This window comes from Anabrus simplex, chromosome X (genome assembly GCF_040414725.1).
Source record: "Anabrus simplex isolate iqAnaSimp1 chromosome X, ASM4041472v1, whole genome shotgun sequence".
Lineage (NCBI taxonomy): Eukaryota > Metazoa > Arthropoda > Insecta > Orthoptera > Tettigoniidae > Anabrus > Anabrus simplex.
In genome coordinates, this window is record NC_090279.1 from 189,471,021 (window position 1) to 189,584,848 (window position 113,828).

The 113,828-nt window shown below is 38.2% G+C and overlaps 1 protein-coding gene across 1 annotated transcript; it reads left to right on the forward strand.

Moving 5' to 3' along the window:
- Positions 1–874: 874 nt before the first annotated feature.
- LOC136886384 (phenoloxidase 1) lies at positions 875–105,290 on the forward strand. Its single transcript, XM_068230714.1, has 13 exons — positions 875–987; positions 12,744–12,876; positions 16,682–16,880; positions 28,399–28,625; positions 30,075–30,274; positions 32,210–32,360; positions 40,257–40,361; positions 53,013–53,183; positions 56,565–56,693; positions 71,471–71,659; positions 76,792–76,927; positions 89,811–90,043; positions 104,739–105,290. The coding sequence occupies exons 1-13, from the start codon at positions 944–946 to the stop codon at positions 104,946–104,948; spliced, it is 2,127 nt and encodes a 708-aa protein (XP_068086815.1). The 5' UTR covers positions 875–943; the 3' UTR covers positions 104,949–105,290.
- The last annotated feature ends 8,538 nt before the right edge of the window (positions 105,291–113,828 follow it).

Sequence of the window (113,828 nt, forward strand, 5' to 3'; positions counted from 1 at the left end):
TTTTATTCCAGTAGTCAAAAATATGGAAGGATAAGAAAGAGCAAAACCAATATTATCTGTTTCTTTTTCTTTAACTCCAAACTGACGAGTTTACTATTTTAACCACAATGGTTTAATTTGTTTGGTTCGTATTGACTACAAACTAGTCTTATCACTGATAATTTATCATTTGTATCCCACCTAGTCAGTACCATTACAATATCTATGGTTGACTAATTACCATACATGTTTTGAGAACTTATAGCTCTCTTCTTCAGCGGTTTTGCAATCTACCAGTCATTTCTTGGACTTTGATCTCATTACTTCTCTTATAATTAACTTACAAATTGTTTATCATTCTAATTAAAATCTTACAAACTACATCTTAAAATCAAACTATTATATGTCTATCTGAATTAAAAATTGCTGAAAATAATATATTTAACCTTGACCTTTTGATTGTTAATATTCTTTAAACACTATAACAATAATTTATTGTTGCACAGTATCCTCCTTGTTCAGTACTGTGACATGTTGGTGGGGTAAATAAGACAGAACCTGGTAGCGTCCTGTTTATAAAATTTATTAACTAAGCTCTAAAACTAAACAGGCTACTCATAAAAAACACACACTCTCTCTCTCTCTCACACATACACACAAGCTAAACAGTTATGTCACAAAGCCACAGGCACTTACCCCCTAGGGCAGTATGCCCTGTATTTCACACACTACGCAGTTCGCGCGGGCCTATACAGTTTTACGTTCGCACGCATGGCCCCACGTCGCATTACTACATGTTTTCTTCTTTGCCATCAGTCCGCACTGCAGCACGCTAGTCCAACAGTCACGGCAGTTCACCCACTTCACAGCACTGGCTGAGCTCACGACTGAACTACACCAACGTCAACCCAGGCAAGTCACTCCTGTGTTATATATCTGCACCAGTCGTTCCAGAAGAGTCTGGATGCTGGATGTATCCAGGAACCTCGCGAGACGGAAGACTCCAGGGTAATCATCTCATAATTTCCATAGTCCTATGTTGTGCTACTGTGGGTGGAAGCGAGAGGGGGCCGGTCTAGCACTTAAAGCCGTGTTCATGATTGGTGCGGTCGAAGAGTAAAGAGGTGGGCTGATACAGTGATATCACCAGCCCATAGCAAGTTGGAATGACAGACACTATAACCATTACTATACCTTATGGTTAATGTGAATTTTAAAAAAACTTAAATTTTACATTCATCACAACTTTACATGTTTCAATCCTAATTGGGTCATCTTCAGTAGATTGCTAAAATTGACATTACATTTTGTAGTCTAAAACATTTAAAACTGAAGTAAAAATGATGTTATGAATGTCAAAATGTTAAAATTTTCTCATTAAGAAAAAGGTCGTGGTTTAAAATCTTCTGTGTTCACTATTGTCCACTTGTGTTATCCTCTTGATGTTATCATTAGTTGCAAGTCTACTAATTGGACTGGGCGGTATCTGATTAATGATTGATATTATGTGATTTGGATACCACGTATGTAAACACATCGTTCAACTGGGCAAAGAAAGCTATCATACCACCGAGACTTGTGCAATAATTGTTATTGGCAGCAAGTTTATATAATTATAAAACATATTCCAGCATAAAATCTAGTTAACTGATTAAAAAAGTAGATGTTTTGTTCCTTATTTGGAACATCTTCAGCTAAAAGACGTGTGTAAAGGTACAAAAACTTAGGGGGAACTTAGGGGGACCGGCTGGGAGGTAAGCATTTTGATTGTTCTTCCGACACTTCACCACCATATATTCAAAAGTTTTTTTTCTCTTTTTCTAAAACAATTTTTCTCTCCTTTGGTTACGGACTCACTTCAACACTTGAAAACTTTATATTAAAACTAGCTGATGTACCCGTGCTTCGCTATGGAATTCTACATTGTGTACCGAATTCTAGGTTAGGTAGTGTACACATTGTGAATATGATTATATTAAATTGCATAGCTCTTAACATTACCCTAGAAATGCAACGGGAAAGTCTTCAAACGTCTTTTCTTGTGTGAAGACTGTGTTAGGGAATTTTCATTGTAATTGTTATACTCGGCATGCAGCAGAAATCCCATCTATCAGAGATGAATGGCAGTATAAGAGACAAAGAACATCACAATAAACAGTGGTCAATGTAATGTTATTGTTGATCAATTTTATGACCTTTCAGTATTGTAGGCCTTCACATTTAGTTTTCTTCCAACTTTGAAATACCGCTCTTATCATAGTCGGTAGAGTAAAACCGAATAAAACATAAATGATCAGGAACTGTATTCTCTATCAGTTCTGTTATTATGTAGTACTTTTCGATGGGATCAATAATATAGGTATTTAAAAATTAAATTTTAAGCGACTTCCCTTAAACTACCATTTCATCCAGGATGAAGAAAATTGTTTATAGCTTGGACTGTAGTTTCTTATTCCCCGACTCTGTATACTGATTTCATTAAATTCTGTTACCCATTTTCTTGTGGCTCAGCATTGATATGGACTTAGCAACAAAAATACAAATTCATGAATATCTGTGGTATCATATAGCCAGTACGGTAATGTATGACATAAATGATCGGAAATATAATTCTATATAACTTTAGTTATGCAGTATTTATTGATAGGACCACTAAGAACATAAATATTTGAGAATTAAATTTTAGGTCTTTCCTTACCATTCCGCTCAGCGTGAATAAAATAATTTATAGCCTAGATTATAATGGCTCATTTCCTGACTTTACATACCACTTTTCATCATATTCTCTTAAGCAGTTTTCTCGTGATGCGTAGCAACTTCTCCAGCATTCTGAAGAAAGATCACTTTCTAGGATCTCTTACCTACAGATTTTATCACAAACTTAAACATTGACTTGTTGAGTGTTTTAGCTCAGCATGAAGGAACATTTTATCTCATCATTATCATCATCAATCAGTCACTACTGATCTGCATGTAGGGCAGTTGCCCAGGTGGCAGATTCCCAATCTGTTGTTTTCTTAGCCTTTTCTTAAATGATTTCAAAGAAATTGGAAATTTATTGAACATATCCCTTGGTAAGTTAGTTATTCCAATCCCTAACTCCCCTTCTTATAAATAAATATTTGCCCTAATTTGTCCTCTTGAATGTCAACTTTATCTTCATATTGTGATCTTTCCTATTTTTACAGACACCACTCAAACTTATTTGTCTGCTAATGTCAGTCCATGCCATCTCTTCGCTGACAGCTTGGAACATACCACTTAGTTGAGCAGCTCGTCTCTTTTCTCCAAATTCTTCCCAGCCCAAACATTGCAACATTTTTGTAATGCTACTATTTTGTTGGAAATCCCCCATCATCATCATCTTCATAACTGTTTTTTTATTTCATATATGCCAGTTTTTGTAATTTTATGCACATTTTTTAGCTGAAGATGTTCCAAATCAGGAACTAGATGTACTTTTTTAATCAGTTAACTAGATTTTAAGCTGGAATATATTTTATGATTACATGGACAAGCAATAAAAAAGTAAATAAGTATTGGAAGATAAAAAGCATCTGCTGGTCAACAGTCATATAGATATTCAAAGTCGGAAGGCCTTTGCAAAAACCTTTGTATGGAGTGTGCTTCTGTATGGTTGCAGAAGATGGACATTGGGAATGGCAGAAAAGACTAGAGGCAATTGAAATGTGGATCTGGAGAAGAATGCAGAGGATAATTTGGACTGAAATGAAGAGCAATACCGAAGTCCTTAGAGAGATAGGAGAAAAATGGAATCTGATAACTGAAATTGGAAAAAGGAAAATAAAATGTATTGCTGACATTCTGCGGCATGAGGAGTTACTCTGTTATATCACTGAAGGAAGAATATCTTACGCTACGTAAACAATACTGTACATATATAAGATTGTTTTTTTGAAGTGATTTGATAGAATCTGAGGATGTTCTTGTAGAATGAAACATGTCATTTTTTGTATGTTAGTGTGTTTTTTACAGGTATGTTTATAGTGTTATAATTTACATTGTATTTGCTGTGTGTTTGACAGACTGAAAAGCCTTTGTTACATTTACATTCTGGAAAAAGAGTAGGACAACACAGAGCGTTTTATTTCAAGAACCTGCTTCTGAGGACAAATTGCAAGACCCACGCTGGGTTGAAAAGACTGGTTCGAGGTAGACATCTATGGCTGCGGTGACAAGGCTTAGCCTTTAGAATATCATGATGATGTATTGGAAGGTGGGATTCTTCTTTCAGCCTAACCTTAGTTAAACTTTAAACTTTCACAGTCATTATTTAACCCTGTGTCATACACAGCCTCTTAATTCTAACTTGTGTGACCCTCTTTGCTGATGGTTTATGCAGGGAAGACAAGCGGGCGGAGGGTAAGGGTGCTACGAAGCGAACTGATGACGCAAAATGGTTAATAAGAGAAGAATGATAATTTTAGAACGGCAGTTTACAGAAACTTCAATCATGTGCTTGTACGCATTATATCTACAGAAACATAACAAAAGCAGATAAACAAGCTTGATTTTAAGTCAACACTTGATAGGAATATTTAATTTAGAAGTTCTGGAACTACAAACTATGTCTTTGTTAGTTTTACGAGGTTCCATTTCATTACTGAGAAGTCACTGCTACATGTTAAAACTCTTATAGTTTGAAGACATTATGAGGATAATGTAATCAACAAAATTCTAATTTCATTTGTTTCATTATGCTTTGTCCATTTTGGCAACCTTCAACTGAGGGAAATTATGTAAATAAAATCCAATTGGTTTTTTTATAAATATTTATTTCGAGAAAAATGTGTCAGTACTGGCTACTATTATGTACCACCACAAAGAAGTCCGACTCGTTGGCTGAACGGTCAGCGTACTGGCCTTCGGTTCAGAGGGTCCCGGGTTCGATTCCCGGTCGGGTCGGGGATTTTAACCTTAATTGGTTAATTCCAATGGCACGGGGGCTGGGTGTTTGTGTGATCTTCATCATCATTTCACCCTCATCACGACGCGGAGGTCGCTTACGGGCGTCAAATAGAAAGACCTTCACTTGGCGAGCCGAACCCGTCCTGGGATATCCCGGCACTAAAAGCCATATGACATTTCATTTCACCACAAAGAAAAGCACTGGTCTAATTATTTATTTCTGATAGAAGAAGAGGAAGTGTGGTAGGACGTCTGTGGTTTCTTGTGATTTTTTGGTTTAGTTATTAGCAGCAAACACAGTAAGGATGTGGGTAAGGTAGAGGTGGGTAAAATTTGATTGTGGTGAAAGGAACTTCCACTTCCCTTCTGGGTTTATAAATACATGAAATGCCCATAATTATTGTTATTGTCAACTTTCAGAAATCTCAGCTTCTAAAGGTAATACTGATTTCTTACTTATTATATTATTCATCGTTAAGCTTTAAACTTAAGACATGAAGCTTCCACGGCATGTAAAATGATTAATTCTTTTTCCAGGTTGAACCTTGTTGTTGTTTCCTTTACATTTTGTACAGTTTGCCAATGTTTTGAATACATTGCAGTATTCTTCGTCAAGGCGACTGAAATACCCCTACTCGATCCGAGGTTATCAGTCTCCCATGCGCCAATCAACTAAGAATTAGTTGTTGTGCTAGCCTTTAAATAGACTTCTCTCTCTCTCTCTCTCTCTCTCTGGCTGATGTAAGCTCTTTGCAGTCTCTTGAGAATTCTGGAATGTATATGTCACAAACAGGTAGCTGGAAATTGCCGGTACTGTTGTGTAACTCGAGGTTCATCCCACATGTTCATTTATGGCCTGCATCTTTTAATCTATGTATAATAGGCAGCCGAGAAATGCTGATTTTGTAACCTTCCTCTAAATTCATATTGTTTGGGTGTTTTTTAATTTCGATAGCCTCACGGATTTTCCTTTTAGTTTCCATGGAGTAGTTGCTAAGATCTTTTTTTAAAAAAAAATGCTATTTATTTGGGGTGTCAACCTATGAAGATCTTTTGCACCTACTTTGCTGTGAACCTGCGTGTATTTGGAAATGGCGGAGGTGTAAAGTATTGAATGTGAGGAACAGAACATTAAGGACGACACAAACACCCAGTCCCCAGCCCAGGGATATTAAACATTTACAATTAAAAACCCCTGACCCGGCCGGGAATCAAACCTGGGGCCACCAGGTGACAGACGGACACGATGCCCCCTACACCGCGGGGCCAGACTGCTAAGATCTTGGTCTCGTCAAATGAAATTTCGTGTCTTGTTTTGTAGGAAGACTCCTAAGTTATGAATTTCATTATGGTCTGTATTGACAATTGATCACTATCAAGAGGTAGAGAAAGGTCCACCTATTCAATACCATTAGCTTAATGTAGTGTCCTATATAATTGGTACTAGTTTTGACCCTACATACATTGGGTCACCTTCAGCCATGATCTAATTGGAAACATATGTTTACATACAACCAATAATAGCGAATACAATTTGGTATGTCTTAATTTAAAATCTAAGTCTAAAACATTGACGAAGTCTGACTACACATTTAAAATTGAAACCAAAATGACACGTCAAAACTGCTGTAGTTGATGTTGAACCATGTCATCGTCCTATAGTAACCAAGCGTTCTTGAGTCAATCTGTGAGTTGGTATTCTTTATCTGTATAGTTGAGCCATTTGATTTATAAATTATGTCTTGTTGAAGAGTGTAGCCTATGCAGTAGCCTTCACAGTATGCAGTAGCCATGCGTCTTGGTAGGTGTGCTATTTACCAACTGATGAGCCCAACTTAGCACACTGGGGCAAAACACTGGCAATCAGAAATGAGTTAGCTGGAAAAATTTATAATGTCCAATAACAGACCAACCATATTGGTATTATGTAACATGTCTCACAACTACTTTCAATTGGTGGACTCCAGGGGCCTCTAATTCTTGTATGTCTTTCGCTGGTGGTAGATAATGGGTTAACTTCTATAAACCACACCGGAAGTGTAACGTTGGCAAAATGAAGTGTCTGATTTCTACCCGACTAACATATCCGTTACACCAAGAACCGAGACACAGATATTTCAGCTGTAGCCAAGCATTCCTATGAAACAAGATAGAAAATATAATTTGACAGAACCAAGATTGTAGCAGCTATTCCCTGGAATCTCGAAAGAAAAATCCGTGAGGCTATCAAAATCAAGAAACACCCGAACAATATATATTTAGAGGAAGGATACAAAATCAGCAATTTTTGGCTGCCTACTATATATAGATTAAAAGGTGCAGGCCACAATATGAATATACAGGACGAACCTCAAGTTACGTAACAACACTGGCAAATCCCAGGTACCTAGCTGTGACACAAATGTTCCAGAATTCTCAAGAGACCGCAAGGGGCTTATGCCAGTCAGGGGGAGGGAAAAGAGAGAGAGAGAGAGAGAGAGAGAAGGCTATTTAAAAGCCAGCACAACAACTAACTCTTACTCAATTAGCATCTGGAAGACTGATTACCTTGGATCAAGTAGGAATATTTCAGTGTATTGCAATGTATTCAAAATGTTGGTAAACTGTATGAAATGTACACACAACAACAGCACGGTTCACCTCGGAAGAAGAACTAAATAAACTTGAAAGTTTCTGCCAGTCAGAGAGAGAGAGAGAGAGAGAGAGAGAGAGGAGGCGGGGGGGGGTATTTAAAGGCCAGCACAACAGCTAACTCTTACTCAATTAGTATCTGGGAGACTGATTACCTTGGATCAAGTAGGAATATTTCAGTCGCCTTGACAAAAAGATTTATATTTTTAGACTTGGGGAAAATGCTACAGTATGTGGTATGTATTGGAGTATTCACTCTCAGCTCATTCATTGAACACAAGAAGTTGAGAAGGAGGATTGGAACATTTTCAAATGATTTATCTTTCCATTTTTTTTTTTATTTATTTATTTATTTATTTATTTATTTATTTATTTATTTATTTATTTACCTATCTATCTATCTATCTATCTAATCTATATAATCTATCTATATAATCTATCTATCTAATCTATCTATCTAATCTATCTGTCTAATTTATCTAATCTATCTAATCTATCTATCTAATCTAATCTATCTATCTAATCTAATCTATCTATCTATCTATCTATCTATCTATCTATCTATCTATCTATCTATCTATCTATCTATCTATCTACAAAGCACAAGATGTAGCTTCATTGAGCACTTCTTAATTACACCATCTATAGATGAATTAATAAATGTAAATTTTGATAACAAAGTAGAACAGACGATTAACTAGATCATATATGTATAAATAATAACTGTCCGAACAATAATTGTAAGCATAATCATTTCATCGTAGATCAAGATGATGGAAACCACTTCACATTAACATTTTTAAAGAATTAAAGTATAATAGAATTTATCGTCATTAAACAATGCTCATTGTAATAGACAAAGTCAAACCGTCTGTAAAAATGTTTAAAAAAATGATTATACAAGGTTTCACAATATAGCTAAATTAACCAGATTTATTTCCCTTTCAGGTATTGATAAGATAATACTTTCGGTACAGTTCAGCCTGGGAATATATCCTGTACTTAATACTTTATACTATATACACAAGTAATGTAGCTACATGTTTATGCGTTTTTACTCATTTATATGCAGATGCACAAATGTTTTCTTCAAATTCTTGCATACTGTGAATGCTCTTCACATGAGTGTATTACGTTGTTGAAAATATGGGGAGCTGTATATCATTCATATGTCAAGCAACAAATCACCTAGAATATTTTTAGCCTCAAGAGCCATGCATTATTTTAATGTTGATTTGTTCAAATGACTGAATATATAATTTTATAGTATATCTTCTGTAACAAGAAGGACAATTCTCATAGTTTTTAAACATGAAACAATTTTAGTGAAATACCAATATTTTAATTAGTTCATATGTATTAGTTTGTAAGAGTGTTTGTCTAATACTTCTTATAATTCATGTATTTTTTGCTGAGGGTGGCCAAAGCTGGTTCTCAAATATTAAATATTGATATTGTACTCATATAGTGTTGATTGGTGAAACATCCTTTGTAACATTGTTTGAAACAAAAATAGCACTCTTCAAAATGATATGTTAAAAGACTGTATCACACTTCTTGCTGTCCTTGCTGTCCTTGCTGGGTAGGAGATAGGGATCTGCGCTCATATGGCCTTCACTTAAACCGCAGTGGTACATATAAGTTAGGAAATTTGTTTAGAAGGGTTATAGGCAGGTACATTCAGGGAAACAGGGTGTGCTAGGGAGTGGTGTTAAGGGAACAGGGAACTGGAAATCAAGTAGGGATGACATAAAACTGTTAGTGCTCAACTGTAGAAGTATTGTAAAGAAAGGAATAGAATTAAGTAATTTAATATATATATACTTACCAGATATTGTAATAGGAATTGAATCATGGCTGAGAAATGATATAATGGATGCAGAAATTTTCTCACGAAACTGGAGGGTGTATCATAGAGATAGGATAGGAATGGTAGGAGGGGGAATATTCATTCTCGTGAAAGAAGAATTTGTAAGCTACGAAAAAGTTAAAGATGACAAGCACGAAATTCTAGGGGTAAGGCTCATTTCTAAAGATAATAGGCAACTTGATGTCTTTGCAGTGTACAGACCAGGAAAGGGCAGAGCAGATGCTGATTCAGAATTATTTGATAAGATAATCGGCTATGTGGGAAACGATAAGGAAAGGAACGTGATCGTAGCGGGTGATCTCAATTTACCAAATGTCAATTGGGAAGGTAATGCGAACAACAGGAAGCATGACCAACAAATGGCAAATAAGTTAATATGGGAAGGGCACCTGATTCAGAAAGTGATGGAACCAACTAGAGGGAAGAATATTCTGGATGTGGTGCTGGTAAAACCAGATGAGCTCTATAGAGAAACCGAAGTAATAGATGGTATTAGTGATCATGAAGCTGTCTTTGTGGTAATTAAAAATAAATGTGAAAGAAAGGAAGAGATTAAAATTAGGACAGTTAGGCAGTACCATATGGCTGATAAAACAGGCACGAGGGAGTTTTTAATAAGTAACTATGATCGGTGGAAAACGGTAAATAAAAATGTAAACAGACTCTGGGATGGATTTAAAGCAATTGTTGAGGAATGTGAAAATAGGTTTGTACCTTTAAAGGTGGTAAGGAATAGTAAAGATCCACTATATTATAACAGGGAAGTAAAGAGACTAGAGAAGGAGGTGCAGGTTGGAAAGAAATAGAGTTAGAATGGCTGTGGAAGTAAGGAGAAATTGAAGGAACTTAGTAGGAAATTCAATCTAGCAAAGAAGTCAACTAAGGATAACATGATGGCGAGCATAATTGGTGGCCACACTAATTTTAGCGAAAAATGGAAGAGTATGTACAGGTACGTTAAGGCAGAAACAGGTTCCAAGGACGACATTCCAGGAATAATTAATGAACAAGGGGAGTGTGTATGCGAGGATCTTCAAAAGGCAGAAGTATTTAGTCAGCAGTACATAAAGATTGTTGGTTACAAGGAAATGTCCAGATAGAGTAGGTGACTAATACTAAAGAAGTATTAAAATTTACCTATGACAGCAATGACATTTACAGTAAGATACAAAAGTTGAAAACTAGAAACGCACCTGGAATTGATAAGGTTTCGGGGGATATACTAAGGACAATGGGTTGGGATATAGTACCATATCTGAAGTACTTGTTTGATTATTGTTTGCATGAAGGAACTTTACCAAATGAATGAACAGTTGCTATAGTAGCCCCCGTATATAAAGGAAAGGGTGATAGACATAAAGCTGAAAATTACAGGCCAGTTAGTTTGACATGCATTGTATGTAAGCTTTGGGAAAGCACTATTTCTGATTATATAAGACATGTTTGCAAAATTAATAATTGGTTCGATAGAAGGCAGTTTGGGTTTAGGAAAGGTTATTCTACTGAAGCCCAACTTGTAGGATTCCAGCAAGATATAGCAGATATTCTGGATTCAGGAGGTCAATTGGACTGTATTGTGATTGACTTATCTAAGGCATTTGATAGGGTAGATCATGGGAGACTAGTGGCAAAAATGAGTGCAATTGGACTTGACAAAAGAGTGACTGAATGGGTGGCTCTGTTTCTAGAAAATAGAACTCAGAGAATTAGAGTAGGTGAAGCTTTATCTGTCCCTGTAAAAATTAAGAGGGGAATTCCTCAAGACAGTATTATTGGACCTTTATGTTTTCTTATATATATCAGTGATATGTGTAAAGAAGTGGAATCAGAGATAAGGCTTTTTGCAGATGATGTTATTCTGTACAGAGTAATAAATAAGTTACAAGATTGTGAGCAACTGCAAAATGACCTCGATAATGTTGTGAGATGGACAGTAGGCAATGGTATGATGATAAACGGGGATAAAAGTCAGGTTGTGAGTTTCACTAATAGGAAAAGTCCTCTCAGTTTTAATTACTGCGTTGATGGGGTGAAAGTGCCCTTTGGGGATAATTGTAAATACCTGGGTATTAATATAAGGAAAGATCTTCATTGGGGTAATCACATAAATATGATTGTAAGTAAAGGGTACAGATCTCTGCACATGGTTATGAGAGTATTTAGGGGTTGTAGTAAGGATGTAAAGGAGAGAGCATATTTGTCTCTGGTGAGACCCCAACTAGAGTATGGTTCCAGTGTATGGGACCCTTACCAGGATTACTTGATTCAGGAACTGAAAAAAGTCCAGAGAAAAGCAGCTCGATTTGTTCTGGGCGATTTCCGACAAAAGAGTAGTGTTACAAAAATGTTGCAAAGTTTGGGCTGGGAAGAATTGGGAGAAAGGAGACAAGCTGCTCGACTAAGTCTCGACTAATATGTTCTCTCCTTTACATCCTTACTACAACCCCTAAATACCACTTAGTCTCGACTAAATTTCCAATTTCTTTGCAATCATAGACATGATATGGGCTTTTGTGTCTGTGCCCTGTTAAGAAAACAAGGTGGAGAGATGGTGTGGGAGGACATCAGTAGACGATAAGTTTGGATGGTGTCTTTAAAAGTAGGAAAGATCGCAATATGAAGATAAAGTTGGAATTCAAGAGGACAAATTGGGGCAAATATTCGTTTATAGGAAGGGGAATTAGGGATTGGAATGACTTACCAACGGAGATGTTCAATAAATTTCCAATTTCTTTGCAATAATTTAAGAAAAGGCTAGGAAAACAACAGATAGGGAATCTGCCACCTGGGTGACTGCCCTAAATGCAGATCAGTAGTAATTGATTGATTAAAATGTCCACCTGGTAGTTAAAAAGGATTTGAACTTGTTGTGCACCAGACAGTGTTTCTTTACAAATTATATGAGCACGCTCAGACATTACAAGAAACGTAATGTTAACATTGATGCTTTCACGGCCCGTACTTGTAGACATGATATGGGCTTTTTTGCCTATGCCCTGTTAAGGAAACAAGGTGAAACTATTTCCTATTCCATCTGTGTCGGTGCGACATAAAGCAAAGCTTAAAAGAAAATAGACAAGATGAAACGTTGAACACTTGCCAGACATATGACCATGACCTAAAACCCAGGAAGCCAACATCATAGGATAAATATAATTTATTGTCAGGTAGTTTATAAGGGATGAATATGTGTATGTGTGTGTGTGTGTGTGTGTGTGTGAGAGAGAGAGAGAGTGTGTGTGTGTTTTTTATCCTTCTATGCGTTTCACTTTTTTTTGTAATCATTGTAAACAATAACATTTTTACAGAGAAAGAATAATGTTTACTTTTACAGCTACTGCAAGAGCTTGACGAAGATGTCGTCCATGGAAAAAAATTTGCTACTATTATTTGAACGGCCATTCGAGCCTGTATTTACTCCAAAGGGTGAAGAGAAGAAAATATTTCAAGTTCCAGAGGATTATTTGGTAAGTTAAATGATACTATTTCTTATATCCTTCTACATTTTAGGTGGATGATACCCTCTGTTTTTACTCCCCTGCATAGGATTATATTTTATACATACAACAGGTCCTTTTGTGGAATGTCACCCTTTCCATATCATGGCTTCAAACCTGGCAGATTTATAAGAGTTCAGAAAAAGTCCATTCTGCACTCCACGACATATGATCCCTTTTTACAGTTGATGTTTACCCAACAAAATGAATTAAAGTGCCACTGTAGATCCCCCAACAGTTATCGTTTCTCTGCCATCTTCTTTTTCTTATTCTCCACTTCCCATTTCCATTCTTCTGGTTCAGGTTGTGAATCAAGGACCTCCACAGTTTTCTGTTTTTTAAGATGAATATACCAGGAAGTACACGTCGTTTTTGGGGGACACCCTAACCGTTTCCGAGGCCTCGACTCACTCTCAATCATTGTATAGGCTATTGGTACGATGGGCTCGCCACACCCAAAGGCATTTTATACTAGGGTGACCAGATGTCCCTTATTTTATGGAGATTGTCCTGTATTTCTCTAAAGTGTCCCCTTGTCCCTGTAAAAAATATACAGGACTTTTTTCATGAACCGTCCCATATATTTAAAATACCGTGTTTGAACTTAATTTAGCACAAAGCTCTGTTGTATAGTTCTCATTCTATAGAGTAATTACAGTTTCCTTGGTTGACACTGAATGCAACGAACCGTGAGACAGACAATAAAATGTAAAAATGGCAACTTATAATCCTGCAGAGTGAACATTGTTTGATGACCCTTGATGTTTTTGTTATGCACTGGCTGCTTCCATTTTTAATAATAATAATAATCATCATCATCAGTACTGGTTTTATATAAATAAACCGTACTCTTTCCGAGGTCTGTGGCTTGTGTTAAATTCTAATCTTGAATTGGGCCTAATAATCAACGGGAGTCGAAGTGTCCCATATTTTCATGCTTGTGATCGGGTCATCCTATACCTACTGCCAGGATATCTTTGGGCCGCCTCTAACATGGAGTGCATATGCTGCTAGGTGGACCTTTGTGGTATTACCTCCACCAAGGGACCATTAGCCCTCCTAAAGAGCCATTGGCCTCTTTAGATTGTACTCATATTTATCCCCAAGTCTAGAGCTGCCTCTTCTGCCATCTCCACCATTCCAAAGTCCACCTTCTCCGCCATAAATGCTGTTGAGGTGTTACACTCGTAACCCTGAGTTAGGACCATTACCAGATGTTACACACCAGGTCAGTGTGCTCTGGGACTTACATAGGCAGGGGTACCACTCCCTGGGTAGGGCTGCCTCTGAAGAGGATCCCTATCTGCTACCCAGTTCTCTGCCATCGACAGTGGAATGCACGGCTTCCTTTTTGTTTGCCAGCCTATTGGTCCCCATTCTTTCGCTCTGCCCTTAAAACACCAGTCTTCTCTTCCTGATGCTGATTGACATCCCTTGAAACTTTTTTTAGATCTCCTTGTTTGTGAATCTATCTCAAGAGCTTTTATAGTCTGTAGAATTCTCCCTAAGAAATTCATTTCTTCTTCTTTTCCTGTTTTCCAAATGAGTCACCTGGGATCACACTGAAGCAACGTTTTTTCGACCTTCATGTTTCTGTTCCTCCAACCATTCACTTTATGTAGGTTCCTGTTCTTCTCCTACTTTAAATCCCTGTGTTTGGATTGTAATTCTGATTTCATTCTGATCTAATAGATTTGGTGATTCTAGTTCATTAAAGTGTTTATCCATTTATACCACTTTGGTCCAGTAGCCTTCTTTTCAAGAATTTTATACATTTTTTGGGGGAAGTCTCGTAGAGTCCATTCTCTCTAAATGCCCTGTATATTGGATTTATTGTATCTGTGATGAACTTATTTTCCCTTCTATCTCCATGGCAAAATTGTTAGCATGCTGGCCTTTGGTCACAGGGGTCCCGGGTTCGGTATCCGGCAGGGTCAGGAATTTTAACAATAATTGGTTGATTTCTCTGGTACGGGGTTTGGGTGTACGTGTCGCCTTCATCATCATTTCATCCTCATCATGACATGCAGGTCATCTACGGGCGTCAAATCAGAAGACCTGCATCTAGCGAGCCGAACTTGTCCTCGGACACTCCTGGCATTAAACGCCATACGCCATTTTATTTACTTTCCCTTTTCCTCTACCTCTGAAATTTCCATTCAGGGTAAGGTTTCTGCTTCTAGCATCACTATAGTTTGGTTATGTCTGTATTTGGTCTGATAGGAGAGGTGGTGGTGGTTATTGTCATAAAAGGAAGTACAACTAGGCAACCATCCTCTATATGTAACACTAATCAGAGGGAAAACATGGAAGAGATCCAACCTTTCGAAAAATGAAGGTATCAGCCAGAGAAAGGCAAGGGCCACGAAGGATGTGAAAATGAAAGACTCCCTAGGCCTTGAGTGCTCTAATACTGTCGGGGTAGGAAAAGAACAAGGGTTGACCAAGGGAGGTCGGATAGGATAGGTGAAAGTGAGGAGCCTTGCTCAGGACTCAGCTCAGGGCCCTACAGTCACCAACCCTTGGTCCCAAGTTGATATCGCCTGGGGCCCCTTTTAGTCATCTCTTACAACAGGCAAGGGACAGGGGATACCGTGGGTGTTATTCTACCACCCCCACCTACAGGGGTAAGATAGGAGAGGAATATTTATTTGTATGTCTTTAAGCAGAATATGAATGGCTTGTCAATTTTTCTAATCTTTTTTTTGGTCTATGTAGTTAGAATTTCACCTAAGCACTTGAATTTCTGACTGACTGACTGACTGACTGACTGACTGACTGACTATTAACTTACGTACAGTATATAAATTAATAATTACATTACATTATAAAATATAATATGAGAATTATGAAATTAACCATTAGTAGAAAATACCACACATGTGACCCGTTGGGCGGAAAGGGACCCAAAGTTGGCAATGGAAATTTTACAGCAGAACTGAACAAATGTGTCTGGAGTATAAAAATTATGTTTGCCAAGCTTGATAGCTACAGTCGCTTTAGGCCACTATCCAGCATTCGGGAGATAGTGGGTTTGAATCCCACTGTCGGCAGCCTGAAGGTGGTTTTCCGTGGTTTTCCATTTTCACACCAGTCAAATGCTGGGACTGTACCTTAATTAAGGCCACGGCTGCTTCCTTCCCACTCCTAGACTTTCCCTATTCTATCGTTGCTTAAGACCTATCTGTATTCAAGCAACATTAAGCCAATTGTAAAAAAAAAAAAAAAAAAAAAAAAGATTAATCCTTAAATAAAGGTATTTTCATAAGACGATGGACAATAAAATTGCAAGAAACGAGAATATGAACACACTAAGTGATTAATTTTTATTTGTCAATTCTCATTGTATTATGACAATACCAAAGATAATTGAAGTCAGATTTTTAATGAATTTTAAAATATTTTTATATGTGTATGTGTACTGTTCATAAGTTTTTATGTTTAATGTAATGTTTAGCTGAAGATGGTCCAAAAAGGACCAAAACTAGTCCTAATATAATAAAATAGGGGTTTTAACATAATTTATAGTGTTGATTAGGTGGAACATCCCTATAAGGTCTGTTATTGAAATTAGGAAATTATCAACACGGAACGTGAAGATTATACATTACAATTTAGGTCCTTTCCATGCAATGGGTCGTATATTATTAGTAGTGTAGAATTGTAGATGCCTGCAGTTATTATCTGTATTTGTTTTATGATTGTATTATTAATAATAATAACACCATCGTAACATTTTGTTTCGGTGTTAATCTCTTGTTAATTCTCTGTTTAGAGCGATCGTTACAAGGAACTAAACACCAAGAGCTCTATCGAGTTTAGATTTGGTGGAGAAACTGCAGAGAGGATCCCAGTGAAATCAATTGGTAATCCTGGACTGGCACTGCCAGAGACTCTCGGGAAGGATGAGAAGTTCTCTGTTTTTATACCGCTGCATAGAGAGATGGCAACACAGGTTATAGAGTTTCTCTTAGGTTAGTTCCACTTCATTCATTTTACAGTGAATTTTTTATGACTTCAAGAATTACTTGGACATTTGTTGCTGTTTGTTTTCTGATGTCCTAGATGTTTGGTGGTGGTGGGGATTATCGTTCTAAGAGGAAGTACAAAGGCTATTTTTAAATTAATCACCAATTGTTCATATCTTTTAAACTATTGCATATTTGTTTTTTTGCCCCTGAGCGCTGACTGGCGGTATTTCTTGTGCGCACAAGCACATGCTTGTTGCTATGTTGGTACTGTGTTGTTGCTTCATAGTGTGCAGTGGAACACACTAAGGCGATCGAGCAGCCTGCTGCATGTGGGATATGGCCAGTTATCCTGTTCTGTTATCGCCAGAGCTTAGAAGTTTACTGCCCCAATGCTGTGAGCGATGGAAAAGTCTGCAAGTGAGTAAGGTTATTCAAGGATAGTCGGGAGAATGTTCATGATGACCCACGTTCTGGTTGGCCACCTCTGATCAGCGACAATATTGTGCGTGAAGTCGATCATGGCTCTAAAGTGATCTCTATCTTAAACCTCGATATCAAGAGAAATGAATTTCCTTTTATGGGTCCGTATTGAACTTTGATTAAACCAAATTAAAAATAATAAGTGAGTTAATTCCACCTTTTCAATACAAATTAAATGGTGTGTATTAAATAAACATTAAATAGGACTAGTTTTGGCCTATTTAAAGGTCATCTTCAGCCATATCGCGTGTAGAACAAAGTATTTATAACACAGTGGTTTTAAAGATGATCTTAAAACATAGAAGTTTGTCCTATTGAATTTTTCAACTCACATTTTAACTAAGGCAATACTTAACATATATACTGAATTCTACATCTCATCAAGGTTATAAATGATTTTAACTGTATCTACGCTTCGTGGTGATATGAAGAATATCAAACGACTTCTTCTCCTGTGCTACAACAACATTATGAATATATGCCCAGTTCCACATCTCGTCAAGACTGTGAATTTTTATTTTTATTTATGCTCTTGAATACTACGAAGAATATAAAAGACTTCTTCTTCTCATATATTCCTACAGCTAAGTGAACTGATTTCTTACAACAAAAGTGTTTTCATTAAATTCTAAAAACAATTTTTCGTAGTGTCAAATTTCTATGATTTAACACTAGGTTTACCAAACACTCTTTCTACCTACTTTTACCGAAGCGGTCATTTTGACCGATAGTGGCTCGTATTCGTTTCCTGAGGATATTGGTGCCAGAAAAAGGTTCGAATTGAGTATTAAAAAAATCATAGACCATAATTTAATTATTATCATGCATGATTTGTAAACACTATTATGAATAAATAAATAAATAAATAAATAAATAAAGAAATAAGTACACTAGTAAGGCAGAATGTTATTCTTACACACTTTAGCTTACATTATATACATATCTACATGAATGTCACTTTCTGCTTTTAAACTTATTTGTCGCACTGTACACACACACACTTTGCTTGGTCACCTTTGAAGTGAACCACAGACCAGTTTTCTACAGTTTGCATACCTTTCAATTGTCTTGTTCCCATTACACACTTCTTCACTGATTGGTAAAAAACTCAGCAAGACGCAATAATTCGTGTTCACTTAGGGTCCGATCGGTGGGTCGCGTTTCATCTTTTCCAAGATAGGGAAAACCGTTTACAACATGGTAGGCTTCCACATCGACAGCCAGCTAAAATTTAATACCAAACTTTTCTGGTTTATTGGCCATATACTGCATAAATGGGCATCTAGCTTTCGTTGGAAAGAGTTGTTCATCCACGGTAATGTTCTCACTTGGTCTGAAGCAAATAGTACAATTAGATATAAATTTGTCCCGCTCAACAGATACAAGTACCAATCTATCAATTTTCAGATGGTCCCTGCTGGTAGATTTTTCATCAAATACAAGAAATCTCATGATATCCAGGAAACGGTTCCGTGCCACAGTTCGGGAGAAAATTCCAGGACCCCACTTCTGTGACCACAGATTGAGAACGTTCGTGTCAGCTCCATAAGTTCCGCGTTCGTATAAAATACCAATGACAGCGTCCAGTTCTTCCAAAGAAAGTGTCCGTTCAGGATTGTTCAGAACCTCGCAGGCTCCAACCTCATTATATCATTCGATGTCGCGCAGCTCGGATTCGTCAATAAAAAGACGACAAGCTGTAGCGGAACAAGTTCCTTCAATGTAGCGTTTTGCGTGTCACGTGGGACCTCGGACTTCCCTCAGTACATTTTACTGTCCTCGATGGCCTGACAGGCTTTGTATATCAACAAGAGTCTGCACTGTTCCATCCAAAGCGACTTCTTCCTCGCCGACCGTCATATGCTAACCACGCCCATATGTTGACATACCACAGCATATGTTCGGCCTTCTGTAGTTGATATCGTGCTCCTTGCCAGTAAGTTCATTATCTTCCTTAGTGTTTCCTTCACCTGTAAAATATAATACCAAACTTACTTACACTGTGCACAGAATTACGTAAATACAAAATGACTAACTTCAAATAGGTTTACCTTTGTCATAAGCTGCTTTGCTAGTGTGCGTGTGTCGCCATTTGCCGGATAGTTCCCTAACCTTTGAGGTGGAAGGCTGCTGTGTGATTACATGTTCACATGGAATTTCTATAGGCTCGAAGCAACTAGAATTACTATCCGAACTATTTCTGTTTGTCAAGTTATACACGTCTTTGCAATTATCGAGGTATAAATCAGTCCCAGATTCATGGCATGATTGTGATGGGGAAATTATATGCTTATGCTTCAGAATTTCGTCATCCATTTGCAGACTACGCGAAAATATGTTTCTTCAGGGTAATTACAAACATTCGGGAAACCTAGTTTGAATGTTTGTAACGAGTGAACACGACAATTGGCTCCTCTTTACGATTGGACACCTTTCATTACTGAGCAAATACTGACTATACTTTCCTGTCGGTGTACTTGTATCATTGTTTGAACAGCTGTCCCATTGCAGCACTCTGTTGTAAATGAATGCCACAAAAGTCTGATCGGGTAGCTACTGCAATACCGGTCAAAATGACCGTCCGGTAAAAGTAGGTATATGACCTCTTAGCGCTAACTAGAAAGGAGTTACGGGATTTTGAAGCTATATGCCGAAAAGTACACTTAATATCAATAAAAGCCACCGAAGGGTTTGTATGTTATAACCGTATAACGAGAAATACAGAGAAAACAAAAATGAAAACTGTCATTTTGACCGCTGCGGTAAACCTAGTGTTAAGACCATCTTTAAAACCACTGTGTTTCAAATACTTTGTTCTAAACGCGATATGGCTGAAGATGACCTTTAAATAGGCCGAAACTAGTCCCATTTAATGTTTATTTAATAAACACTATTTAATTTGTATTGAAAAGGTGGAATTAACTCACTTATTATTTTTCATTTGGTTAAACCTTGATGCCACTGATAAATAGGGCTCATATCTTAATGATCTAAAAACTGGAAACATGCCTTCACTTAGACCTAGATATAGCAAAATAAAACATACTTGGAAATAGCAAACTTTCTGCAGTTCAACTTTTCTGACACAATCTATTAGAGGACTGACCTTAAAACATGCAGAATGTGAAGTGACAGAGAGGATGTTATGAACCATCTGCCTGTATGAAGTGCGCTGTCATCCACGACTTCCGGGGTTGCTTTTGTACGTGACCGGTAATTAATTTACACCCGAGAAACAGCTAGACTTTGCCGATTTTCCAGTCTTTAGAAGTTTTAGTTTGTCGGTTCCCGTCATATTAGCTCCCAGCATCACCGTAACCCTTTCTGTACTGTTGCACAAAATTCCTGTTAAAGAGTATTTTTTTGCTTTAAGGGAGGAAATGTTTGCTTCAATAAATCGAGAAATTTGTGTAACCGAATTTTGAGTAATAGAGAAATAAATACACGTGAAGAATAGGACAAACAGCTGGGAAAGTTAAGTTATTTCGAGATACTGAAAATGCAAGTAATGGAGGTTCAAGATGTCGAGGTTCGACTGTATTTTGACCACCCCTGCAAGGATTTCCCTTTTGTGAACTTCTATGAATAGAATAGGAATGTTGCTTGTTTACAGCTTTCCTTCCAAGAATTTGTACCGTAATATATTGCCCAATTGTTGCCACTGAAAGGTGTCAGTCAGTCTCCTAGCCATGGCTCCGTGCATAATAAAGGTCAGTGAAAGCAATGCTATTGCTGAGTTAATTAAAAGTGATTCGGAGGACAGTGATGGTGGTTATGAGAATACTGAAGAAGAGATTTTAAGTGAATGTGACTCTTCATCTGATACAAATGATTGTGAAATCGTAGCTAAAGCCCAGTGTGCGAAAGCTATTCATAGTGACTGGGTGTGTGTTAGTAATCGCTTTATCAGGTGCATGCATAAGTCTTTTCCGGTTTCAGTAAGAGATGGCGCCAGCGAACAGTACGCAGCATATAAATTTGACACATACGTCAGTTTGTTCGGCTGATATTAACCAACCAACACACACAAGTTGAGTGGCCAAACACTAGCGTCTGAGTTGTATCGTTCAGTGATCATGTTGATGTTTGTGTCTGAAAAAGAACATTTGCGGCACGCATTGCTTTTCTTATTCAATCAAAAGAAAAAGGCCGTCGGAAGTCATTGTTTGCTGGTAGAAACATATGGTGAACATGCTCCATTGATTAGAACATGTGGGACATGGTTTCAACAATTTAAATGGACGGTGTTATGCATCAACCGGCTAAGCGACAATTTTCCAAAAACGGAATACTGGCACCATCTACCGCCTAAGGGATCGAACTAGCTGCTCGAATACTCACGGAGCTCTGTTTGAATTTAAACAGATGTAACGGAAGAAAAACGTAAGCGCCACTATCATAATGCGGGGTTACAAGTTATGCATCAACCGTCTATGCGCCTTATTGAAAGGTCTGATTCGGCAAGTGGTATATGGCGTTTTGTAACATCCGGCTAAACGACATCTCACACAGTTTTACTCTCCCGATTAGTAGCCTATGTTGGAAACACTGTTTGTTTATTAAGAATTGGCGGACTGTCTCTAGAATTGTTGTGGTGTGGTGTGCTCGTCACTCTTAATCTCGCATGATGACAACGAGAACGCAAAAAATACTTGCGTTATTGTCCGTGGAACAGTCGGAGGAGATTGAAAGTAGAACTGAAAGGGACATGTCCTGTATATCACAGGTATGAAGTACTAGTTACTGTTATACAGTGCATTATCATGAGTGCTTGGTAGTTTTTACTGGATATAAGTGTACAGTTGCCTGTTTTGATTTATGTAACTTAATTTCACAAAGCAGTTTAGTAATACGTACAGCATGATCATAAGCTTTCATTAAATTAGTAATTAATTAAGTCGCCCGCTAAGGCCTTGAAGTAGATGCGTTAGCACAGGTGGTAATGGTGTGCCTGGAAGGATGTGGGTTCGATTCCTCATCAGTTAGTCAGCATGTCTTTTTCTGCTATTTGTATTACGACTTCATCATTTATTTGCTCTTTTCCTCGAAGGATGGGTTATGGGGCGAGTGAGTCGTTTTCAACTGATATTGTGGTCTTCTCCCTCGAGTATGTGTAAATTTAATCATTTGCTTTGATATACGCGTTCACGTTGCAGAATATTAGACGATTAGATTATTAGAATTCTTTATATCTTACGTAAAGCCTTGGGGAAGTAACGTATTATGTTGTTGCAGGTAGCAACAAGCCGCATGGCTGGAGAAAACGAGGATACTCTGTCGCCTGCAGCAAGCTGCGCTGTAGAAAGAAGCCAATGGGAATCATTTTCAAGTGACCCTGCTGAACTTACCCCTCTGTTACCTGCTGCATACGATAATTGCGATATTTTATTCCAGTGTGGTGAGGATGTACTCGCACCTACATCAAAAAATGACTTTTTCAGTGTGCAAGATACCGAAAATTCTCACACGTATGATCCAAATTTACGAAACAACGATAATGATTCAGTACAGGAAAGTAATGTAACAGACCAACATGCCACCGTAGAGAACTGTCAAGCCACGTCTGAAGTGAGGTTTAGTAATAATAATAATTGGTTTCGGAAATCGTCAACTCTGTTAATAATGTGAAAGCTGGAAATGAAAGTGTCAACGATTCCATATCGATCGCTGATTCGCCTTCATTAAATTCAGGAAATTTGATCACAGCCCGTATATCTGAAGGGAGACCAAGAAGGGGACGAAAAAGAAAAGTATCTGATCAGAGCAGGGACGACAGAAAAAAGAAATGCCAGCCAAACGAGTCATATGTTAGCCAACGTGGGAAGGTTGTCGATGCTAAAGAATTTCGAGACTTCCATTGCCAGGATAAATGCCATGAAAAAGTAGGTGTAGAAGAAAGAAGGAAGGAATTCAATAATTTCTGGAGTTTGGAGTCTTACGAAGCTAAGGTTTTGTTCATTTCTAGCAAAGTATCCATGGTCGAGGTAAAGAGAAAGAGAGTCAAGGGAACAAGCAGAAGAACCTGCACTAGAATTTACACTTTGGCGGGTGTGCGAGTGTGCAAACGAATTTTTACTCAAACTCTTAGAATATCTGGGGACAGGATCGATGCATATATGAAAAAAAAAAAAACAAGAAATTTTGAAGTGATTAAAGATGGTAGGGGGAAATCTAACACAGTAAATAGATTACACGAAGGTAAGGTGGCCGAAGTAATCAGCCACATAAACCAATTCCCTAGGTATAAGTCACAATATTGCAGGGCAGAGACTAGTAGTGACTTCCTCCCATCACATGTCACTATTCCGGTCATGTACGGCCTGTACAGAAACGAATATTCGGAGCCTGTGTCAATGTCCTCCTACAAGAAAATATTTTATACTAAATTCAATCTGAGGCGCAAAGCACTTAAGAAAGACACCTGCAGTGTTTGCGATTCTCTGAATGCTCAACTGAAAGGTCATGAGGATTCGCTTGACCTAAGGCAACAACTGGAGATCCATCAAGAGCTAGCGGAAAGGGCGCGTTCCGAAATGAAGAATGATATGAAGCGTGCTGCTAGATCGAAGATTTAGCGGTTCTGACATTCGACCTCCAGCGGACTCTACCTTTGCCAAAAATCTCCACTAATATAGTATTCTACAAACGCGTATTGTGGCTGTACAACTGTGGAGTTCATGATGGAGGGTCAAATAAAGGCTACTGCCATGTCTGGGTAGAAGGGCAAGCTGGCCGTGGAGCACAAGAGATAGGGTCTTGTCTCAGACAACATCTCATGGAAAATTTAGACGAGGGAAAGAAACATCTAATATTGTGGTCAGATTCTTGTGGGGGACAGAACAGGAACATAAAGCTTGTTCTTATGTTGAAGAGTATCCTGGCTTCACATCCAACATTAGAAACCATTCGAATGAAATTTCTAATACCTGGGCACAGTTTCTTGCCCAATGATGATGACTTCGGAGACATAGAGTGCTCCTTAAAGTTTCAGCAGCGGCTGTACACTCCTGATGATTACATACAAGTCATGAAGCAATGCCGTAGAAAAAACAAATTTATAGTAAAAGAGATGAAGAAAGAAGACTTCGTGGGATCTGCTTGTTTAGAAAAGAAGGTAATGAACAGGAAGAAAGACGTTGAAGGTAAGACTGTCAGTTGGCTGAAAACCAGGGAAATTGAAATCGAAAAGAAAAAACCATATTCACTTATTTTGAAAACGTCCTTCAATAGCAGTGAAGGTCAGGAAATTTGGTTGAAAAGAAAAAGCTCATCACGTCTGAGTGATCACGACGTATTTCGGGATGACGGTCTAGAACTTCTATGGCCTAATGGGAAGCCAATATCAGAACCCAAACTGAAAGACTTGAAGAGTATCATGCATCTCATTCCAAGTGACTGTAGAGGTTTCTATGAAAAACTGTATTCAAATGGCGGAACATATGACGATATAGATGGTTTTGACGAAAAACTTGATTTTACACTGCAAACTGAGAGTGAGTGAGAAATGAAAATGAAAAACTAATGTATGTGATTCAAATGTGTCCTTTGTATTTCTGTAACTAGATTTATATTTTGTTACCTAGTAACCTAGTAAACACTTTCTACTATTCACATAGTCCTATTAATGCATGTTTCTGTAAAATTCTGATATAATAAAATAGTAATAGGTATTGAAAATCCAATATTTTATTGCTGCTTCTTTTATATTTTGCTTTAAACTGTAACCTAGTAAACACTTTCCACTATTCACATAGTCCTATTAATGTATGTTTTTGTAAAATTCTTATACAATACAATAGTAATAGGTATTGAAAATCCAATATTTTATTGCTGGTTCTTGGTTATTAACAACAAAATCTCACATAGTGGCGCTTAACTTGTTGTTGCATAACTACAAGTTCCGTAACCCTGAGCATCACAACGTTAACCGCCGCAGTTTGGTGCTTAGCCGCTTGATGCATATCTTCGACCCGTAAACTGCAAATACGGCTAAGTTAAATTTTAGGAAAACAAAGAAAATATTGCTCTGAATGAATTTTCGTGTGAATATTAGCATTACGTGCACTTCATTACGTACCTGTACCAAATATTGATTTATTTTGTCTAAAATATCTCTTCTAAGATGGTTTTAAATGTGAAAACTTTTGAACGCGTTTTGCTCAAAACTAAGATTTGACGCTTAGCCGGTTGATGCATAACACCGTCCAAATGTGGTGATTTCAATGTGAAAGACAATGCTTTGTGTCTGGTGGAACCAGAGCAGTATTGTGTATTATGAACTTTTGAAGCCTGGCGAAACTGTTAATGCACAACGCTATCGCCAACAAATGATTAATTTAAATCACGCATTGATTGAAAGACGACGGGAATGGACCACAAGACATGGCAAAGTGATTTTGTTTCATGACAATGCGCCGTCTCACACCTTGAAATCGCTTGGATGGGACGTCCTTCCGCACCCGCCGTCCTGCCCCGACCTGGCGCCTTCTGACTATCACCTCTTTGCATCAATGGGCCATGCGCTCACAGAACAGCACTTCAGCAATTTCGAGGAAGTTGGAAAATGGCTCGACGAGTGGTTTGTCGCAAAAGACAGGCAGTTTTTCTGGCATGGTATTCATAACTTACCTGAAAGATGGGCGAAGTGAGTAGAAGCCGATGGACAATATTTTGAATGAACAAAAAAATGAACTCTCTTGAAAATTACGTGTTTTCTTTACCACAAAAAGTGGCAAAAACTTATGCATACATCTGGTATAGGTTCTCCAGGGGTGTTGGTAGAACTGAAAGACAAATGTTTAGATAATTCTGTATCAGAATTGCCTGTATTTTTGGAATATATGGACCTGTTGCTTCCCTGCATTGCATGGGAAACAAATATTTACACTACGGAACAATTATTGGACCCAGATAGGAAAGAACAGGCGACAGCAAGTGGTTTGACTCTAATGAGGATGAAATTAAGGTCTACTTTGCCCTCTGCATTCTGATATCCCAGGTTTGTACTGAGACCCCAAAAAGTGTGAAGTGCCTTTACATGTACCCAAATGTTTCAAGATTTACCACACATAATCTTCTTGTAGCACACAAGTATGAAGGATGAGTTTTCCACCTAATCAGTACTCTATTTTACAAAATGTTTAGAATTATTTACATTAAAACAGTACCGGTTTCAACCTGTAAATAGGTCATCAACAGCTGTTGGTGAACCTGCTAAATAGCGATTGTACATAATAAAACATTACTAAAAACTAATTAAACAAGAATAAGCTGATGATGACCTATTTACAGGTCAAAACTGGTACTGTTTTAATGTAAATAATTCTAAACATTTTGTAAAATAAAGTACTGATTAGGTGGAAAACTCATCCTTCATACTTGTGTGCTTAAATTATCAATACGGACAACGAAGCTGATAGATTGTAGTAATCTTCTGATATCGTGATTGGTTGAATACAATTATTTTGAATGCGTACTGACAACTGTTTGTGAAAATTCTGCTGTTCCAATTATGTCATTTATTTCATAGCGGTGCACAGTCATTCTGACCAGGTGACTTACTCGAGCTGAGGGCAATTTAATTCTGATTTCTAAGTGAGTGTGAGGGACCATTAATGTTGTGTACAAAAGCAAACACTTGTGCAAACACAAACTTATTTTTATTGATTCACCAGTTTACAAGTATTCTAACTAACCCCATTGCACTACAGCCCTGAAGGGCCTTGGCTATCAAGTGACCGCTGCTAAGCCTGAAGGCCTGCAGATTACGAGGTGTCACGTGGTCAGCACGACAAATCCTCTCGGCTGTTATTCTTGGCTTTCTAGACTGAGGCCTCTATCTCACCGTCAGATAGCTCCTCAATTCTAATTACTTAGTCTAAGTGGACCTCAAACCAACCCTCTAATCCAGAAAAAATCCCTGATCTGGCCAGGATTCGAACCCGGGGCCTCCGGGTAAGACGCAGGCATGCCAGCCCTACACCACAGGGCCAGCACTTACAAGTATTCATTCACTTTAAATTGCCCTGAAACCTAAGGTTGTTCTCGCTGGTGACCATTATTTACAAAATGATGCTTATTAGTGGGAATGAGTGTTGTCAGTTCCTGAATGTGCTTTAAGTCACAATAATATTCTTGTTGCCAGAACACAAATATTAAGGGAAGTTCTTCTGTACAATGTATAATGGGACATAGAATATGCCACAAGTATGCTGAAAGCAAAAACTACAGTGAGAGGGAGAAAGGGAATGGATCCTTCCGAGGTTACGCTTGCGCATGTAGAGGTGAAACCCGGCCAGACCACATTTTCAAATAGGGGATAACCTACCTGGCTGGAGTATGGTGTAGACAGGTCGGCGTATGGCAGTGTGTCGCAGCTCATCCTGCATGCTATTTTATACTGAAAATAGGTGTGACGTTATTGTCCAGCGCTGCACTCTGCCGTGTTGACTGTAGATGTAGGCGTGTGGCACTCAGTTCGATAAGGGCACCACAACAATTAAACCTGAGGTGATTCTGTTAACTAGTGTTTGGGACAGTGGGAGACATCTTGACATCCGAGTTAACCTGGGCATGGGGAGGAAAAGGTTAAAAGCAAGCTGTATATAGATTATGGAAATGATACAGAATCTTTAAGAATTTATAGAAGTGAAGTTTAATGAATGAAGAAAATGTTACTAAAATTAATACCACTGATATTAGTGAAAATGAGCACTGGAATATGAAACCTGATGGTCAAGAGAGGGGTTGGAGGTGGGGAATCTTCAACTCTCAGAGAGAGAGAGAAGTATGTGTGGTAACATATTATCTTGAAGTGTTAAACATTTAATTTGAATCTCTTGAATATTGTATGGTAATTTAATTTTTGTAATATAGTGTGATTTTCTTAATTTTTTGCTCAATAATAGGATGAAACGTAGGGGCAAGTTGTCTCAGTCTGTATGCAGGAAAGAGTTCAAGAATTTTTTGTTCCCTTTAGTCTTTTTCCGTTCCTTGAAATGTACATATTGACTGAGAACGAGGATGTTTTGTGCCCTTTCAGAAATGAAAAACATGGAAGACTTTTTGTCAGCAGCCGTTTATTTTCGAATAAACCTCAATCCAGAGCTGTTCAACTATGCATTGTCAGTCGCCATGCTGCACAAACCAGAAACTCAAGACAGTGATTTGTTGTCTCTCAACGAACTATTTCCTGAAAAGTTCCATGAGGGCAGTGTGGTATATCGTGCTCAAGCAGAGGTGGAAGTCATCAAGAATGTTGATGAGCGGGTAAGTAGTATTCTTTAGCCCTTCTAAATGGCTTTTTTTGTGGCATTAACAGGTCAGGGTGACCAGATGGCGTAAAGAGAAAAGAGAACAGGGTGCCCTAAAATGTTGGACATTACGAAATAAAAGCTAAAAACCACTCGTGTATATATATATATTTTTTTTGCTAGGGGCTTTACGTCGCACTGACACAGATAGGTCTTATGGCAACGATGGGATTGGAAAGGCCTAGGAGTTGGAAGGAAGCGGCCATGGCCTTAATTAAGGTACAGCCCCAGCATTTGCCTGGTGTGAAAATGGGAAACCACGGAAAACCATTTTCAGGGCTGCCGATAGTGGGATTCGAACCTACTATCTCCCGGATGCAAGCTCACAGCCGCTTGCCTCTACGCGCACGGCCAACTCGCCCGGTACTCGTATATTAATTTCATTTCATGTCATATTTAATTTCAAATTATGCATATTAAGTGTCATAACTTAAGAGCAGTGGCAGTTCGTGCATGAAGGGCTTTTGGGCACCGCCCTGCCACCTTTTCAAAAACATTTAACGTTATTTCACTCTGTAATTGATTACATAAAGAGATGGACAGATGTTTCACTTTATGTTGTAATGGACCAATGTAGCGAAGTCAAACTTACGTGGTGTGATATTCAATTATACAATATTATCTTTATTATTTCGGCTGTAAACATTTTGCCTTTCTATCTTCAAGAAAATGGCAAATTCTTTCAGACTGTGGCTGTTGTCCAGCAAGCACGATGTTTTCTCTTTAGTCGTGAGGCGCTCAGACTTTGGCAGCAGAGCCCTGAGTAGTCCCCAGACTTTGCAAGTGTGCGGGAGGAGCCTGGAACGACGATATGATCTTGTCAGGGGTAAGAAGAGTGCAGGCAGGTGTATGGTCTGTCCAGCAGAGCCCTCAGGGGGCTCCGAAGAGTTACCAAGTGTGTTGGGTGCGGTAGGAGTCTGGAACGACGATATGATCTTGTCAGGGGTAAGAAGAGTGCAGGCGGGTGTAAGCGCTGTACGCCGGAGCCCTCAGCAACTTTGCCAACCACTTTATGATGTACCTAGGACCCTCCCCCCACCCCACCACATCTTATATTAATTGTTGTTTGAGATTAATTCCAAAACATTTTACAAAACAATGACTTCCATTGTACTGACTATTTAAACAATTCAGGTCTATAAAGAAGCTAAAATAAAGATTCAAAATGTAACCATAACGTGACAGCACTATTTGTAGGGTGGTCAAATTGTTAAATCATGCTTTGAAATTTGAGCAAGGAGAAAGAAATTTGGGAGTGCACTGTTTATTTGTTTTCATGAATATAGTTATTATCACTTGTGATTGTGATCAGTGAAACAGTACAGTGCCATAGTAGTTGAATTGCATTAGCTGTTACTTAGAAATTACTTTATTTATTTATTTTATTTTTTTGATTGATTCTCAGGTACCCATTGACATTGAGCGTAATTTCACTGGAACGGATCTGGACGTGGAGCATCGCCTTGCGTACTTCCGAGAAGATATCGGAGCTAACCTTCATCATTGGCACTGGCATTTAGTGTACCCATTGGAACCCGAAATTGTGGCGAACAAGGATCGCCGAGGCGAACTCTTCTACTACATGCATCAGCAAATCATTGCCAGGTAAAGCAGCACAGTGCACGCTTCATTACTCTGCAGGTAATGAGGAGCTCGTCGTATTTTAAATTAGGAAATCTTTTTATCTTTAGTTTGCATACACAGTATTAGTTGCAAATGGAAGTCATCCTCAATCACCACTGATCTGCATTTAGGGCTGTTACCCAGGTAGCATAGTCTCCTCTTTCCTTAAATGATTTCAAAGAACTTCAAAATTTATCGAATCTCCTTTGATAAATTATTCTAATTCCTTATTCCTCTTCCTATAAATTATTATTTTTCTCAATTTGTCCTCCTGAATTTCAACTTTACCTTCATATTATAATCTTTTCTACTCTTAAAAACTCCACTTAAGCTTATTTGTCTACTAATCTCACTCCGCAGCATGTCGTAGCCACAAAGATGTACAGATGAAATGCTTTCCATTGTGTACACTATTTTATTTACAAATTATATACACGTATTACACACACCCGCACTAATAAACTGCCATCTTTAAACAAAATGCTACCAAGAAGAAGAAGAAGAAGACTGCAACACTTGCATGTCAACCAACTACCAACCCAACAAAGTTCACATACTTGACTTCAAACACTTGGCTAACCACTTCCACTACAAGTCTCGTTAAACAAACTCAACTCAATTCCCAAGACTGCCTCTTTATATACATTGCCTAGCCAGGCTTCTAGAAGAATATGACACAGCATGTTTTTTTTTCTCGTAATTTCGAGAGAGTCTCCAATAACCTATTTACAATGAAAGGAATTTTCTACACAATTCCAGTGGAAAGATGCGTTGTTCTGGACTATTACCATGTGTGTTGCACAACATTACACTGGATTTATACACCATATTTACAGGTAATAATAAATTATACACTATTAATTACGTTTTCTTACAATAAATAAAATAATATTAATATACATATGACATAACCTCACAAATAATATGATCACGATTTTACCAAATAAAGTCCGTACATAACTACGTAAATAATACTAATAGATGTAAGCAGCTTCTTAGCCACACCTCACAAGTCATAAAAATAATAATCATCATCATCGAGCTTGATATTTCCATTATTTACCCGTGGGTTAGAGAATTGTTTCTAATTTATACTAGTCCATTACACTTGCATCAAGAGATAATGTACAAAATGTATTATGCACTCATATTGACTTATGTGGCTGAGGCTTGGAGATTGACAAGTAGGGAGGAGAGTAGAATTCAAGCCAGTGGAATGAAATAGGTAGGAAAGACAGATTGAGAGACAAAGAAACAAAGGTCGGAACGGAAAACCTAAATGAGAGAATTGATAGGAGTAGACTAAGATGGTCTGGATATGTAAAGAGGATGGAGGAGGAAAGAACACCAAAACAGATGATGGAGATTAAGTTCGAGGGAAAAAGAGCAAGGGGGAGACTAGAACAAGAACAAGGGGAAACGATGATTGCCCATCGCTCCCAAATTCTGGCTGATTGGTTCATTGATCACTCCACAGACAACAGGATGCTTGCCTAGTCCTACAGTCACCCAACCTCATTCCTATTGAGTACATCTGAGATCTCATCACCAGCAATCTGCAAATCCTGGACCCTTCTACAACCAATCTCCATGCATTATGGGAGGTCATGCGTCAGTCTTGGGTCAGAATGGCTCCCTAATGCCCTAGATATATTATGGAGTCCATGGTCACGCCACGTCACAGTCATCATCAAGATGAAAGGAGGGCTACTAGCCTGGCATCTCTAATTCAATTGCTCATTAACGTATGTAATTCATATGTCTTACATTTTTCTTAACATTGAAACATATTGACTTGTTTTTACTCGGCTAATCTAGTCATGACTTTGATATTTCACTGTCTTGTGTCTCTGATATTCCTCCACTATTTGAAAACTTGTATAATGTGTAAGTTCTAATTGTTATGTATATGTTCAGGTACAATATGGAGCGTCTCTGTAACCGTTTGTCACGAGTGAAACGTCTGTTGAACCTGCGAGATCCGATACAAGAAGCTTACTTCTCCAAATTGAGCACCAGACAAGCCTCTCGTAACTGGCCGGGTCGTGCCTCCAATGCTGTCTTACAAGTAAGAATCTCTTTGCTAAACAGACAGTGTGTAATGAAAAGAAAGAAAAAAAAAACCAAGTTACAAATCAAGTCATATGTGGAAAGGAAGATAGAAATATGAATAAGAAAACATAACTGGATAAACACAATGACAGGTCAAGTCAGAGAGAGAGAGAGAGAGAGAGAGATGAATAAGGGACGAACACACATAGTAGGATGAACACTGTAGCAGCAGTTGGTGAGTGCATACACAAAATAATAATAATAATAATAATAATAATAATAATAATAATAATAATAATAATAATAATAATAATAATAATAATAATAATAATAATAATAATAATAATAATGTATTAATAATACATTATATTATATTATATAATATATATTATATAATATATAATATATGCTAATATATATTATTATTATTATTATTATTATTATTATTATTATTATTATTATTATTATTATTATTATTATTATTATTATTATTATTATTATTATTATTATTATTATTATTATTATTATTATTATTATTATTATTATTATTATTATTATTATTATTATTATTATTATTATTATTATTATTATTATTATTATTATTATTATTATTATTATTATTATTATTATTATTATTATTATTATTATTATTATTATTATAAAAAAACCTGGGTCCATCTGGCTCCGGATGGTAGCACCCTGTAAGGGCCCCTGCCTAGGGTTACAGGTGAAACCTGGTCAACGGTCTTGAAGGCGGATGAATGAGGAATCTAATGTCCCAACGGCGGAGAGAGCGGAAGAACCTAGTGGAGTAAAGCACGAATAAAAAATCATTTCGGACTAACAATCCGATCTTATCTTGGAATTAATTTCCTACCTTGTACAATGTACAATTTCAATTGCAGAATGGAAAGTCCGCTGAATGAAAGCACTACCCCTGATGGTAGCTCGGAAGAGAAATCCACCATTGCGTTATGCAATGCATCGGGACCTAGGGTTCTGGGGAGTCCCAACATCTGCAATAAGGGTGAGTCGGAGCATCCTTGGAATCCTTTCAGACTTAAATTCAAGAGGAAATTCTTTGCAGGCACTCTTAATGTAAATTCCTTGCTAAAAACTGGCAAACAGAACGAGCTGGAAATTTTCTTAGATAGACATGAAATCCAGATCTTAGCAACTCAAGAGACACGGTTTATGGATGAGAATGTAACAGAAACCAAAAATTATAGAATCTTTAAAGGTAAACCAGCAATCAAAATTATGAAAGGAATGCCACTACTAGGCACCGCCTTTTATGTCCATAAAGCAATAGTTGATAATGTTATGAAATTCAAATCTAGTTCAGAAAGGTTATCTCTTCTCACACTTAAATGCAAGAACACAAAGTATACATTTGTTAACTGTCATGCACCAATAAATGAAGATAATAGCAAGAACCTGAGTAAAACTGAAGAATTCTGGAGTCTTCTAGATGATGAAATGTCAAAAATTCCAAAATCAAATGTTATTATTTTACTAGGTGATTTTAATGCACAGATAGGCAAAGAAAAAGTTTTCAGCAAAACAGTAGGGGCATATCCGGCAAACAAAAGAACAAACAAAAATGGCATGAGACTAATTAATCTCTGTAAATCCTTTCACCTAAAATTAATGTCGACCTTCTTTAAGAAACTTCCAAGAAAGGTTAAAACATGGGTGTCCCCAAACCCGATGTTAGGTGAGTTTCAATTGGACCATGTAGCTATTTCTCAAAAAAGTATTAAGGAAATTATGAATGTTAAAGTAATAAGAAGTGGGGAGTTTGACTCAGATCACTGCCTCTCTAAAATTAAGCTAAAGCTTCTGCCTCGCAGGAATCAAAGAAGGTCGAGAAAATTAATGAAATACAATTTAGACAGGCTCAACATTACACAAGCAACTATAGAAAACTTTCAGGAAGAAATTAAAATAACTCAGCATGGCAAATGGCCAGAATTATCTAAACAGATTAATAGTGCAGCGAAGAAAGTATTTGGATCAGTTAAAACTAAAAAGAAAGTATGGTGGAATAACGTATGTGAGGAAGCACTTATGGAAAGAACAAAAAAGTGGAAAAAATGGAAATGTTCCGGAAAGAATGAACGTTATGAGCTACTTAAACAAAAAAGAAAAGAAACAACAAGAATAATAAGGCAGGTTAAAAGATCTTTTGCAAAATCGCAGCTAGTAGAAATTGAGAATAATTTTGTAAGAAATAACTCCCGAAATTTCTATCAGACCTTTAAGTATAACCTGAAAGGTTATCAATCCTGGAGTATTTGCTTCAGAGATGCAAATGGTAATATTGGCCTTAACAATGCCGAGAATTGTGAGATTCTGGCAAAACACTTCGAACACCTGCTGAACTGCCCTGAGCCAAATCATAAATTGGAATTTTCAGAAATTCACGAAAATCTAGAAGCTGATTCACCTCCAACAGCAGAAGAAATTAAGGAAGCATTAAAAAATCTTTAAAATAACAAAACTAGTGGGGAAGACTCCATAACAGCTGAACTTTTAAAATGGGCTGAACCAAAAATTATAGAAGATCTACAAATAATCTTTGAAGAAATTTGGGAAACAGAAAAGATCCCAGAGGATTGGAAAGTGGCTCTAATACACCCATTACACAAGAAGGGTAACAAGCAAGGTGTCAACAACTACAGAGGTATATCTCTCTTGCCAGTTACTTGCAAGATATTTTCAACAATACTACTAAACAGAGTAAAATCGACACTGGACAGTCAATTGGGTGAATATCAAGGTGGATTTAGAGAGGGAAGATCTTGCTCTGAACAGATTTTCAACCTGAAATCTATAATTCGACACAGATTAATGAACTCCAAAGACATAGTTGTAATATTTATTGACTTTAAAAAAGCTTTTGACTATTGATAGGGAAACCCTAGATAAAGTAATCCAGGAATTTGGAGTTAAAACTAAATTGGCAAACCTAATTCATGAAACACTTACAGACACTATCTCGAAAGTAAAATTTATGGGTGAAATATCTCGACCTTTTAAAATAAATACAGGTGTCAGGCAGGGCGATGGTCTATCTCGACTCCTTTTCAATTGTGTCATGGAGAAAATTGTAAGAATTTGGAATTAAAAACTGAAAGAATCCAAAATATTGCCACTCATGCTGGGGAAGAAGAACAAAGGTGTTGCAATAAATTGCCTAGCATTTGCAGATGACTTTGCCATACTTTCAGAAAGCCTTACAGATGCAGCAATGCAAATCAGTCTCCTTGAAAAGACAGCCAACATGACAGGCTTGAGAATCTCTGCCGAGAAAACAAAATTTTTGACGAATATAAAAAGTGCCCCAAAGTTTTTAGTAACGGATATTGGTCAAATAGAAAAGGTAAAGAAATTCAAATATTTGGGTGAGACAATTCAAGAAAATGGTTTACAAAAACCTGCTATAGAGGAGAAGATACAAAAGATGGAAAGAGCTTACGGTATAACTAAGAATACTTATAAGAAAAAGTGCTTATCAAGAAAACTTAAAATAAAGCACTACAACACAGTAGTGAAACCAGAATGCCTTTATGCCTGCAAATGTCTAGCACTGAACTACAAGCTCGATAAATTAGAAATATTAGAAAGATGAATTATAAGGAAAATATTAGGTCCTCTAAGAATTGCAGAGTTTTGGAAATTAAGAAGTAACAATGAAATTTACCAGAACACAGAAAACATACCAGAAGCAATAAGAAAAAGGAGATTGCTATTTCTTGGACACATTTACAGAATGGATGACAATAGACTAACTAAACGAATCTTCAAGTACCTTTGGGAAAAGAAATCAACTACCACCTGGATTCAAGAAGTCAAAAAAGACCTGGAAAGGAACAACATACTAGAAGAAGAATTATTGGAAAGAAAGATTTTTAGGAAGAAAGTCTTACAAATGGAAGGATTCCAAGGGAGGAAGGAAAAGAAAACAGGCACAAAGTGGACTGAAGACAGGAAAAAGAAGCACAGTGAAACAATGAAAGAATACTGGAAGAAAAGGAAAGAACTAAGGAGGAAGAATTGAAATTGCTACGTGGTCCTTAGAAGGCCAGAATGCAATAATAATAATAATAATAATAATAATAATAATAATAATAATAATAATAATAATAATAATAATAAAGGAATAAAACTATATGAAATAAAAATGAAATATTTAACGCCATGTTTGCGTAGTGACAACTTTAAACTTACAGGTCTAACAAACGACAACTATGGAAGGATTGTGGAACATGGAAGAAACCCTAATGAGGCCATGAGATCGTATCTATCTCGTTGTGGGGAAGGAGAAACGCGCGGCGACCACCCTTCAGCTGAAATGTATTAAAAATTAAAAACTGAGAAGGTACAAATTCAAATAAAACAAAAAGAAATGGTATAGCCAATGACAATTAAGCACATTAGTTTACAAATTTAAAACAAAATTAGAGTTGCATCGAAAAACACAAATGTTGCTGTTACCGTCCATCGAGGCCCGGTCATTCGAAATTTAAAATTGGTGAATGTGGAAGTCTAGAGGAAAACTCCGTTACGTGCAAACAAATTACATTATCACCGAAAGTTACATTAAAGAAGAGAAGGCCGAAAACACAAGAATGAATTTAAATTAATTAAAAGGCAATAACATAGCGTTTACTATGAGAGACTAGGACCCGAAGCGGGATGGACGCAAAGTGCATCAGCCCGCTGAGGCGATCAGAATTCAAAGATGCAGACAGTAGACTTAGCTCTAACGAGGAGCTCGAAACCGGAAATCATATGATTACAAGCTAACCAATGAAAACACAGAATTTCCTTCGACCTCCATATCCACCAATGGAAAAGGTCGTTATTTCGACCAATTAAAATTCACTTCCATATATGGACCAGGTCTAGAGAGTTTGATTACAAAACATAGCAATTTCACAAGTGGAAATAATAATAATAATAATAATAATAATAATAATAATAATAATAATAATAATAATAATAATAATAATAATGTTTTTTTATTGAAAAGACAGAAAGGAAGATCTTGAGGAAGATACTAGGGCCCAGGAAAGTGGGTCAAGAATTTAGACTGCGACCAAATGAGGAACTATACAAAAGGACCGAAAAAATCACAACATCCTTCAAGAAGAGAAAACTCTGCTTCTACGGCCACATTAAAAGAATGCCACCAGAGAGAACAGCCAAGCGAATTCTGGAATACATGGAGAACAGGAAGGCACAAATTAGCTGGCTTAAAGGGGTCAAGGAGGATATGGAGGAAAATAATATATCACAGCAGGCAGTATACAACAGACAGGAATACAGAAAAATCATCAACAAAATTAAGGGATTCCAAGATCAAAATAGCAAAAAACGGACCGGCAACAACTGGTCATGAGAACGTAAAGAAGCCCACTCCAAAAGGATGAAGAAGTACTGGGCCGATCGAAAGAGGAAGAACCGTAAATGAATGATGCTTAACGTGGTCCATAGTAGACCCATTCGAAAACAATAATAATAATAATAATGTTTTTACATCCTGCAGGAGTTCTTTTTATTTATGTCTTGCCTTTACTTTGATTTTGACTAATGATGGTCTCTGGTAAGACCAAAACTAGTTTCAACAAATATATGTAACATTTTTAAGGTTACAGCAAATAGTATTGAATAGATGGAAACTTTTAGCTTTTGTTTTACACTATATTGCATTTCAGTATGGATGAATATGGAATTTATTACCTTTTAAGTTCTCAGTACTAGCCTAAAACAACAAATGCCGTGCTCCCTCATGTGGGACCAAACGGCAAATGCCGTGCTCACTCTATTGACTGTCCTTTGGTGCACTTGTCAACAGGTTAAGATAGCAGTCTATGAATATGTGGCAGTTGTCTTCATTTCTGTGTTCTCTTCCATTTTTTTCCTCTTCTCGCACTGACGCATTATTGTGTAACCTCATTAGTAAATTTTCCTGCTTAGCACATTGTAAATTTGAAGTCCCAATTCTCGTATAAAAATACCTCACTTATCACGTCACAAATTTTTGCTATTACCGCTTAGTAGATCACATTTTACCTAGCCCCAAAAATATTATTTGTCATCGCTTATGAAAAAAACGTGATTTCCAACTTGTTTAAGAAAGAGCCATCGCTGCAGTTGCGTGATAACAGGAAAAGGCCTTGAATTCCTAAACTTCACAGGATAAGTTGCATCATCAGGGAGGAAGCCGTTAGCCTCAGGAATGTTCAGCCGTAAAGCACAGTGAGCCTATTTGTGCATGTATTTCATATTCCATTCAGAAATTAGAAATTTACTTTGTGTTGAGTGGTAGAGTGAAGGGTAGCGAATATTTGTCACTTGATAGCCTACATTTAGGAACATACGGTAATTGTGTGAAGTTGACTAGTCGTGAAATTCCTTACTTTCTGTCAGAAAGTGGACTGGCACCTGCTTCTTTAAGCATGCAGAGGTAGCGTGAATGTTGAGTTTCGACTTGATCATTTGAGTTGGTCGAATCAGAGTTTTATCATATTAAAAATGGCAGCCAAATTTGCATTCGCACATGGCAACCTCCAATTCATTGTCTAAGAATGTGACCAGAAAATGATGTTTAATAACCCACTGCTCTGAAATAAAAGGCTTCTACTACCATTTGTTTTAGAAAGAATGTGATCTACAATAATATTTGATATTGTCATGGGCCCCCGCGTATATGTTTTCATATTTATTGCTTTGTGTTTTTCACACCTTTCAGTGCACTGTTGTTATTTTATAATCCTCAGTGGAAAAGATTTTCATATTTGTTCTCGAGTTTTTCACACCTTTTAATATTCTCCTCTCATCTTTAGAAATGGTAGATACAGCTTTCACTGTATCAGAAGATACACCATGTAAAATGCTGTCATGTCAGAAAATATCCATATCCCTGTTGGATAGTTTTTATTTGTGTATTCAGTTGTACGTTTTTTCACCTAACATGTTCTTTTTCCTTGTTCCCTGCTTAAACGTCTTACCGAGTTTTTACTGTATGTGCTATTATGTGTTCCTATCTTTCTATATACAACTTGATTTGCACTTGCTTGTTCCTTTTCATTGCTAGTATAGACCAAATTTTGGATTGGATCACTAAATTAAAGGTTGTTTTTTTATACCTAGGAAAATAATCCTTTGATACTTCTTTTTATTCATTGAGGTCTGTAATTTTTTCACCAATCAATCGATCGGTCGGTCGGTCGGTCGGTCAGTCGGTCGGTCGGTCATGATCTGCATTTAGGGCAGTCGCCCAGGTGGCAGATTCCCTATCTGTTGTTTTCCTAGCCTTTTCTTAAATGATTTCAAAGAAATTGGAAATTTACTGAACATCTCCCTTGGTAAGTTATTCCAATCCCTAACTCCCCTTCCTATAAATTAATATTTGCCCCAATTTGTCCTCTTGAATTCCAACTTTATCTTCATATTGTGATCTTTCCTACTTTTAAAGACGCCACTCAAAATTATTCATCTACTAATGTCATTCCACACCATCTCTCCACTGACAGCTTGGAACATACCACTTAGACGAGCAGCTCGTCTTCTTTCTCCCAATTCTTCCCAGCCCAAACTTTGCAACATTTTTGTAACGCTACTCTTTTGTCGGAAATCGCCCAGAACAAATCGAGTTGCTTTTCTTTGGATTTTTTCCAGTTCTTGAATCAAGTAATCGTGGTGAGGGTCCCATACACTGGAACCATACTCTAGTTGGGGCCTTACCAGAGACTTATATGCCCTCTCCTTTACATCCTTCCTACAACCCCTAAACACCCTCATAACCATGTGCAGAGATCTGTACCCTTTATCCTAATGTTCCTTGGTTTGCCTACTTTTTTCTTACCATCCTGCTGAATTACATGTCTTTTCTGTGCTTCAGGATATATCCCGTCCAAAAGAAGGCCTCTTCTTTGACATTCAAGACTTGGAGCGCTGGAGGAATCGCATCTACGATGCTATCCATCAGGGGTACATAATTGTTAATGTGAGTTGAACTTTATTTTTGATACCACAATTCAGAGACTCCTAATATGTTTTGGTCCAACAGTATCCTTCAGTTTATGATTAACTCTTCCCCTCGCAATTCCCATTTACTTTTCATATCTTTTGAAATTGTATAGTGTGCTCAACATGAAATTGAAAGTTTTGAGACTATTTTATGCCAAATGCAAGGCACATCTGCAGCACATAAACTTGTGTAAGATCTGCAGATATCTGGAAAAATCTTTCTGTGTTTTAAACGGCAATTCTCTCAGGACATTTCATCCAGTACTCGAGCACCGAAGTTAATGGAAAATAATCAGCTTTTTGGCAGGGAGGTTTGATTGACACGCATAAGGCACAATAAAAGCTGAGACTTGGAGTTTTTGATAACCAGAGTAAAAAAGAACTTAACCTATTGGCATACAAATTTTCAAGCCTTTTGGCACACCCAGAATTATTATTTAATTTGCACAGCTCATAACTATTGGTAGGTTCTCATTCGAACTTTGTTGGGCTGACTAGCTTGGATGGCAGAGTGCTGGCCTTCTGATTCCAAGCTGGCAGGTTTGAACCTGGTTCAGTCCGGTGGTATTTGAAGGTGCTCAAATACGTCAGCCTCGTGTCAATGTCATTAGATTTATCAGCACATAAAATAACTTATGCGGGACAAAACTCCGGTATCTTGGTGTCTCCGAAAACCATAATAGTTAATGAGACATAAAACTAATATTATTATTATTATTATTATTATTATTATTATTATTATTATTATTATTATTATTATTATTATTATTATTATTGCGATTTTAGGTTAACTAGTTTTGTCATAGAAAATAACAGAGATTAGATATTTCTCTGCGACCTGAGTCACGGCCAGCTGGACTCCCTATACGGCACGATGTCGGGTGCTGGAATCCAGGGTGACTCTGTGGATTTGAATCCAGCATCTATGGAACATGGCCACAATATCACGGACGTGGAGCGCACGCATGATACATGCAATAGTAGTATTGAGCAGAATGCGAAAACGAATTTGAGGCTTGATATTACTCAACAGATTATGGAGGATATGTTAAAAGAGGAAGAACAACTGGAAATCGCCAGGGGCCTGTTGAAAAGTATTCTTGCAATTCAGCAGAAAAATATGAAGATGGAAATTCAGCAAGGTTTAAAGAAATTGGAGGAAGCCCTAGATGCGGGATCTACGCATAGAAAAGCTTGGAAAGCAACTAGAGCATTAATGCTAAAGGATTTGCCCGTTCAAGGGAAAGTAGAACAGAGCACCACAAACAGAAACGTAGAACAGGATAAATGGGAAACAGCGTTATCCAAGAAGAAGAAGAAGAGGGAACAGAGGCAGAAGAAGACAGATGAAGATGAAGGTACTCAACCTGAATCAGTACCGGTATCTGAAACTGTTAAAAAGAACGAGCAACGGAAACGTTCAACTATAAGAAGCCGCCCTGAAGCCGTACTTATTAAACCGATGAATGGCAAGACTTTTGCAGATGTTGTGAAGGATATCCGCAGTAAGGTGGAGCCGGAAGATAGTGGCGCTGGTATTAGATCGATCAGGAAAACTGTATCTGGAGTGGTTCTTCTTGAATTTAATAAGGCCACGGAAAAGGAGAATAGAGAAAATTTTAATAGAGCACTTAAAGGTGCTCTTGGTCATGATGGCGAAGTAAAGGTTTTGACGCCTAGAACTACATTGGAAATTTGGGATATGGACTGTACCATCACTATTTCCGAAGTAGAGGAGGCTGTAAGACGAGAATTAGAAAATCCTAATCAAGAATTGAAGGTCTCAATCACAAATCCGAACAGCAGGGGACAAAAGATCGCCATTGTGGAGATAGAAGATAGCGAGGCACGAAAGCTGTTAGACATAGGCAAAATTAAAGAAGGCTGGCTATACTGCGGAGTAAGACGGTGGGCCGTAGTTCCTCGGTGCTTTAGATGTCTGTCATATGGGCACGAAACTGTAAAGGATTGGACAGAAGTAAACTCTGCTTTAAGTGCGGGGAAGCTGGTCACAAGGCAGTAGGACTTACACTATAAATTGAGGATAGTTATGTCCACCTTTTCAATACAAAAACAATGTGAGGTCATTAACACATCACATATTTATTACCTTTCAAACATTGGGACCGGTTTCGGCATTATTTGTATGCCATCATCAGCCATAGGAAACTTAGTGACAAGGCCTAAGTACAATATTAACATAACTTACAACATAATTATATGTATATATAAAAATGAACATATTCTTACAATGACTATTAAAAAATAAAATATTTGGTGTACACCATAAAACCTTATATTAAAATTGGTAGCATATTTTATGCGATATATTATGACTTTATACAATTATTTGACTAAAGTTAAAGCTTATTGTCAGTTTTTCTAAATATTACCAAATGTTAAAAGAGCATCCAGATAACAATTTTCAATCTTTAAAAACTTTTATAACTCTTAGGCGTTAAAGATAATAGTACATTTGTTTGGTCAATAGTGCTAAATTGACATGCATTAAAATGAAATCGCCTACTGTCAGATGGGAAACAGTGACCTATTTGTACTAGGTATGGAGATAAGTTACATCATAAGTCTGTAGTAATTCTATAACTTGCGTTAATATAGTTTGGTTATTTAATAACAAGTCGAATAAAATAATAAATTCGGCTGATATTTTAAACTTTAAAATATTAATTGTCCATTGTAGAGGTCCCTTTTTCAGAGAAGATATATAGTGAGTAAAGCAGTTCCTCTTAGAATTGATTGCAGGTTCACTCTATTTTAGGTGGATTTTGGGTTGAATAAATTTCTTATTTCGCAATGTAATGTCGTTAAGCAATGATCGTAATGTCTGCTTTCTGCCTTTCCGGTAGACAGTTCCTCATCGGCTTCATTCTCGACAACACAGTGCTTAGGGTCCGTCTTGGATCGAGATATTTCTAGAACCTCAAAGACCTTGAATGTTATGGTCCAAGAAAATTTGGTTCACCAGTCCACTTCGACCAAGTCGATCTACATTTTATCAACATTAGCATAAATGACGGAAGTATTACATTACGATCATTGCTTAACGACATTACATTGCGAAATAAGAAATTTATTCAACCCAAAATCCACCTAAAATAGAGTGAACCTGCAATCAATTCTAAGAGGAACTGCTTTACTCACTATATATCTTCTCTGAAAAAAGGGACCTCTACAATGGACAATTAATATTTTAAAGTTTAAAATATCAGCCGAATTTATCATTTTATTCGACTTGTTATTAAATAACCAAACTATATTAACGCAAGTTATAGAATTACTACAGACTTATAATGTAACTTATCTCCATACCTAGTACAAATAGGTCACTGTTTCCCATCTGACAGTAGGCGATTTCATTTTAATGCATGTCAATTTAGCACTATTGACCAAACAAATGTACTATTATCTTTAACGCCTAGGAGTTATAAAAGTTTTTAAAGATTGAAAATTGTTACCTGGATGCTCTTTTAACATTTGGTAATATTTAGAAAAACTGACAATAAGCTTTAACTTTAGTCAAATAATTGTATAAAGTCATAATATATCGCATAAAATATGCTACCAATTTTAATATAAGGTTTTATGGTGTACACCAAATATTTTATTTTTTAATAGTCATTGTAAGAATATGTTCATTTTTATATATACATATAATTATGTTGTAAGTTATGTTAATACTGTACTTAGGCCTTGTCACTAAGTTTCCTATGGCTGATGATGGCATACAAATAATGCCGAAACCGGTCCCAATGTTTGAAAGGTAATAAATATGTGATGTGTTAATGACCTCACATTGTTTTTGTATTGAAAAGGTGGACATAACTATCCTCAATTTATAGTGTAAATCTAAATTCAATACGGACCAAAATGAAGTTCTTAACTTTAAAAAAGGCAGTAGGATGCAAAACAAGTCTACGATGCATAATTTGCACAGATATAGGCGTTGAAGAGTCAAAACGACATCATGCTCTTGGCTCAGGAAAATGTGTTGTGTTTCGTGAAGCACTGGAAAAGGCCAAAGAGCAGTGGTGAATGGTACAGATCCTTCAAGCCAATATACACAGGAGTCTAACTGCCAATGATCTATTGACGCAGATGACCTATGAGATAGGAGCAGACATCTTGATTCTTAGCGAACAATATCAAGACAGAGATCAACCAGGCTGGTTTTCAGGCAATCTAGGGACAGCTGCGATATGGGTGCCAGACCTTGGAAAATATTCAGTTATAAATCAAGGATGCGGGGATGGGTTTGTCTGGGTCCAAGTTGAGAAGGTAATTTTTGTCAGCTGTTATTTTACCCCGAATGAGGCTATTTCTGACTTCCAGACAAAAGTAGATGGGCTTGAAGATACTCTGCAAGGGATGAACACTACTAACCTAGTTGTTGCTGGTGATTTTAATGCTCAAGCAGTTGAATGGAACATGCCTCAAACAGATTCTAGAGGGAGACGTACAATGGAGATGGCCACCGGATTGGGATTAATGGTTATCAATGTTGGTAATGTGACAACCTTTCGGCGACCAGGATGTCAGGGAACTATACCAGACGTAACCTTCGCTTCTGAAAACATTGCATCTAGGATAACTGAATGGCGAGTAATTGAAGAATATACTGGAAGCGATCACCAGTATATCACTTTTCGTGTACTTCAAGAGACTCCACATCTAAGGATTACCACGCGCAAGCCAGAAAGATGGAACATAGCTACTATGGATAGAGAAAAATTTCATGAAGTAATACTAAATGGAATGGACTCTAAGCCGGATACATGTCACGGAGGCAATAGAAGCATAATTGCTAATAAATGCGTGGAACACACCATGAGACTCCTTCAGCAAGCATGTGACGCATCAATGACCAGAATCAAACAATGGAGAGGCAAGCATCCAGCATATTGGTGGAATGAAGAAATTGCTGAGTTAAGGAAACAATGCCTGCGACTCAGACGAAGGACACAAAGAGCACGACAAAACGTTGAAGCTCTCTCAGTAGAGTATAAGACTATGAAGAAAAGACTGCGAAATACAATTAAAAAGAGTAAAGCCGACAAGTGGTGGGAAATGTCTAAGGAAATGGATGAAAATCCATGGGGATTAGGGTATAAAATCGTTATGAAGAAATTTGGGATGCTATCAAGCCCTATCATGGATCCACGCACAATGGAAGAAATAGTACACACACTATTCCCTGATCATGCAGAGAGGATTGATGATGAGGCCAAGAAAGAACTAGTTAATGTGCCACCTTTTACAACTGAAGAACTGATAACAGCAATTAATTCCCTTAGAAATAAGAAAGCCCCTGGACCAGATGGTATTCCAGCAGAAGTACTAAAGGTGGCAGTCGAATTATGTCCTCAACTGCTGTTGAGAATGTATAACCATTGTTTGAAAGTGGGAATTTTTAGCTTTCGTTGGAAGATAGCTAGACTGGTTCTGATCAGTAAAGGGAAAACTGGGGGTTACAGACCTCTATGTATGCTGGACACTGCTGGGAAAGGTTTAGAGAAGCTCCTACAACCGAGAATACTAGCAGCAGTCCGATTAGCTGACGACCTATCCGACCAACAACATGGATTTCGCAGAGGCCACTCAACTCTAGATGCCGTGAAAGAAGTGGTGAAGACAGCAGAACGAGCTCAAATGGGTAATCATTACTCTAGAAAGCTGACGCTTCTTGTGACTCTAGATGTTAAAAATGCTTTCAACTCGGCAAGATGGAGTGATATTTTGGAAGCTCTAAAAGAAACTTTCAAGCTACCAGAATATCTCATGTATATACTGCAAGACTATTTGAAAGACCGTACATTGTTATACGACACGGAAGATGGTCAGAGAAGAAAACGGCTCACAGCTGGTGCAGCGCAAGGCTCAATTCTCGGACCACACCTTTGGAATATCATGTATGATGGTTTGTTATGGCTGGAGATGCCAGAAGATGTAAAACTTGTGGGTTATGCTGATGATGTGGCTGCTGTGATAGTAACTCGTAACCTAGAGCTGGCTCAATTTAAATTGAATCAGGTGATGCGACGTGTCAAAGAATGGATGATAAATCACAAGTTAGAACTCGCAGATCATAAAACGGAAATCATCCTCCTGACGAGGAAAAGGATTAATACTGTTGTACCGATGCAGATCGGGCAGATAGCCATCGAAACAACTAGGAGCACAAAATATCTTGGTGTAACGCTTGATACTAAGCTTACATATTGGGACCACATCCAACGGGTAACAGATAAGGCGGCAAAAACCATGACTGCACTTAGTAGACTCATGGGAAATATCAAAGGGCCGAAATCTAGTAAAAGGCGGCTTCTCATGCCGACTGTTCAAACGATACTGCTATACGGTTCATAAATTTGGGCTGAATCGTTAAAACTTGCGAAATATCGGAAAAGAATTGCGGCTGTACAACGGAGAGCAGCTTTACGAATTGCTTGCGCATATCGTACAGTATCAGAACCTGCGATTCTAGTAGTAGCAGCAGTAGCTCCTATTGACTTGTTGGCCTTCGAAAGACAAGAAATTTGGCTCACACAAGAAGAGTTAGGAAGGAAAAGGGCGAAGGCTTTGGCTCTTAGTCGCAGAATGCAACGATGGCAAACAAGATGGGAAGATGATTTTAGAGGAAAATGGACTAAAAGATTGATACCTTCTCTGGGCGTATGGGTTGGCCGAAACCATGGTGAGGTGAACTACTATCTCACACAGTTCTTGACAGGTCGTGGATACTTCCGAAAATTTCTTCATAGACTAGGGCTAGCAACTAGTCCGGCGTGCATATACTGCGGTGATATCGAGGACGTATTACATACTTTCTTTGTGTGTGTTCATTGGCTGCCGCAAAGAAGATGCTTAGAAGTTATGCAGGGAGAAACGACGCCAGAAGGGATTGTGTCAGAAATGCTACGAAGTCAAGAATCTTGGGACCAGGTGGCAGTTTACGTAGAAAATATTCTGCGTCAGAAGAAGAAGGACCTGGATGATTATGACAGATAGTAAAGCAGAAGAAGGAAGATGAAGCACAAGATGCATTAAACACGACATCCGTCCTGAAGTAATGCGAGAGCAGTTTCCGGGGCGGAGATAAACGTCGTGGGAAAAGGGAGTGTGGTTTTTAGTGGGTAAGAATCTCCACACACTCATTGAGTGCGGACCCTCACAAGCGTCTTATGAAAGATTTTCCACACTCCCTCGCAAAAAAAAAAATTATTATTATTATTATTATTATTATTATTATTATTATTATTATTATTATTATTATTATTATTACAGTAAAACCTGCCTTTAGCGGAACCTTTATGAACCGGAAATTTGTCCACATAGGAAAATTTCTCTGGTCCCATGAATTATGTTTTCTTATTCATGTAAATTCACCTGTATTTAGCAGAACCTGTCTGATGTGAAAATGGAAGGAAATTTTCCTACTATAATGGAAAAAAACATGTAAATTTCTGTAACTGGCTTTCGCTGATTACACAAATTATAATAATAATAGTAATGTGTTTGTCCAACCCTTGTCCTGTTTCTGTACAGGGGTCGGGTATGAGGTGAGATGAATCTGTTATGGCGGGTTTTTATGACCAGATGTCCTTTCTGATGTCAACCTCATCAGAGGAGTTAATGAGATGAAATGAATGACGTGATATATGATAGTAGGGAGAGGGTGAAACCCGGTGCCGGCACATAGCCTACTCCTGTCAAATAGCACCAAGGGGTCTGCTCAAAGCATAACCTCCCCATCCGATGGATGAATCACCATCAACAGCGTCATAAGCCCTCACTCCATATGAGCACTGCGGAGAGGTTTGGAATTTAATCCAGGCTTTGGCACGCAATCTAGTGATTAGAAATTGTATACCACCACCTCCCTATCCTGCCGACCAACATTCTGATGGTGAAATAAAGAATTAAATTTAAAGCTTAGTAAAAAGAAACATAGATTTTAAAAAAGCATCACAGCACAAAATGTAAACAAACAGGTTAGGAAATATGATGACTACAGAATGGATGTGGAAAGTGGGATGGAACCGTGAGGGGTAATGGAACATAGCCTTTTGCTATGAAAGAAAACAGAGAGGGTAATTGCTCTTGGATAACAACATATATTTATAAAAAGAAAAAATCAGAAACTCAAAATTGAAAGACCTTTACAAAAAGAAATTACAGAGTTATTAAGCTTACCTGCAGACATGCGCCGTGCACTAAAAGAAATTTAATCACTGAACTTGAATTAATAGAAACACTAATCCAACGATACATGTCGACTAAAATGAGGGCTAGTGCCACTCTACACAAATATAGAAATAAAACGAAACATAGAGGTACAGTAAACTTGAATCAGTATCCAAAACTCTTCAGGTAATGTGCATAGATTTCCATACTTATGCAAGGTGACACAGAAATACCGGTAGGCAAACCCAAGGGATAATTACAACATAATACAAAGAATAAGAAAAACGGTATTGCCTCCAAACAAGTAGTATATGATCTTAGCTGAGAAGCTAAGTCGTTTTGACAAATTTAGCAGTGAAAGTGAAACTCGATGGTAAACTCCTGCATAAGGAAAAGATAAATTATCACATTTCATTGAAGTTAAAAACCTAAATAAACACAGAAACAGTGCTTACCCTGAGACTGCGTTACCCATGAGGGTACCAAAGAACGAGCATGTCCACTCACTAAGATGGTCAAAGACACATATGCTGCCTCGCTCCCACCGAAGAAGCGGGGTAAGATCGAGAAACAGAAATTGGTGCAGCCACCAAACAGAACCAATCAGAATACAGAATTCACCTTTGACTTTCACATTCACCAATTACATTTACTCTTATTTTCTCCAATTAAACAACTCTTCTTTCTTGCTGACACAGTGATAATGAAAGTTTGAGAAAAGTCTTCATTTACGCAACAGGAAACATGCTTCCAGAACTGCGCGTGTAGTATAGTAGGTTTCACAAATTTCGACAAAAATGTTAAAATTTACAGATAAATGATAATTTTGATACATTCTATAAATAAAAGTTTGTAAAACAAAATTTAAATGATCTAGATAAGATCCAGGTTTACAAGATTGAAACAATTCTTCCAAGTCCAAAATCCAAATGTAATAAAATCTTATACAACAACAAAAAATTTTTTTAATACAATAAAATAAGAAATTTCAATCCATTCCCTCTTCTGTACATGTGCATTCCATATGTATCTTGAAATCCTGAAGCGTTCAATCTTAAATACAATTTAAAGGAATGTCTGTCAAAGATCTTAAGGATCTTTTATCAAGAAATATTTTAAATCAAAGGTTTTTTTTGTTGCTATTTTGCTTTATGTCGCATCGACTCAGATAGGTCTTATGGCGACAATGGGATAGGAAAGGCCTAGGAATGGGAAGGAAGTGGCTGTGGCCTTAATTAAGGTACAGCCCCAACATTTGCCTGGTGTGAAAATGGGATACCACAGAAAACCATCTTCAGGGCTGCCGACAGTGGGATACGACCCCACTGTCTCCCAGATGCAGGCTCACAGCTGCGTGCTCCTAACCGCACGGCCAACTCGCCCGGTAATCAAAAGTTTTTATTCACAGCAGTGTTCATCTTATGATTTTATGAATACAACTGTTAGTTTCCACAAATTTTATTATCAAGAAGTTTAATGAACAGTTCACACCAGTTTTATTGACTATGTGACTTGAAACTTTAACAAAGTTTGCTAATAATTTATTGTAAATGCAAAACTTTTATTGGTGCAAACGTGGTGTATTTGTGGTGCTAATTTGGTGCAGAAGTGACAATGGATACACCGATTTAACACCAATGAAAAGTGCACTACAACTGCAACATAATCACCCCAAATATTTTTTCACATTAATTTACACCAAAGTTGGTGCAAGAGAAGCGACATTTCACACGATAGTTACATGAGAAATGAAGTACAGTAATCAGATAAAATATTTGCCTGTTAGGGTATATTCATTGATTTGTTATTAAAATACAATTACGTAAATTAAATCAAGACAATATAAATGATTAAATTCTAAAATTTTATGTAGGCAATTCAATAAGGATCTGGTATTTTGCTCTAATTGTTTTTAGGTTGGCTCTGTGGCGTTGTGTGCTCACCAGCCACTAGATGGCACTGTTGTCTATGTCTGTGGTAGGATTCAGCATTATCAGATCAATACAGGTTGCGCTGTTGCGACTTAAAGATGACCACACGTCTCTCTATTTGCATCAAGGAAGAACAGCATTTTTCGTGGTCTGAGGGTGTACCAGGAGTGGAAATTCATAGAAGACTTTCAGCACAGTACGGGGACAATGTTTGGCCACAGTGAAGTGTTTACCAGTGGATTGAACAGTTCAAAAGGGGTCGCACGAGCATGAAGGATGAGGAAAGATCCGGGCATCCATCTGCAGCTGTAACTGATTCCAATATTGAACAAGTGCGTGATATGATCCTGAACAACAGAGGAATGATTGTTGATGACGTGGCAAACTCTGTGCACATTAGCCATGTTTCTACATATGAAATCATCCATAACACACTCAACTTTCACAAAATCTGTTTGAGATGGGTTCCAAGACAACTCAATGAAGAGCAGAAGCTGAGAATCTGTCAGCACCTACTGGGCCGTCATGCTAACAAAGGTGAAACATTTCTGAAACAGATCATCACTGGAGATGAAACATGGGTTCACCGTTTCGAACCAGAGAGCAAACGTCAGAGCACAGAATGGAACCACCTTGGATCCCCAGTTAAAATTCAAGAGCCAACCTTCTGCTGGAAAAGTGATGCCCACAGTGTTTCGGGACTCTCGAGGGCCAATCCTGGAACATTACCAGGAAAAGGGGGAAATAGTAAACAGTGAACGTTACAGTAATATGCTGGTAAACAAGCTGAAACCTGCAATTTGCAATAAACGCAGAGGCCGATTGTTAGGAGGAGTTCTTTTCTTGTATGACAGTGCATGTCCACATACCACCACTGCGTTTCGAGTTGTAGGAGCGTCCTGCATACAGTCCTGATCTTGCCTCGTCGAGTTACCATGTGTTTGGTCCACTTAAAAATGCTCTAAGAGACCGTCGATTCAGCTCCGGTCAACAGGTGAAGGAAACAGTGCATACATGGCATGCTGCGCAAACAAAAACTTTTTTTTGCAGAGGATATCAGAAAGCTTGTGAAATGGTGGACGATGTGCATTGAAAAGCACATGTTGAAAAATGATGTCAATAAAATGTGTGTACTCTTTTTGTAGTAAATTACAAAAAAAATGATTGCAGATACTTGTTGACTTGCCCTTGTACATGTAACACATTTCCACATAACGATCCAAAGATCTTACAGGATATGCCGTCAGTTTTTTCTACCTCATGTTTTGAGATTTAGGTACAAGATGCTGACTGGCTAGTCATTGCGTAATGCTGGGAGTGCGTCACCTGGTTAATTACACCATGCTTGCATTATTGTCCCCATCACCCGCACCACCACCACCACCACCACCACCACCACCACCACCACCACCACCACCTTGATTTGTTTTTATAAACATCAAAAATTTGTGTTCTTAATGGCATTTAAATTTATTTAAACTGTAAATATTTATTTCTAATTTACATTTTTGGGCCCGGGCTGCCGGGCATTAACCCCCTCTGCCCTCCTTTGTCGCCGGCCCTGCTCCTGTCTGTCTGTATATGACATGACCTGTCTTTGTGTTGATCCTATTACACATTGCTTTTCATGTTTCTGTCTTTCCACATACAGCTTGAATTGTCACCTCTTTCTTTGTTTCCATTACCTTTATTGTTTTGTCTTGTTTACTGAGAAGTTTTATCAACTCTCATGCTTCTTTTACTCTCTGGATTACAGGAGGTGATAACATAATTGTTGACATAAATATGTGTTAGAGCTTGGGGTTGTACTACTACTAATATATTTTCATTCCTCCCCTGAAGGGTGAGGTGGGCCTGTTAGACAGTAACGCCATCTCTCAGGCCAGAGATTTGTTACAGTGAAGAAGATGCTCGGAGAAGGTAAGGGGGTTGGTGGCCTGTACTAGGAACTGTCCCGGCATTCGCCTTAGTGCAGGAGAATGGAAAAACCACGGAAAACCATTCTGAGGACAGCCAACGGTGGCGACCAGCCATATGGTCCTGCCCTTTCCCGTCTCCCAAATGCAGAGGCGTAGAGCCATGGTAGAGCCGTGGCCACCTCTCCTCTGCTCGATTGGTCGGTTAGAGTGCAGAGCTGTTGGACCACTTGAGGGCCAAAACCCATTCTGCATCTACCAACCAGTGTGTTATCCAAAAATTTGTGCAATGAAATAGTATCATGTAACAAAGTGTGTGATGGAAGTGTTACCTAGCAACAGTACCTTGAGAGCTGCACAGGCCGTGGATCCTGTGGCCACCTCACAGGCTGCATGGTTGCTAGGTAACATCGTGTCACACATTGTATTGAAAGACATATTTATGATGGTGGTGATTACTGTTTTAAGAGGTAGTACAACTATGCAACCATCCACCACATATTTTTGATCATTTGGTTTTCTCAGTGAGAAACTGTGTAATTGTTTAAAAAAAAAATTGTATTTCTCTTTGTTCAAAAGGGAGATGGTAAGCAGGAGAAGTTAGAGCTGACGGAGAAAGATGGTATTGACATCCTGGGAAACGTGATAGAATCTAGTGTTCTGAGTAAGAACAAAGCCTACTACGGAGACTTCCATAATATGATGCATGTGGCTACCGCTGCTGTTCATGATCCAGACTACCGCCATATGGTGAGCTTCAACAATAAGCAATGTGCCATGTGTACATGTCTTTTCACTATAATCTGCCTTGAGATATCAAACCCTAATGTGTTTGTTTGTTTGTTTGTTTGTTTGTTTGTTTGTTTGTTTGTTTGTTTATTTATTTATTTATTTATTTATTTATTTATTTATTTATTTATTTATTTATTTATTTATCCGTTGTAGTCAATTTAAAAAAAAAGGGGTTTTCAGTTTCCTGTCAGGCTAGTACTTCTTCATTCTCTCAGATCTTAACTTTCTTTCTCCATCTGGAATCGTCTGTCCCATTGTCCGTCTGTTGATCTGATTTGTAGTCTGGTTTGTTTGTCTGTGAGTTTCTTGATTTGTCTGTTGTAATACGTAGTTCCCTCATATCTTCCCTGATTTCTGTAATCCATCTAATGTTGTTCTTACTATTCCATCATTTTTCTATAGTTCTGATGATCCTGTTTTCTGGTGTCCTGAGTAGATGTTTCTTCCTGATTGTGCTTATTACCGGTTCCATTTTCTTGTAGACAGTTTCATTAGAAGCTAGTCTCCAGTGTCCATTTTCTTGCTAGTTTTTGTTCATGCATGTTCTGATTCTTCTTCTTTCAATCTTGACTATTCTATTTGTGCAGTGTTAGTTGTTTTGGAAATGGTTTCATTGGTGTATGTTATTTCTGGTTGTGTATCCGTTTTATAGTGTTTTAATTTTGTAGATATTGAGGGACCTTTTTTATTGTATGTGTTCTTGGTGATATATTGTGCTCTGGTCAGTTTATTTATTCTATTATGCCATGTCTGCATTTCATTGAAATTGTGTGTTGTTGAAAATGAAAATCTACAGCCTCTTTCCAGTCATTTGACACGGTCAGGAATGGAATGAACGAAACCCCCATCTAGCGGGATGGATAGGAAATGTGCCGGCTGCCGAAACCTAGCACGCTCCTCTGGGGCAATGATTAATGACTGAATGGTGAAATGAAATGACATTGGAGAGTGTTGCTGGAAGGAAAGATGACAGGGAAAAGCGGAGTATCAAGAGAGAAACCTGTCCTGCCTGTGCTTTGTCCAGCATAAATCTCATATGGTGCAACCGGGATTTGAACCATGAAGCCCCGGTGAGAGGCCAGCGCACTGCGGCCTGAACCACGGAGGCTCCCTTGTCATGTGCTGTTGTTTTTCCTAAATATTTAAATTTGTCAACGATTTTGATTTCCTGTTCTTCAATTTTAATTTTATTTACAAGTGGTGGGTCAGTAAACACGATTTCTATCTTTTTCAAAGGATAGCCTGAGGCCAATTTTCTGCGCTATTTCCTGTAGTGATTTAACTTGCTGTCGAGCTTCCTAAACATTGTTGGAGAGGACAGCAAGGTCGTTAGTGAATCCCAGGCAGTTTAAGCTTACGTTGTCTTTAGATCTTCCAATTTTGATGTTCTTCAGCTTATCCTCGTACCATTCTCTCGTTATATATGTAGGCAAGTGAATAAGTATCTGCAATTTTGCTGTAATTGTCTTTAGGTTGGTTCCATGGCATAGTGTGCTCACCAGCTGCTAGATGCCTCCATTGTCTACGTCTGTGGTAGGTTTCAGCATTATCAGATCAGTACAGCTTGCGCTGTTGCGACTTAAAGATGACCATGCGTCTCTCTGTTTGCACCAAGGCAGAACAGCTTTTTTTGTGGTCTGAGGGTGTACCGGAAGCGGAAATTCATAGAAAACTTTCAGCACAATGCAGAAACAACGTTTTGCCACAGTGAAGTGTTTACCAGTGGACGGAACAGTTCAAAAGGGGTCGCACGAGCGTGAAAGATGAGGAAAGATCCGGGCGTCCATCTGCAGCCGTAACTGATGCCAATATTGAACAAGTGCATGATATGATCCTGAATAACAGACGAGTGAATTTCCGTTGCTGGTACACCTTCAGACCACAAGAAACGGATTATAAAACGCTGTTCTTCCTTGGTGCAAACACAGAGTGGCGCAGCCATGTTTACATCCCAACAGCGCAAGCTGTACTGATCTGATTACCCTAAAACCTACCACAGATGTAGACAACGGTGGCATCTAGCGGCTGGTGAGCACACAACACCATAGAGGCAACCTAAAGACAATTAGAGGTGAAGCTTCCACGGTGTGTAGAATTATTTAGTTTATTTTCCGGGTTGAACCGTGTTGTTGTTATCTGTACATTACGTACGGTTTGCCGACGTTTCGAATACATTGCAGTATTCTTTCTCAAGGTGACTGAAATACTCCATCGGCAAACTGTACGTAATGTACAGATAACAACAACAACACGGTTCAATCCCGGAAAATAAACTGAAGACAATGAGAGCAAAATAGCTGATACTTATTGACTTGCCCTCGTATTCCAAGGCAAAGTTTAATAACAATGGTGACAGGCAATCTCCTTGTCGTAAACCTGTTTCCATGAGGAATGGCTCAGAAAATTCCCCTCTGAACTTGACTTTAGATTTTGTATAAGTTAATTTATCAATTTGGTTAATTTTGGGTGGAATCTGAAATTGTTTAAAATTGTCAATATTGAAGGTCTATGGATACAGTCATATGCCTTGTTAAATTCTACAAAGGTTATAGCTTGTTTTATTTCTGTAATATGCCAAGATTAATTTTAAAGTGATCTGTTCTTTGCAGCTTCTCCAAGGTCTGAAGCCCCTCTGGTATTCACCTAATTCTTGCTTTAATCCTACCATATATGATTCTGGAGAGAATCTTGTGTGTGCAGTCCAGGAGGGAGATACCTCTCTAGTTATCTGGATTGCAACTGGATTGCTCTTAGTTACTTTTTTGTAGAGTGGGTGGATTATAGCCATGGTCCAATGTTCAGGGAATTTTTCTGTTACCCATATTCTTGATATAGCCATGTGTATGGAGGTGCAAACTGTGTCAGTGACATATTTCTACATTTCTGCAGAAACTTGGTGTTTGCCGTGGGCCTTGTTGTTGTTGTTGTTGTTATTATTATTCTACAGCCTCATTGGACCAGTTCAGTCAAATATTTTCTGGTCATCTTCTTTGATAAGTTTTCTTTCTGAATTGTCAGTAGCTTTCCATTTGTTCTGATCTTTTCGGTCATTCTCCATCTGTAAATACCTTTTTCATTGTATGTCATTTGTCTATTTTTAGTTTAAATCTTTTCTTTATGTTTTTCAGTTTCTTTAAATTTTCTGTTTTGTTTTGCAAATCATCCAGAGTTATTTTGAGTCATTCCATATCCTCTCTAATTTCCTTAATCCATCCTACTTGTTGCTTCGGATTCCAGAGTTTCTCTTTAATTTCCCTTGGTAATCTATTATCATTATTATTATTCCTTACTGGTGTAACTTTTGCAATGAATTGAAGTTTATGTATAATTTCCTTGCAGGAGCCATTTAGTGTGATGGGTGATGTAGCAACTGCGATGCGTGATCCAGTCTTCTATCGCATCCATGTGATGGTTGATGATATATTCCAAACGTACAAAGCTACACTGGCGGGATATTCTGCTTTTGAGGTAAGAAAATATCACTTGATACAAAAATTTTCAAGTAGCCCCTCCTCTGTGATACAGTGAAACCGTGTCACTTAATACGTGGTTAGCAAGGTAGCTCATTGTCTCATATCTTATGTTGGATCCTTGCAGATATTGGCTATTTACTGAAAATTGGGAAACCAGTAGTTTGCCCTGTTGATTTGACCAGATTTAAAAGATCCTCTGTTAGATGTGATTATTGGCTTAGAGGGATTCAGAAAACGTGAAAATGTGACAAATGCAACTTACCTTTGTGTCGAGTATCACCAGTAGGGAAGGTGGGGTTGAACCAACAACCTTATGTTTCTATGAATAGAGAAATGGATGTGATGGTAAATTTTCTAATAGTATTGAAAATTTGAGTACATTGTGATCAGTAGTTCTTATTGCATTTAACTTTTTCTGAAATAATGTGCTCTGCTTCAATTTTTCCTAAATAATAGGTAGAAATCTGGGGATAAGCGGAGTGAAAATGTGGGTGGGAAAAGGTTAATGATAGCCCAGTTATTCGACCATTGGAGTCTTCTGTTCCCTTCTCAGACAATGCGGCAAGCCTTCACAAGAGAGATGGATGAACTTGGTTTTCCCATGAGTGGAATTACGAGGTTTCCATTGCCTAACAATGATATGCATACTGTGACCGGTGGGGACATCAAGTAGTCATCGAAATTTTGTCATTGTATTTTGAAAGATTTATGTAATACTTTATTTAATTCTGGGTGTGTAAACTATTGATTTATTGTTTTATTGTAAAATCAAATGTAACCTGTGCTGGTCACACAACACATGATAAACAAGGATAATAATTAGTGAATATTAAACACCTTCAAAGAAAATAAAACGCACACAAGGTTCATAGACAAGAAACTCCGTTTAAAAAATAAATCAGGTAAACAACATGATAACTACAAGAAAATGATGTGGAAAACAGGCATGGAAACTCTGTGAGGTCCATGTGAACGTATATCATTGTGGTGAAAAAGAGGTACACGATAATCACCCTCAACTCTTAGTTGATAAGATAAGATACAAAAATCAAATTAATGAAACAAATAAACAAGTGACATAGTACATGCAAATTAAGGAAATGGAGAGTGCCAGTAAACATGAGGTACATACTAATGACCTTTAAATTAAATAAAAAATAACAATAACAAAATAATCAAAATCTTATAACAGGAGATTAAAAATCTTAACACATAAACTGATACAGAGTTATGGGAGTCAACCCCAAGGGAACTCTAAATTTATGTGTTAATTCCAGTATTCATAAACCAAAAGCAAAAGAGGGAATTGCCTACAAAAACAAAAATTCTAATGACTAGCTGTAAAGCTAAGTCATTTCGACGAACATATTGGCAAATGCGGATGTCTAGGATAAACTCTGACACACAAATTTAATTTTACATTACAATGAAAAAAAAAAAAGACATTAAAATGAGTTAAAGGCCGAAACACAAGGAATAGTGCTTATCCCAGAGGCTGGCATCCCCAGATGGGATGGACGTCGCTAGGTCGGTCAGAAGTTAAAGACGTGGAAAACTTGCTTCGCTCTCGCAACGGAGCCTGAAGTCGGATATGGTCTGATCACCAGGTGACCAATGGGGCAATCGCATTACTCCCGAAATCCACATTCACCAATTAAAAACTCTTTTATTCCGACCAATAAGGTCTCTTTATTCTTGATGAGGTAAGTTCGTTATAAGTTAGAGAACATTTCTATATGCAACGCTAATGTCGTCACCAAAAAAGACACGTGGCAGTACACGCTGCCTCAAAATTTATACACCAGTAACAACAAAATTTCACATAATAATAACAGTAATAGTAATTTCAATATAAATTATTCATTAATGTTCATGGTTTGTTTTCTGCACAGGTTCAAAATGATTTTACAATAAAACAATAACTCGATAGTATACACATCCAAAATTAAATAAAGTATTTCATAAATTTTTCAAAATACAACGACGAGATTTCGATGACTACTTGCTGTTCCAACCGGTCACATAAACAGGTATAATTATTAATGCAGCAATTATTATTGTACTATATACATTTTTTTTTGGCTATTTGCTTTACATCGCACCAACACAGATAGGTCTTATGGCGATGATGGGACAGGAAAGGTCTAGAAGTGGGAAGGACGTGGCCATGGCCTCAATTAATGCACAGCCCCAGCATTTGCCTGGTGTGAAAATGGGAAACAACGGAAAACCATTTTCAGGGGTGCCGACAGTGGGGTTCGAAGCCACTATCTCCCGAGCTCACAGCTGCACGCCCTTAACCGTACGGCCAACTTGCCCAATCTACTGAAAAGAAAATTTGAAATGAATGATTGGATTTAGAAATAAAAGTTTAAAAGGGCAATGCAGCATAAGTAAGTTTTTTTTTTTACATAACTAGTCAATGGGAGGCAAACTTACACATAGTTTAGAATGAAGATTTCGGAAAGGGAAAACTGTACAGTGGTAGACAAAAACACTACATCAAAACAAGATTTTATTGAAACTGAGCGGATTTAACTATTTTAAGAAGAATAATAAAACAGTTTTCCACCTATTCAACACTTAGCAAGCATTGCAAAATTAGGATCTCATCCTTATTTTATAGCCTAATTATTAACACGTTGAGTGCCAAGCAACTCCATTTGGGTACGTGAGAGTAGTCAAGTTTTTGAACTTCACGTCCCCATATGGGGTCGTACGTTCGTTCTAAATCGAGAACTGTGTGAACCCATTTGGGTGCGCAGTAAGTATGTATTTTGAAGCTGTATAAAGTCCCTTCTTGCCATCTGTTGGTCGTCTATTTAAGTACGTGCATAGTCCATCTTCCATTCCTCAATTCCTGATTTGGCACGACCCCATATGGGTATGTCAAGAGTGTTTTGTAGGGTGACAAGGTCATTGTCTATCTCACGCATGGATTGTTTATCTAAGTGTACAGTGTGGTGAGTTTCATTTTCTTTTTTAAGTCGTTACGAGTAAATCGAGCAGTAAAAGACTTAGTGCAGATAGTCTGGACGATATATCGAGCAAGTCGGACAATGATGATGTAGACGAAGTATACAGTTACAGTGATTTTGAACCCAGTACAGAACAACCATTGATCTTGCGCGTTCATCCACATTGATGATCTACTGTCTTCAGCATACACATCACCACTGTACTCTGGGTTTCCAAGCCAGCTGTTGCAACAATTATGACCGTCTTCAACAATATATGTACAGTAGTCACTGGTTTCCCATTTTGCACAATCATTGCTACTAGGTTCTCTTACTCAAATTAAAAGTTATACAAACAAAATTATATACTTGTCCAGTATTCCGTAACTATTAATTGTCCTTATAATAATATTCTGTTACATCCTAATTTACCAAATTCACATGATTTTCACTACTTTATATAACTACATTCTATACGAAAATTTCCTAACCTAAAGTCAGAAGATCGTCATTTACAAACATTTCATGGCCTAAAATGGGGGATCGTACATTTTTAGGGCTCCAATATGAACAACCTAACACATCTCTCATAATCAACAGCATATAACGCATCCCTGCAAAGGAAAAGGTAAGTATGACCGAGCGTCGGGACAGTAACTACTGTATAAGTACGACCCCATATGGGTGGGGGGGGAGATAGGGGCGGGTGTACGTGTACAGTTCGTAATGACCAATACGACCCCATATGGGGTAGCAATATTTTACCTAATATATATAATAAGTTAACCTAATATATCATAAATACATCCTCATTTCAGCGATCATTTGCTTGGTTAAGCCTGTGAACGTTTTGGCACCAGAGAGTAACTCGATATTATTATCTCACGGCACTAGACGGCAATCCTTTGAAAATCGGTCTGGCACTCAACGTGTTAAAACATGGTAGCCTACATGTTTTGTTTATTTTTTGAACATCTTCAGCCACAATGTCTTTACAAGGTTGATTGGTGACATTGATCTAGAATTGATATATATTATTTGTTGTTAACAAACTTATTAATAACAATCTTTAAGAAACCGTATTAAATATAAATCTTTTATATATTACGTTGTATAATTAAGAGATATGATATGACAATTTGTTGAGTTTGAAATTAAAACTTACTCTAATATTAAAAAATGCGATGTCTATTAGTTGGTCTAGGTATAACTACATTTACAATCTAGTAAAACTGCTAATTATCTTAAAATTTTTGTTGTTTGAACTTAAAAATATTTTGTTAAAATCTGACATAAACTATGAAACTATGATACACTCTCAAAACAAATGAGTGCAGTCGCTTAAGTGCCGCCAGTATCCAGTAATCGGGAGATAGTGGGTTCGAGCCCCACTGTCGGCAGCCCTGAAGATGGTTTTCCGTAGTTTCCCATTTTCACACCAGGCAAATGCCGGGGCTGTACCTTAGTTAAGGCCAAGGCCCGCTTCCTTCTACTTCCTAGGCCTCTCCTATCCCATCGTTGCCATAAGACCTATCTGTGTCGGTGCGATGTACAGCAAATAGCAAAAAAACAAAAAAAAAACAAAAAAAATGAGGTTAGGCAAAATTATTATTTTGTTCGTCCACTAAACGTCAGACCCGATGCGCCGTATTTGTTATAGGTTATGATATTGCAACTCTTTAAAAAAATTTTAACATTAAAACTTGTTGAAATCACATTTTGCTGTTGTCTTATCCAGTGTTTGACAATCTTGTGTGTGTAAGCAGGGCCTAGGTCAAATGAGGACTCTCAAAGTTTGTTGATAGATGAGTAGTGATTTCTCCCAAGCTATATAAGTGAGCTTGTTGACATATGTGTAACAGGGAAATTTATGTAAGAATATGCTAAATGATGTAATATTGGAACCTAACTTTGAAGGATCAACACTTACTCCTTCTGCTCCTGCCTACGTTTCTGCTAGTGCTCTCAGCTGTTTGACGACTGCCTGTCGTTCTAATAGCACTCCTCGTGTTGTATGTGTGGCTACGTAATCGCAGGGCGTTCGGGGAAGAAGTAGCAGAGGGCGGCTTCATAACGAATGGCGTGGTTCCTGGTGGGGAATTTTCAGAAGTAGTGTAGGAGGGGGTGTTTGTTCTCGTGGATTGACTCTTTATCTTTTCCGGAATAAAAATGTTTGAAAATTTTGTTCTGTCGAGTTTGAATGTTTGTATTAACTTCGGTATTTGTTCAGTTAAAGGGTTTTTGATTTGTTTTTGATTTCTATTTCATCATTCAAGTTTTTATCTCTGTTGAAGTGTTTGTCTATGTGGATATATATGTTCTCCAGTTCATTCATCAATTTTCCTTTTTCGATCTTTCTGATTATTTTTAATCACTTTCTATAGTAGTAAAATGGTGTCCTTTTTCTTGTATATGATTACTCATAGCAGAATATTTATTATGTTTAGCAGCATTTACATGTTCTGGGTATCTAGTTATAAAACTTCTACCAGTTTGGCCAATGTAAGGAAATCCGCATTCAGAGCAAATGAGCTTATAGATTCCTGAACTGTGGTAGTGGTTATTGTGTGAATTTACAATATTATGGTTGAAAAAAATATTTCTATTTTGATTTTGTGTTTTAAATGCAATATTAATTTGTCGTTTTTTAATTGGATTCGTGATTTGATGTACGGTTGGATTAGTTAATGTAAATGTTGCAAACTTAGGTTTTGTAGTTTTGATCGGAATAAGGTTAGTGGCCAGTTTCAATTTCACTCTATTAATTATTTTATTGACAAAATCTATTTTATAGCCATTAACAGATGCTAAGTCTTTTATGAATTTAAGTTCCTTCTTTAAACTATCATCAGTGAGTGGCATTTTAAAGGCTCTGTATATCAGACTAAAGAAAGCGGCTTGTTTCTGTGATTTTGGATGTAGAGAATTTTTTTTGATAGTTATCGGGATGTAAGATGGCTTTCTATAAATTTGAAAGTCAATTTATTTTCTGTTCGTGTTACTTTAATATCCAAAAAGTTTAACGATTGATTATTTTCTTCCTCCTTAGTAAATTTAACTCTTTGGTCGAGGTTATTTAGGAAGTTTAAAATATTATCGCTGTCATTATGTTTGCTGTCTATTATAACAAATGTATTGTCTACATATCTCAAACACAAGCACAGTCCTTTTATGCTTGTTTTTATTTTGCTATACTCCAAAATGATCCATGTAAATATTGGCTGATATTCCGGATGTGGGGTCTCCCATCCCCAAACACATCTGTTTGTAAATTTTATTGTTAAATGTGAAATTATTATTGTTTAAAACAAAATTTAATAGATTTGTAAATTCTTCTATTTTGCATGTACTTAATTTGCCCTGTTTAGTCAGATTGGATTTGATGATTTCAATGGTTTCTTTAATAGGTATGTTCGGATACATATTGGTTATATCATAGGAACACATCCTGTGATGTGATTGTAGGCTAACACTATTTAATTTTTCACAAAATTCAATTTGGTGCATGAATTTTGAGTTTTTATATGTGGGACTACCTCTACTATTGATTATATGTTTGCTTTATGGACTTTAGGTAGAGCTTTAGCCATTGGTAATTTAGGATTCATATTAATCATTTTTTGGTACTCTTGTTCGTTAACTATAAAAGTGGAATTTTTAAGTATATTCTTTAAATTCCTCTGAATTTTATTTATAGGGTCTTTGTTAATTAGTACATAATTATTGTCTGAAAAAAAAAAGGCTTCTGTTTTGCTAATGTAATCGTATTTGTTTAAAAGAACTGTGGTTTAACCTTTGTCAGCTTTAGTACTATTATAGTGTTATCATTAATTTTGGTTCTTAAATTATTGATTTGTTTAGATAGAGTAGGATCTGAGTGGTTTATTCATTCTTCAACTAAGGTAAGAAGCTTCTGCTGTTGTAGTTATCAAGTCTTCCATTATGTGTTGAATTTAGATCCTTTATTGAGTAAGCGTGTTGGAGGAGGAGTGGTGGAAAGACCGAAGAAAGTGGAGAGGAACCATATTTGCCCCTACCCGGCTACAGCTGGATAAAGGGAAATGATGATGATGATGATGATGATGAAAGTTGTTCTCGATAAATTTATCGTAGTAGGTATATCTTTTAAAACTGGAGTGGATTTTTTTATTCTTGTAGGGTTTAATTTACTCTCATTCAAACGTATAAGTTTGTTTTGTAGAGTCTTTAGTTTCTTATCTAGTTTGTCAAGAAGCTTCTCACTAGTAAACAGTTGGATTGAACCCCATTCTAAAGGGGATAATAACTGAGAAATTTCTAAATGTGTGTGATACAGTTGTAGGTTCAAAAAATATTTTTTTCTGTAGCACATTTTGATTTTGTCTCTCAGCCATATCTCATTTACTTTGTTTTGTGAGTGAACTAAGATTTGTGTTGACAAATTACGTCTTTGTTCAGACTTTAAAAATTTTGGTACAAGTTTGTCTTTTAAACATTTCTTCAAAAACCATATATTTTTTGAGATCTTACCTATTTTAACCTTGAGATATATGAATCTGTTCTTAATGTTTACTTTAGCCTGGTTGGCCATTACATTGCAATTCAACTATTTTCTCAACTGTTCACTGAAAACAGTTAGAATAAAATTGCGTACCACACTTTGAATACCACTGATGTATAGGATGTGCATTGAATGTGTTAAAGATGCTAGTGAATGAAGAAATGGAGAGTATCTTGTACTTTTAGTGTTTTCGTGTTTTTCTTTGTCTCCTCATACAATTTTGACCAGTCTTTATGTTTAAATTTAATAGTTAAAGAGTGAACTGGTTTGGTCATTTTCAGTTTATTAGTATTTTGGGAAATTTATTAGAAGTTCGCTGAGGATTGGCAAAAAGGAATAATCACCCCGATTTTCAAGAAAGGCGATAAGAAAGTATTGAAGAACTACAGGGGAATTACTCTGATAACCCATGTTGCTAAGATAATGGAGAGGATACTGGAAAGTAGGATAAGGTTGAGGGTTGAGAATCAGATACAGGAAAATCAGTTTGGTTTCAGAAATGGGAGTTCAACAATAGAGCCCATTTTCATTATAAGACAGCAATGGGAGTATGGGAATGATATGGTGATGACATTCATTAACAAGGTACATTACAGTGTCCCCAGGACTAAAGTCTGGGTACACCGAGGTCGATAGCTGCAGTTGCTCAAGTGCGGCCAGTATCAAGTAATTGGGAGATAGTGGGTTCGAGCCCCACTGTCGGCAGCCCTGAAGATGGTTTTCCGTGGTTTCCCATTTTCACATCAGGCAAATGCCGGAGCTGTACCTTAATTAAGGCCACGGCCACTTCCTTCCAATTCCTAGGCCTTCCCTACCCCATTGTCGCCATAAGACATATCTGTGTCGGTGCGACGTAAAGCAAATAGCAAAAAAAAAAAAAGTTTGGGACTGTCTGGTGCAAGAAGGAATTGGACAGGGATTAATAAAAATGATCATGGCAATGTACAAGGAATGTTGTAGTTGCGTGCAAACACAAGTTGGTTCAAAATAACTAGTGGGCTGAGACAGGGAAGTGTTCTGTCGCCAATCCTGTTTATTAAAGTAATGGATGACGTCATGAGAATGGCAAAAGCAACATATGGAGGAAGAGAAATGGACATCATGTTATTTGCAGATGATATTGTGATTTGGAGAGAAGACGACATGAAGGTTCAAGAACACTTGGATGTGGTGAATGGGAAGATCGATGAATGTGGATTGAAAATAAGTGTAGAAAAGAGTAAAACTCTTGCTATGACTAGAGGGGAGAAAGAAGGGAAAGCTCAGATTAGACTTCCAGACAAGCCGCTGGAAGTAGTGGAGACGTTCAAATACCTGGGGAGTGAATTAATGGAGAATACTTAAGAGGACTCAAGATGGAAGCGGTTTCTATCATAGTGTAAGAAACATATTATGGGACACTTACAGAGCAGAAACTTGGACAGTGACAAAGAAGGATGAGAGTCAAATACAGGCAGCTGAAATTAAGTTCTTGAGGAGTATGATGAAGAAACAAAATAAGGAATGAGAATGAGAAAATCTGGGACGAAATTGGAGTGGAAAAAATGAATGATAGAATAGAGAAGACTCAATTAAGATGGTTTGGGCACATAAAGCAAATGAGTTATGAAAGAATGACAAAAAAGTTGATGGAAATGCAAATACAAGGAAGGAGAGGCCGCGGACGACCACGATTGAGATGGAAGGACACAATCCAATGCAGTATTAGAGAAAGGAACCTGGACTGGTACACAGTTGGAGGAGGAGTGGTGGAAAGACCGAAGAAAGTGGAGAGGAACCATATTTGCCCCTACCTGGCTACAGGTGGATAATGGGAAATAATGATGTTGATTAATGCAGCCAAAGCCTCCGTGGCTGAGGCGGCAGCGCGCCGGCCCCTCACCGCTGGGTTCCAAGGTTCAAATCCCAGTTACTCCATTTGAGATTTGTGCGGGACAGGTTTTTCTCCAGATACGCCGCTTTTCCCGTTCATCTTTCATGCCAGCAACACTCTCCAATATCATTTAATTTCATCTGTCAGTCATTTACCATTGCCCCAGAGGAGTGCAACATGCTTTGGCAGCCGGCACAATTCCTTTCCTCGCCGCTAGATTGGGGCTTTATTTGTTTCATTAGTACAACCATTGTTTCCTGTTTATAACAGAGCATCAATATCTCCTCTCAGCAGCCCGTAACAAGGAAGAGAACATTGGACCTTTTGTTAAAATAGCATCACTTAACGATATTTTATTCATTTAATGAAGAAGTCATTGAACATGTTATAAAAAATAGCTAGCAGAAATGTTATGGTTAATAAAGTAAGGACTTCTGAGACTTTGGACTTCAAAGAGTGGTGAATAGGTTTTTCTGAAAGGACAAAGGAAGACAGGAAAGAGTAGTCAGTAATTTATATATTATTTTCAATCAAGATATCATAATCATTAGTCGTTTTACTCAAGGCTGACATTGTGACCTCATAACTGTATCATTTTTGCGTTGCAACCTTGACGAGATCCCTCCATGCAGAGCGATTTTCAGCTTTCCTTACCATGGTCTGAAGAGGTAGGTCAGTGATCTTCATCTGATCTAACCATCTACTTGCTGTTCTTCCTCATGGTCTACTGCTTTCAACTTTGCCTTGCAAAAGGGTCTTTTCTGAGTTCTCTTCTGAAAATGTGGCCAAGGAACTGGAGTTAACACTCACTCACATGGGAAGATACTCATATCTTGACATTCAGTTCATTCGGAATGGAAACATTGATTCTTCTTTCTGTCCAGGGTACACACATCATTCTCTGCCAACACCACATCTCAAAGGCATCAGTTCGACTTTCGTCTCTAGCATTCACGGTCCAGGTGTCACAGTCGTACAAAACGACTGACAACACTAGTGATTTCACCAAGCGCATCTTTGTAGCTTATGATATTGCCAGGTTCTACCAGATCTTAGTGAGTTTAACCACTGCAGCATGACGTAAAACAATCTGTCTCTTGATCTCTATTTCACAGCTTCCTGTGTCATTGATGACTGACCCAAGGTATACAAATTTCTTAACTATCTGCAGGTCCTTTAGACGTACTGTAAGTTGGATTTGACCTTGTCGATCAACTTCCATTAATGTGGTCTTTTTCATGTTTATATCTAGACCATATAGAAGGCTAATATTCCTCACTCTTATGAGTTCCTCTTCACTTCCAACTATAAGGGAAGTCTCATCTGCAAATTGTAGGTTGCTAGTTTTTCTGTCGTCAATCGAGATTCCACCATCCCAGCCATCCAGAGCTCTCGTGAATACACACTCTGCATCGATGTTGCAGATTTGAGGTGATAATATGCAACCTTACCTTACTCCACCTGTCACATTGAAAATGTCCATGAGATTTCCATCCACCTGTATAGTTGCTGCATGGTTTTTATAGAGACCATTCAATCATGATATTAAATGCAGTGGAACACAAAATTCCTTTAGTACCTGCCACAACTTGTCCCACATAACACAATCAAAGGCCTTTTTGTTATCAAGGAAGCAAAAAAAAAAAGGCAGAGACTCAAAACTCATGACTTTTTTCAATAATCTCCCTCCCTCCCTCACTCACTCACTCACTCACTCACTCACTCACTCACTCACTCACTAGCGAGCGAGCGAGCGTAGGGCTTATTTTATTATTCTTTCTTCATGCATCTGCTTGATGTGTCCAGAATATTTCAGTCTGTTTTGCTCTAGTCTCTCATTTAACTTTTAGTTCTTTATTCAGGCTTTCCTTCCTTGTTTTCTGTACCATACATCTTCAGAAATTTAATTTCAGCTGTATGTACTCTACTCTCATCTCTCTGTGTCCTCTGCCTAGGTTCCTGTTCTCTATGATGTCATAGGTACATAATATCCCTTGCACATTACTTATTTAGGCTTCATTGGTACATCTTTCTCTTGTATCAGACACAAAATTTTACCCTTAAAATGGTCATTAAAAATGGAGTATGTCATATATAACAAAGGTACAGATATATTGTGCTTTTTCTCTGAATCCTTACAATTGAAATGGGTGGACAAAATGCTGCTTATATTTAAGGTACCCTCAAATAGGACTCTGACTGAAAAAGAAAAAGTCTTATAGTGAAAATTAATGTACATGAAGAAACACAGTACATTGTAGTACTTGCGTGTCGTGCTGGAGGTACCAAGCTGCTGACGATGATAATCTTCAGGCGAAAGACTCAGCCTGAGGGAAAGATTAGGCATATGATGGTCCCAACATTTCACTGCAGACTGTATTTGGCATTTTGAAAGGTTTTGACAGATTTCGATAGCTGCGAAGCTCACAGTGGAATGGAGTGATGTTGCAATTCCACCTCATCATATAATGCAGGCTGCAGTCTGCCACAGTGGGGAGCAGTTGGTGATTGGCTGTTCTTTGGCGAGTGATATTGCAGGCTACAGAACACTGCTCACCTATTGGTCCACCAAGCTGGAGAGGTGGTCACTGATTGGCTGTTCTTTATAATCTATTAGCTTCATTATCCGTATTGATTATTCTAATGATCGCAAATATAAAGATAGGAACTTTCCACCTAATCATTACATGAATGGCCAGGGGAAAAAAGCAGGAGAGTCAATATTTATGCAACTTGAGAAAAAGCAACTTTTGTGCTCAACTTCCCTAGTTCTTTCCCCTAACAGCAAAACTTTGAGTGCTAATTTCTCATGACTCACCTGCTTGTTTTCCATTTCCAACCTCTCAATAGATGCGCATGATCACTCTGAAGCGGACTGTAACAATATCTCAATTTCGATGGAAAAGTGACTTACCTGGTTTTTTCCCCTGACCCTTATTTTATTTCTTATAAGGTACTTAAGATATTTTTACATAACAGTACCAGTTTATTTATTACCAAACTTCCTACTGAGGTGGATTTTATAAAATATAGTACCATGTAATTCAGCATTAAGATGTTTTTAATTTAAAATAAGTGTGTCAACATTGTAACACTAGATTGAATGCATGAGTGTATGAGTGAACATCAAGATCAGTGTCATAACGAACTGGTAAACATTTTAGAATTTCAAAGCTACTCTTTCAAGCATATTTTATTACCACAACACATCATTGTAATTTAGCATTAGTCATTCGTAATTAGTATAAGTAATGTTTTAATATTATATGTTTTTATTAAGACGAAGGTTCTTCAGCAGCTGGAAATGACCAGCAAATAGGGTCGAAACCGGTACTGTTATGTACCTATTCACTGTTATATCTGCAGCCTGCTTGTTATTGATTAGGTGGAAAGTTCCTATCTTTATATTTGCGATCGGCTGTTCTTTGGCCAATGGTGGAGGCCGATGTTGGTTGACCTGCCTTGGCAGAGACAGGCAACTGATCACCTCCTTCCTTTTTCTGACCTATTGTGGTCACCGTGTCCTCTAGGATTTAAAGCTTTCAGGACTGCAAAGCAGGCTTTGTTGACCCGTTCACCAATATCTTCAATGATAAGGAGGAATACTATCAAAGGGTAGAGAAGAGTCCACCTATTCAATACTGTTGAATTGATAGTGATCTGTTCTCAATACGGACCATAATGAAATTCATAACTTATGAAGGAGGAATACTTTTACTGAAAAAATGTGTTGAATTTTCGGGTGTATCACATGAAAGGAGCGACATATACACTGGAGAATATGTTAAATATTTTTTGAGAAAAGTATACCAAAACCTGTAAAAAGAATATTTGATTTGAGCTAATTTTGGAGTTCTCTGTATGAAATTAGGCAATATTACTGTAGATTTATCATTAATACGAGAGCTATTTTTTTTTCAAGGTCCGATTGGTCACGAAATGAAACAGCAGTACAAATTTGACACTTTTCTATTAGTAACACTTACTGATACATCACAGCTATTTTTCAACATAGTCGCCTTGCAGATTGAGACATTTGTCATAGCGTGGTACCAACTTGTCAATGCCCTCTTGATAGAATGTCGCCGCCTGCGCCTGTAACCATCTTTGTACGCCGGTCTGCAGTGCCTCGTCGGTGTCAATACGCTGTCCTCCTAGCCAGCGTTTCATGTGAGCAAAGAGGTGAAAATCTGATGGAGCCAGGTCCGGACTGTATGCTGGGTGATCGAAAACGTCCCACTTGAAACGCTGCAGGAGGTTCGTGGTGGCAGCTGCAGTGTGCGGCCGAGCATTGTCATGGAGGAGGACAATGCCTGATGACAACATCCCGCTCCGCTTATTCTGAATTGCCCGTCATAGACGTTGAATAGTCGCACAGTATGCAGCTGCAGTGATGGTGGAACCACGTTCCATGAATTCCACCAACAGAACTCCTTTCCGGTCCCAGAACACAGTAGCCATACACTTTCTGTTGGAGAATGTTCGCTTGAATTTATTTGGCTTACTCGGGGAGTGCGAATGCATCCACTGTTTGGATTGCTCTTTTGTTTCTTCCGTTTCAAAATGAACCCATGTCTCGTCCCGTGTGACAATTTTGTTCAAAAAATCCTGTCCTTCATCATGATAGCGCTGGAGAAACGCTAAAGCGGCGCCCATTCGCTGTGTTTTGTGACGGTCAGACAGCATCTTCGGAACCCATCTCGCACAAAGTTTGCGGTACTGAAGTGTCTCACTCACAATTGTGTAGAGAGCTGACCTGGAAATTTCAGGAAACGAAGCACTCAACACAGAAATTGTGAACCGACGATTTTCTCGAATTGCCTGATCCACACGCTGAACAAGATCATCGGTTGGCACACGCTTCCTTCCCTGGTCGCCTGCATCATGGACGTCTGTACGCCCTGCTGTAAAGTTCCTGCACCATTGTCGCACTTTGCTGTCGCTCATGCACGTTTCACCATACACACGACTTATTCGGCGATGAATTTCGGCTGCATTGCACCCCTCACCCTGAAGAAATCGAATTACACCGCGCACTTCATACTTGGCGGGCGAAGCGATCGTTGTAGCCATGTTTACAAGCGCGCTGCACGTTCACTACTGATGGGACTTAGGTGAGGCGCATAACGGTCATTTCAGAGACGTTGCGCAACACATCTGCGCAGCGGTTCATCATATATTCGCGGGCGTTTGACTGTCGCGCCGATCGGACCTTGAAAAAAAAAAATAGCCCTCGTATGTGGCTTAGAAAGAATTTCTTTCTGCAAGTTGTGATTTTTCATACCCCTCTGGTAAACGGTACTTTAAATGTTGGCATTCAGTTGTGTAAAGTGTACCATGTGCGTGTCCCATATCCTCGAATATGTACAGTGTCAAGCACTAAGAGTGTGAAATCATTTTAGCTGTACTTCCGAGGAATAAGAGTCAAGAATGTGCATGTCCAAGTGGATGGTAAGGAGAAAAATGAGCTGTTCACCTTCTGGGAGAAGAGTGCTGCTAACTTGTCGCGTGGGCTTGACTTTTCTCCACGAGGAGCCATATATGCTAACTTTATACTTCTGCAGCACCAGCCATTCACGTACAACATTGAGGTATGTTCTGTGTTATTTTTTTTTGTGTGAATAGAGATATCATTAGAGAATGCAATTTCTGTCCTTGTTCTTTGTGACTGACTACATTATTGATTAACTGATTACAATGAAACCTTGTTAGTGCCTTCCTCAATAACATGTTTTCTCGCTTAACATGTTGTAAATTCGAAGTCTGAATTCCCATTTTATCAAATGTATTTAAAAATACCTCACTTATTGGCTCACGAATTTTCGCTATTACCGCTTAAGGGCATTTCCAAAATCAACATGTACAAAATATATCTTGTACCTATACTCTGCACTGCTTCACTTCTAAATTGACGTTTTGGCTGATTTTGGCTCTGTCTGGTTATTATACGCTGAAACATAGACATCCAACCAATCCCAAGCTGCCATTCATATTGACTTATATCGGCAGAGCAGAATGCAATCTCGAAACCTAGTTACCAACTCAGATATTTACATTCACCACGACCGAGCTCGATAGCTGCAGTCGCTTAAGTGCGGCCCGTATCCAGTATTCGGGAGATAGTAGGTTCGAACCCCACTGTCAGCAGCCCTGAAAATGGTTTTCCGTGGTTTTCCATTTTCACACCAGGCAAATGCTGGGGCTGTACCTTAATTAAGGCCACGGCCGCTTCCTTCCCACTCCTAGCCCTTTCCTTTCCCATCGTCGCCATAAGACCTATGTGTGTCGGTGCGACGTAAAGCAAAAAAAAAAATACAATTCACCACGTGGTTAACCTATCTCGCTCAGCATGTATGGTACTTGGTACGGTCTGCGATATTTAGCATTTTTCTTCAGTAATTGGTGTTTTTCATATTAGTCTTTATCTCTCTAATATAGTACATTATAGTGTAGTTTACAGTTTAGCATAGTATAGGTTAGTAAAGTACAGGTTTAGTTGTCCAGTGTATTAAAATAGCCATAGTTTTGTTTGCGTCGTTTATTGGTTAGTGTACTTAGTTCGTACACACTTAGAATGTCTCGGTATAGTTCAGGAAAGACAAGTGGCAAGAAAGTGACTCTGAGATCAGTGGAGTGTTCTATTTGTAGGCCATAACCTCTTTCCTGTGCCAGCCATTAGCGGTGAGTGATGTGTTATTTCCTCATTCTCTTTTATTCTTAATAATGTATTCTGTTTTTTAGTGTCAGAAGTTGTTAGTAAGAGTAGTTTTTGTGAATTTGTTTCCAATCCCCGATTCATTAGCTTTTTTGAGTACGTTATAACATTTTAAACGAGGACTGTTTGCTGCGATCGCATTGCATTAGCTGTTCTTGCGGTGGTAGCGCACTGGCAACAGGGATAAGGCAATGTTCATTTTTTAGCGAAACATCAATTTAGAAGTAAAGCCGTGTGGAGTATATATTGATGAGTGGTCTGGAAGCAGCAACACTTACTGCATCAACAAAGAGTCGTCTTGAGGCAACAGAAATGAAGTTCCTCCATTGTTGTGAAATGAAATGAAAATGGGCTCTATTGTTGAATTTCCACTTCTGAAACCAAACTGATTTTCAACCTTCAACCTTATCCTACTTTTCAGTATCCTCTCCATTATCTTAGCAACATGGGATATCAGAGTAATTCCCCTGTAGTTCTTCAACACTTTCTTATTGCCTTTCTTGAAAATTGGGATGATTATTTCTTTTTGCCAATCATCAGGGACCTCCTTATTCTCCCAGACAATCCTGAGAACTCGATATGTCCACTGCAGGCCTACAGCTCCAGCTGCCTTTATCATCTCCACTGAAATTTCATCTATTCCAGCAGTTTTTCTATTCCTCATCTTTCTTACTGCCATTTCAATTTCATTCATTGTAATTTCCTTATCCATTTCTTCATCAACTAATTGCCTTTCTTGGTCATCCATTGAATGACTGTCATTAGTTCTCATGTTCAGCAACCTCTGAATATACTGTCTCCATCTATTTCTTATTTCTTCTGGCTTTGTTAATAGTATGCCACCTTCATCCTTCACAAATCTGGTGTTTACTTGATCTCTCTTTTTGTTTCTTAAGATACCGTACAGTAATTTCTTGCTGCCCTGCATATCATCTCTCAATTTCTGTGTGAATACGGCCCAGCTTTTCCTCTTTTCTATCTCCACTATTTTCTTGGTCAAATTCTTTGCCTCCACATACTTTCTACTACTTTCTTCAGTCTTAGATGTTTTCCATGCTTTCCATACCTTTTCTTTTTCCCTTCACTTTAATCTTTACCCTATCAATTTACCAGTGTGTCTCTTTGTCTTTCACATTTTCTGATGTTCTACCACATACCTTTTTTGCACATCCAAGCAGTGCTTCCTTAAATCTTTCCCATTCTTCTTCAACATTCCCCATCTCTGTCCGGCACTTTTTTGGTACGTAACGTGCATAATAACCTGCTCCGTCTTAACCAGAGCCCCTTTTGCCACCACTTTTCAGAGTTTCTGAAGGGCCTTCACAGCTACCGTAGTGGTCCCAGGGCTTTCGAAGTCCCCATTGTACTTCACTCCTACAGGCAGTCCCCTACTTCAGCTTTCTAATCTCCATAGACCAGGGGATGGAATTAATTTATTCACAAAAAAATCTTTGTTTACAAAAACCTGCACATTTAATTTCTTTTCTCCGTTGCTGTTTATTCTTTTCTTGAATATCTGTACAGATTTTGGAAAAGGATCAAACACTTCCCCAGGTAAACTGTTCTACTCTTTCACGCCCTTCCCAATGAATGGAAATTTACCCCAATCGCTTCTGCTTAAAAAATTCTGTCTAATTTTATACTTGTGGTCAACCCTGCTGATATAATTATTTTCCAACTGAAACCTCTCATGAATTTCCCCCTATGCTTCCTCTTCAGTACAGGCTCTATATTTCTATAAGTCTAGTTTTCTCCCTTCTCTTACTGTGCTTGTATTTTGCATTCCATTCAGAAGTTAGAAATTGAATCTGTGTTGAGTGGTACAGTGAAGGGTAGTGAATTTTTGTCACATGTTAGCCTACCTAATAATTGATAATCTTAACCATAATAGTCAATAGTAAATTGATCCATATTGACAACCAATATGTCGCGTTAAAAAGTCAATTAAACATGAATGTCGACCTTTTCAATACTATTACCGTTTCAATATTCCGAACATGTTTCAAGAACCAAAGTTCTCTTCATCAGGTACAAATCTTAGAACTTATTATAATTTCTTATAACTTTGGTCCTTGAAATATGTTTGGTGTATTGAAAGTGTAATAAATTTTTTTTTAGTGTTAGCAAGGTGGACATTCATATTTAATTGACCTTTTAATGTGATATATGATTATTTATCGTATGGCTTTTAGTGGCGGGAGTGTCCGAGGACATGTTAAGCTCACCTGTTGCAGTTCTTTCTATTTGACTCCCATGGGCGACCTGTGTGGAGGGAGAGGGTGAAACCTGGTGTTAGCAGCATGTAGCCCACTCCTGTCGAATAACACCAAGGGGTCTGCTCAAAGCTTCACGTCCCCATCCGACGGACGAATCACCATCAACGGCACCATGTGCCCTCACTCCATAGGAACTCGGGCATGCAATCTAATGATTAGAAATTGTATACCACCACCTCTCCTACCCAACATTCTGATGATGAAATTTTTCCAACCAACGGTACTTGAACTGGCTAACCACGGTGTCAGACCATACATAGAGACTTCAATGTTGTGAAATTTCTTAGTAATGAAGAGAAAATTATAATCTTTTAGGAAGTGGACTGGCATCCGAACCTTTTAGCATGTAAAGGTGGTGCGAATGTTGAAACTCGCACTTTCAAGAGGAGCCTTTCAATGGTTAACTACACTGACTTAGCAAATCTCATCTGGTAGTCACCTAATAGCGTGTGGGGCCTCCTCTGGCCCTGCGAACTGCAGTGAGATGCCGTGGAAGTGAGTCAACAAGTCCCTGGTAGTCCTCTGGACGCAGCTGACACCAAATTGTTTGCAGAGCGGCCGCCAAGGCTGGTCTGTTCGTGGGTGCAGGATCCATGGCACGGAGCCTGCGTTCCAGGACATCCCAGATATGCTCGATAGGGTTCATATCGGGACTCCTGGGTGGCCATGGCAGTCGTTGGACCTCCGCTGCATGTTCCTGGAACCGTTCCCGGGCGACATGGGAGCAATGTGGCGGCGCGTTATCATCTTGAAATACCGCAGAGCCATCTGGGCGCTGGAAGGCCAAAAATGGGTGGAGATGGTCTCTGAGCAGCTCAACATACCGTGAACCATTCAAAGTCTCTTCCAGAACAACTAGGGGGCCCATTCCATACCAGCAAAATGCACCCCAGACCATAACAGACACACCGCACCCTGGACCACACCTTCGAGGCAGGCAGGATCCATCACTTCATGTGGTCTGCGCCATACACTGTGACTCCCATCGGCATGGTGCAGTTGAAATCGTGATTTGTCTGACCATGTCACGTTACGTCATTGTTCCAGTGTCCATCCCTGGTGACTGGTGACAAATGCGCGTCGTTGTGCCCGATGACGTTGGGTTAACAGTGGCACCCATGTGCGGCGCCGGCTCCCATACCCCATAGAGCCCATATTCCTATGGATTGTCCACCGGGAGACGTGTCTAGCATGGCCTGTGTTGAATTGAACTGTGATTTATTGCACGGTTGCCCGTCTGTCACTATTGACAATCCGTCTCAGATGTCGCCGGTCACGGTCATTGAGGGTGGCTGGACGGCTGGTCGTTTGTCTGTTGTGGACGGCAACACCCGCATTCAACCATTCACGATACACCCTGGACACGGTTGATCGTGTGAAGCCGAATTCCCGCACCGCTTCCGAAATCGCACTTCCCATCCATCAGGCTCCGACCACCATACCCCGTTCGAACGGTGTCAGCTCACGACGACGTTCCATGTTACACCTGTCACATGCACAGCCACTGCTCACAAGGTGTCCTATACAACTGCCGCTGGCACAGGGGGTGTGTGGTGCGCAGACAACGCACCTGCGCATCAGTGCTCCGCTATCCCATGACATTTGCTCAGTCAGTGTATATTCAAAGGAATGTTTGAGATTTGAAAAACTGCTGGTTCAAGGTGCTAGAGTTTCAGCTCAAATTTCAAGTGCTTGTTAAATTTAATTTTATGTGTGATTAATTTGTTATTAGGTGGAGAACAAAGAAGGAGCGACGAAGGGAACCGTACGGATCTTCATTGCCCCTAAATATGACGAGAGAGGAGATAGTATGCAGTTTAAGGATCAACGCAAGTTGTTTGTGGAGCTTGATCGCTTTGAAGTTGATCGTAAGTTTCATGGATATATATAGTCTTATTATTCTGAGAATACAGTTATGCTTGCCATTTAAGTGGCAAGTGTGGTAATTTTAACGTTTTTACATCCGAGGCTTGTTTTGGTTTTGAAGGCGACAAACGCATCAACTTCATTCAGCTGGCTTGTTAGGCCTAACACTGTAGCGGATTTTTTGTCGAGCCTATCTCCCTTAGCCTTTGGCAGTCACGTGCCACACCTGAAGGCAGCAGCATTCTGATGAATTTGTGTGTCATTTCCTACACAAAGACTTCACCGAGCTTTCTAAGGGAGAACTCTCCGCCTTTAGCCGTTGGTTTTCCCTTAGTTTGTCGGGCTTGGTGCTCGGCCAGGCAGTTGCAGGTAGTTCGGTCTGCTGTCATATATGTTAGCAGGGTGCTCCTGACCTGACATAAAGATGCTCTATCAAAAATACTTTAGCTGTGTCCAAGTAAGGGATAGAAAGTATGTTATAAAGATGTGTGATCTGTCATCTGAAATGACACATTATTTACAGGCTTTCAACATCATAGATATTAACTGATTCTCTAATAAAGGCAGCGACCTTCCAAATCTGAGGAAAATCCATCAAGAACTAAGAAGTCGTGAAATGGCAATTTGGTGCTCTTTGCCTCAGAAGGGGATCGGTGTAGAGCTATATAAACAGTAACAATTGGATTAGGCATCAAAGGACTTTCTTGTAGCGAATGGCGAGAGACAATCAAGATGACATCAATTGTTTTTGCAGTACGAACTACTCCAGGCAGAACTCGGGACAGAAACCTCTGTTGCAGATATGCCAGAGAGAAAGAAACACCGTCTCACATTCTGGGTTCTTGCTCCTACCGCGAAGTACTGAGAAACTCACGTCACCACAAGATAAGATCACTGATTGCAGAAGAACTCTGCAGTAAAAACTTCTGTGTACATGAAGAAGTCCATGATTTGTCTATGACAGGGTGTACAAGACAAATTTACATAATTGCCTTTAAAGATAACGACAAGAAAGGCTTTGTTATCGATCCGACCATCTGATTTGAGCACCACGTATATTATAAATAACAGATTATTCAATTAAGTAGTATCTTTTTCAGGTATAATCTGCTAATGTATGTCTTCTCAGGTAGTTTCTAAATTTTATTTATTTGTAAATTAGTTTCAACAAAGTGAAGAACCTAACAGTTATAAATCTGCTGTAATATACATGCGCGCACGCAGGCATGCACAGAATAAACAAAATGGTAAAGAACACATTCTAGGACAAGTAAGTGACAGTCATGTTTGGCCCCGTGGTGTAGTGGGAAACGTGTCCGCCTGCCACCAGGTGGCCCCGGGTTCGATTCCTGGCCGGGTCAGGGGTTTATAATTGTAAATTATTAATATCCCTGGCCTGGGGACTGGGTGTTTGTGTCGTCCTTAACGTTCCTTTCCCCCACATTCAACACTCTACACTTCTGCAATCCCACTTACATGCAGGTTCCTATCGTATGGTGAAAGTAGTGGCAAAAGATCGACAGAGGTCGACGCCACGAACAATTTTTAAAAAGTGACAGTCATAAGTTATGAATTTCATTATGGTCCGTATTGACAATTGATCACTATCAAAGGGTAGAGAAAAGTCCACCTATTCAGTACCATGTTGAATAGGTGGACACTTCTCTACCCTTTGAAAGTAAGTGACAGGTCATATATAAGGACCATCAAGAAATTAAGTTCCCCTATTAAAAAAGAAAAAAACCGAGCTCGATAGCTGCAGTCGCTTAAGTGCGGCCAGTATCCAGTATTCGGGAGACAGTAGGTTCGAACCCCACTGTCGGCAGCCCTGAAAATGGTTTTCCGTGGTTTCCCATTTTCACACCAGGCAAATGCTGGGGCTGTACCTTAATTAAGGCCACGGCCGCTTCCTTCCCACTCCTAGTAGCCCTTCCCTGTTCCATCGTCGCCATAAGACCTATCTGTGTTGGTGCGACATAAAGCAACTAGCAAAAAAAAAAAAAAAAAAAAAAAAAAAAAAAAAAAAAAAAAAAAACAACATAGTTACATGAAAAACTATATTGTCACCCGATGCAGCAATGTTGAAGTTATTTTTTTGACATGATCACCACCAGAATTGAGATACTTGTCATATGCCGATGTCGTGGAAGTCCGCCGCCTGGGAATGGAACCAATGTGTAACATTTGTCTTCAGCTATCGTTTGAAAATGCCGACATGAGGACAGGAATTTCTGGAGGTGCCACAAAAGATGAAAATCACTGGGAGTAAGAACAGGACTGTAGAGTTGATGATCAAACACCTCCCAGCCGAACTCCTGCAGAACAGTTGCTGAGCGCCGAGCATTGCCATGGATCTGCCGAACACCTGCACTAAGCATTTCACGCCTCTTGTTTTGAATGGCTTATCGCAATTTCCATAGAAACTTTATCACAGACTGAACCTCGCAGGTGGAGGGAGAAAGAATACGAACCACTGCTGCTCCGCTACCGACACCAGGCGGGACTTGGCCGGTATATGATTGCTACATCATAGATCTGTGACAGTGGAAATTGAAAGGATTGTTCCTCCTAATCAACACGATAAGAAAACGTCAAAAGATAATTCTTTTAAAAATATTTTGTCATTGTGAATCATCAACACGGAGATGAAACTAATAAATTCCGTCATTCAGAGGGTTGCCCCAGTTAATATAGGACGCGACCTTGAGAGCACGCGCCGTTCATGGAAGCAGCTGCATGTCATTTTTTTTGTTCTGTCCAGTCAGTGTGATTTAAGGAAATGCCGCGTACAGTCATATCATACCGTTGTTGCCTCATGGCCTGCCGAATCGCAGGTACGAGGCAAGGCTACATTGTTGGCCTTTCCGATGCTAATTTTTCATTGTCGAGAATTGTACAAGAGTGTAAAAAATGTCTCAACACTAGTAAGCCTCTGTAGGCAATGTGATAAAATTACATCAGAATGGTTTCCCGCCTGAAACAATAACTGCCACTGTAGAGAATTCAACCTTTCAGGACTCCGGACATCATTAAGAAGGTAAAGGCTGCTGTCTTGAAGGAAAATCCACCAACTCAGAGACACTTCGCTGGCCACACAAGCACATCCAAAAGTACAGTCTGCCATATAATTAAAGATGATCTGAACCTGGTAAAAGTGGCATAGGGCACGTGGACATGCTTTAACAGCAAGGGGCGTTAAAGAATGACTCACTAATGCCAGAAAATGATACGTAAACTGCCTAGCAGTGGATAAATGGCTTTGGTTTATTTGGATGACACGAACAAGCCCCAGGCAATTTACTCTCTCCCAAAAGGCAAAAAGGGGCACTCATACTTCGTCAAGGAAAACAAAGAAAAGTTTGCTAGCATGCTCTTGGTGGTGGCAGGATATTGTACCCGGGGTTATTATTATTAAGCGTATGGAATTTACAGAATGGACAAGTATATACAATATTATACAAAAGAAAAACCTGCAAAGAATACAAGGTAAGTAGGGAACAATTACACATGAATATCTAAATTGTTTATCCACTGCACTAGGGATACTGAGACATCAGCAAAGTCTTTTCGGTCTCCACCATAAGCACGCAGAGGGCATTCGTCCATTATATGATGCATGGTCTGGACTAAAGCACCACAATCACACTCTGGAGAGTCCCTGAAGCCCCACTGGTGAAGGGAGAATGCAGATCTTCCACAATTTGTGCGGAACCTGTTTAGTGATGCCCACGTTCTTCTTGGCAAGCTGAAACCTGCTGGGGCGTGGTTTGGATTAAAGAGTCTTGGCCACTCCGGAACTGTACGAATCCATTGCTCTTTCCATTCCTCTTTTAAATTGAAACCAGCATCCATTAGATTCTTAGCTGTTTTCATCGGTGGCTTATGGGATTTCAGCCTTTGTCTCCAGAGATCTGGTACCCGGGGTAAATTCAGAATACTCAGAGTGTCAAAAAAATGTGAAGATCAATGCTACCTACTTCCAGAAGAATGTCATGGACCCCTATTTTGACAAAGATATCCCTCGGCTGTAAAGTGAGGATGCTTCAAATGCCTGGATCCACATGGATAAAGCATACAGTCATACTGCCAGATCATCAGTCACCTACTACAAGAATAAAGAATCAGAGACGGGTGTCCATGTCATACCATTTAGTGTCATCCCTGTCAAATCCCTGGATGCCTCACGGATGGATTTCTGTGGCTTTGGTCTCCTAAAAAGAAGGCTTTCTTCTAGACGTCCCCCCACTATTGAAGGTCTTTTGAAAGTGTGCAAGGAGGTATGGGACAATATCACTCTTCCTGTTCTCCGTTGAAGTCTTCTACGGTGGAACTTGAGATGTAGAGCAATAGTCTGTGCCCGCGGCTATCACATCGAGCACAACCAGGTCTGGAGGAAAGGAATCGCCTAGGACAAAAGGATGATAAGAATTTCATTTGGTCCATATCGAACAGAGATTACAATTAAATTAATAACATATTGTGGTTCCACCTATTCAGTACAAGAAAACTTATTAATGCAAGTTTACATTATAAGTCAATCACAAAATTGGGACCGGTTTTAACCTTTAGTCAGGGTCGTCTTCAAATTGTTGTTCAAAAAGTGCAAGGTAAAAATTCACTGGCAAACAACAAGAGAACGTAGAAAACATAAACTTCTTCACATGACGTAAATTCAATATCACGTAAGAAAGATGCACTGGGTATTCAAAAGTCTTTTAAATTTATCAAAAGGTGCAAGGTAAAAAATTCACTAGCAAATAAAAGACATAGACATAGAAAACATGAACTTTTTCACATGACAAAATTTCAATATCACGTTAGAAAGATGTCTTTTAAATCTTGATGTGAAAATAAATAATTATCTCGATGTTGGATCTTGTAGTCATATATTTTATTGATTAAGAAGCAGATAGTTGGTTGTTATTGTTTTTATGCAGAAAAGTTGAAGTTAAGCACCAGTGTGAAGAGAAATAGGTGCAGTTCTTTTCTTGTAAACTAAACTTATTTAGCAGGGAAATACGAGAATGCACAGCAAATGAATGTACGATAGGCTGAAGATGACCCTGACTGAAGGTCGAAACTGGTCCTAATTGTGATTGACTTATAATGTAACCTTGCATTAATAAGTTTTCTTGTATTGAATAGGTGGAACCACAATGTATTATTAATTTAATTGTAGGACAAAAGGTACGTCCAAATCATCCAAGTTTAACTGGGGCAAATCTCCGTAGATCTGTCATGCAGTCTCATATTTCCCTGCTAAATACGTTTACTTTACAAGAAAAGAAATTGGGAAACCTAATTTCTGGATGGGCTATGTAAAGAGAAAGACAAGACATTGGACAGGATCATGTTTTAGGATAAACACAATCTCGGGTCAGTATGGGAAGAAGAGACAAGGATAAATATGCAACTTGTTTTATGTTGCACCGACACAGGTAAGTCTTACGGCGACGATGGACAGGAAAAGGCTAGGAGTGGGAAGGAAGCATCCATGGCCTTAATTAAGGACAAATACGAAAACACAATACGACAATTTTCATGCACTTTTGCCTTCACATAGACGAGCTTTCTGCTTGTACATCCCAGTTCTAAATCTATTTCTTCGCAGCCCCTTTGTTTTCATGTGACCTATCATTGTGTCTATCATATTGAGTGTTCCTATCTTTCTGTGTTTGATATTATTTTTCTCTGGTTTGTCCCCATCCATTACGCACAATGTCAGGCTAGTGTAGCAACAAACAGGGTAGATAACAAAAAATAAAACATACTGTGATTCGTGACCACCATTATTGTTCCCAAGCGAGGAGGAATGAGCCCGCTGGCCAAGCTGTTCACTGCATGCACGTTCACCTCAGGAAAGGAGATCCAATAGTAAGAGCGCCTGCTATTCACATCTGGAAACCTCTAGAGCAGAGGTGGTCACGCTGGGCAGTTCGTCCCGCGGGCGCGGTTACGTCACAGGCGAAGTTCTCCCAGTCACTCACGATTACTGCGGCGATACCTGAGTCTCAAAATGAAGGCAGAAAATAATGAACGAAAGAGGGCCTCACCGAACCTGACAGCAGAGAGCCAGTGGGAAGAACTGTTCCTTTTGTCCAAGCAGGAGACTGTGGAAAAAGTTTACTATGTGGGCTGTCTGTTATATCAAACAGGTATAATGTAGTACAACACCTCAAAACTAAACAGCTGGGCTGATTGGCTCAGACAGTTGAGTTGCTGGCCTTCTGACCCCTACTTGGCAGGTTCGATCATGGTTCAGACCAGTGGTATTTGAAGGTGCTCAAATACATCAGCCTCATGTTGGTAGATTTACTGGCACGTAAAAGAACTCCTGCGGAACTGAATTCCGGTACCTCAGTATCTCTGAAAACCATATAAGTAGTTAGTGGGATGTAAAGCCAATACATTATTTATTACAAAATGAAAAATGCTCATTTTCATGAGACTCTTGTAGGGGATGATCGAATTAAAATGGTTGAAGATCTGAAGAAAGATTTAAACAATTTAAGTATTATTTATCTATTATTACCAAAGTTATAGAATTGATACAAATTGTGTTTTCACACTGTTAGTAGATAATAATAAGGTGCTGTACATTTTATTCCTCTTTATAGGATGAAGGAGACTTGTCAAGTAGTGGTGCAACTTTGAGAAACGTCCACAGAATCACATACTTAATTACGCAGCAGTTTAAACATTTTACTATATAGATGTTGATCCCCATAGGGAACCTGAAATAGTTGTTCCAAATGAGTAAATTTATAATACCAATATAGTTGGACCGTTATAGGACATCATAAATTTTTCAGCTAACTCATTCCTGGTTGTCAGCGTTTTGCCCCAGTGTGCTAAGTTGGGTTCATCAATTAGTAAATAGCACACCTAACAAGATGCATGACTAGTGCATACCGTGGAGACCACTGCATAGGCTACTTGGAGCCACTGACAGTACCGATGCACTATGAGAGACTTTGTCCCATTTTCAAAAATTGATGCCTACCTGGCCATCACATTATGTAGATGTTGATGGTATTATAAACATTTTACTACCGCACCATTCGTGAAAGAATACATCAACATAGTCGTAGAATGTGTATGCCGTACTGAAAGAAGCAAATTCCGTCAAATTAACCAATCTCGAGCAACTATAGCATTTCTTAATGCAAATTCTGTCATTCCCATCCAAGGAGTTGTAAATCGTAACTTGTATGCGTAAACCCTGTAGCTTTGTAAACTGTGATTAAAAAAATTGTAAAATGTTAGTTTTCTTTGTATAAATGTAAGAAAATGAACTATGACTGTTTATATCGAGTGCAGTACAACTCAAACCAGAATATCTTGAAAAGGACTGTTTTTCTTGCAATTCTAATGTTAAAAAAAAAAAAAAAAACTATATTCACTGAGTAGTGCAAGAGGAGCTTTGTAGTCCGAATTGAACGTTAGTGCTCCACTTCCCTGCCGAGTGTGTTCGCTCTCTCGCTTGACTCTCACGTATGCTTCGGTCATAAGCTGCCCATGTTTATATCAGGCCAGCCTGCCCATACTGGTCTAGTCTTAACAGGCACCCAGATGAGCACAGCTCTAGAGGATTGGAGGCCACAAGTGTTCTGGGCATATCGAGCTTCCGGACTGTTCTGGAACCGCTAGGCCTGACTATTTAAGATTGGCAGATAGCCAGTGTACTACTATGGAGTTCACACTCCAATCAGTTCTCAGGTAAAGTTGAGAGTCAGCTGTGCAGTGCAGTGCAGTGCAGTGCAGTGAGTGTTCTGTCCATGGAACTGAGTCTTTTGTTGAGGCATTAAGTCTCTCATGTCCTGCTGCTGTGAAGTGCAATTGTATGGCTCTGGTGGAGCAATGGGAAGTTCGACAAGGGATCGGCAAAGGGGCAGTTGTGAGTGTATGGACAGTGTACGATGTGCAGAACTGTAAGACTGTGTCATACACAAGCTGTGATAGTGTACAGCGAGTGTAATGTGTACCTAGCCAGTGTGACTGAATGAGTGAGAATAGAGAGTTCAAACTGGTGTACTTGTGTGTAATCGTAGAATTTAATGCTACCAATTGTGTATTTGTTTCCTTTCTGGCACCACGTTACAACTCACAGAGAACCAGTAGCAGCGATTAGGGGGGAGGGGCACTCACACCTCCCCCACCACCACTTTGTGGAGAAAAAATTAAATTTTTATTCTGTTTTAGTCGACTGAAACTGGGAATTATTAAAAAAAAAAAACATAAACCCTGTTGTCTTTTCAGCTAATTCTTTCCTTTAATTTATTCAGTTGTTAAGAAAAATACTCAGTGGTAATACGCTCAAAATGTCGTTTATCGCGGCTAATCAAATTCTACAGCGCCACAGCAAATAGCAGAGACCCGCGGAGTAATGTGTAGCATGTTTTGCGATGAAAGGTGGCAGGGGTATATTTCTGCTAAGGTTGCACGCTTGCCGCGTGTTTTCGTCAGTCTATCAGTCTCAATGTGTCTGTGTAGTGTCTGTTACCTTGTTAGTGTGTAGTCAAATATTAAATTACTTTTAAATTGTATAATCACGCCATACTTCTATTTAATTGTAAGACATGGGTAACTATTGTTCCTCTGGTGAAAGTTTTATTGTATATTACGATTATTACCACACTTAAGTTGGTAAACTGTCAACCTTTACGTCTCTATCAAAATTTGCTCAGAGAGCATCAAAAACCATTTTATAGCATTTTTTTTCATTGTTGATGTCTACATGCCATTCTTCCCCCTCTCTGCCCGCTATATCCATTGGACCTGGGTCTTTTTGTTGTCCATACATTTTTTGCCCCCCCTTTTAATTCCCAATCGCTGCTACTGCACAGAACAAGGATAACATTTTCACATGGTACTGTTTTTATAGATGGATTCTCATCCCACCAAGCCAAGTTCTTTCTGATCTCTTCTATAAACACATTCTGAGGTCCTTATTGCAATCCCTCACTGCATTCTTCCATCTATAGCTCATTCCACGTTAAGAAAACAGTACGGCTCTTATGGATTTACAAGGAGTGAACACAAGCCCCCTCTGAGACACACATGATTCCTCGTGATTAAGAGATATTATACTGTAATTTGTAATTTATTATGAAAGACAGATAAAAAGGACAAGGTATTTTTGCCCGTGAGTTATTAAAATAACTACATAACATTTTCTTTTTCATAAAAAAATATTCGTAGGGAGGAAGCACAATGGTAGGAACAGCCATCGCTTTGTTGCCTTCCTTCATTTTTCTTCTTCTGTGCTGCTCTGGTACAAGCCTCGTGTAGTCCCTCACTCTGTGAACCGCCGGCAGCTCACTTCTGTAGTGAACTCGTCGGCAGTATTTATTTGTTGCATGTGATTTTAGGCTTTAAATCAGTGCGTACTTGTCTTGTGTTGAGTGATAGTTGGTTGTATATTGCATAGTATTTGTGTGTTCTATTATTTTTGTACTGTACAGAAGTTGTTACTGAAGATAACTTGTACCGATAAAAAAATTTGTTGTGTGTTTTATTTGTGCTTGCTTTTTTATTTAGCTGTTCTTTCTTAAGTGCATTTTAATTTTACCACTGTTTTTTTACAACCGCATTTAATTTTTACTATTGTTTTTGTGAGTGATACGACTGCACAGTAGTACCCTACGTTGCCTGGGGAAATTTATTAAATGTTATTTAAATGCATCCCTCATCCCTCGAGCCCATAAAAAATATTATTTTTCTATTTTCTCTCCCAATTTTCCTTACACTTCAATGCTGAGGTTTCTTATGTGCCGTAGTTTACCTCTGATTCTGTACAAACCGAAAATAGCCCCTGAAAACCCCCGTCCCGTTTAATTCATAAAAATCATTTGCAGCTTAGTTTCTTCCGCTTTGTATCTTGAACTTAAATACTGAATTTCACAAATTTATCTGCCGTCGTTTTGCAGTGATGGTGTCGAGCAGAGCTGTTCGATATGACAATCCTGTTGTCATAAGAGCAATGCTGTTTTCTTAACATGGAATGAACTATAGTTCTGGGCTAGCCTATTAGTCAGTCATATCCTGCAATCTCCTAACACTAACTCTCTGTCTTGTCACCCTGTCTAATAGAAGAGTATTAAGATTGATGTTTACAAGAGTAACATTTAGAAAGTTCCTCATGATAATAATTACTATCATCGAGCGAGTTGGCTGTGTGGTTAGGGTCATGTAAGTGTGAGTTTGCATTCAGAAGATAGTGGGTTCAAATCCACCATGAGCAGCTCTGAAGACGATTTTCCATGGTTTCCCATTTTCACACCAGGCAAATGCTGAGGCTGTACCTTAATTAAGGCCATGGCCAGTTCCTTCCCAATCCTAGCCCTTTCCCATCCTTGTGATGTCAAAAACCTTTAATGTGTTAGTGGGACGTTAAACCACTAGCAATAATAATAATAATAATAATAATAATAATAATAATAATAATAATAATAATAATAATAATAATAATAATAATAATAATATAATTATTATATTATATTATATTATATTATATTATATTATATTATTATTATTATTATTATTATTATTATTATTATTATTATTATTATTATTATTATTATTATTATTAATTAATATAATTATATAATACTAACTGATGCACCCATGCTTCGCTACAGAATTCTACATTGTATACAGAATTCTAGGTTAGGTAGTGTACACTTTGTGAGCAAGATTGTATGAAATTGTATAGCTCTTAATGTTACCCTAGAAACGCGACGGGGAAGTCACCAAACATCTTTTCTCATATGAAGACTGAATTAGGGAACTTTCACTGTCATGGTAGCCACGCTTGCATACCATCAGTCACAATCAGCTTGGGGAGCTTTCATCATAATGGTAGACACTCACTCTCCACCTGCCTTTTTACATCCTCAGAAATACTGTTTTAGTGGTTTTCCTAACTGAAATGAACATACGTCATTACAATGACGTCAGTAGGAATGGTGCGATTAAAAGCAATGCTTTCATACGAAATACTCGATCAAATGAAAAACAACACATTTTCTCACTTTTTAACGAACAGGACTAAGCTGCCGATCTAATAGTCCAAAGTTCCAGAGCCATAATGACCAAACCGCAGACTGCCGTGTGCCGTGAACAATCTTCGTACCTTTTTGGCGGGGAGGGGTTCGAATAGTGGCGACTCCCAGGGCAAAAACTATGCCCTTTTACTAATCTGTTTCCTAGGAGTACCCGATGAGTCGGAAAGTATCAATTCACTACACTGGCGGCAGAAAAATCTATCTGACTTTGAGGCAAATTTTTCCTCCAAGCCAGAGGAGAAACCCTCTCTTCACTGCTAATTTGGGATAAAATGAATGTAGGATTTAATAAAAATGAAGAGGAAGAATGTTTTCTTAAGAAACGGCTCTTTTCAGGGTTCAGTGTTGAGTTATTTAGTGAATTGTGGTGCTATAATTTGGAATAGCCCTAATTGTTATTCCAGACTGGGCCACAGACCTTAAGGATGCCCACTGCTCATTCAAAACAGCGCGTCAGAGTAGGGATCGAATAGCTGGAATACTATGATGAACCAGAGAGTTACGTACCAGCTGTATCAGAAAATGTATGAACCAGACGAATGGCATGCTAAAGAAGAAAGTTTTCTAACTCCCCGGCTATTTCCCGCCAATATTCAGTCAGGCTCTTATACTCGGTACACAACAGTAATCCCATCTATCGGAGTTGAGAGGCAGCATAAGAGACAAAGAACATCACAACAAACAATGGTCAATGTAATGTTATTGTTGATTAATGTTATGCACTTTCGATATTGTAGCCCTTCACATTCAGTTTTCTTCCAATGCTGAAATACCACTCTTATCATAGTCGGTAACTTTAAACTGAATAAAACGTAAGTGCCCGGAAATTGTATTTTCTATAAAAAAATTTATGTAGTACTTTTCGAAAGGACCAATAACATAGGTATTTAAAAATTACATTTCAGGTGCCTTACCCTAAACTACAATTTCATCCCGGGTGAATAAAATTGTTTATAGCTTAGACTGTAGTTTCTTATTCCCCGACTCTATATACCGATTTCCATTCAATTCTGTGAACCCATTTTCTCGTGGCTCGGCATTGATATGGACTTAGCAACAAAAATACAAATTCATGAATATCTGTGTTATCGTAGCTGCTACGGTAAAAATGTATGACATAAATGGTCCGAAATTTAATTCTATATAACTTTGGTTATGTAGTATTTATCGATACGACCACTAATTGTCATAAAATCATAAATCAAGATGACCACTAATAACATAAATATTTGAGAATTAAATGTTAGGCCTTCCACTAAACTACCATTTCACTCAGCGTGAATTAAATTATTTATAGCCTAGATTTTAGTGGCTCATTCTCTGACGTCGCATACCAATTTTCAATGAGATAGGACCACTAATAATGTAAATATTTAAGAATTAAGTTTTAGGCCTTCCCCTAAACTACCATTTCACTCAGCGTGAATAACATTATTTATTGCCTAGATTGTAGCGGCTTATTCGCCGGCTTTGCATACCAATTTTTATTAAGTTCTCTTTAGCCGTTTTCTAGTGATGCGTGTACATACATACATACAGACAGACAGACAGACAGACAGACAGACAGAAATTACGGAAAATTAAAAAGTGCATTTCCTTGTTACTGTGGACATGACCGATACAGAAATACCATTCTTTTCAAATTCTGAGCAATGTACAGACAAAACTCTTATTTTATATATATATATATATATATATATATATAATATTATTATTATTATTATTATTATTATTATTATTATTATTATTATTATTATTATTATTATTATTATTATTATTATTATTATTATTATTATTATTATTATCCTTTTTGTTTCAGTTGTAAAAGGTCAGCAGACCATTAAGCGAAAGTCTGAGAATTCTTCTGTGACAATACCCTATGAGCAATCGTACCGCAACCTAGACAGGAAGCGGCCAGGGAATGTCCAAAACCTGGAGAAATTCAACTTCTGTGGATGTGGTTGGCCCCACAACCTGCTGATAGCAAAGGGAACAGAGACAGGCTACCCTTGTGAATTATTCGTCATGGTGTCCAACTTCGCTGATGATGAGGTATTTTGTTCATTACTGTCTTCTCTATCTCCTGAAAAAGTTCTAAAGTTACACATTTTAACACCAAGGCTTCATTTGATGCAAATGTAATGGACTATAGTGCTATTAAAACAATGTGCGTGTTCTGACAGTTCTCAGCGTGGTAGTAGGAGGTGGCAGTTACTATGACAACCAGTACACGCCTCCCGTTTCAGCCAATCCCAGCTCGACATGCACTCTCCCTTTTCCTACCCCTGCTGTAAGACAGCTTCTAGAGGCGGTTGGTCCGAGTTCCACGTTGCCACTATAGTATACCTTAGCACATGTGGCTGGGCTATATAACAATGTCTACTTTGAGTGATATCATTATCTGTAGGATATATATTGTGTTTTTTGAAATCAGCTAAATATTATAGTGCTTTGGTGTTCGTGTTAATAAGTGTATCACCGGGCGAGTTGGCCGTGCGCGTAGAGGTGCGTGGCTGTGAGCTTGCATCCGGGAGATAGTAGGTTCGAATCCCACTATCGGCAGCCCTGAAAATGGTTTTCCGTGGTTTCCCATTTTCACACCAGGCAAATGCTGGGGCTGTACCTTAATTAAGGCCACGGCCACTTCCTTCCAACTTCTAGGCGTTTCCTATCCCATCGTCGCCATAAGACCTATCTGTGTCGGTGCGACGTAAAGCCCATAGCAAAAAAAAAAAAAAAAAATAAGTGTATCGTTATCGAGGCTGGAATTCTAGTGTAGTGTAAATTTTATATAGTATTGTGTAGTATAGTGTCACTTTAACACCGTCTCATTTACAGAACTCAAAATGTTGCAATCCGTTCAGAGCGCCGCCAAACGACAACGAGGGCGACCTAGAATTCATTCACCTAGAAAAAAGGCAAGGGTAATGGGGAGGCATGGTTTCGCTATTGGTGGTCAAGCTCGCAATATGGTATGTGCCTTACAGGAATATTTTGAGGCTGAAAGGGAAAATGGAGGCCCACTGATAGAAGTTAACAAAGTTGTAGAAAGAACAGCAGCAGCTTTAAAAATTTCTCAAGCTACAGTAATTAGAATAGGGAAAGAAAAAGAAAAGAAATAAAAGGAGATCTGAACCCAAAATGTTGAGCAGGCCTGTCAAAATGCTATTCTGATACTGAAATCTACCTAAAATTAAAATCAACCTTCCAGAGATAGACTGATCAAAGCCTATGAGGAAGGGGAATGTGGAGTTTGTCTTACGATATTTGAGCTGATAAAATTACTGCTGAGCCACCTTGGAATAATAGCAACGGTATTTAATGTTTTTCTAATGCTTTCATGATCGCCGTTAATGGATATTATTTTCCTCAGAGCCTAGCGCAGAACGAAAGATGTAAACTGTGATGTAGTAACTCCTGCCGGATCATGTGGCAACACAGCTCTCCCACTCCTTTGTTTGGCGCCACGTGCTGCGAACTGTCAGAACACACACATTGTTTTAATAGCACTATAGTATAATTTGGAAACAATTCTCTAACCCATGGGTAAATTATGGAATATCGAGCTCAATAATAATGAATTATTATTATTATTATTATTATTATTATTATTATTATTATTATTATTATTATTATTATTATTATTATTATTATTATTGAGGTGTGGCTATGAAGTTGTTTGCATCTATTAGTATTATTACTATTTGCATAGTTATGTTTGACTTTATTTGGTATAAATCGCGATCATATTATTTGTGAGGTTATGTCATGAGACATCTGCTGTATGTATATCAATATGAGTTTATTTAATGTAAGAACACGTAATTAATAGTATGTATTTTATTATTACCTGTATACAAGATGTATAAATCCAGTGCAATGTTGTGCAACACACGAAAAACCTATATTTCATGCTAGAGAGTTACAGAAAATTCCATTCATTGTAAATAGGCTATTGGAGACTCTCAAAATTATGAGAAAATATGTTGTTTCATATTCTTCTAGAAGCCTGGCCAGATAATGTATATAAAGAGGCAGTCCTGGGAGTTGAGTTGAGTTGTTTCAGAAAAAGCTATGAGTGCAAGTCGTTAATCGAGTGTGTGAATTCATGTTGTGATTGGTAATACGTTGACATGCTATTGTGGCAGTCTTCTTCTTCTTATGCATCGTAACAGTGTTTTGTTCAAGAGTGTATTAGTCAAGTGTTCATAATGGCAGTTTATTAGTCTGTGTGTGTATAATGTGTAAATAATTTGTAAATAAAAACAGTGTACACAATTCACAGCATTTTGTGTGTGCATCTTTGTGGATACATCACAGTTCTTCTGACTTATTTCAGATAGAATAATAGCAGAACACTGTTTGGTTCTTTTGAGAGGCATGGGTACATCTTATCTCCACTGCTTTTTTAATGCGTACTCTGAATTCATCATGAGAGAGGTATGGAGGTATTTCCATGGGAGTAGCAAACTGAACAATTGGAGGTATGCTGACAGTACATTTATTATAGCATTCAGCATTATAGAGCTTTGGAGCATTACAAACAGACTGGACTCGGTAAGCAAGGATTGTGGACCGATCACTCGTGAACGAGTATGAAGGTCTTTCTATGCAACACACTTCTCAGGGTGGCTCTTCAGACGGCTGGAAAGACCAGTCCATCAACTGCATATTCTTCCACAGTGTGAGCGGGTTTTAGAAGAGATCCCTTTGTTTGGACACTTTGCCAGACCTTCCTTTTAGCTCATCTTCTATCTTCAGATTGACAGCGAAGGTTTTCAAATTGTTCAGTTCCACTATTGAAGGCTTTCCTCCAAGCAGTGCGGTCATGAGTAAGAACTTCATGGTTGTTCAGGAGAATGGTACAGGGTGTAATGTTTTGTTTTATTACATCCTTAAAATGTCTTTGGGGCCATCAGATTTTTCTTTTGCCATCACTTAGCCCCTTCTCAGTGTCAACCGCTTATAAGCATCAAGGTTATTCGCAAGTTGCGTGAACTGCTTACAGGCGTCATCCAAGTTCATGTGTTTATTACAGATTGTGTCAACCGCTTATAAGCGTCAGAAATTTATAGACACTTCTGACATCTCTTGGCCTTATTTTCAACAAAGTACTACATTTTATTGGCATGGAATATCGTATTCCATGTAGAATTCATGTGGCTGTGCATACGTTTTCCGTTTAGTCAGCAGTCGAAGCAATATTGCTTCTGCGCTGTAATCCCGAGTATAAACAAACAAAGTTATTTTGCAGTTGATTTTGTCCGGCCCCATGGTGTAGGGGACAACGCGTCCGCCTGTCACCTCCTTGTCCCAGGTTCGATTCCTGGCCGGGTCAGGGGTTTTTAATTGTAATGATTGATATCCCTGGCCTGGGGACTGGGTGTTTGTGACGTCCTCAATGTTCCTTTTCTCACACACAACATTCCACACTACTGCCATTCCAATAACACGCAGGTTCATACAATATGGTGCCAGTAGGGGCAAAAGATCCACATGGGTCGACGCCCCGAACAAATAACATTAAAATTAAAAAATAAGAAAAAATCGCAATGATATTGAGCGAATGCTCTTGCTTTGCGATGAAAGTGAAGATGAAAGTGACAGTTATTATTCTGAACCGAGTGATGAATTCCACAATGACAAACATGAATGTAAAGAAATTGAAGACGTTCGGACTGACTGGGTTACATTAGGAGGGCTGCGCAAATGATTCGATTTTAACAGCGATAGTGGGATTCATGCTAACTTTAGGGATAATCCTGAACCATTGACAATATTTGAACATTTTATTAGTGATGAAAAATTATCTGAAGTTTAAAAAAAAAAAAATTTTTAATGCAACACATGGGAAATTTATGCTCAGTTAAGGGGTCAATTCTGAGTACAGCATTTGTTGCATATAATAAACTTCATATGGAATTTCATATTGATGTTGAATATTCACTTTTTAATAGATGTATTAGTTCCACCTTTCAATAAAAATCATGACTAAGGATAACAGGTCATATTAAAATGTAGGACATATCTCATCCATCATGTTCAGCTACATAAACTTCAGTTATGAAAACATACAGTATTATCCCTCTTTTACACTTTTCAAGGGACCCAGGAAAACTAGTGTAAATGGGGGGAAATGTAAATCATGAGAAACAACTTATATATGTAAAAATGCTCAGGAAGAGACTGTCAGCGTTACACAAATGCCTATTTATAGAGTATTTTAATCTCAATCATAATACAGTACTTACCTCAAATTAAGGTTCAGTGTAAATTAACTGTTGATAAACACTGCCTTTGTAATTCTTCTCATCCACTAACCAAGAGAAGGGTACCAGTAGGTAGTTACTGTGAGCTTGCATCCGGGAGATAGTGGGTTCGAATCCCACTCTTGGCAGCCCTGAAGATGGTTTTCCGTGGTTTCCCATTTTCACACCAGGAAAATGCTGGGGCTGTACCTTAATTAAGGCCACAGCTACTTCCTTCCAACTCCTAGCCCTTTCCTCTCCCATCGTCGCCACAAGACCTATCTGTGTTGGTGCGATGTAAAGCAAATACGATAAGATATCTATTAGGTTCAAACTTTTCAATACTAATTAGGTAGGTGTTTACGTTACAAATACCTTTTATTCAACTTTGGGACCGGTTTCGACATATATAATGTCATCATCAGCTATAAAAAGATCACAATATATAAGCAAAGACACAATCTGTAACTGACTAATCACACCATGTGTCATAACAGAAGAGTAACGGCTTAATTATTAAATCTGGTGCAGTGACACATTGAAGTAAACATAAAGTCTCTCATTATTCAAGGAATAAAAGAAGGTTCTTCAATATGTAGTCTTTGTGCATCCGTTCAATAGAAGGCTCCGATAGGCTTCCAAAGTAAAGAGTCATTTAAAACACACACACGTGATATGCGTCAACCAGAGTGTCGAGAACATATTTGAGTCACTTGTAATTTATACCTGATAAAATTTTAATACTAATGAATATGAAATCAGTCAGTGGTAAAAGACGTTAGTCTTGTGGGAAGGAGATATAAAATGTGGTAGGTCTAGAGGGGAGGAAGATTGGGGAAGAAAAAGATCTTATTAAGGGATTAGTAGATTTAAGGTGGGTCTTGTGAACAATGTGGTGGGGGTTTGTAACATGATAGGGTACTGTGTATCACAGTAAATATTGACCTCCTATTCAGAAGATTAAAATACTTAAATACTTTAATTAAAAAATCAAATAGAATATTAGTTTTTTCTGTGACTTCGTTCAGATTCGAATTGGAGTTGAAGAACTGAACTGAATGAAGCAATTTTCTGCGACATCAAGAATAGGGCCTTTGTCCATATTCATGAGCACCTCTATATCTTGTTGTATGTTGCTGAAGCTATGCTTTGAATCTTGAATGTGCTGGCCAACTGCCGAGTATCTATTATATTTTGTAGCATTAACATGTTCCATGTATCTGATTTTGAAGTTCCTCCCTGTTTGACCAATGTACGAGGATTGACAGTTTTGACATTGGAATCTGTAGACACCTGATTTTTGATAAATGTTATTCTTGTTAATAGAGCTGGTATTATATAAGATATCCATATTTCTATTGTTAGTTCGATATGCAATTTTGGTGTTGTGTTTCTTCAGAATATTTGTAACTACGTAAATATCTTCGTTGAATGTGAAGGTTGAAAAATAATCAGGTTTAATTTTCTCTCTAGTTAGAGTTGAATTTAGGCAAAATTTTCGTTTGTTGATAATGCGATCTATAAATGCATTGTCATAACTGTTATATTTGGCTATGAAGCGAATTGTATTCAATTCTTTATTTAGATTTACTGTATTAAGTGGTATACTGAATGCCCTGTCTACCATACTGTTGTAGGTAGCATACTAGTGTGCTTTGGGATGAAAAGAATTTTTCTTGATGGTAGTGGCTGTCTGTGTTGGTTTTCTGTAAATTTCGTATTCTATTGATGAAGGAAGTCTGTTTAATGTGAGATCCAGAAAATTTATGCTACTGTTGGTCTTAGATTCTAGAGTGAACTTTATCTGCAGATCAATATTGTTTAAATTGCTAAGAGTGGTGGCTGCATCAGTAATTCCTTCGTCAAGGATAACGAGTGTATCATCCACAAATCTGGCCCAAAATTTTATGTTTGCAAAGTCACTGCTGTTGTTAATTGCTGTATGCTCTAAATGGTCAATATATATCTCAGCTAAAATTCCTGAAGCCAGTGATCCCATAGCTAAGCCATCTTGTTGGTATATGCAATTATTGAAACTGAAGAAATTATTCTTAACCACTAATTTCAAGATTTTCATGAAATCCTGAACCTCAAGTTTACTGAGGTTGCTATATTTATTTAGATTGTTTTGGATTATAGGAAAGAGTTTTTAGTATTGATGCTTGGATACATATTCCAAACTTGTTGCTTTTCCAGAGGTCTTTATTATCAAATATACGTCCTCTTAGTCATCCGAAGGAGGTCCGAGCACATTTCGTGTGAACTTCAGCATCTAGATCAACTGCTGTTAGGGGAAGGCAATAACATTCCTTGTTTTTCTGCTGCTTTTTAATTGTTTCCTGGAGCAGATTGGTACAGCACATTGGTCTTATGGGTACTGATTTTAGAACCCTCTTTTTTTTTTTTTTGCTAGTTGCTTTATGTCACAGCGACATAGATAGGTCTTATGGCAACGATGGGATAGGAAAGGGCTAGGAGTGGAGTTGCATGGTTTGAAAATGGGAAACCACGGAAAACCATCTTCAGGGCTGCCGACATTGGGGTTCGAACCCACTATCTCCTGGATACAAGCTCACAGCTGCATGCCCCTAACTGCATGGCCAACTCACCCGGTGGAGTTTGACTGGTGTTTTTAAAAGTAGGAAATATCACAATATGAAGATAAAGTTGGAATTCAAGAGGACAAAGTGGGGCAAATATTTCATTATAGGAAGAGGATTTAGGGATTGGATTAATTTACCATGGGAAATGTTCAGTAAAATTCCAAATTCTTTGCAATTATTTTAGAAAAAGCTAGGTAAACAACAGATAGGGAATTTGCCACCTGGGTGACTGCCCTCAGTGGAGATCAGTGGCGATTGATTTAGAAAGCATCAAAAATACTCTGAAGTACTTCCTGAGACTGTGCAACAATGATGCTGTTGTCTGCAGCAGATGTAGTGCATTGGTTTTCAGCTTCTTCAAGTTGAAGAGTCCACCATCAGTGTGGTAAGTGGACTAGTAATCAACACACCTAAGACCAAAGTAATAATAATTGACCATGCTCCTTTGAACATGAAGGAATTGATGTGTTTTGAAGTATTCAAAGCGTTTATGTACCTTGGGTCACTAATATTGGAAATAGGAGGCTCTGACAAAGATGTAAAATAAATAATTAGTATCATTTGAAATGCAGCCTCTTGACTTACTAGAATGTGTAAAGACTCATCAATATAGTATCTCCAAATAATAAATTTAAGTTAATAATAACACTTTTGAGGCGTCTTTTCAAGTAAGTACCATTTGGATGTAGAAAAGAAAGTAATGCAATTTTTTTTTGCTTGTTGCATTACGTCGCACCAATACAGATAGGTCTTATGGCGACGATGGGACAGGAAAGGGCTAGGAGTGGGAAGGAAGCGGCCGTATCCTTAATTAAGGTACAGCCCCAACATTTGCCTGGTGTGAAAATGGGAAACCACGGAAAACCATTTTCAGGGCTGCCGACAGTGGGGTTCGAACCCACTATCTCCCGAATACTGGATACTGGCCACACTTAAGCGACTGCAGATATTGAGGTCGGTAATGCAATTTTTTAAACAATTTGTGTTTTACATGTAAGCCTGTACCTTAAACTACTTATCAACATAAGTTCCAAGCATATTAAGGCACTAGTCATGTCATAAAACCAGCTTCTGAATTCCATCCTCATAGAAATCTGCCACCTGATGTGCCAGCCACTGCAGCACGGTCGTTTTTGGGTCATCATCATCATCATCATCATCGTGGTGCTGACTTCCTAAATGCTTTTTCAAGTGCAGGAACAAACGGTAGTCACTAGACACTAGGTCAAGACTATACGTAGGATGATCAAATTGTCCCAAACCAAATGAAGTGATGAAGTCTCGTGTTCGATTAGCTGTGTGAATTACAAGTAACAACTCTCATTGTTGTTCCATATTGAAGATGACGTTAGGCATAGATATCAAGGATAATTTAATAAAAAACCACCTATTCAATACTTTCCACGTTTAATGTGGTTATTATTTACATGATTTTATGTAGACTTATTTTGGTCAGGTACATGTTTCACCCAATATTTTGGGCATCTTCAGCCTGTATACAACCTTTAGATCAAGGTTTGGGACCTTTTTAACCAATATAAACATACCAATATATACAATATATACAAACATTAATGAACTCTTAAGACGGGTAACATAAGTTCATACAGTTAAGTTTTTTGGTCCTAATCTCTTTAATTTGAAAAATGTCCAAAACTAAAATGGATCTTCTTTTTGGTAAAGAGGATTACATACCGGGGTTTATGTGACCCCTATATCATATCATGTTCTTGACGTACCGTGTCTGTTGACAGGATGTGTCGTCAACAATAAGTGGAGATTTGAACTGATTGTTGATTGTAGGTTGGTCAAGATTGAAAATATAAATTTAAATTAAATGTGTTTTAACTTGGCAGTTCTATTCTGGTTAACTTAAAATGTTCAAAAATGAAATGAAATGGATCTTCTTTTTTATCATAAGTCTTGAGAAAGGATGATATTAAAACTGGGGCTTATTTGACCCACGATTTTCATTTTCATGTTCTTGACATAACTAATATTTGAATGTGTTGTCATGCACAAGTGGAGATTTAAAAAACCGATTGTTGTAGGTAGACTGGTCAAGAACGTTGTTGTGAATGAAACTGTTAGCGTCTTGACTTTGGGTCTCATGTAACGTCAAGGAATTGACAAGAGTACAATATTAAGCTGTTTCTTAGTTTTAGGCTGCTGCTTAATTGAGAAGGAACATCCTAGACACTTGATACAGTCTTGTATGAATATTGTTCTCGTTGATGTGTTGCTTGGTCTTTGGGAGGGATCTTAAGAATATTTGTTCAATTCATACTAGATGGACCTGTCTGTTCTGGCAGCGCCTGTCTTATCAAAATTTCTTGTCAACTTAACTGTATTAACTTATGTTACCCGTCTTAAGAGTTCATTAATGTTTGTATATATTGAATATATTGGTATGTTTATATTGGTTAAAAAGGTCCCAAACCTTGACCTAAAGTTTGTATACAGGCTGAAGATGCCCAAAATAATGGGTGAAACATGTACTTGACCTAAATAAGTCTACATAAAACCGCATTAAACGTGGAAGGTATTGAATAGGTGGTTTTTTATTAAATTATCCTTGATATCTATGCCTAGCTGTGTGAAGTCGCGCATTATCATGGAGTAAAGGAATCCCCCTTGTGAGAATGCCATGTGTTTGTTTTGGATTGCGTGAACACAATGTCTGATAATTTAAGCATCCTGACACTATTTCATAAAGTACACTCCTTGAAATTTAAGGCAACTCATAAGTTAATGACGAAATCGTAAAGTGTCTGTTTTCTTGAACCTTTGCATCAACGTTATGCACCAAGTCTTCAGTAATGACAGACGATCGCCCTCTAGGTGCGCTTCTCTTCGCGGACATTAGTAACGCCTTCTTTAAATGCTCTAACCCATTTTCTTACCATTCCTTTGCTCATAGTAGTGTGTTCTCCATACATTTCACTAATCTGCCAATGAATTTCAACAGTTTTCACGCACTTTCCATGTAGAAAATGAATCACAGCACGTACTTCACACTCGGCGAATCCGTTAATTGTCAGAGGCATTTTCAATGCGCACAAAAAAAAAAAAAAAAAAATTACAGGCGAATGCTTCCATAATGGCGTTTGTGGCTAGCCTACAGGTGTATGTACTGAGGCCGCATGCTCTGAACGATGACAAAAGCGCTGCAATGGCCATATTTAAAAATGGTAATTACTTAAAAAACATGCTTCATACATTTCCCATAACTACAAAAACCTTGACCAAGTACATCACAGTGCAAAAGATAATAGACGCCTTTGAAATGTGGGTGTATAGACTGATGCTTAGAATACCAGCGATACAGCACTGGACTAATGTATCAATTTTAAAATAACTGATATTTTGTACACGTTCATTCAGACATCACCTCAACTTGAATAGACCATGCAAGGGACTGGAGGAAAGAGAATTACATTTACTTTTCATAGAAGAGGGATATATCGGTGTGCAAAAAATTCATTCTCAGTTTCTATATTGACGGCCGCATTTTATCATACACGCTGTTCAAAGAAAAAAGGTCCACAAATACAACAAGAAACTCCTCCAGTTGGGCATATTTTAATTATTTTAATCAGTATTGGACTACAGCCACCTAGATAGACCATAAAGATCATCAATCTCATTTTAGAATCTCATCAAGGCTGTAAAACAATACGTCATATTTTGAAAAACTTTTAATATGTCACACAGAATTTCTCCATATATAAGTTTTTATCCGTATTCCTCATTTAGGATCATTTAAGTTGACTTGTTTCCATCTATATTTCCTGACATGGGATCAAGACATGTCCTATTCTCACTAGGTTTTATGAGTGTACAAACCATTTAGATTTAGGGTTGCCAGGCTGAGTGGCTCAGACGGATAAGGCGCTGGTCTTCTGAGCCCAACTTAGCAAGTTCGATCCTGGCTCAGTTCGATGGTATTTGAAGGTGCTCAAATACGTCAGCCTGGTGTTGGTGGATTTACTAGCATGTAAAAGAACTCCTGCATGGACAGAATCCCGGCTCCTCGGCGTCTTTGAAAACTGTTGAAGTAGTTAGTGGGAGGTAAAAACAACAACATTATTATGTTTTAGTGGTTTGTATTAGAACTATATTGAACAGGTGGACCAATATAAATATATTCTTCTAAGAAAAAACCTACAAACTGTTTTTCAGTCAGTGACCAGGTCAGGGATGGAATGAATGAAGCTCCCATCTTGCAGCGAGGATAGGAATTGTGCCAGCTGCCGAGGCCTGCCACACTCCTCTGGGGCAATGATTAACAACTGACAGATGAAATGAAATGATATTGGAGAGTGTTGCTGGAATGAAAGATGACAGAGCACAGCACAAATCTCACATGGAGTGACCAGGATTTGAACCATAGTATCCGGTGGTGAGAGGCCAGCGTGCTGCCGCCTGAGCCACAGAGCCCAATTCTTCTAAGAATTGTATTTAAAAAAATTGTTAAGTCAGTATGGAACCAAGTATGAAATTCAATACTGTAATACTAGATTGCATGCCAAAAGCCTGGATTCAATTCAATACGGTGTTCATATGCAGCGAGGGCATGTGACACTGTTGATGGTGATTCGTCCGTCGGATGGAGATGTTAAGCTTTGCTTTGCCTTGGTGCTATTCGACAGTAATAGGCTATGTACCGGCACTGGGTTTCACCTTATCCCTTTCTGCTGTCATATATCATGTCACTCATTTAATCTCATTAACTCCTCTGATGATGTTGACATTGGAAAGGGTATCCGGTCATAAAAACTTGCTACGAAGATTCATTTCACTTCATACCCGATCCAATAGAGAAATGAGATGAACGAGTCGCTTCTGAACTGATCTTGATGTTCTGCAGGCGATAAAGACTGTTCCATTCACACCATCCAGAAAACAGGTGCTGTTCCACGGATACTACAGCATTCACATCGCTGGTAATGCTTTCTACACAATGCTGAAGACTACCCTGATTGATTGATTGATTGATTGATTGATTGATTGATTGATTGATTGATTGATTGATTGATTGATTGATTGATTGATTGATTGATTGATTGATTGATTGATTTGTTTGTTTGTTTGTGTTTATTTATTTATTTATTTATTTACATAACTCTACATACAAACAAAAAAAAATATAACAAACAATATAACACTTCAAACAATCAACCAATCTCAAAAACAGTTCAAAACTCAAATCTAAACTGTCCAACCATTGTACAACCCTGTCAGAAGCGCACACAAACTCCTTCAACTGACTGGAATATGACCTCCTTGGACATTCAATGACAATATGACGGATGGTCTGTTTCTTCTCACCACAGTTGCACTCAGGGGAGGAGCACATACCCCACTTATGCAACAATGACCCACTTCGTCCATGATCGGTACAGATTCTGTTGAGACGATCCCAAGTTCTTCTGAGGGACTGTAGGCACTTCAAAGAGAAATCTCTTATGTATCACTTATAATCAACCCATTGAGCCCAATATATTTGTTGGACTGAAACTGTATTGATTATTTTGAAGAAAACAGAATGACGCTTCACATGATGAGAAATTTCTTACTTACAAGAACATTAAAGATTTAAATATGCATGAAAACAACATATCATGAATTAACCAATGCTAGATCACAACTGACATTCTTCTCTGTAGCTGAAAAGTGTGAGGTAAGCTTCAAAACACCCTTCAAAGTGCAGGGAAACCTGACATTTTTGGGAGAACCACATCATTTCAGCTCCCTTCTTGTCTTTTGAGCACCGAGCTCAATAGCTGCAGTCGCTTAAGTGCGGTCAGTATCCAGTATTCGGGAGATAGTAGGTTCGAACCCCACTGTCGCCAGCCCTGAAGATGGTTTTCCGTGGTTTCCCATTTTCACACCAGGCTGGGGCTGTACCTTAATTAAGGCCACGGCCGATTCCTTCCCACTCCTAGGCCTTCCCTGTCCAATCGTCGCCATAAGACCTATCTGTGTCAGTGCGACGTAAAGCAAGTAGCAAAAAAAATGTCTTTTGAGCTAACTATACAGATTCTGGAAGGGAATTACTGTGCCACAGTGGGAAGAATACGAATAGTGAAATGAATCCAGTTCCTGGATTTCAACCTAATGGGGTCGTCAGCCAGTGAAGGTCTCCCTGAAATTCTCTGCACTGGAGGGAGGACTGTAACGGCTGATAATTCCTTCAGCTACATTTACTCTGAAATCAGTGTAGTGCATCCTTCTTCCAACAATACTCTGGTATACAGCATAGGAATTGAATAACGTCATGACCAACTACATTCACACCACAAACCGTGGAACAAGGAATACATTTATTTTATTAGCATCATGGGTCCATACTCAGTCCACCTGCTGAGCTGTAACATCTCCTTGTACTTTTTCTTCAATTTTTATGTCATTTGGTTCATCAGAACTGTTACTAGTACTGCTCACGCTACTACTAATTTCACTGATAAAATTACATTCCTAATTATCATTACTTTCTAAATGGGGTTGTATATTGTTAACTTTCCGTCGTTTACTGGCAGCTATGTTGTTTTTAAGTGAATTTCAAAGTCTAGAGATAGCTCACTTCAAACTAACATTACCAAACACACTATCAATATATGAAGGGAATTTAGTATATAATGAAACACATTTTTTTCTAAAAGCATGTTGGGTTTATTGAGGATTCAAATACACAACGTTATTCCCCAATCCTTTCACTACAATACCCTATTTTTCAAAATAATCTCCGTTCAATGCTACGGCCTACGCCACCGAAATGTGAGGGCCTGTATACTTGCATGATACAACTTGACTGATCGATGTCGGAGTCAACGTCATGCTGCATCGATAACTTCCCCATCATCCACGTAATGCTTCCCGCAGAGTGCATCCCTCATTGGGCCAAACAGATGAAAGTCAGAAGGCGCGAGATCAGGGCTGTAGGGTGTTTGAGGAAGAACAGTCCACTGAAGTTTGCTCGACCTTGTTGTGATGATGAAACATGCCTCGCCCAATGACTCTCCGTGCTTTTGTTCACTGCCAGGTCTCCGTAGACATTATACAAGCACCAAACGAAACTCAAGAGCTGCTCTCTGTTTGGTATGTACCTCGGAAAGTAATGAAACTCTACGAGATGAATCGGGAATATTCAAAGATGTCCCAAACAAAATTCCAATTGTTTAGACCGAAATTGGCCGAGAAATAAAATGTGTTACATTATATATTGAACGTTCCTTGTATATTAGCAAAGAGCATATAACATTGGAGAAAAAGAGTCCCTACACAAATCACAAATGCAACTCGCTCTGCCATCTCTTGAGGAAAAGTTTAATTACGTAGTAAATTGAGACAACGGAACAGTTCTGTGGTCCGGCATTCGGTCCACCAAGACAAAGCCTGGAACGGTTCCATGGCTCAGGCCCAGTGAGTTATTAAAGAAGGAGCCTTCATACCTTTAACCATACCCAAGTTACACTGGAACAAAGATACAGGCAAACATCACCCCCACTAATAGTTTTTGTTGTTGGTATGATGATGATGGTGATGGTGATGATTTTTTTCTTTTTTTCCTTTCATTTTATGACCACACAGGATCAATTTAATCAGTCCATTATCCAAATCTATTTGAAGGGACTGTTCAGACCTAGCAGCTCTGCAAGTAATTTTTAATGTGTTCTAAATTTTGTGCCCTTTCCGGTGTTGAAAATATTCTTGTTGTGAGTTTCTTTCTTTTGAGTGTGTAGCAGAAGTTTGTGTCTTGGGTATTTTGTTCAATTTTATCTTATCTTTGGTGTCTTCTTCTGGTGAAAGGCCAATTTCCTTCATTATTATTATTATTATTATTGTTGTTAAATTGGTTGTCTCATATTAATTTTTCTTTATTTTGTCCTCTAGGTAGAACAGGATGCTCCAACGAGCGAGTGCAAGAACGCTATGAGTTACTGTGGTATTCGCAATAGAAAGTATCCCGATGCTCGTGCCATGGGATTTCCTTTTGACCGCAATGCTAGAGAAGGTGCCAATACCCTACAAGAATTCCTCACTCCTAATATGAAAGTTGTTGATGTAAAGATATTCCATGAAGGAAAGACTGCTTCAGACTAGATTGTATTTCCATGAGAATTATGAGCTACTAATAGTAAAAGGTGAGGTTTAGTTGATTTGTAAGTAGCATTGGGTCCAGATGATCATGCCCTTATAATCATGATCTTAAAAATACATATGTGCTGTATGTCTCAAAAACAGTTAGGGGAGGATGGGGGAATGGTATCACCTTAAGGATAAAGTCATTTTGTGTTAATATAGTTTAATGTAGTAAGTAACAAAATACATAGTATAGTTCCTTATCATAATAGTTTGTGCAGTACTAAGTATAATTAGTTTTTATACATAATTTATATGTAATTAGTGTGTTTTACTAATATACAGTATTTCCCATAAATAGAACTATAGTTGTGGCAGATCTTTGTAAAGATGATCCTGTATCTGTTGTTAGATGCAACACCTAATTGTTACGATTTTGTACTTAATTCTCAGAATTGTCACGCTTGAAAAAGTACATTTTTGCATCTATACAGTAACAGTAGGAGTTGTTTTGAAAATTTATATTGATTACATTTTGTTCTGCAGTTTGTGTGCCCTAAGTGACTTAAGTCCATGCATGTGTGTTTATATAACAAAGGATGTTCAATAGTGACAATATTGACCAGAGTCCATAGATATTATCAAGAACTGAATAGGTTACTCAAAAAAACATTTCAGTGTTTTCAGAAATGGAACTGACTCTTTGCCTTTTTTTAACATTGTTTCCTTAATGACTGAAGATGTCTTTTTAAAAAGATGAAACATGGACTGACAATGTTATCCTGTTAAGGAATAAATCAATTTGGTATTGTAAAGGTGGAATTTCCTTAAAAAAAAAAAGAACCATAACACTTGTTAAGGTTGACAATACAGGCTTATAAATGAAGTTCTTTTATGTAATATGGTTCCTATGAAGAGATAGATAATTGTAAATAACAGATAATTATGGCTGCACTGACAGCTTTGCCTTTAGGGAATAATGATGATGATGAGAATGATAATGATACTTCTCCACTGCTCACCAGTCCTCATATCCTTGCACACCTCTAAATATGCTGGGCATCCTAGACACTTACTAATAAGTGATTTAAATTGTCTCAGAGCCTAAAACAACATATGCATGCCATGGTTAAGAAACTGGAAAGATTTGTTGACAATTAAGTGTACTTTGTGTGGAAATCCTTATTTACAAAGGAAAACCTCTTCATACAAAGGAAGATGAAAAATGACAAAATAATAATAATAATAATAATAATAATAATAATAATAATAATAATAATAATAATAATAATAATAATAATAATAATAATAATAATAATAATAATAATAATAATAATAATTGTACCGGGCGGTACACCTCCACAACGCAAATTCAAATATTGCGCCAGTTGAAACTCCTCTACAGGAGAACGCCTGAACTTCAACAAACTGTACTAATTCAAAGGTTTCTATAAATTTTGAAGTGTTCTGAACTGTGTCTATTTTGATTTGTGTTTGTTTGCTCCATATCAAGAAATTTGAACATTCTCTAACAGATGTCTCTACCAAAACTAATATCGCACTCTGGTGTAAAGGAATGTACCTTCCTGAAGAAATTTTGTATTCATAAGTTTTGTCGTAACTAAATTTCGTTCTGTCAGTTGTAGGTTGGCAATATAATCCTTCCTTTCCGCTTGTTTTGAATGTAGCCAATCAGGAATTTCTGTCATTAATTTTCCACCAATAAGGTCTTTCTTCTTCGTCTGGTGTATTGGTTTTGCTGTTATACAATAAAATTTTGTGGGCGGGTTGTAATCATTCATGAAACGTCTCGAATTTTCCGCGAGGGTATATAAACTGCTGATTTTCTGGTCTCCTGGCCACTTCAGTAACATCTCTCCTAGTGTGATTATGTAGCAGGGGGTGGGAAGCGCCTCTTTCTTTGGGCAGCAGTTCATTCATAAGGTAATGGCCATTTAATAACTTCATTTCTCGCTAGCTCAGCAGTTTAACCCTCGGGGCAGGTTCGAATCTTTTCGCATGTAACCTATCTTTAAAATGTAATAGACACTTGGTAAAACTTCGTCTCTTTAACTATAAATTGGGATAGAGAGTGCTAACCCTCTCGAGCTCCCACTCCTATTGTTTTGAGGTGACCTTGTTTTCACAACTGTTTCTTCCTTTCTTAATGTAATAAAGTCTTCTTATACAAGTCACCTCTTTAGTATAGGATTAGCCCTTGTGTATGCGGCCTAGTGACAAGTAGGTTTTAAAAGTGTATTAGGAGTGCAAGTTACGCCTCCAGTCAAGTTAGTATTTTGAGCCATGTAATTAACCTGCTTCTTTACTGAATAGGCCCAGTAGGTTGGGTATTTATTACCCCTGTTCTTGGTATGCCTTAAGGGCAGTTTGAAGTATAGTTTGTTGTGGCCTTTGATGGGCTTGAACCTTGAGAGCGGGTTTGCTCTTTTTTAAATTTGGTTTCTGTGTGCCTTGAGGAGGCTTAATATGGTAATCAGGAGCCAGTGCTCCTTGGCATGATTGGGGTTTTCTGCCCCTTTGTTTGAACTTGGTATATAGGTAAAATTGGGCTTATAGCTCAAGGTTCGTGAGTGTCGGGCTCGAAGCCCAAATTTTGTAATGAACTAAAATTGTACTTTCTTAATTTGTTGATCTGCTACTTGGTACCTGTTATATTCTGTTATTTATTTATCTTGAAAAGAAAATATAACCTTTGTTAAAGTTTTAAATTAACTTTAATTTCGTAAGTTGAGACCTATTCCACCCAGCACCATCTTTCACCTCTGCTGGTCCACGGGTAACCCCGTAACAATAATAATAATAATAAAAATGAATTAGGAAAATAAGCGTGAACACTTAATAATAATAAAATAAATAGGGAAAATAGAAAAATATCAATGTTGCGACAGTTTCACATCTAAGCTTTGGAAATGAGACAGTTAACTCATCAAACACGCAAAATCAAACCATACCCAAGTAATCATAATTTACAGGCCTAACAACGACAACTACAGAAAGGATGGTGGAATGTTAAGGAGCCCTATTGAGGTCCACGGGAAGGTATGACGTTATGGGGAAGAAAAGTTTCACAATGTTCACTCTCAACTCTTACTTATTAACAAAATGAAAAGATACAATTCCAAATGAAACAAAACAAATAAATGACAGAGTAGCTGCTACTCAGCACACTAAAACGATATTTAAATAGACTTACAAAAGAAGTTCACAGATGAATGGAGGCATCCTCGAAAGAAACAAAATTACAATAATTTATTCAAGAAAGAATGTTACATTTACTTTTAATTACAAATTACAGTAACTCCAGCAACATCGAGAACAAGTAAAATGTTCATAACATAGGCAATTATCAACTGTAGAAAATTGTTAATATAGATAACGAAGTTTCAATGACAATCATACAAGTCAAGCAACATTAAATCATTGAATCATTACAAATTAGCCAGCTCTCAAAAGGTTTTTAAAAATAATTTTAAAGGATGTTCACCAGAGGAGTTTCGTCAATAAAATGTTAGAGATAGATTTTAGACAAATATGTTTTAACTTAAAGACATAATTTTATTGTTATATGACTTGTAAAATATTATAAGATTTGTCAAATAGGTTTACAAGCATAACCTTAATCCAATAGAATAGATTCATGATCTTATATAACCTTAAGTAAATAATAATAGGCTGATGATGCTCATGAAAGAGGAGCAAAACATGTACCATATCAACAACTTAATAAATATGTAAGTTTTTAGTACGTTTTTATTGTATTGAATAAGTGGTAATTAACAAAATTATAAGAATTTGTATCACAAGTAGATCTTCAGTACGGACAAAAAATGAAATTTATAACCTGCAACATACCATTTAGTTGAGCAGCTCATCTCCTTTCTCCCAAGTCTTCCCAGCCCAAACTTTGCAACGTTTTTGTAACACTACTCTTTTGTCGGAAATTGCCCAGAACAAATCGAGCTGCTTTTCTTTGGATTTTTTCCAGTTCCTGAATCAAGTAATCCTGGTAAGGGTCTCATACACTGGAACCATACTCTAGTTGGGGTCTCACCAGAGACAAATATGCTCTCTCCTTTACATCCTTACTACAACCCCTAAATACCCTCATAACCATGTGCAGAGATCTGTACCCTTTATTTACAATCATATTTATGTGATTACCCCAATGAAGATCTTTCCTTATATTAATACCTAGGTATTTACAATGATCCCCAAAGGGAAGTTTCACCCCATCAATGCAGTAATTAAAACTGAGAGGACTTTTCCTATTTGTGAAACTCACAACCTGACTTTTATCCCCGTTTATCATCATACCATTGCCTACTGTCCATCTCACAACATTATCGAGGTCATTTTGCAGTTGCTCACAATCTTGTAACTTATTTATTACTCTGTACAGAATAACATAATCTGCAAAAAGCCTTATCTCTGATTCCACTTTTTTACACATATCATTGATATATATAAGAAAACATAAAGGTCCAATAATACTGCCTTGAGGAATTCCCCTCTTAATTTTTACAGGGACAGATAAAGCTTCACCTATCTAATTCTCTGAGTTCTATTTTCTAGAAACAGAGCCACCCATTCAGTCACTCTTTTGTCAAGTCCAATTGCACTCATTTTTGCCAGTAGTCTCCCATGATCTACCCTATCAAATGCCATAGACAGGTCAATCGCGATACAGTCCAATTGAGCTCGTGAATCCAGGATATCTGCTATATCTTGCTGGAATCCTACAAGTTGGGCTTCAGTGGAATAACCTTTCCTAAACCCAAACTGCCTTCTATCAAAGCAGTTATTAATTTTGCAAACATGTCTTATATAATCAGAAAGAATGCTTTCCCAAAGCTTACATACAATGCATGTCAAACTGATTGGCCTGTAATTTTCAGCTTTATGTCTATCACCCTTTCCTTTACATACAGGGGCTACTATAGCTACTCTCCATTCATTTGGTAAACAATAATCAAACAAGTGCTTCAGATATGGTACTATATCCCAACCCATTGTCTTTATCACCAAGGGGTCTCCTCAAGGCTTAACGTCCCCTTCCAATGGACGAATCACCATCAACAGCATCATATGCCCTCACTCCATATGAGCACTGCGGAGAGGTTTGGAATTTAATCCAGACTTTTGGCACGCAATCTAGTAATTAGAAATTATATACCACCACCTCCCCTACCCTGTCGGCTAACATTCTGATAGTAAAATTTTTTCAACCAACGGGACTCGAACCGGCCAGCCACAGTGTCAGATTGTTTTGACTTCAATGCCTTAACCATCCTGGCCACCAGGTTGGCTTCTCCTAAAGATGATGATGATGATTATTATTATTATTATTATTATTATTATTATTATTATTATTATTATTATTATTATTATTATTCACTTCATAACTAGCTTTCAGACACTAAAGCCTATCACTGAATTTATGTTTATTTGAAACATGTTGATCCACATAGATACAATTAAAAAGAGTAAAGCCAACAAGTGGTGGGAAATGTCTAAGGAAGTGGATGAAAATCCATGGGGATTAGGGTATAAAATTGTTATGAAGAAATTTGGGATGCTCCCAAGCCCGATCATGGATCCACGCACCATGGAAGAAATAGTAGACACACCATTCCTTAGGATCATGCAGAGAGGATTGATGATGAGGCCAAGAAAGAACTAGATAATGTGCCACCTTTTACAACTGAAGAATTGATAACAACAATTAAATCCCTTAGAAATAAGAAAGCTCCTGGACCAGATGCCATTCCAGCGGAAGTACTAAAGGTGGCAGGTGAATTATGTCCCCAGCTGCTGTTGAGAATGTATAATCATTGTTGGAAAGCGGGAATTTTTAATTTTCGCTGGAAGATAGCTAGATTGGTTTTGATCAGTAAAGGGAAAACCGGGGGTTACAGACCTCTATGTATGCTGGACACAGCCGGGAAAGGTTTAGAGAAGCTGCTACAGCTGAGAATACTCTCAGCAGTTTGATTAGCTGGCGATCTATCTGACCAACAACATAGATTTCGTAGAGGTCACTCCACACTAGATGCGGTGAAGGAAGTGGTGAAGACAGCAGTACAAGCTCAAAAGTGTAATCATCACTCTAGAAACCTGACGATTCTTGTGACCCTAGATGTTAAAAATGCTTTCAACTTGGCAAGATGGAGTGATATTTTGGAAGCTCTACAAGAAACATTCAAGCTACCAGAATATCTCATGTACATACTGCAAGACTATTTGAAAGATCATACATTGTTATATGACACGGAAGATGGTCAGAGAAGAAATCGGCTCACAGCTGGTGCAGCGTAAGGCTCAATTCTTGGACCAAACCTTTGGAATATCATGTATGATGGTTTGTTACGGCTGGAGATGCCAGAAGATGTGAAACTTGCGGGTTCTGCTGATGATGTGGCTGCCCTGATAGTAACCCGTAACCTAGAGCTGGCTCAATTTAAACTGAATCAGGAGATGCAACGGGTTAAAGAATGGATGATAAATCACAGATTAGAACTCGCAGATCATAAAATGGAAATTGTCTTCATGACGAGGAAAAGGATTAATACTGTTGTACCAATGCAGATCGGGCAGATAGTCATCGAAAGAACTAGGAGCACAAAATATCTTGGTGTAACGCTTGATACTAAGCTTACATTTTGGGACCACATCCAACGGGTAACAGATAAGGCAGCGAAAACCATGACTGCACTGAGTATACTCATGGGAAATATCAAGGGACTGAAATCTGGTAAAAGGCAGCTTCTCATGTCGACTGTCAAATCGATACTTCTATACGGTTCAGAAATTTGGGCTGAATCGTTAAAAATTGCGAAGTATCAGATAATAATTGCGGCTGTACAATGGAGGGCAGCTTTACAAATTGCATGCACATATCGTACAGTATCAGAACCTGCGATTCCAGTAGTAGCAGCAGTAGCTCCTATTGACTTGTTGGCTTTCGAAAGACAAGAAATTTGGCTCACACAAGGAGAGCTAGGAAGGAAAAGGGCAAAGGCTTTGGCTCTTAGTCGCAGAATGCAACGATGGCAAACATGATGGGAAGATGATTCTAGAGGGAAATGGACGAAAAGACTGATACCTTCTCTGGGCGTATGGGTTGGCCAAAATCATGGTGAAGAGAACTACTATCTCACACAGTTCTTGACAGGTCATGGGTACCTTCGGAAATTTCTTCACAGACTAGGGCTAGCAACTAGCCTGGTGTGCATATACTGCGGTGATATCGATGATGCATTACATGCTTTCTTTGTGTGTATTGATTGGCTGCCACAAAGAAGATGCTTAGAAGTTATGCAGGGAGAATTGACACCAGAAGCACCCTGTCAGTAATGCTGCGAAGTCAAGAGTCTTGGTATTAGGTGACAGACTATGTAGAAAATATTCTGCGTCAGAAGAAGAAGGATTTGGATGATTACGACAGACAGTAAACCAGAAGAAGGAAGATGAAGTACAAGATGCATTAAGCACGACATCCATACTGAAGTAATGCGAGTGTGGTATGCGGGGCAGAGATAAACGCTTTGGGAAAAGGGAGTGTGGTTTTTAGTGCGGACCCTCACAAGCGTCTTGTGAAAGATTTTCCACACTCACGTGGTCTGATATCAGCCTATTACGTGTGTAATAATGATGATGATGATGATGATGATGATGATCATAATAATAATAATGATAATCCTCCGTGGCTCAGGCGGCAGCGTGCCGGCTTCTCACCGCTGGGTTCCGTGGTTCAAATCCCGGTCATTCCATGTGAGATTTGTGCTGGACAAAGCAGAGGCGGGACAGGTTTTCCTCCGGGTACTCCAGTTTCCCCTGTCATATTTCATTCCAGCAACACTCACCAACAGGCTTCGGCAGCCGGCACAATTCCTGTCCTCACCGCTAGAAGAGGGTGTCATTCATTCTGTTCCTGACCCAGTCAAATGACTGGAAACAGGCTGTGGATTTTCATTTCAATAATCAAAATAATAATAATAATAATAATAATAATAATAATTTTTTTTTAATGAGGGACTGTGGAAAATCTTCAAAAGACACTTGTGAAGGGTCCGCACTCCACAAGTGTGTGGGATTCTTACCCACTAAAAACCACACACCCTTTTCCCACGATGTGTATCATCACCCCAGAACCACTCTCACATTACTTCAAGCTGATGTCATGCTTACTTATTCTTTCAGGCGTCTTCTTTCTTCATTTCTCCTTTACGGGCGTTTGTACGCTCTTCTGATGAAGGACATCCTTCACATACACTGCCACACGATCCCAGGATTCCTAGTTTCGTAGCATCACAGAAATAATAATATCTGGTGTCAGGTCTCCCAATTCAGTTTCCACACATCTTCTCTTTATCATCCAATGGCCGCACACAAAAGGTGTGAAGTTCGTCATCGATGTCATCAGAGTATATGCATGCTGCATCATTTACTCCGCCCACTCTATGCAGGAATTTCTGGAAATATTCATGTCCTGTTAGAAGCTGCATGAGGTAATAGTTGACTTCACCATGAACCCTTTCAACCCAGATATCCAAGCGTGGTATCAGTCGCTTGTTTCATTTACCCCAAGGGTCACTTTTCCATCTGAGTTGCCATTGCCTCAGTCGTTGACTGAAAGCACGCTTCTTTGCACATTTCTTTCCCAGCTCTCCTTGGGTGTTCCAGATTTCTTGTCGCTCCAATGCAAGTAGATCTATTGGGGCTATTGCTGCCACCATGAGGATTCCAGGTTCAGAAACTGTGCGGTATGCACATGCAATACATAAAGCTGCTCTCCATTGTACAGCGGCTATTCTTCTCCAATACCTAGCAAATCTCAAGGATTCAGCCCAGATTTTATAGCCATACAGGAGCACTGTCTGA

What these genes read in the sequence shown, in the direction of transcription:
- LOC136886384 (XM_068230714.1), top strand. Translation starts at nt 944, where the DNA reads ATGCTGGATGTATCCAGGAACCTCGCGAGACGGAAGACTCCAGG. An exon ending in TCAAGAATGTTGATGAGCGG is followed by an intron (nt 28,626 to 30,074) that starts GTAAGTAGTATT and finishes ATTGATTCTCAG; the next exon opens with GTACCCATTGACATTGAGCG. An exon ending in AGGGGTACATAATTGTTAAT is followed by an intron (nt 40,362 to 53,012) that starts GTGAGTTGAACT and finishes TTTGTTCAAAAG; the next exon opens with GGAGATGGTAAGCAGGAGAA.